Genomic DNA, 144,179 nt, shown 5'->3' with positions numbered 1-144,179 from the left:
CCATGAATGTTTCTCAAATTAGAATATGGAAAGTGTTAAACCAACACAGGTTTTTATTAAATCAATGAATAATGAATACTGCTTTTAAAATAAAATTAGTCTCTGAAAGGACTTGGAAGCTCTCTTTTTTTAAATAAATTTAAAGGCTAGAAACTAGCTTCTTTACTTTAATTAAAAAGAAATTATTATGCTCTGCCTATTTCCATGCTTTTATGTGGTTTGATTACATGTGGGGGCTAATTTTTTTTTCTCAGCACAATAAAGAAACATTAAAAAGTATCTCACAGTAAGAACTTTTTCATTCTTTTCATCAAAAAAAAATTTTTTTTTTCAAGTTTTGGTTCCTCTTGAAAATTAACAGCCTTTCAAGATATAGTCCTTCACTCAGGAAAAAAAATGTAAAAACCTTCTCCTGAACCAAAAACATGTGCTTTTCTCTCTTTTATTCTAAAATGTGGGACAGCAGACTTTGGGAGAGGGCTTCGTCTTGCAAAGGAAGCCAGAGGAATCAGAGGTGTGGTTTCAGGGACAATCACTCAGAGCCCTGCAGCTCAACCAAAGGACAGAGAACATCCACAAAGACTAACTAGGCCAACAGCACGAGGAACACAAGAAAAGAAAAAGCCAACCCCTAAAATATAAAGGCTGACCTAATTTCAAGGCAGGTTGATAGTAAAAATGTTGTGTAACACCCGGAAAACAATATCCAATATCTATATTCAAGTGAGCCAGGATGAAAACAGTGAACGTTTTTTAAGACCCAGGGAGAAAAATATTCAATATTTAAGGACCAGATGATATTTACATGTGGATTGATTCTGCTTCATGAAATGTATATTTAATTGCTTTGAAAGGTTGGTGTGATTTGAATCAATACAGGTTTTTGTTCTAAGTGACTTAGGAGAATTCAAAAGTGAATGTCAAGGCTTTGGCTGCTTCCAGCCCTTTGATATGGGAGGTTCATCAGCAATGGAGCAAACAAACCACCAGCGCTGGAAGGGCTGCACAGGGAGGTCCCTCTGGAATCATCATTAGAAGCTGTCACTTCTCGAGGGAGGGAAAGCAGCGTACTTGTTTATTTATGTTTGCTCGTTTATACTTTCATTCATCATTCATTTTTCTGTTTATTACGAAAAATTTCAGACAGACACAAAAATAGAGAGAATACTATAACGCACTCAATGGCCGACTTCAACATTTACTAACTCTTGGCCAATCTTGTTTCATCTATGATCCCACACAGCCTCTTCCCCAGATAGACACAATTGGGCATTATTTTGAAGTGAAGTCTAGATATCATATAATTTCATCTGTAAATATTTCGGTGTATCGTGTGTGCGCACGCATGCATGCGTGACTTTATTTTTAGATATGATCACAATACCATTTTTTCACTAAAAATGTTCATATTCAAATTTCTCCAGTTGTCTCACAAATCTCTGTTAATGTATAAATTCTTCCTCCTGTTTTGTTTCGTTTCTTTCAATTTTTTTGTTGTTAACGAAATCAGGTCATTTGCCTTATACAGTTTCCCACATTCTGGATTTGGATGATGACATCCTCGTGATCTTATATGTTCCTCTGACCCCAGTATTTCCTGTAACTGGTAATTAGATTTAAAGACTTGATCAGATTCAGTTCAATTTTTCTTTATTTTGACAGGAATACTTTATAAGCAAATATAAACTTCCAACAAGAGGCAGGTAATATCTGGTTGTCTCTTGTTATGCAGTTTTTGCTCACTGATGGTCCTGCCTAAACTCTTTATTTTATCTGTAAACATTTGGACACTGGCTGGACATTCTTCAATGTGGTAATTAAACCACGGGTATGTGTTTAAAGCGTTTTTTATCTTTTAGAGAAACATACTGAAGTTTTTGAGATATTTTAATTCTATTATCCCTTCATTTGTAGAAGCTGAGACTAGAACACTTCTAGAAAGAGAGGCGTCTAGAGGAATACAATTCATATTAGAAAGGCAGACAAAATGACTCATTCTTTCCTCTTATTTGCCAGTTTTCAAAACAATAAGTTGGTTCTATAGGACCTCTAGGATTACTGAGTCGTATTTTTAAATAGTTGCAATATGGACTCATGAATTTTCACGTTTGATGTGCGACTTTAATATGTTTGACGTGTCCGAAAACTTTGGTGCATTGTACCCAGACCCATACAGCTATAATAGTAACTTTCTTATTATAATTATTTTTCAACGAAACCACGGTGAAAAATAACATGGTAGCAGGAGACAAGATGGGAAGAAAGAGTTTTAAATTGCGGCATAATGAGAAAACACAGGAGGGAAAAGCAAGCAAGGAATTTCAAAATAAGAAAATGTAATGTTCAGTCTCCCAAGGACCTTCTGCGGTGTGGTTTCCGGAAGCCTAACTAGGAGAAGGAGAAGATGTGCACCTCGACCCCAGCTAATCCAGGCTCCATCCATTTGAGGCCCTACTGAGTCTTTTCACCTCAATAGCCATTTCCCCCCTTTATTCAAGTGGTCACATAGAATACGAGAACTAAGCTCCACTGTCCCCACGTTTCTCTGTTAAAATCAGGGTGCAAGTGCCCGAGTAGAAAATGAGTTGTATTCATATCCTGCCACCCAGCATCTAATAAGCATGAATAATATACAATGGTGAACATTCTTTGCTGATTCTTCTGTCACCTGGTCATTTAACAACGGATACAAGTCACTGAAGCAATTCACTAGCATTCTCTGTTTTACAGCGTGTGCAGAAAAGCTCAGCTTGACTGTCCCCCCACCCCAACCTCCCCAGTCAATAACAAGAGAGGGGAGACTGACTCCAGCAGTGCAAATCATCGGCGTTGCTACCACATAGGCAGCCCTCAAAACCCAGGGACTCAGAGAGCTTAAGAAACCACCCTTAAGGCCACGGCAGAGAGATGAGCAGACCTTTATAAAGGGAGAATTAATTAGTTCTGACACCTCGTTAGCAAATGGAGTTCATTAATAATTCATAGGCAGCCATGCTGCGCCCCCTCCACCTCCTGGGAGACAGGTGTCCTGTGTGTTTAACTTCTTGGGGAAGCCCTCAGCAGAGCAGTTATTAGGGAAAGCTATGCAGTAGCCCTGAGCTTGGAGAAGCTGCAGAAATCATAGACAACCCACTGGGACTGGCTGCTTTGACCCCACAGGAAAGTGCTGCTGAAGGGAAAAGAATGAAGAAAGTAGGCTTCCAAAGAGACGATTCACAAAATACCAAATTGAACAAAATCTGAGCATTATAGAGAGATCTGGACTAAAGTAGGTAGGGACAGTGCAAATAGACGAACTGAAGGAAACATAAGCCAGAAAAGGCCATGCTAATAAATAATAGCAACATCTATATTTTTACATAGACCTTTATAATGTTCAAAGTGCATTAGCTCATTTGAGCCTGAAAAAAGCTCCTTACAGTATGTATGAAGTAGTCCTTTTTCAGACCTATTTGTTCAACAAAACATTTATTGTACATAGGGGCTAGATTTCAGATGACCCAGGTATTAGATGGCCATGCCCTAGGGTGTAGACGTTTCCCTTCTAGTCCCTGGTTGTACAAGCCCGAGCTGTGCAAATAACTCAATAATTGTGGCTAAGGGTATTGATAATTATGGAATAAATTGATTAAAACTAATGTGCACACACCTGTGTTCACAGCAGCCGTAGTCACAATAGCCAGGAGGGGGAAATAACCCAAGTGTCCATGATGGATGAATGGATGAACAAAATGTGGTTTCTACATATACTAGAGCATTACTCAACCCTGGAAAGGGAGGAAATTCTGACACATGCTACACTATGGATGAACCTTGAGGACATCATACTCAGTAAAATAAGCCAGCCACTAACAGACAAGTATTGCATGATTCCAATTATATGAGGTATCTAAAGAAGTCAAACTCATAGAGACAAAACATAGAAGGGTGGTTGCCAGGGACTGGTGGGAGGGGAGAAGGGGGAGTTATTATCCAATGGGTACAGAGTTTCAGTTTGGCAGGATAAAAATGTTCTGGAGATTGGGTGCATGATGTACTTAACACTAGTGAACTGCCCTCTTAAAAATGGTTAAAATGTATGCCATGCGTCTTTGACTACAGTTAAAAAAATAATAATGTGCCCAATTCATACAACTGAGAGAAAAAAAGAGAGATGTCTAAATGGTGCTACTCTGAATGATCACAGTGAGCTGGAGTCATAAATGTTTTAACCCATCTATCCTATCTGTTCTCCTTTACTACCCACTTTCCTACTGGATCTTGAGACAAGATGGCACTTCCTGAGCAATCACCACGTGCCAGACACTGTGCTGAGTGCTCTCTCGCATACGTGCATAAGCCCTGCAGCAGCCCTGGGAGGCAGCGGCCAGGGTGCTCAACAGTTTGCCAAGACGCAGAGCAGATAAGCAGCCTGCCTACCCAGACAGCTCGGGGGGCCGATGTGATCCCAGCTGTCTGGCTCCAGACCCTAGGCCCTTAACCAATATACATACAAACTGCCTCTCTCCAGATTAAAATGACTGTTGCCTTAACCTATTAGCTAATGATGCTAATGCATACGTACAATGTATAAACAACTGAACATATATTGGTGTGCATGCCCCCCAAACTTTACTGACAGGGTAGCCATCAGAAAAATTTGGAGACTGAATTTTGTATCTGAGGCATATTCACATTGAGACCTTATTTAACTGGGCAGCCCGCATTTTTATTTGCTCACTCTAACAACTTTATCTATCTTAGACCATAGGCTCTCAAAAGCTAGGATCCTGCCTTATTTGTCTTTGAACCCCACCACTTAGCACAACAGTAGGCACATAAGTCTTCGATAAAATTTTGCAGATGAAGATTGGCAAAATCTTGACAACTGTTGAATCTGCGGGATTGGACTAGCTATATAATTTGCAGGGCCCAATGCAAAATAAAAATGCAGCCCACCTTGTTAAGAAAGTATTAAGAATTTAAAGATGGCAACATCAGAGCATTAAACAAAGCATGGGTCCTTCCAAGCATAGAGCCCTGTGCACACAGCGTGGACGCCCAAGAAGCTGGCCCCGCTGGGGAGCGAATACACAGGGATTCATCCTAGTCGTCTCTCAACCTTAGTACAGTTTTGAAATTTTCAATAATGAAATGTTTTTAAAGTTTGTTGGTTGACTAGATGTTCCTCTGTAGGCAACGGCATATCGTGACGGTTCTCAAAGTGTGATGCCCAGACCAGAATTATCAGCATGACCAGCAAACTTGTTAAAAATGCAATTTTTATGGAATCGGAGACTGAGGATCGGGGCCAGCAGTCTGTTTTATCAAGTCCTTTAGGGGATTCCGCAGCTGGAGAACCACTGCCACATAGTTGCCGACGGCCACACACACATTTCGTTATTAGCAGAACCAGGACCCAAGCTCCGAGGTCAGGCTGTGAGCTCAGTCCGCCTCCATTACACAAGGCAACCACAAGACAGAAGGTGAAGCCAAAGAAGCAGTTACTCACAAACGTCTATTCAGTGTGTACTGCCCTGGTCTAGAATTGTCACTGAACAGGAAAACCAAGCTCCTGAAGGTCACTGTGCACGTACAACTGCTAAAAGGTACAACCCTGAGGGCCCGTCAGCAGCCACCACCAGCGAGAGCATTTCCTAAAGACATCACTGAGTCACCACTCAGCACAGGCATTGATGGTCAAAAGGATGGCTGAGTCATTCAACACAACATTAACGCTTGATAAAATCAGTTGGATCGAGTTGCACCCTCCCAAAAAGATGTGTTGGAGTCCTCACACAATGACCTTATTTGGAAATGGAGTCTTTGCAGATGTGATCGAGTTGAGGTCATCCTGGAGTCGCCTGGGTGCTAAGCCAATATGACTGGTGTCCTTATAAGAGGAGGAAAGAGACACAGACTGTTATGGACTCAACTGTGTTCCCTCCAAATTCATATATTGAAGCCCTGACACACACTGTGACTACTTTTGGAGATGGGGGTCTTTCAGGAGGTAATAAGTTAAATGAGGTTGTGAGAGTGGGTCCTATTCCAATAGGGCTATTACTGCCTTTAAAGGAAGAGTTAGAGACAACAGATCTCTCTCTCTCTCTCTCTCTCTCTCTCTCTCTCTCTCTCTCTCTCGGTGCAAATAGAGAAAAGGCCATGTGAGGGCACAGCTGGAAAGAGCCATCTACAAGCCAGGAAGAGAGGCCTCACCAGAAACCAACTCTAAAGGCACCTTGACCTTGGACTTTGAGGCTCCGCCACCGTGAGAAAATAACTTTCTGTGACTTACGTCCCCCTGTCGGTGGTAATTATTAGTCTGCCCTAGCCAACTAACCCGGATGCACACACAGGTGGAGATGAAGGCAGAGATGGGTGATGCTTTTACAAGCCCGCACACATTCCATAGGACTAAACCCTTCAGAATTAGAGCCAAGCTAACCAAGTGCTAAATTAAATATGTTCTACCCTCCTACCTTGACAGACATACCTTGATAATAGTCTGAAGGCCAGGTTCTAGTCAAGAATTCTTGGACTCTCCAGAATCCTCTGGAAGCTCGGAGGAATGACTGCATAACTGAAAATGCCCTCGGCTTGTTAAGAATGAGTTATTTCTCTCTGGAGAATCTAAGAATGACAATGGATAGATAACAAGCAACGGTAAGAGCCAGAGAAACCAAGCGTGACATTACTTTGCTGCTTTTCCTTCTCTAGAGATAAACACTGTACAATTTTCCCTAAAGTAAAGTACAGAAAAAAAATCTCTACTTTTTCAATCAACAAGGGATTCGAGGCCCTTTTTTCAATGGTTTAACTATCCCTCTGGGTCACATTCCCTCTTTCGAAATAGTAATTAGAGTACAGTGATACATTAAAACTAGCTTTCTTCAATAACATTTTCATTTTGTAACAGTTTTAATAGAATTCAAGTGTTTATTACTATCTATTTTTGTAATCTAGCTCATTTACCCAATTTACATGAAAATGCGAGCAAGCTAGTCAGTAGTTAGACGGCCTTTGAAGGCAGCCAGTGTTTGGGGAATAATTTAACAAATATTCATATAAGAATCACTTTCTGTTCAGCATCTACTTACATAACAAAACAGAGGGCAGAGAAGCCAGCCAGTATTTCCTTTTTACTTTGAACTAATACACGACTCTCACGCTCTAAATGTTACATAAAATCTAATGATTTTGAAATGCAGAATAATGAAAGAATAAACTTCCCATCAAAGGAATAATATTAGAAATTTGGAAGATGTCACAGATGTTGATTTAATATTACTTTTACCATGATGTGCTTGATAATTCTTACACATGTTACCTAAATGAACTGAATGTTTGGCTTGTAGGTTTGCATGAGTCATAACCTGGCTGAACATTGCCACTGTTTCAGGACTGTCCATAAAACTTAATCATAACTTAATTGTAACAGCTGTCCTTTAAAAAAATTTAATGACACTCAGAGTGGACAACCTCATTAGCATTATTTAACTTTTCCTTTTGTTTTGCATTTCAGAATGTGTCCTGGAAAGTGACAGCTTTATAAACCAGATAGAAAAGAAATGCAATTATTAAAAACTGCCCTTATTTTTAGAAAAGAAATCATTTCTTGTAAAGGTTGTACAAGGCCACTTAAGACCTCGTGATAACAATAGTGAAAGAGGAACGAAATCCAAGTTAACCAATTCCCCCCACCCCATTTTTATATGATTTTCAGGAACAGTCCTTTTGTGAGAAGACACTGGAGTGTTTCTAAATAAGAGACAGGTGAAATAATTGCTATATTTTGAAATAAGCTCAGGGAGAGACAGGCGGCTGTCACCAGAAGAAGTCTGACTATACATTCCAGGTCATCTCGGTAATTTATCAGAATCCAGAATCTCGAATCTGATACGCCGTCTTAAACATTTTAAAACACAATCTTGTCATGTTCCACAGTTGGTCAGACTGGTGCTAACCAAATTCAGGAGAGACTCATAATATATAAACCAGAATGCCAATCTACTGACTTCTGAGACAAATAGATTGACTGATTTGCATCGTTTTCCTCATGCCTGAGAAGGCTTAGTCATCCAACCTCGGTACTCATTTCCAGGCACAAAGGCTCTTGGAAAGCCAAATGAGTAACCAGAAGGTTGCTTGGCAAGCACAGAGTTAGAGCAAATAGATGTCGTTAAGGGCAGCTTCATTCACATTATGGTGAAATTTAGAGCAGATGTCTCCTGATCAGATTGCTATTGTCCCTCAGAAAAAGTACTTTGTGGTTTTGAAATTTCTTCTCATCTTTTATCAGGGCCCACTGTCATGATCAGAATGGATTCATATTTATTTAGGATCCAATATACAGAAGGTACCAAAAAACTGTATACACATTTTAAGAAGGGAAAACGGTATTAAAACGGTATATATACCGCTAACGGTATATATAACCGTATATATAACCGGTATATATAACCACTCAATATATACCGCTAACAAAAGATGAATACAAGTCACGTTTGACTTCTGCAATTACAAGAGGTGCTCAAAGTGGTTACCATCAGTGTCCAGATACTTCTGATTATGGCAAACTACTGCTTGAGCAACGTTGACCAAAGTGTCTACTTGTATACATTTTATTGGCACCCCCGGTACTTATGTGAAATCAAGGCTGTAGAGCTATATCATATAAAGCAAAACCACAGATACAGATATAAATATACAGATATAGTTAGTTATATTTAACTCTTCTGAATTTATCCTGGTAACAACTCTAATAAGACATTGAACAAACGCAACCCTAAAATGCTGAAGACTTCCATTGATGGATATGATTGGTCAGTGTATCCCTAGGAAGCCAAGGAGTCCTCTGAGGGACCAATTACATGTACAAAAAGACAGCCCTTTGCAAAAAAAAAAAAAAAAAAAAAGATGAAAATTATTAGGTGGAGGGGAAAGAATCCAAATTCTGAGAAGATCAAAGAAAAGTTTAGAGAACAGAAGGGGAAAGGGGACAGATATCAGTAATGGAAGCTTTGTGGTGGGCACAAATGCAATGACAATTAGAACATGTCACAGAAGGGAAGAGCAGCTATGAAGAGACTGAAGACAAAAGCCTTGCCATCTGCGGATGAGGGGCTCGCCACGTGCCCTCCCCAAGTCTTAAACCACAGGGCACCTCTAGGACACATCACAGAAGAAAATTTACGTTGTTTTATTCATCCTCTACTTAGACGCTCTTTTTTCTTGTTGTGTTTAAACATGCTTAATAATTTTTAATAGTCTTTAAAAATGGGATTTCCATATAGCAATTCAGACAGCTCAAAAGGATATGGAGTGATGGAAAACAGTATGGTGGTTCCTAAAAAGTTGAACATAGAATTACCATAGGATCCAGCAATTCCATTTCTGGGAATATACTCAAAGAATTGAAAGCAGGATCTTAAAGAGATATGTATACACGCATGTTCACAGCAGCATTATTCTCAACAGCCAAAATGTGGAAGCAACTTAAGTGGTCATCGATGGATGAACGGATAAATGAAATGTGATCTATCCATACAATGGAGTATTATTCAGCCTTTAAAAGGAAGAAAATTCTCACACATGCTACAATGTGGATCAACCTTGAAGACATTGTGCTAGGTGAAATAAGTCAGACAAAAAAAGGACAAATACTCTATGACTCCATTTAATGAAGTCCCTAGAGTAGCCATGTTCATAGAGACAGAAAGGAAAATTGTGGTTGCCAGGGGCTGGGAGATGAGAGAATGGGGAGATAGTGTTTCATGTGCATGGAGTTGCAATTTGGAAAGATGACAAAAACCTTTGACATATTCAACAAGATTAAATAAAATCTTACATATATACAAAAAAGATGAAAAGAGCCCTGGAGATGGATGGTGGTGATAGTTGCACAACAATGTGAATGTACTCACTGCTATTGAACAGTACACTGAGAAATAGTTAAAATGGTAAATGTTGCTATGTATATTTTACCACAATTAAAAAAAATAGTTTGTTAAAATAAAAAGTATGGAGTGAAAGAAAGTTTTCCTCTCATTTCATTTTTCACCCCGTTTCAAAGCGACATGCGTGAGAGTTCATTATAGGTACCAGCACACAGGGATTTAATATGTGGAATTTAATCCTTACAAAAACCTCTGGAAGGGGTGGAAGAGGGACAGTCAAAGGGTGACCCCTGGAGTTATGGAGTTCAAGCGTGGCCACCATGGTAGCGATCCAGAGCGCCCCTGTAGCTGCCGTCCCACAACTGCTTCTCAGCATCCACAAAACGGCTGCCGACACTGGAACACGGAGCTCAGCTGCTCATGTCCCACGAGCTTGAACTACACTTTCAGAATCCTAGTTGCAAAGGAGTCTGGGAAATTAGTATTTGTCTTTCCAGCCTCTAGAGTTCAGGATAGCACCTTAAAAAGAGGGTGGGATGGAGATGGAGCGAGCCACAGTTCAATTCAGCACTTTCCCAAAGGCAACCACTGAGGTTAATGACTTGAGGATCTTTCCAGAGATAACCAATGCATAAATAAGAAGCTTTTACGCACACGAAAGCTTTTCTTTACACAAGGATGCCATACTACCCACATTGTTTTGTATGTCCCCCCTTTTTTTTACCTGAATATATCATATATCAAGAATCCATCATTCTGTTTAACATAAAAGTACAGTTTTTGAAGACTAAAATTTTTTGCCACATACTTTAAGGCAGGGGTGTCCAAACTGCGGCCCGTGGGCCAACTGCGGCCCGCAATCCATTTTTAATTGGCCCGTAGCAAATTCCAAAAATATATTTAGTTTACTTAAATAAACCAGGTGAGGCGATACGTACTTCACCTCGAGTGAGTGGCCCAGCTGTTTGTGTATTTTACTGCATATGGCCCTTGGTAAAAAATGTTGAAAAAAATTTGGACACCCCTGCATTAAGGGATTAGATGGCATTCCTGGTGATTTCACCCTTTGCTTGATTGCTCTTTCACATGGTAATGGATTTTTAATATGACAGTTTGAGTAAAACAGCCTTGACAGAACTTGCCTTCACACACTTAAAGAAGAGTTCTTGCACGTTCCAAGAAACAAATGATCTTGTTATGCTGTCGTGCTCTCCCTCTTACCTCACATGGCAGGTAACGTCCATTACAGACCGAATGGTGACCTGCTCTACTGCCCATTCTGTCTGCTAAAGATCACCTCAGCCGTGGCTAAAATACATTGTAGCCTTGGAAGAAGCATCAGTGCCAGGCCCATATAGCCTTGGCCGGGACCATTTTTGAGAATGCTGGCCTGACTTCCAGCTGTCAGAACCTGTAGCTCTTTACTGGAAGGCTCTTTCTGGCTTGGACAACTTGCTCTGCCTGCACAGGGCAGGATGGAATTGCCAGCGAGTAGGTGTCCCCAGACAGCAGACCTCACTGGTGGAGCTAGTGGACCAATGCTCTGGCTCGCTCACGCTTGGGATGGGATAACTGGGCTGAATCTATATCGTCTCCAGCAGGCTTGAGCCCGTTGCTTAAACGAGCACCCTTTATTGGCTTCCTTCTCTTTCCTGCCTCATTCTACTCCTCCCTACCTGGTCAGTGTTTCTTGGAACCACCTCCCAAATAAACTACCTGTATCTGAATCCCTGTCTAAGGGCCAGTTTCTCGCGGGAGGCCCATGTAAGACATGCACATGAATTAAAACTGAGCCACAGCTGGAGGCGCTAGTCATACACCAGTGGGCAGGACACGCTCGTGGAGGAAACCCGGTCTACAACTTTCTGGCAGCCATATCAGGCCTCCAGCTGAAAATTTCCACTGAGCAGGCTGTTATGGGTTCAACTGTGTCCCCCTCGCACTCACCCCCCCACACAAAAATGTATACGTTGAAGCACTAACCCCTGGTACCTCAGGAAGTAACTATATTTAGAGATAAGATCTTTAAAGAGGTAACTCAATTAAAATGAGGTCATGTGGGCCCTAATGAAGGCGACATGACTGGTGACCTCATGAGAAGAAGAAATTTGGATACAGACATGCATGGGCATGGAGGAAAGACCATATGCGGACACAGTGAGAAGACAAGCCAAGGAGAGAGGCCTCAGAAGGAACCAAACCTGCTGACCCCTTGCTCTTGGACTTCTCACCTCCAGAACTATGAGAAAATAAATTTCTATTGTTTAAGCCACGCTGTGTGTCACACTTTGCTATGGGAGCTCTTGCAAACTACATAACACAGGAGCCTACAGTGGCATTCTCTTTCATTTTTGGACTCTTCTGGTTGTTAAAAGGTTCTTCTCTAGGTAGAGTGAAGTCCTCTTCCCCATAACTACTTTTATCTCTGCCAGTTAGAACAACCCAGAAGAAACCGGCTCCCTCTTTTATATGACAATGCTCAATTCTTCACAGAACCAAAGAACTTTAAAACTAGCAAGTGTCTGAAGAGCCTCACCAGATGTTTACATCCCACTGCTGGTACACAAGGGCAGTAGGGTGAGACCCCTGGCTTTTATATCAACTATCAAAGCATAATAAAAGAAGGCCACCAACATTTAAATACCCTTCTTCGAAAAAAGTAGAATTTTGGTTTCTGTCCTGCTGTAACCTGGTTCTTTTATAGAGGAATTAGAAGGATCAAGTATTGATTGACTAATTAAGTATTGATTAAAGGACTACTGATCTAGTCTTTCATTTTGGGATTTTCAGGAAGCAGAAGCTGAGATGCAATTTATTGGCAGGTGGGGTCGGGGTAATGCCTGTGAGAGGCCAACGTGGAGAAATGAGAATTAGGCAGGAAAAGACTTGTAGATCATGATACCTGGGGAAGGAGAGGGGGAGGAAGCAGGGTTGGACAGGGAGCCTCCGCCTGGGTTGCAGGTCTCAGAGTCTTTGCTAACCCAACTAGGAGCTCAAACTGGCCCACAAGAGGAGTCCTGCACTGGGCAGAAACGGCCAGGCCCTGCTACGCCCTCTGAGCTCAGTCATGGCTGGGAGCTTCCTGGGCAGAGCGTGGCTTCAGCCCGGAAGCTGAGGGAGAGCCTACAGGCACTGGAGCTGGAGGCTAACAGTTCCCGCTGGTAGACCACAGTTCTTCTTGGGAGAGTCCAGCTGTGTACCCCCCTGGCTGCCACATATGGCCTCTCATAGTGCCTCTCACAAGGGTCTTAACATATAATTCAGTTGTGATGAAAAGCAGAGCAAGCCATTGTCTCCTTCACCCGTTTTCTACACATGTCGTGATCTAGCTTGACAGGCATTCGGTTTTCTAGCAGCCTCGTCACCCTATTGGCTTGTAATTAGCTCACAATCAGCCACAGCCCTACTGACCTAAGTGTTCCTTGTCCTTTTGTTTTTGTTTTGTTTTGCCATTAATTTCAGTACCCAAATAACGGCATTTTATTAATATAATTTGGCCAAGACTTTCCAAGTCACATCTGACTAGCCACTGATGCACTTGTCAAGATTTTCGGTCAACTAGAAACCCTTTAATTTTATTTGTAAAAGCACAGAATTTTAAACTCATTTTGAACCAGTCAGAAAAACAAAACAACCCTCTACCTCCAAATTACAAGTAGGAAATAATTTAGCTTTGTTCCTAAATTTAAGAGTTTACACAGATTATTAATTAAATAGATTCGTGAGGACTTAGTAAAGTATTGCAAATGTGATAGGTAAAAACCTAGGCCTGCTCCAATCATAGTTTTGAACTTAATACAAACTATAAACTTAAAGAGAATCAACAGTTTTATCCATCAAAAATTCTAACAAACTAAGTTTTATGTAACACATATTTTGATTTTAAATTACAAGTGAATATTTCCCAGACCTATTAAAAACAACCTCTTAACTTATAAGAAAGCTCTTTTGTCCTTCTCAACAAAGAATTTAGAAACACAACGTTAAGATAACAAGATACAGAATAAATATAGATTTAACTTAAGTTTATGGTAACAGGCTTGTAAATATTTGGTAACCTTGTTCCCTGTCTATTTAAAGAGACTAACACGGGCTGAAACTTGTTGTCTCAAAGAACTTGTATCAACTGCCCCCATTCTTTTAATTTTTAAAAAATTAAACTGTAACTAGGGCCTGTAGTTTCTGGTTTCTGGCCTGTAGTCATAATCTGCTGCCAAAGTTGAGTGAAAAAATATGGGACTTACAGTTTTTTTGTTTCTGCATGAGTGATAGTACTAGTTGGATCTCAATTCAGTTTTATCCCAGCGTTGAGTTGAAATCCATTGTATTAGTTTGAATGGGTTGTATCTTTCCAATAATACGGTAATAGTCTGTGCACATTTCCAAGCCAAATGAGTGATACCTGGGAAGAAGTAACTGTGAAATGGAACTTCCCCTCTTGTCTGCTCTTTTTTTTTTTTTTAAGATTTTATTGGCAAAGGGGAGCAGGACTTTATTGGGGAACAGTGTGTACTTCCAGGCCTTTTTCCAAGTCAAGTTGTTGTCCCTTCAATCTCAGTTGTGGAGGGTGCTGTTCAGCTTCAAGTTGTTGTTCTTTCAGTCTTAGTTGTGGAGGGCGCAGCTCAGCTCCAGGTCCAGTTGCCGTTGCTAGTTGCAGGGGGCACAGCCCACCATCCCTTGCGGGAGTTGAACCGGCAACCTTGTGGTTGAAAGGACGTGCTCCAACCAACTGAGCCATCCGGGAGGCAGCTCAGCTCAAGGTGCCGTGTTCAATCTTAGTTGCAGGGGGCAGAGCCCACCATCCCTTGCGGGACTCGAGGAATTGAACTGGCAACCTTGTGGTTGAGAGCCCACTGGCCCGTGTGGGAATCGAACCAGCAGCCTTCGGAGTTAGTAGCCTGGCGCTCTAACCGCCTGAGCCACCGGGCCGGCCCCCTCTTGTCTGCTCTTTGATATTATCCTCATTTATGGCAGGTTTGGCAAAAGTACACCTGATTTTTCCTTTTTGTAACCTGACTTATCTACTTCAATTTCATACCCATACTTATTCTTACATATGTCACTTACTTATTGTTGTTCAAAGCTTCTCCTATTTGGTCTCGATAGCTGTTTTTAAAGGAAGTTCTCTCAGCTGTTTTATATCTTTCCATTTTCTTCTTATATTTCTGGAGTCCTCTGGTCAACGATATTAAGTATTTGTCCCAAACCCTCTTGGCAAGAATCATAGTTACAGACAACTCTGCAATGCTAAATAAATACTTTAAAACTAGACTGCATGAAATACGGAGTCAGAAGACATGGTTTTAAGTTTCTACTATTTTTCATCTGAGCGGGGGCAAGTAATTTAAACTCTCCAAACTTCCATTTTCACAGTCGTGAAATTTCAGTAATCATACCTTGTGAAGATCACATAAAATAACAATTAATATCTGTCAAGTAATTACTAACTACCAGACTCTGATCTAAGGGCTTGAAAGTATTAACTCATGTGAAGTTGACAACCCCGTGACAGTACTAGTATTACCTTAATTTTGTGGATGAAGAAAATGAGGCACAGAGAGAATTACAGAAAGAAAACAAGTCCAGGTCACATAGATAAGAAGTTGTAGAACTGAGACTTGAAGTGTTGGGGAGAAACAACTTTTCCTCTATCCTCTTATGTTCATACACTGGGGGCCTGTGGATTAAACTAACAAAAGACATTACTAGGAGAAAAGGCATAGAATTTTAATAACATTTACATGCATGAGAGTTCACAATAAAGAAGTGAAATTCAAAAGAGCAGTTTGACTCAGGGGGCTAATATACCATTCAAACAAAGAAAAGGGGGTTTTGGCTTTGATGGACAATAAATCATGGGGAAGTGACTAGGAAATAATATGGAAACACTAATGTAAAAGAAGGGTTATTTTTAGTAAGGTCTGTTTATGCAAACCTGTCTCAGCGTCACCTCCCTGTCTCCAGGGATAGCAATTGCTCTTCTTTTTCTGGTACAGTGGAGAAACATCTTCACAAAAGAAAATTTATGCCTTGCTTTTAGGCAGATAAAGGAGGACAGAGAACTCTTCCTGAATCTGTTGACTCTCTGTTGCCTTCAGTTCAAAATAATCCTTATGCAAAGTAGCATATTTTAGGGTGGCATATTCTGATCTCCTTCAGAAGCTAAGAAGGCTGAACCCAGAACTCTTATATTGGACCACTATACTACATTGCCTCTCTTACAGTATCTGTAAATGCGTTTTAAACTATTTAGTGCTGAACACATTCTATAATACATATTGTTCTATGTATTATAATGCATATAGTCCGTATAAATGCAGCAGAATGTGTTTTAAAACATATTTTGGGCATTTCTCTATTCATTGACTAACCAGCTACTTCATAAAGCACTATTAGATGAGTTTAAACTACATTAGCAAATAGAGTGGGATAAACCAAAACAGTGACTCCCAAACCTGGCTGAGCATCAGAAATCAACTGTGATGGACTACAAATTCTCGGGTCTCACCCCAGAGCTACTGAATTTTCAGGGAGGACTCAGCAATTTGTAGTAACTGTAACAACAGTAAAAGATCCTCCATCCCAGATAATTCTGGTGGCCAGTTAGATTTGGGAATCACTACCTTTACTACAATCTGATTCCATGAATCCCCAAGAAACTTTTTGCTCAGTGGTCAATTAGAAACAATTTTTACTGCCCAATTGTCACATAATTCAGGCAGCTCACTTCATGAACAGCTGAACCTTCTCTAGGGAGTATATAAGCCACCTGATTAATTTGTCCTGCAAACACTGGAGGTGGTTTGTCACAACCACCGTCCTGTGAACTTGAAGTCTGGTCAGTCACATTTTGGATTTCCCACTGGGTCACATCAGACAAAAAAGCAACTTGGGTACTTACTGTGTGCACTGCTTTTTGTGGTATACCATGTACAAGTGAATAATAAAAATCGTCCTTTATAATGGTAAGCTGGGTTTAGTAACTGGTTTATAGAAATAGGTGTAATTGCTATTAGATGGGAATTATTTATCATGTGAATGTTACAAAAGCTATTCAAATGCTATAGTTTCAAAAAAGTGTTATTAAATGCAGCTAAATATGAGAAGCAATTTTCATAAGCATTCTTGGTTTTTGCTGGGGACTTAAGGTCAACGGCAGGCTGACTAGGCGTTTGGGGTAAAAAGAAAAGGACAAGTAAAGTATTGCACAAAGTCATAGACATAATACTTGTGTTTTGCCATGCTTCATGCCATGTGACTTTTTAAAATGTACTAACATTATTGTTATTTGAGAAAAAGAATATATGATAAATACCAATAGCACAAAGGTATTCAATAATAAATAAATATTTTGCTTTCACATAAGACACCCAGCCCTTAAAACCTTCCCTCCCCAAAGGCAACTACAGATAACGTACCACGGATACTTATCTCCTTCCAGAAATGTGCTATGCATACATGAGTGTGCGTGTGTGTGTGTGAGTGTGTGCACTCGTGCGCGCCCTCCCTGCTGAAGTGCAGGACTCGGGCATTGAACCCTGGCTCAGTCACTAATTGTGCCACATGGACCAAGTTCAGTTTTCTCAGTTGCATAAAAAGGGATAATAATGGAATCTACCTCACAGGGTTATTGGAGGATTAAATGAGCAAAAGCATATAAATGCTTAGAACTGGGCCTGACATCTTACGAGTACTTGTAAATACTAGATATTTTTATTATTAGACATGAGTCCCTATGCTTACATGAATAGGAGCACATTTCAACTCACCATCAGTGCTTACAGACGTACGTCCCTCTTCACAATGGATGGGCCCCATGGTATTTACCATTTCCCTATAATAGACATCTATTCTGTAACCGAGATTGTGCTTTTACAACCAACCTTGCACCAAACCTTCCCATATGTGAGTCTTTCGTCACACGTGCCAGTGTATCTAGAGGATAAGTTCTCAAAGAAGAATTACTGGGTATGGTGCCCACCACTCAGATCAACATCAAATGGGGTACTGACTAGGCGATCAGTGAATAAGCACAACATACACTTTTCACGTGCTCCCTGGAGTTGAGGGAAATGACTGTACGACCTGTGGTCATAATCTTCTTCCTACAGAAAAGAAACCAGCGAAGAGATGGTGTATAGAAAGTTAAGTTGAGCTGCGACAAGAGGGGGACTTCAAAATATTTCAGAAGCTTTCTTGATTCCTGGTGATGGGGTTTTCGGAAGAGCAGCACTGCCTCACAGACAGCCACAAGCTCACCCGGGGAGCCACCCCCGAGAAAGCCCTCTTAGCTCCAGAGAATCCAGCACATTCTCTCATCCACTTGATCAGGTTCACGTCAAACCATGTGTTTCGGTCTGGGGCCAGTGGTGAAGAGCGAGATGCTAATGAGACCAGGTTCCCATCACCAGCAGGCCATTTAGCCAGAGATAGGATCCTGGATGGGTGCTCCCAAGAGCGACCTTAGTGATCATGGAAATTGCCTCCTCCATTTTTCAGATGCAGAGACCGACGCCCAGGGAGTATGTGATTGGTCAAAAGTCTTAGAATACCTGTTCCCTGACTGCCATTCTTGTCATCTTTCTGCCATGCTATAGTGCTCCCACTATGCCTAAAGGGACACTTCGGAGTGGAGTATTGCAGCTGGGGCAAGTGTGTGTGTGTGTGTGTATGTGTGTGCGCAAGTATGACGTGGCAGGGAAGAGTCTCACTACACAGGAAACTTACTTTGGACCGACTTGATGTTTTTGGCCAATGTGAGCAGGTACTGGGGACAAATTATCTGAATAATTCTAGGCAGCTGGTAATGAGGCAGAAAGAACAAGGCATTCTTATTTCCCTCCCTTTAACATTTTTTTTACTTTAAAAAATGTAAGCCTCTGTAGAGAAAAATTACTTAATAAACTCTTATGTACTAGTCATCTATCTACCGTATCAATGTTCAACTCCTCTTTCCTCATCTACGTGGGGTGAGGCTTTCATTAGACATCGCCAGGCCCACTTCTGAGGGGCTTCTGTCCTCTTTACCTGTGTCCACTTGATTCTTGAGCATCACGTGTTTTGAGCATTTTATTGCTGCCTTAACTAAAATAAACACAACTCTGAATTGTAAGAACTGAATCTGTGTAAAAATATTATCACTTCAGGAAAATTCCTGATCTGCTGGTCCATAGCTATGGGGCCATTAGGCCTTCTATGCACACAGAGAAGACGCACACTTAATAGTGATCATTTCTGATTACCCTGGGCATTTGTTACTACGCTTAAGTGCCTTCTGTGAATGATAATACCAGTCCTGATTGCTTGGTATCGCCTAAAACTGCTGGGGACACTGCAAACTGCTCTTCCTGAATATACTACAGTATTTCTGTTTTATTTGTCTCTAGTGCCCAATATCTTTGTTCCTATCTTCAGTGCAATAAGAACAAAATATTAGGTGAGGGGAAGGAAGTGTGGAAGAATGGGGAAAGGGTTGCAAAATAGTTGTTTTTATTTTATAGTTTTTGGCAAAGAACGGCATGATTTCTGACTTCCAGAGGAGATAACAGGTTGAATATACTCATTAGTCTCCCCACCTTCCTAAATCCTCAGTAAAGGAATTCATTTTTAACAAAGGCATACATAATTAGGACAAAGACAATGAAACAGGGAAAAACAAACAAACACAGAATTTTGAAAGCTGGAAAGGATAAAGCAAATTGGCGTGCTAGAACCAAAAATTCTGAATCATAAACCAGCATTGGAGAAAGCAGGGAAACAACCCAAAATACCCTCAGGGGCTCCTCCATCAAATTATCAGTTTCATATACAAGGGGTGAATGAGGATGATTAAAAGGGCTAAATACAGGATGATTACAAGACTGTTTAAGAAGCAGTCCAGTCCCCAGTTTCCTTCCCTGTTTGCCCTGCGCTGTGGAGTACTAGGCAGAGTTGAAGACAGAGCTGCCAGATTACAAACTGAGGGATGAAGTGGAGGGTCACATGCGGGATGTTACAACTTCCCCCAGCCATTTTCTCCTGAGCCCTGAATCTGGCTCCCCAGCCCTGGCAGGAATCATTCTACCCTTCTAAGCAAGAGATTATAAAATCCTCAGAGGAATCTCACCTGCACAAGAGAAAGATGCTTACATAGGGGGCCCAGATGTAAACCGAGCCAACCCCCCTACCCTGACGCCAACTGTCAGCAAGCCCACCCATGTCCACAGAGCATTCAGTTAGTCCTATGGGGCCCTCTATGATCCAAGAGCCAACTCCCCGGCTACTGAAGGAAAGAACCCAATGTAGAAGAGAGGGGACAAAATGAACAAACAGAAAACAAGGAAAACAGACACCGTGGAGAGATAGATAGATAGATAGAGAGAGAGAGAGAGAGAGAGAGAGAGAGAGAGAGAGAGAGAGAGATAGATCGATCAATCGATCGATAGATAGATGATAGCTAGCTAGCTAGATACTAGCTATCATTACAATCCCTAGAGATTTACAGGAAGATATTGAACCCATGAAATAAAGAAAGGATGTTATTTTTTAAAAATTATAGAACACACACACAAATTATAGAACACAAAAGAGGTCTTAAAAATTAAAAGTGGAAGAGCACAAATGAAAAACTCAGCAGGAAATGTGAAAGATTAACTTGAGGGAATCTCCCAGAAAGCAAAGCAAAAGGACAAATACATGGAGAATAAAGATAAAATAAAGGCCCAATCCAGGATCCTCAACAGCTAAGTCACGGAAGTTCTAGAAAGAGAGAAAAGGAAAAAAAAAAAGAGAGAGAGGCGAGAAAAATCACTGAAGAAATAACCCAAGAAAGTTTCCCAGAACTAAAGTTTTCAAATTGAAATACCCTCTCCAGTGCCCAGCACAGAAAAGAAAACTAGACCCACATGAAGACATCATCCTGAAATTTTAGAACACTGGGGACAAGGAGAAAATCTTAAAAGCTTCCTGGAGGGAGACTAAGGTTACTATAAATGATCAAGGGTCAGAAGAGCAGACTTCTCAGCAACATGGGACATTTGAGATAATGAAGAAACACCATCAGAGTTCTATGGGAAGATGATATTGAACTTGGAACTTAGTACCCAGCCCAACTACCAACCAAGTAGGAGGACAAAATCAGGACACTTTTAGGCCTAAAAAAAAATTTACCTTCCAGGATCTATTGGAAGATGCAGTCTACCAAAACAATATTCAACCAAAGAATAGCAAAACTGGGGATTCCAACCCAAGGGAAAGAAGAGGGAATTCTCAGCATGATGGTGAAAAGAGATCCTAAGATGGCAACTTATACAGCCAGTCCAGGTATCACCCAGTCTTGTTGGGAACATGTTAGAAGACCCCTGGTGAGATTTCTTTTAAAAAGGAAGGAAGGAGGAAGCGAGGAAAGAAGGGAGGAAGAAAGGGAGACAGGGAGGAAGGGAGGGAGGAAAGGAGGAAGGAGAAAAAGAGGGAGAGAAAGAAACAATGCATATGAAAACGTTGGAAGGAGATTTAAACAAATTGGGGAGGGTTTGGGGCTAAATCAGTGGTAAGAATATAGAAAACCCAGGAAATGAAAAAACAATAATTATCAACTTCAGGGAAAACTAAAAATTATATAAGAAAGGAAAATATGGGGCGGTCAGTTGGCTCAGTTGGTGAGAGCGCGCTGCTCTTAACAACAAAGTTGCTGGTTTGATCCCCACATGGGCCACTGTGAGCTGTGCCGTCCACAACTAGATTGAAACAACTACTTGACTTAGAGCTGATGGGTCCTGGAAAAACATACTTAAATAAATAAAAGTTTTTAAAAAAAGAAAGAAAGAAAAGAAAAGAATCAGAGTAAATTACATAGCTCTTCTGTCAAGGACATCTACATAGTCCTAGGAATGTAACACAGGATAGTGTTCTAACTGAAATGACAATATTATTCTAACTAAAATTACAATTCACAGGGGCGTGAAAAAGAAAGCATGAAGTCCTCATATCCCATACCAGGAAGTCAATAAGTACTGCTTAAAGTCTAAAAGGAAAGAAATATATCAATATAAGTGTTATGTTTAAAGATGGAAAAAAATAAAAATAATCAGTTAAAAGAACTAAAATAGTGGCCCCTTGACAGTGAGAAGTTGGGGGTGGGGTGGGGAAGTACTGTTTTTCATAACAAGCTTTATAGCTCTATTCAACTGTGAAAATTCTGTTCATACATCACTTTAATTAAAAGTAACACTAAAACTATTACAAATAGAAAAAGAGAGAGGAGTTCACGAATAGAAGACAAAGAGAATGGAGACGCCATTCTCACAGTTAAGGTTTATTTCCTACAAGTTACGTGGACTTCAGTTTGTCACCACCTTATCAGTATTTGCACACCTGTCAATGTGCAAACTGCGGTGGGCTTGATGAGTCATATGTCATGAGTTATGACATGCTAACAGTGGAGAGGGTATCGAGCCCAGAAATTCTCAAGTAGAGGGATGAGGAGTTGGGAGCCAGGGTTTTTATAATATTACTAAAGGGAGGGCGGTCAGAAAATATCTATGACTGAGAACAACTGAGCAAGTTTTTCAAAAGCATTAGGCTAAGTAACAGTAGTCAGTCTCAAGAGGCTACAGACTGTACAAACCCATTCACATGACACTCGGAAAAAGCTAACAACAGAAACAGAAAACAGACCAGTGGTTGCCAGGGATGGGGGGGTGGGGAAGGGCACTGATGATGAAGTAGCATTGGGGTGCTTTTTGGGGCGGTTATAGTTCCAGAACTATATACATTTGTCAAAACTCATAGAACTAACTAATTTACTGTATGTAAGTTATTCCTCAATAAAACTGACTTTTAAACAATTACAATGTATATACAAATTAATTGGAAATATCAATATGTCTATGAGTGAGGAAAGAATAAAATTTGATATGTCCATATAATAGAATATTATTCTACCACAAAGAGGAAAGGAGCCCTGATACACGCTACCACATGGATGAACCTTGAAAACATTGTGCTAAGTAAAAGAAGCCAGACACAAAAGGCCACACATTGTTTGACTCCGTTTATATGGAACGTCCAGAATTGGAAATCCATCGAGACAGAAAGTCGATTAGTGATTTCTTAAGGTTCAAGGAGGGCGGAGTGAGCAGTGACGACTAATGGGTATAGGATTTCTTTTGGGAGTGATAAAAGTATTCTAAAATTCAATAATGGTGATCGTTACAAATTCTGTGAACATACTAACAACCACTGAGTTTGGTTGTTATACTTTCAAAGGATGAACCTTATCTATGTTAATTATATTTCAACAAAGCTGTTTGAAAATACCAGTGTGGTAAAACAGGTCCCTTGAAATGGCGCTGGTGGAACTGTTAATTGGGTGCACAATGCTTCTGAAAACCTATTGGACTATACATCTTAAGAGCCTAAGAGCTTGTTATCTTTGTCCATTAATCACCTTCTAAGATTCCATCTTTAGCAAATAGCCAGAGATGTGGGCAAAGGTATCTGTATAAAGTGTGTGTTTAGCCTTACTTAATAGAAAGTAGGAAAAATGGAAAAATGAGGTCCACTTCTTCGGTAATGGCTAAGTATCATAAAATCACATAAAGGAATGAGGACATTGAAAATGCAATTTTTTGAAAGAAAAAGCACATAAGAGAAATATAGCATTTACAATTTTCTATACCCAGTGCAAATGAAAAAATTTATATAATTTGTAGTAGCACTATGTGAAATTTATAAGAGTAACTTATTTTGGAAGATATCAATTATCATATAATCATTTAGAATGTTAAACATTTAGTGGAAATATTATTTCACCATTAAAAACAGAATAGGAAATTTAAGAAGTTCAGATTAACTAGGCTTTCTGTGTGAAAGTACCAAAAGTACACGTATCAAAGCGGTATAATTTGTCCAAGGATTAATTATATTCAGCGATATTATATGCATTTGCCCTTATACAATTTTCCTGTACTTATATACCAATATCCCCAAAATCTTTACATTTTGTTTGAAAGTTCTGGGGTTTTCTTGTCGTTTTTTTCCCCAGTCTTTTCTCTATTTTTTATCCTGATAACAACTTGTATTTTTCTTGCTTTTTATCTTATAATTTAACAAGCAAGGCCAATGATTTAATTTATGGAGATTAATAAACGCTTGTATAAATCAAGATAATGTAATTCAAGAATGCTTAGAAACAAAATAAATTTTAACTCCACATGCTTTAAGAATTCTGGTCCTTTGAAAAAACATAAGTACTTGATCAACAATCACTCAGAGAATTTTATTTTATTATACATATTTATGCATGTCTATCAGCCAATCAGAATAGGAATTCTTTAATTTAAGCAACTTTACAATCCAATTTATTAACCTCCTCCAAAGGTAGCCAAAGATATAAATATCTGTTCAGAAATCTTTCCATATTCACACAATAGAAAAATCTCTTCAGGCAAGATACAATAATCCTGAGGCATTTGTAGGTGATTCCTGATATTTCGTTTTGTGCTGTTTTCTGTTGTACTTATTCAGAAAGAGTGTCAGTCAAATTAAGGGCTCAAATTTATGATTTATTTAAATCTTATTATCAAAACACTTTTACAATGACGGAGCAAGGGCCTCCGAAAATTCACTCTTCCATAAAAGAACAACACCACCAGCAAAAATGGTCAAAATCAACTTTTTCAGAACTCTGGAAATTAATCACAGGCTTGCAACAACCCAAAGGGTGTTTATTCAAGAAAACCTGCTGAATGTTGGCAAGGACAATGATTTCTATGGCATTTTAATTTGCCCTTATTCTACACCCTCACCTCTGCAACTCTACAGTAGCCTTGAAACCCAACAGTCTTGGAATCAGTCATTGTGGGAGAAGAATGGTTCTGGAGCTGCCCTAAAAGCCACATTCGCAGAGAATTGTCCCTATGAGATCTGTCTGGCAGCTCCTCTGCACCGACCACAATGGCCATGGGCACAGCAGGACCAACCTCAGCCAGGAAGTATAATCAGTGCTGAGGAGCTAGAGAAGCTAACCAGCACATAATGACACTTACCTGAGGCACTGAGAGAAGGCAAGTCAGGACGTAAGGGGGCCAGGTGAGGGTCACACTCAAACCACATGCTTCTGTAGGCTCCTAAGAACACACTGCAATGAGCAGACCTCAGCGGGACCTCCAGAAATAACTGGATAATTCAGAGAAAGACGATTCAGGGACACGAACTTAGTTAAAAGCCCAAACTGAAACTTAACTTGTATGCAAGTGAGGTCAATCATCTATAAATCAAATATCACTGCACAAGGTCAGGGCAAGGTTTGTAAAGGTAAAACTTGCAGACCATCTGTGGACCAGAGATTGCCTTTATTTTTTTGTCTTTAGGCAAGCTGATTAGCTCAAAACTACCAAGGAAGGCAGTTTGCCCTGGAGCAGATGGACATACTTCTAATTGAAATATTAATTTTATTACTATTAATTACTAATAGTAATAACTATTAGTGTTAGTTATTTATGGGTTTTCCAAGAAGCATGTGATTTCTGCTGTGGAAGGATATAGTATGAGCATCCTTGTCTGTAATGGGGACTGGTACCCGTGCACTGACACCCCTGCCTTAGGTCAGACTGCATGGTTTCCTTAATTGTACTTCCTCATAGCATGATGCTTAAGACGCTTGGAGTCCAATAGACCAGGCCTGGCTATTTCTTACCCAGACAACATTAATCTCATCTGAACATGGAGATGAGATAACGATTTCTATATTATAGTGCTATTGGCAGGATTAATCAGGTAAGGTTAACAACATGCTCAATACAGTGTCTCCCACATAAGAAACATGCGACAAATGGTGGCCTTTATTATAAATTGTTAGGGGAATAGCTCAGTGTGTCAGTTAGGGTCCATTCAGGAGAAAGAAACCACACAGTAATCTCAACAGGAGGGTTTAATATAAAGAATTATTAACTACCATGCGGGATTACCTACTAAGGGGTAAAGACAACCGTGAAAAATGCAGGAAAGGGGTGCAGAGAGCAGCCACTACCTCTAGGGCCACGGCAGAGCAACCCCAGGAAGGCAGTCACCTCAGAAGGGGGACCCCTCCCCAACCAAGTCTGGGATACACACCTTGTTGAAGAGAGTGTGGCTGTAACATTGGTGATGGGGCGGCACTGGTGGAACAGGAGGATCTGCCCGCTGGGTGCCCACAGGGAGGTGCTGCATGGTGGCAATCCCCCTCGGGGTGGTGACGCTGGGTGTGCTATAATCACAGGAACCAGCAGAGAAGAAGCTTCTCATTGTGGAGCCATCTTGCTTTGACTTCCTTTAACCAGTGAGCTTGTATTACTTTAATAGAAATAGGGAAAGGGAAATAACTAGGGCTACAATTCCTGTGCTCAAGTCCCAGTTTCACCATCAATAGCTGTGTGATCTTGGGCAAGTGTCTTAACTTCTCTGGGCTCCAACTTTCATCTCAAAAAAAGAGGCAGTAATACTAATTTCCTTTTTGTGAGGACTGTTAATACCTGTACACTTCTTAAAAAGGCCACGAGTTAGCGCTTAGTCTACTGGCAATCAGAAAATAATTATCAACATTTATATTATTATCATTATAATTATAAATTACTGAATATCAACATATTAGCAAGCTGGTATGTTATGATAATATCTTAATCTAACTAAAGTAGCACAATTCCCATGGTGCATTTTGGGACATATTTTTTGGTTTAGATCCTAAAGTGTTCGTGTATTTCCCAATCCCAAAAGACATGAAATCTGACTGTTTTGTATTATTAATCTGAGGAATCACAGTAATGGTCGTTTTATAACAAATAGCTAAGACACTGGGCAGATTTTCAGTAATAAGACTTATGAATGACTGTACTTTAGCAATTGTTTTCTTTTTGTGATCATTTATTCCTAACAACTTAAAACAATGTGCTCAGAGAAAATCCAAAAAACTACAGATGTCCAGTTATTGTTCCAGTTAGCTGTTACACTAACTTATTCTTTGGAATATACTCATTTTCTTCAGAAAATGGAAAAACATAGATTTTCCGTTCTACTGATATGATGATATTCATAGCCTCTTAAAGATTGTATTTTCCTTCCTACAGAGAACATGCAGGAATGCTGGCCCTGCGGTCAAGGGTTCCAGCACCTCTCTCTTTGGGGGGCTCCTGTCCTGTCCCCCCACATCCCTTCTTGGCGACCCGGAAGGAGCTCAACCACAGGCTCACGCCACCAGCAGTTCTCACTCACCGAGCTGAGGAATCCTCCGCGCGACCCGCAAGGAGTCCCCACACGTGTTAACTTGTGTGTGTCTCTTGCCGCTCTGGGTATGCTCTCTCTGTTCCGAGGAAGCAAAAGTCTGCCTTTCATTGCTTCTGGGGTTAGATGATGGTTTTAGGGACTGCTGAGCCAAAAGCAGAAAGTCCAGGCATCCAGCCGAGAATCCCCACTCCCTTCTTTGTGGGGAAAGCGCTAGTCTTTAATAGGAGACACCCGCGTGAGAAAGTGAGAAAGGCTTAGGAGGCAGAAGGGAGAGAGACGCCCTTTGAGCTTCCCCTGAAACAGGGCCGAGGCCCTAGTTTGGGGATTTCTGCATTTGGCAGTCATCCCAGTAGCTCCAGCATCACGGGGTGGGCAGGTGAGGTGGGGGTGGAGTGTGAATATGGAGAATGGGCGCAGGCCACACCCCACACAGCAGCAGCGGTGAGGGTCCCCATGGGCGGCACTGGGGGTGGTGGAAAGGGCCACTAATCGAAATGCCCGCTCACCCCTGAGGACGCTGAGCACAGCTGCCTGTGCCCTGCAGATGGTTCTGGCATCCAGATCTGACCCCTTGTTGAGCTGTTTGCATCCTCTGAGATTTGAGTATTCTGATTTGTGACTCCTGGCAGGCTTCTCTTGCCTGGCCCTTAAAGGAAGAAAAAAAAAAAAAAAAGGAATTAGCAGTAAGAGGCAAAGATACAGAGTGGCTTAACAATACATAGATTTAAAAAGGGTGTAAATTAAGCCTATAAGCACAACTAATTCCATGAATTTACATTACACAGGTGTGGCCTTATTTTCACTGCCAATTCCTTCCTCTTGTGGAATTGTTAGCTTTCTGACTTCCTTAATTATTTTTAAAAGTTAATTCAATCGTTTATTAGTTTGGTTAACCATGGGAAGAACTAATCATTGGTTTGTTTAAGTTTTCTATTTTTTTAAGGTTCTAGTTTGTTCAATGCTATTCAATTGAACAACGCTAATTACTTTGTTCCTTTTCTAAAGCCTTTAGATGAGATCATATATATATGTGTATATATACATATATGTATATATACACATATATATACATATATGTTTACAGAACTATATTTTCTTCTAAATGACACTTTGCACTCATGAATTTTGGTGGATGGAGTTTGTGGATATTATTTTTGTGGATTTTCTTCATGACTCCATTGCTATATCGTGCGGAATGTTTTTAAATTCTGTGGGGGTATTAGTTAAGGCTCTTCTGGTTGCTGGGTAACTTCGCCAGAGTGAAAAGTATTAGAAGTATCCTGGGTCAGCTCTTTCTAGTAAAGGAAGAGCTGAACAGCCAGCTCTTGGATGCAGGTGCCTGGCAGCCCCGCCGAGGGCTACATTCTCTAGGGCCCTCTTGCTTGAATGGGCTTAGCTGGGAAATCAAGTCAGGCGTCCCCATCTCTGTGTGTCAGGTGTAAGTTCCTGGGAGAGAAAATCTGATTGGCCCAGCTTGGGTCACGTGTTCACTTGGGTCCAGCGGGAAGATACAGCACAGACATAGCCTTTGGCCAGTGACTTTTCTCATCTGAAAAATGAGGATAATAATATCTATTTCATAAGGTTATGGTGAAAATTAAATGATTAAATATTTGTAAACTCACACACACACGCAACATTGCCTGTCCCACAATAAACACGATCTAAGAGTTTGCTGTTATATTTCTAATTTTATCAATATATGGCCTGTCTGTATATTCTTCTTGTTTACTTGAAATTCCTAACCTAATATACGATTCTTTGGTGTGAGAGAGAGACCCATATGCATTTTTAAAAGGTAGATTCTCTAGTTTTTCACCTAATTTCCAGAAACTCTTTGTTAATTCTACCTTACTAGTGGTGCAGTTCAGCTCGCTGATTTTTTTTTAACCATCTTTTTATTTGCTCTGTCATATTTGGAAGCAAGGTACTTGCAATGACTATTGCTGTGTTTTCATTTTTACTGTTCCTTTCCTCATCCTAATGTACCCACGTTGCTATTTCCTGCAGCTTTTGTTTAATGTCTGTTTTGTCAGAGATCATGATTAAAACTCCTACCTTTCTTACATTTGCACAGGCATTAATTTTAGCTCGTCTTTCCTCGTTTCTTTAAATGTATCTTTGGACATAATCCAAAATCCATCAAGTCCTTGGTTTTTAAATTCACTGGGCGACTCTTCCTTTTCCGAGGATTTGGTCCATGTTGTCACTGTCATGTGGCACTATATTTCATCATCCTGTGTGTTTTATTTGTTGAGATAGTCCTTATGTAACCTGGATGCCAGCTGGCCCTTTGTCCACTTTGTTCTCGTTGCTGGCTCTGCATTTGGCGGTGGGGGCCCCCATCACCCAACAAGACCACTAGGATCCATATACATTGTCTGCATTGGGGAGAGCACGAGGATGGACCACGTGGCCCTTCCCCCTGCACGCTGCCATCTTGCTCCCTTCTCCCAGGCAGGGCAGTTACACCCTCTCTGCAGCCTGTGTCCAGCTGTCCCTCACCTGGGTACTGCTGGTCTCACCTCCCACCCCAAGCACTTAAAGCATTTCTCCCAACGTAACTCTTCTTCAAGTTTATTCTTCTTAATCTCATTATATTTGTGTAATTAAATTTCAGATATCATAACATAGGTATTTCCTTATTTCTTCCGTGTGAGATAAAGAAGTAATTATTTAATTGACCTGCTAGTGTATAGCCTTGCTCCGCAAAGTGTCGGCATCACCTGGGAGGCGGTCCGATTCTCACGCCCCATCCCAGACTTACAGAAACAGAAGCTGCATTCGAACAAGATCTCCTGGTGATTCTCATGCACTTAAAAGTTTGAGAACCACTGGTCTAATAGACTTTTTAGCACTTCTGGTTTTAATAAATTCAGCACTTGACAAATTGGACTTACCATCTTCTTTGCTTCTTAAAACCCCAGTCATCCAAGTCAAAAGCCTTGGGGACAGCCTTGCTTCCACCCCCGCTACACCTCTCAAGTCTAGTCAACAGCTATGCCCGTTGATTCTCTTTCCTTAATATAACTCAATCTGTCCCATTTTCTCTTCCCCCACTTACTGCCTCCAGGCCCTCGTTTTTCCTTTCTGTATTACTACATCATTTTCCTACTTGTCCTCACAGCCTACAGTCTGTCCCTCTCAATGAAGCCAGAATAGTTTCTTAAAACTGCAGAGCTGATCCAATCGCTCCCCTGCTTAAAATCCTTCAAACTCCCATTGCCTTCAAACTCTTCACAAGAAATACAACGTCTTATCCAAACCCTGCCTACCTGTCCTCTGTCCTAAGCTCCAGCTCCACCTGCCTCACTTTCCATGTCCCTGAACATGGATTGTCTTCCCTCTGCCTAGAATTCATTTCCCCTCTTTATTTGCCTGAATTAACTCCTCTCTACCTTTGAAATTTAGGGTTAGGTGTCCCCTCCCTTGAGAAGCCTTCTCTTTCTTAGTCTGAGATAGGTGCCCCTTCTTTGCCTCCTCATACCAATTCAGTAGAGCCCCGGGGCACCCAGCACACACAATGCTGTTTATCCATTTTCCCGGAAAGCCTGTGAAAAATTTGAGGGCCAGGATTGTAAACTTGACCTCTGAATGCCAGCTCTTACCGTGTTTCCCTGAAAACAAGACCAAGTCGGACCATCAGCTCTAATGCGTCTTTTGGAGCAAAAAATATAAGACTCGATATTATATTATATTATATTATATTATATTATATTATATTACCCGGTATTGCATTATATTATATTAAATTATTTTATATTAGACCTGGTATTACATTATATTATATTATATTATACCCAGTATTATATTATACCCAGTATTATAGTATAATTATATTATATTACATTATACTATATTTATTATATTATATCAGACCCGGTCTTATATTATATTAGACCCGGTCTTATATTATATTAAAATAAAATAAAAATTATATTAATTTTTGCTCCAAAAGATGCATTAGAGCTGATGGCCTGGCGAGGTCTTATTTTCACGGAAACACGGTAGAATGGATCTTGGCTCATAGTAGGCACTCAGTAAATGGTTGTTGAATAAATGAATGAGACATTAATCTTGCTATTTAAGGATTTTTAAAAAATGGTTTGAAGTTTCTTTTAAGGGACAGTTGGTTTCATTGTCTTCTCCTTCTGTTAACTCATTGATATTATTGCTTTTAAATCATTTTCAGTTCCTTTTTTAAATACCTTGTTGTTATATATTGTATTTCCTATTAAGACAAAAGATGATAATTTGCACCATTAAACTTTCCTCATTAGTCATACTGACAAATTTCTTTTCTCTGAGTCTACCTTCGAAATGCAAATTAAGTTGTCCATTTTTGTGCTCCTTGAAATGAGTGATTTTTTTAACAGTAGCCCTTTCTGTTCTTGCTCTTCTACTGTCAAAGCAGAACTGTGGTAACTGACCTGGGATGGTAACGCATGGTCCTAAATTGCTCTTAAATGTCTTCCCTGGTTTTTCAGTTGTAAAATTGAGGCTTTCTTGTCTTCACATCTCTGAATGGCAGATGCCTCATGCCGCTGCCTTCAGTAGCTTTTTTAAAAATATTGTTTAGTTACGGAACATAATGGTACAGAAAACCCTATCTGTAATAGCAGCCAGTAAGAGGACCTACTCAGGAATACATTTAAAAAGATACTACAATGGAAGGCCTGATATGCCATATGCTGCCTTCGTATCTTTGAGTCTACTGGGCCCCAAAACCTTAGCCATAGTTCTGCTCTTGCCAAATATGCCAACCACCCCATGGGGAAGGCTCCCCACGTTTATTCATCCAAGCCAATGACAACGTCCTGTGGGAACTGGGGGCACCTCCCTCTCTTGTTCTACAAAGTCTGCCTCCCACAGCTCCTGCTGGTTCACTCTGTTTCTGAGGGCAACCCGCGTGTGGCCCTGCGTGACATGTGGTGTCCTCTTCCTCTGGGCTGTGTGCATATGTGGCTAATAAACCGTTGTCCATCTCATTTGCCCAGTGGTGTTGTGTGTTCAGCTATCACACACTATGTAGGGTGGTAGAATCCCTCAAGGTGAGGCAATAGGAGATGATTAGAATAGATACATATATGCAAGGACTGTATGACGAATGTTTGCAAACTATTATTCAGCAAAAGTTTATTAATATCTCTAACGTGTTAAAAATTTCTCAAAAATTGAGAGAGAAAGGACTAAAAATACAATAGAAAAATGGGCAAAGGATATGTATATTTCACAAAAAAAGATATAAAAATTGCTCTGAAACATATGACATAATATCCAAGCTCACTCAAAATAAATAACACTAAGATAGCATTTCTCACCTATGTGAGTGGCAAAAAATTTTAAATATGACAACATATTCTGTTGTCAGAGTTGTGGGGAAACAGAAACTCTTATCGGTTACTGGTGGGCAGGCATACTGACATAATCCTTCTAGGGAGAAAGTTGGTAGTATTTAACAAAACTTTCACTTTTTGACCCAGCAATCCAGCAATTTGGCTTCTAGGAATCTACACCATAGATACACCTCCAACCATATGAAAATATGCATGTATAAGATTATTCATGGCAGCATTGTTTGTAATTGTGAAACATCAGAAGTAACCTTAGTGCCATATGTAGGAGAAGGCTGAATAAACTATGGTAATCCATGTAATAGAGTACTACACAGCTGTAAAAAACAAACAAGCAAACATGAGAACAATCTATCTCTATGAAGGGATACAGAGTGACTTCCAGGACATACTGTGAAGTAACAAAAGCAAAGAGCAGGAGCTTATCGGTAGTATGCTAAACTTCATGTAACAAGTAGGGATTATAAGGAAATATATCTGTTTATTTGTCCAAAGAAATAGAGGAGGGATCAGTCAGGAACTAAAGACACCAATTACCTATGGGGGAGACAGGGTGGAAAAGGAGTGAGAAAATGGGGTGAATGAGATCAAGGTACTAGGGATATGGAGGGAGTGACATTTCTCTGAGTATATTTTAGCTCTGACTCTTAGAACTATAGTAATGTTTCATACACCCTTCAAGTAATCAAAATGAAATGTAAACACCATCAAATCAACCTTAACTGAATCACAAATGAATCACTAACAGCACTGAAGGGGGCGGGTAAGAAAAGAACTAACCTAGGTAGCTTTGGCAAACAATATTTTTACTGGATACCAATGGAACAGAACAAAAATGCTAGAATCTGTTAGTAAATGTGTTTATCACAGGGGTATGGATTAGTGATTCCAAAATGACGACGGATGTACTAGAATTGAGCAAATATGTAAGTATACTACTGTAGGTAATGAAAGCTAGGTTGCTTATCATCAGAGAAAGAAGTTCCAAATAAAGAAAGGCGAGAATGAACTCTGTGGTATTGGATTAGAACCAGAATACCAGTATAAATTCGTGGTTTTAGATATATACACAGACAGATATAGAAATATACATGCAGGTGTGTGTGTGAATGTGACTGTATACTAATATATACATACATCTGTTTCCTAGCTTCGTCTAGTGACAAGGCCTAGAAGAAATGACACTCCGTAACAATGAGAACACATCTAGCACCCCAGTCTTGGTTTCTAAATTGCATGCTCCAATAAAAGGAACCAGGGCTCCTTGGAGACATGGTTAGTTCCAGGGCTGGGTAGGGAAAACACAAGATAATCTTGGAACATCTTATGGTGCCAGAAGTAAGGAAGTGCTCAAAAAACTAAACTAGTTAATAAATAAAATAAATAGGGGCTTGTTGAAAGAACACAGGATTCAGTATTGCAGGGGCTCCTTGTGATCAAGCTGGAACAATCTAAGTAAGCAAAATGAATAAATAAATAATGACACTATTGGATTTTAGCCCATAAAATAAAATGATACCCATGATTCCATATTGATAGAAATAATCAAACAAATACATGAGGAGAAGGCACAGCTCTTCCGTACAGAAGAATTCCAATTAATAAAGGTAGAAGAAAAGAGAAATAGAAAATCATCAGTAGGCTAACACATAATTTTTACAGACAAGATCTACTGACTAATGGATGCTAAAATTAGTGGGTGAAATTTTGAGAGGTAACAGGATGTTGGTATCGTCAGAGAGTATCTTCCTGGGAGAAAGATAGTAACTTTACAGCAGAGAAAGCCAACAGACACCACTAGACCCAAGTAATCAAAGTTAATTAACATCACCAATAATAGGGTATTTTTGACATCATGCACCTTTGCATCTACTGTACAGAAAAGGACATAATAGATTTTTGGTGGTGTTCTTGCCAAAAATAATAACATCATTGTACTCATGAGAAAACATCAGTCAAACCCAAACTGAGGGGTATTCAAAATAATTGGCAGGTACTCTCAAATGTGTCAAGGTCGTGAAAGACACGGAGAGACTGAGGGACTGACACAGACCAAAGGAAACTAAGAAGACATTCAACAACTAAGTGCAATGTGTAACCCTGGATAGCATGCTGGGACAGAAAAAGGGCATTCCTGGAAAAACTGATGACATTTGAATGAGGTCCATGGTTTATTTAATAGTATTGTTCTAATGTAAATTGTCTGGTTTTGATCTTTGTACCATGGTTATGTACAATGTTAGTATTAGGGGAATTTTGAGCAATATATAGGAACTATGAATGATTTTTCCAAGTTTTCTGTAAGTCTACAATTAGTTCAAAATTAAATGCTTAAAAATGTTTAGGAACTAAATAGATAGATATGTAGATAGATAGACACACAACTTTCATCTTTATTTAAGGGTCGTTGCTACTACCTTGTTTCCCCTAAAATATGACCTAGCCGGACAATCAGCTGTAATGCATCTTTTGGAGCAAAAATTAATATAAAACCCAGTATTATATTACGTTATATTATATTATACCCGGTCTTATAGTAAAATAAGACCGGGTCTTATACTAATTTTTGCTATAGAAAGATGCATTAGAGCTGATTGTCCGGCTAGGTCTTATTTTCAAGGAAACACTGTAAGTATATCTTGTATTCTCTAGATCCTGATGTTGAAACAGAAAAGAAAATAGAAAATAACTTTAAAAAAATGAACCAGTTGGGGTTTTACAAAGCTGCAATGGGGAAATATCAAAGGCTCAGCTCTGTAGGGCCCTCTTGGGAAGGGTACGAATATCTTTCCGATGTGTCCACCTGAATGACAGGAGCATTTAGCTACTGGCTCTTGTTCTCTGCTGACTGGGACGGAGGAAAACTCATACTTTCCTCAGTCCTGGGCTGTCCTGTGCTACAGCCAAGGTTATTCTCCACCCTTTGCCTCCCCAGCTTTGAAAAAGACCCCAGGGCAGAACGTGGACAGAGCTGGAGGTAGGACCTTGGAGACACAAGATGATTCTTACTTGAGAGGAATAGACCCACATGCTTCAGGAAATCAGTGCTGAGGGCTGAGCAACCTCAGGCATCGCTGGAAAGAGACTGAAATCTGCTTGCAGAGCCACTGGGGGAGGCGGAAATGACCCACCCTGCAACGAATTGAATTCTGCCAGCAACCACAAGAGTTCAGAAGAGGACCCTGACCCTCAGAAAAGACCGCGGCCCCTCCGACGCCTTCACTACAGCCTCCTGAGACCTGGATGGTCGGCAAAATGGTTCCTGGTGCTTCACATGACTGACACCACCTCAAGAAGCAAATTGTTTGCAGTGACCACCAGTTCACCCCAGGTAGGAGTGGGCCTGTATCACCTGAAAGGAATGTCCTTACATAGATAAGTAGGCCTATTAAGTTGTTTACTGCTTTGGAATATACAGCTCTTAAGGAGTACTTGCCACTTGGCTGCAAGCCACCAGTGCTCCTGAAGCCCAAGTATATGAAAACCCCCACCCCCTTTTGGAAGGGAGATCCACCATCTTGCTGCCACCTAAGACTCTGTATCTGTCCGGAAGTAACCTTAATAAACTCTTTAATTCTGGAGTTGTCACCCTCTTTCTTTGGTCTCTAAGCCCTGTCCTCCTTTGAGGTTGGTTCTAGTACACCTTGGGAAATTTCCCCAACACCTCAGCAAAGGACTCAGATAAGCTGTGCCCAGATTCCTGACCCAGAGAAACTGTGAGATAACAAATGGGTGTTATTTTTAAGTCTCTAAGTTTGTGGTAATTTGTTATACGGCAATAGAAATGAAGACAACCACCTAATAGGAATGTGACTGGTCCTTCAAAGCTTAAAAACCATTCTAAGTAGCTACCAAAGGTAAACATACACCTACCCAATGACTCAGTTATTCCAAGGAAAATGAGTATGTCCACCAAAAGCCATGTACAAGAATGTCCAATGCACCACACCTGTTATTATCAAAAAGAAAAGCAATAACAAGCTTTGGCGAAGAAATGGAGAAAAGGAAACCCTTGTGCCCTGTTAGTGGGAATGTCAGTTAGTGTAGCCACTAAGGAAAACTGTGGAGGTTCCTCAAAAGGTTAAAAATAGAACTAGCTTATGATTCAGCAATCCCACCTCTGGGTGTATATCCAAAGGAAATGAAATCACTGTCTTAAAGATATATCTGTACTCCCCTGTTCATTGCAGCATTATTCACAATAGCTAAGACATGGAAACAACCTAAGCATCCATCAACAGATGAATGGAAAGAAAAGTGTACACACACACACACACACACACACACACATACACACACACACATTGTAATTATACGAGATGTAGGATGTGGAGTAACTAACCTTACTGTGGTAATCAATTTGCAATATATACATGCCATGTTTCCCCGAAAATAAGACCTAGCCGGACAATCAGCTCGAATGTGTCTTTTGGAGGAAAAAGACCCGGTCTTATTTTACTATAAGTAAAATAGTTTTTTTACTTATAGTAAAATAAGATCGGGTCTTAATTATAATATAATATAATATAATATAATATAATATAATATAATATAATATAATATAATACAATACCAGTCTTACATTAATTTTTGCACCAAAAGATGCATTAGAGCTGATTGTCCTGCTAGGTTTCAGGGAAACACGGTATATCAAATCACATTGTACACCATGTTATATATCAATTATATGTGAATAAAGCCGGGAGAAGCAGGGAATAAAGCTAAAAAAAAAAAAGTGCAATGCAGCATTGTTCTTTTTTTTCCTTTTATATTGTGGCAAAATATACATAACATAAAATCTACCATTTTGGCCTTTTCAAAATGTACAGTTCAGTGGTATTTAGTACACTCATATTGTTGTGCCACCATCATGCCATCTGTCTCCAGAATTGCTTTTTTCTTCCTAAACTAAAACCGTGTACCCATTAAACAATAACTCTCCATTCCTTCCTACCCCCAACCCCTGGCAACCATCATTCTACTTTCTACCTCTATGAATTTGACTACTTTGGCATCTCACAGAAGTGGATTCATACCGTATTTATCTTTTTATGTCTGGCTTATTTCACTCAGCATAATGTCCTTAAGATTCAGCCATGTTACAGTAGCATAGGTCACAATTTCCTTCTTAGTTAAAATTGAATAATATTCTACTGTATGTATATACCATATTTTGTTTATCCATTCATCCACCGATGAACACTTGGGTTGTTTCCACCTTTTGGCTATTGTAAATAATTCTGCATTGTTCTTAATAGCCCTCTGGAAAGAGTCTAAATGTTCATTAATATTTGAAAGAGATAAACAAATTTTTGTACATTTATTCAATAGACAACTAACTATATGACAATAAAAAAAATGAATTACTATCCCATGCAACAACACAGATGGATTTCATAAACATAAAATGACGTGAAGGAAGGGAAGCCAGACACAAAGAATCCACGTTATGATTCCCTCTATATAAAGAAAAAACAAAATGGCAGCAGGGGAAGTCAAGATAGTGAACACCTTTGTAGCAGAGAGAGCAGGGAATGATAGGGTCTCCATAAACGGACTTTTGGGGTGTTGGCAAGTGTTCTTTGGTGAGCAGGAAGGTAAGGTTTTATGGGTGCTCACTTTTGGACACATATTGAGCTGTACCCATCTATGTTTTGTGCGTTGTTCTGTGAAAGATACTTTAAAGTTAAAGAAATAGATCTCCCTCTCACCATTGTTAGTAGTTCTGCTTCTCAGAGGTAAACAATGTAATCAGTTTCTTTTTTTTTCTAGAGGTATTTTATGCCATGTAAGATATTCAGATATTTATGTATATATTTTCTTTTTTTTTTTTAACACAATGATAGCACACTAGATCCAGTAGTTTTGCACTGTCTTTCACTGAAAAATTTTGCTTAGCAGTATATCTTGGATAGTTTTTCATAGTGGAACACAATCGTCTCTAAACATTTGGGTTTCCAATTTTTTGCTATGAAACATAGTGATAGAAAATGAACCTCAACCTAAACCTCACACCTTATGTAAAAAAGAACTCAAAACAGATCATGAACTTAAATGTCAAGCAAGTTACTAAGGCCAGCCCAGATTCAAAGGACACATCTCTTGATGGGAGGAGCAGGCTATGACAAGGGGAGAATTGGTTCTAGCAACACAGAAAGCTATTAATAAAGATAAATACAAGTAAATAATATAAGTCAATATGTTTAGCCCTTCAAATATACCGTATTACCAAGGATCCTATGGCGTGGATAGTATAGTATATGTTTGCACGCGTGTAGTGTGATGCATTGATATGTATATATAAAAAAACAAATCGACACTAGCAATCCTCTCGAGCCTCATTGTTGTCATAGCTCCCCTTTGGACCTCGGGTTCCCTCTTGGATTATATCATTTTGGGTCATGCACAGACTGTGTTTCCTTTGCCCTCAAGGTGCCATCCCCTCTCTGATTGTGAGGCACAGGATTGGTGGCGGGGTCTTGGATGGTGTTTCCCCACTGTGCCCCACAAATCTGCTGCTGCCTGTGTGACCTCACAGTATTTTCCTGTCTGTGGTATGTATCTTTATTTGCCATACTGGAGCTGCTCAGGTCTCCAGTCGACCATATCTACACAAGTCCTTTACACTGTTGAGGCTAAAGGGCAAAGACTTACCCATCTTCTATCTCCCAGGACCCGGCACAGCGCCTGGCATATAGTATTCCCCGAAAAAATTATTTAAATGCTCTCCCAGCAGAGTTATAGTCCTACATAAATTTGATCCGTGTGTATGGCAAGGCTTCAATCGACATCTTTTTTTTTTTTTCGTGACCAACTTTTTGCAACTTACTGGTAAATATTTATTCTTTTTTAAAAAAACAAAGCTTAAGAACCATTCTTCAATGCTATGAGGTACTGAAGTATTACAAGTGAGATATTTAATGTCTGGGATTTGATTTTGAAACTTAAGGGGAAAAAAAGTGGGGTGGAGGGATAAAACAAGATGACAGAATGTTGATAATTATTAAATCTGAGTGGTAGTTACCTGGGGGTTCATTAGGCTCAGCTCTCTAGTTTTGGGAATTCACTGAAATTTTCTATACTAAAAATTAAAATGTCATTAAATAATAAAAATGAAAGAGAATCACCTGCCATGTTTACAGAAGCTCCAAGTCTTATAATGATGGAGAAGATCAGACAAAAAACCCAGCTTTTAAAAATATCAGGATCAGCTGACTTTCTTGTCTAGATTTTCTAATTCATCTTTGGTACCATAGTCTTCTGTGGAGGAGTAAGACTATACAAATAAAACACACTCAAGCAGACAGTTTCGCTCAACTCCCTTGTATATTCACAAATTTAAAATGAAGTCTATTATTTTCTAGGCTACGCTAAATAGAGCCCCGCCCCATGACGCAAGTAAAATTTTCTAAGAGGAAAATGCTGATCTTTGTATTTGTGGATTATGTGACAGGATAACTAAAATATTTTGCAGAGTGAATTATGTAGTGTGTGCAGTACTCTCCTAGTTTCCCTAAATTTTCATGTCCTCAAGATTCTCAGCTCCACAGAATTAAGAATTAATTCTTAAGAACTGAAAGCTTAAAAAACATTGAAACTTTTAAAATATGAATGCCCTGTTAAATCCCCTAAAAAATGAGAAACTCTTTCTATAATATAATTTTTACAGCCTAGTCTAAACATAAATAGTGATCAAAAACTCAGTTCTCCACAAAGCACCCATTCCTCTGTGGACCCATTCTACCTTCTGGGAACTTTTTCCTTCTACAGACACTTTTATCCATTGCTCAGAACCCTGCCATCAAGAACCAGGCAGAACAAGGCCAGTCCCTATTGTAGACAGCACAGATACCCCTCTCAGTATCTTGAGAACTTATTACATCTTTCCTCTGCATAGCACCATCAGATTTGATCAATTCTGGTGGAGGTGGTGCCCTCTTTCCCCTAGAAGTCAGTTCTTTGAGAGCCTACTGCACCCTCAGAACACCACCTTCTCCAAAAAAACTGTTTTTAAGAATCAAATGCAGTAAGAGGGGGGAGTCATATCAAAATTCCCAGAGGAATGATAAAGCCTTAATTCCCATTATATGATAAAGTAATGTTACCTACTATTAAAGACATATAACCCTCAACAGACACAAGAACAAAGGTTATTTTTGCAGGGATGATAACAGTGAAGGAGAAGAGGTTGAAAATTTGGGAGCAAAGAGCCTTCCTGATTTTTCTGGAATCATAGTCTTTGTTGGATACAGACCTGTTCTCCATGAGGTGGTCTTTCTTTCCCCTAGCCTGGCATTGAGTCCCTTAGAGACAACTTAGGTAAGTAAAGAATGCAGCCTTCCAAGCAGAATAGATCTGTCTGAATAGATGTCAAATATTACTGAGGGCTAGGCTTTCTGCCACATGCTGGTAAAATGGCATTAAATCCTATACGCAAAGGCTGTGGACACCTTTCTTTCTCATATTTTTCCAAAATGAAAATGACTTCACTGTTGTTTATAATATAGAAAATACATATTACACAGAAAACTCAATACAAAAAGATAGAAGAAAACAAAGTGGTTACTTTTCTTAGCATCCTGAAAACATGGAGGTAAGAACATCAACCTCACGAAATTGTTGGATTAAATGAGAGAACCACCTGTGAACATTTCTAGCACATAGTAGGTCCTCAAAAGCAGGGACGGACTTACTAAAGCAAATGGAGCTTAAGCTTCAGATTTCCTTATTAGCATAAACTCCTTGAATCCCCTAGTGATGTTTTCTTGGACATCAATTTTGGTAAAATTTGCAAAGGTAATATATTTTTGTATTGTTTTCTTTTTTAAAAAGTCCCCGTTGAATTGTATAACTTCCAAGTGTCACAAAATCTGGAACTTCCCCTGGTAAAAAAACTGTTGCTTTCCTTCCTTTGATTAACAGTAGGACCATGTTTTCTGTTACTACGAGAAACGTGTGGAAATGTCTGAAGCCACTGTGACTTTGCAAGGCTCGGCCCGAGAGCCATATCTCATTTTTATCTTACCCTCAAGGATTACAACCTTACCCAGCTCAAAGCTCAGTCTTCATTAGTGAAGACCACTCATTCATTCTGTGCAGTAATAACAATGCCTGGCACCTTCCTGGGATTGAAGAACATTGCGCTGGCAACCTATGCTGGACATGTTCCATAAATTTGAGAAGAAAAGTGTTCTCTGCCTTTTCCGTTGCCTGCAAAACACAATTGCAAACAGCTTCAGCTGTCGCCAAGTGGAGTGAACAAAATAAGGGATTATTTCCTCCCTTATACCACCACCTGCGTGACTAACCTCTGAAACCAGCTACTATTATTATTAAATCTTATTTTAGAGGAAGCTGAGAAAAACTATTCCATTTCAATGCAGAAAAACCATCTGAATTTGTTGTATTTGCTTCAAAAGGTTGTTCTGGTCATTAAGGACCCATGGGAAGAGCGTCTGCCTGCTAATTATCTGCAGCCACTGGCTGTCTCCATGGCTCATGCACGGCAGTAATGAGGCCTCGGCCTTGCAATTGGTCCCCATGTGGGTAAGTTAACTTTGCTCCGAACACTGCACTGTGGCTTTGGCCCTCTTAAAAATGCATGTTACTGGTCCCCGGGGGGCCTGGGCGGGATAGTATGGTTATGTCCATCAGCACAATTGGAAAAACAATTTAAAAATACATGACTCATTGATCTTGGGTTTTCAGTGCCTTCTTTGTAGATAAAGCACAGAATTAGAGGACTTTTAAGAAACCGAGAGGGAAGAATAAAATAAGAACATACAGCAAACATTGTAGATTGAATGGGGGGGGGGGTCTTCTTTCAGTTTTTGCTAAAAGGGCAATATACAGACACTAAAAATAAATAAATTAGAGTTATACCAGTACTTGGATCTATTTCATTTGGAATTTCTGGTGGAAAAAAAAGCAAGAAGTAGAAGGCATGTATAGTATCTTAATTTATAAGATAACTAAAAATCTTTGTATGTGTCTCTCTATATATATGTATAAATGTCTTATAGAGCTGTAGAAAAACACAGTGTTAACATGAGTTTCTCTGGAGAGGACACTGATATGAAGATACAGGGAGGAGGGGAAAGGAGAGAAGCCAGGCTAAAACAAAAAGAAAGACTGCACCAAAAAAAAAAAAAAAAAAAAAAAAAGAAAAGAAAAAAAAGTATATGTATTAGTCTGGGTCCTCTAGAAAAACAGAATATATATATATATATATATATATTATACAGTTGTCTGGGCATCCCTCAGCCCAGTGAAGTTGACACATAAAATTAAACATCACAGTAGACAATGACTATGAATGTCAGTTCAATGATATGTATGTATGAGAATTTAAAATTAAAGATTTTTTTTCTCTTCTTCTGCCTTCCCCCTCCCAGCCCCCCCCAACCCCACTGTCACACACACACACTCTGGTTCAAGCCATTGTTTCTCAATCTAGTTGCGTAGGACACAGCTCCCTGGCCCATGCTGGTATTATGAGCCTTGCGCTCCCCCGGCTGAGGCAGTCGGTTGCCAGTCGTTGGTCAGCGGCTCACAGCAGCTCCTGGCAGCTCTCACTGGCTGCCAGCTGCTCACGCTGGCCACTGGCCGCTCATGGCAGCACACAGCAGCTCATGCCGACCTCCAGCTGCTCGTGTTAGCACAGCTCCAGGGAGAGCCGTTGTTCACAATCTTAGCTTTAGAGGGCGCAGCTCACTGGCTCATGTGGGAATTGAACCAGTGACCTTGGTGGAGCACTGCGCCCAAAATTAAAGATTTTAAAGTGAAAAATTTGGTGGTATTTAGTACATTCACAATGTTGTGCAGCCACACGTCTATCTAATCCCCAAATATTTCCATCACTCCAAAATGAAACTATCCATTAAGCACTTTCTCCCTAGTCTCCCCCTCCCTCCAGCCCCTGGCAGCTCCCAATCTGCTTTCTGTCTCTATGGATTAACCTATCCTGGATATTGCATGTAAATGAAGTCATATGTGAATTTTTGTGTCTGAATTCTTTCACTTAGCAGAATGTTCTGGAGGTTCAGCCATGTTGCAGCGTGTATCAGTATTTCATTCCTTTTCGTGGCTGAATAATATTCCACTGTATGGATAGACCACATTGGTTTATCCATTTGTTCACTAATGGACCTTTGGGATGTTTCCACCTTTTGGCTGTGAATAATGCCGCTATGAATCTGCATGTACTTGTATTTATTTGAGTTCCTGCTTTTAATTCTTTTGGGTACATACCCAGGAGAGAATTTCTGGATCGTATGGTAAATCTATGTTCAATTTCTTGAGCAACCAGCAAACTGTTTTCCACAGTGATTGAACTATTTTGTGTTCTCACCAATAATATGAGAATTCCAATTGGATGTTTTTAATTACAAAAAGGAAAAGCACTAGAGAGGCCATAAATTCCGGGAGCTCTTTGGGGCAGTGGTCACAGGGAACACAGGAGTATCGCTGGGATGAAACACACCGTGGGCCTTGGGCAAATTCCTTACTCTCATGGAGCCTCACTGGTGAAACACAGAAACTATGACAGAATAGTTGAGTATGATATGAAAAAAATACATGAGAAATCATACTCGCTGGCATCAACAATTGTTAGCTGAATCTCAATGTTCTTTACTAACAGGGAAATTCACTGTAGGTGAAAAAGTAGTGGAAGCCATGATAGACGTACAGATAACGATTTACTCCAAAGGAAGAGTTTCCAAGATAAGGAAAAGTATCTCTAGGAAGTGTAATTGCAACAAGATGAGAGCACCTGTGCTGGAGACAATATGTCATGGTGGTGAAAAACACAGCCTTTCCAATCAGATAGTTTTGGGTCCACTAACTAGCTTTGCCTTGAAGTAGTCAGAATTCCTTCCATCACAAGTGACAGCCACTCAACCCAAATAGCACACCAAAAAAGGGGGACTTGCTGGCTATGGCAGAGCTCCACAAAGTGTACTGTGCATGGGTTATAGCTGTGCTGGGATAGCCTCCCGAAAGCCCTAGGGAAGGGGTGGGGTCGGCCAGGGCTGGCACCTTAAGAACACGTTAGTCCACTCTGCTTTCCTTGGCGTGGCTTCCTTGGCATGCTTTTCCATTGTACATCTGCTCTCTCACGTGGCCATTGACCCCTCCTGGGCACTTACCCTTACATCCCATGGTTAGAGAAAAAAGGGGGTTCACTTCCCCAGGCCACAGGTAGAAAAATCCCAAGGGTATTCTGATTGGCCTGGTTTGCGTCATGTGTTCGTGCTGCCACCAATTCCCATGACCAGAAGACTAGGCATTTCAGTTGGCCTGGTTTGGGTCGGAGAAACCATCTGTTGTAGCCACAAAGATGGGGCCATTTAAGAAAATGGCAACTCCCATATCTAGACTGGGTGGTTCCTCAGAAGGAGATGGACACAAAGATTTTGATGAGATCAAACTTATTAAATTTTTCTTCTATGGTTTGTGCTTTTGGTGTCATGTCTAAGAACTCTTTGCCTAGCCTTAGGTCCTAAAGACTTTTTCCCATGTTTTCTTCTAAAAGTATTATAGTTTTACATTTTGCATTTAAATTCATGATCCATTTTTGAATTAATTTTTGTGTCCAGTATGAAGTTTAGGTTGAACTTCACTTTTTATCTGTGGATGTCCAATTTTCCAGCATCATTTGTTGAAAAGACTATTCCTTGTACATTGACTTGATTTGCATCTTTCCCCAAAATTAATTGGACATATTGCATCAATCCATTTCTGAGTTCTTTCTTTTCCATTGATCTATGTATGTCTATTCCTCTTCCAGTACCATGCTGTCTTGGTTACTATAACTATATAATAAGTCTTAATATCAGGTAGACTATGTTGTCCCACTTAATTCTTCTTTTTCAAAATTGTTTTGGCTATTCTAATTTGCCATTCTATATATATTTTAGAATCAGATTGTCTATATCTAAAAAAAAAAAACTTTGCTAAGATTTTGATTGGAACTGTTGTTTAATCTACATATCAGTTTGAGGAAAACTGACATTTTACTATATTGAGCCTTTCAATCCATGAGTACAGCATATCTCTCCATTTATTTAGGTCTTATTTGATTTATTTTATCAACACGTTGTGATTTCCAGCATATGCGTACAGGTCCTGTCCTGTTTTGTGCTGCAAAAGACCCTGTTTACAGGATGAGGCGATAAGCTGCCGACTGGGAAAAAAATGTTAACAAATCACATATCTGACAAAGATTGTATATCTATAATATACAAAGAACTTTCAAAACGTGACAGCAAAAAAACGCAACAGATTAGCAATCCAGTTGTAAAATAGGCAAAAGATGTAAACAGATTATTTCACCAAGCTGGACGTATGCATGGCACAGCACGTGAAAACGTTCTACATTAGCCATACCAATTAATAAATTGAGTGTTTATGTTGACTGCTTAGTGTGGGAGAATTAAGACATAATTTAACAAATCCAGTGTTATGTCAAAATCACTCGTTTTTATTACATATAAAGGCTATCGTTTTCTCTACAGGCATATGCCAATTTTTTTTTTTTAATTTTATTTTATTAAATTTATTGCCAAATTTATAAAAATGTAAAAAGTATTTGCCATATGGTACACACATTTCTTTTCAGCTTAACCTCTATTTTAGGGCAAGAGATGTTATTTTTCATATTTTCTAATATTTATCCTCACCAATTCCCTTAATCTTACTATGTTATTATTTTGATCATAAAACTCTCATGGTTTCTCCAAATTCTTCTTACTCACTTGCTTAACTATAGCATACCAGGCTGTAATTCTAATGGGAATACATAGAAACTGGGATCTGAATGCTGCTTTAAGAAATAACACTAGATATCAAATAACGATGAGTTCTTTGCCACATAGTTATTAAAGGTCAAATAATTATCAGGCATGAATGCATAGAAAGGGTTTTTAAAAAATCCTCTGATATGGAAAAGCTTCAAAATCATTTTACATAAATGGCCCAGGCCTCAAACCTTACTTACCAAGTTTATGCCGTTAATTAGATTATTTGTACCAACAATGGAGGAAGATCAGAAAAGGTAATACAAACACACTAATAATTAACACAGGAGAGAATCATTCCACTTGGGAACCATGCTATCTGTTTTTGCCCTGATGGCTCTAATTATTCACAGTAACCTGCATTTCTTGCCTATGTAGGCTCTGAAAGTTGGCCATGGAAGGATGAAAGTATCTTGACTAGCAACAGGAAATGGCAGCCATGTGACACACCTCATGACTGGAGAGAAGCTCACTGTTGTATTTCTAAAATGGTTGGTATGTACTTTAGAAAGAGCTTCAGTATAGGTTAGAATTTTTCTCCTCAAATGATGAAGCTCAAAAAGTCATTGTCCTTTAACTTTTAAAGCCATGACGCTTCTCTACTGCCTCTTCAAGTTCTCACATTTTTCTACAGAGAGACAAAAATTTATATAACCAACTATACCACCTAAAATAGAATATAAAAAACCATATATAAGCTGCTCATAATGCAAACTACTGGTAGTCTCAATGATTCAAAATGGTAATATTATCTTCCACATACTTGTTTTTTGGGGGTGGCTATTTACTCCTACTAGCATAATTCAGGGGTGATGAATCTTTAAAACATGTAATTAACAAATATATTTTGTATACATTTTAAGGTAAAAGAGCAAAACCTTTTTCCAGTAATTAGTTACAATACATTCCATCTTGATTATTATTTTACTCTACCAGTAAGCTCTCAACTAAATTTTTGTTCTGAGATAAAAGAATTTATTAGACATTATAAAATGCCAACTTCTGGGTACTGTCACTATTTGAGACAGTATTGTAAACAGGCCTACGGTACTGTGCTGCATAAGGTATGTGTGGTGGGGTGGGGGCAAGAGCCAGACTTGTGTTCCCATGGTTTTCTAGGCCTTCCACATTCCTGACCTCACTTAATTCTTAGAGCAACCCTGCCAAGTAGGTACTTCCCCATTTCCCAAAGAGCAAACTGAGGTAGAAAGATCGCAATGCCCAGTACATTTTCCAAATTCACACCCTCAATAAAAAGCATATATGTGCAAATGAAACCAGGTGGATCTGACTTCAACGTCCATGCTTTTTCCAATACCGCATGCTAATTTCCATACGAAAAAACATGCATTCATTCGTTCTTTCATTCAGTCTTCTATTTCCCATCCATCCTTCCATTTAACCAGTTCATTGAGCACCTGCTCTATGTGGGCCCTGAAGACATTTAAAAACCTTCTAGTGTGGAAGGCAGACCTAACCCAAGTATCCCCAGGCTTAGATGTTGCTGCACAACAATATAAATACAATTAAAACTACTGAACTGAGCCCTTAAAAATAGTTAAGATGCTCACTTTTATGTTATGTGTATTTTACAATTTAAAAAAATAGGACACAGAACCCAAAAAACACACACAAAAAAATTGGTTATATAGATGTTGGAAGGCTGAAAGAGTGAAAAGAGATACTTAAATATTGGTAAATTCATGAAGAGCTATCATGCCTAGGGCTGAAATAATGGAGATAATACTCTAGGAGGAAGCCACCACCTTAGGGCTGGGGGAACAAAAGGGAAAGCTGGGATTGCCAGGACCAGAGCTCAGCAGAGGGTCCCCATAGGGCTGGTGCTAGACTTCTGGGGTGAGAGTGGCAGCTCACGGTGTGGCTAATGCTGAGAAGACCTAAAGAAGCTGTCTGAAGTTGTAACTTTCTTCGGCTACTTGAGGTGTGCCACCAGAAGCTGGAAACAAAATGATGTCCCTTCTCTCCTTTTCACATCTCCCAGCAGGGCCTACGATTTGTAGGATTCAAACAAGCCAGCTGGCAGGGGAATCCAGTAAATGCACTTAGCGAAGTCCTAACCCCACTGTCACAGAGCAGAGACAGGGAAGCTTGGAGCTGAGACAGTAAGTAAATAATCAGCACAGCTGGTGAAGTTTCAAGACGGACATTATAGTGTAGTGTAGTAATGTTAAATTTCCTGATCGTGATTATACTGTGGATATATCAGGAAATGTCTTAGGAGCTAGCTATATGATGAATTATTAAGGAATGAAGAGTTGTGATTCTGCAACTTGTTATGGAAAAAATTATTCATGACACTTGCTGGTAGGGCAGACATTGTTGCAATAGGTATAGGAAACACTGCAACAGGGCTTTATAGTGAGTGAGGTTAGCTCAACTTTTAAGTACAAGAAGGTCAAGTGGGAGTTTATACCCAAAGAGCAGGGTGAGGATCTGGATGGGAAATTACTGAAAGAAACATCAGGGGTGAGGGGGGATTCTGGCTGTACCAACCTAACTGGATTCTTGCCGCAGGCAGGCCACAGTGATCAGACATCACTTGGGAGATGGTGAATGATGAGGAAACTGATCAGATATTGAGTGGCTGAACTGACTCGGCAGGATTCTTGCTAAAATTGGAAATGCGGAGACGGGCATGGAAGTCTGAAAGTTGAGATGAAGAAAAGCTCAGGGATCCTCATGAGAGCCTGGTCAAGGAGGGAATCTTTGTCACTCTCAAGTGATTTAGAAGATACAGTAAATATCACAATATATTAAAGGTAATGAATCTGGATAAAAGATATATGGGAGTTTTTTGAGCTATTTTTATATTTTCTTGTAAATTGGAAATTATTTTAAAATAAAAAGTTTTTAAAAAACCACAAACCTGTACAGTTCTGTTGTCTTTGTCTGGTTCATGCTTACAAGTGTCTTGTTGGCTGAGCCACATTCTTGTTGAGTTTTGTCCATCTAAACTGACAGAATAAACATTGCATTGTAGTTCTCGTGACTAGGTAAAACAAAACTTCTTGAACCTATATGATTGCTTTGCAAACTTCAGCCAAGAAAAACTATTTCCTAGACTTCAATCATGGCGACCATCTGAATGATTTTTGCCACACCCCCAAAGCAATTGTGTCTTTGTTTACATTATATTTTTTAAAAAATCAATCACTGACTTTTTTAAAGTGCTTCAAAATAATTTTTAAATCATTACCACAAATGAAACACCAGTATCATTTGCTATAAATAGCAGGCAACCAAAAAAATAAATATACTAAAACCAGAACAATGTTATTACATTTGTAAAAGTAATTAAAACACACGCTAGTAAATATAATTATTTTATGAAAACACATACTTGAAAATATATCCCCAAATGAGAATGGAACTTTTAATGCTAATTTAGTAATAAAAGGATATTTAGCTTGATGCCACTTAGTTTAAGATGAAATGAGGTTCTAAATCAATATAATGACCTAGTTTTAACATTTTGATAACCAGTATTAATCAGATCAATTTATACATTGTCATTTGAAGGGCAAAAGATCTTTACCCTCCATCTTTGACACAGTTGAGTAATGAGAATTAATTCCTAGCCAAAATGATGTAAGTTTTATTCTAAAAAGCCATTTGAATATTTATAACCCTGGAAGGATGCCTAAGAATAGATAATCTATCCTTCTGGGGAGGATGTTTAAAAAAATCCTTTTTAGACAATTTTGTTAGGTTGGAATGCTATTATAAATTTACTGCAGGGACACAGGCCTCAAGCAGGCCAATTTCAAAGGTTTCATTCATACCCTGTTTCCCCCATCAGCTCTAATGTGTCTTTTGGAGCAAAAATTAATATAAGACCCGGCCTTATTTTACTTATATTAATTTTTGCTCCAAAAGACACATTAGAGCTAATGGTCCAGCTAGGTCTCATTTTCGGGGAAACACGGTAGCAGAGGCAAAAAAAATTTAGAATAATCACTGTTGAGTTATTAAAAAAAAAATAACTCAAATGTCTGGTTAAAGAATTCGGGCTGGGTTACTACGTACATGGATAAATAATTTCTCAGCATAATTTTTAACCTGACTCATATCCACCAGAAAGACACGCACACATTTCATTGGGAGTGCTAATTTCCTTCCAGAAGGACAATTTGAATTACGTCAGGCAAAAAGGTTTTGTTGAGACCAAGTCTGCGAATTCTTCTTTCACAAGGGGAACTGGATGGGTATGTCTGAGGGCCACGTGTGGGAAGAGACTTTTCAGAGTTTGATAAATTTTGAATTTTGAACCAGGTTCAAGTGACCCTTTATATAAAGAGTAAATTAAATAATTAAAAATTAAAAATTAAGACTCTCTAGAATTTGGGCCTCAAATCCACTTACCCCTGACATCTGAGAGATGTTTGAGAGAATACGTCAAGGGTCTTCTCATAAATAATTAAAATATTTCAAGCAACATGTTCATATGGGTTCAGAGGAAGGAGGCTCACATTACCAATAGGTTTTCAATCGTGGTTGGTTTATGGAATGTTTGAACGATTGGGGCCGGTCCTCAGGGCCTGGAGATAGCTGTCACAGTAGCAGCCACTATCCATGTTCTCCTGGACACTTTGGTTACATTATTCCATTGAATTATCACCAGAACTCTCTTCCACATACAAGTCAGAGGCAGCCGTTGGAGCAGCCGAAAGAAACTATGTCGAAATAATGTAATCTATTTTAGATAGCTCATATAAAGGCCAAGATGGGGCATTTGCAATGAAAACAGGTCCAGGCAAGAAGCAAATGCTCTCCTGGTACACTAAAGCAGATGCGAGGACAAAGGGAAACAGTTCCTTACCTGCAGGTCAAGAAACTATTTTCAAAACAGCAGGAAGCCTGTGGGACTGTGGCTACCTTATCAGGTGGGAAGGGATTTGGGGCTGTACGAGGTGGTGGTGAGTTGAATGCCAGGATGGAATCAGGCCCCGCTGCCAGTCTCTTCAGCTTTGTTGCCCTTCAGATGGCTTCTTGGAGTTGGGCAGGCTGGGGAAGCACGGTCACTTCATGGTGAAGGCCAGCATAGAGCTCCTGACTCATTTCCGCTGGTGACAGAGACCTAGAGGTTTCTATCTCAGGAGGGGAGAAAGAGGTGATCCCTACTGCAAATCAGAAAGGCATGTAGCTCAAATGCAACCTATTTCCTCCTCAGAATCACTATATTGAAGTCAGGCATTGCTCTTTAAAGAAACGACTAGTTATTTCAATCCATTATGTCTCCACATTTGTTATTTTTACTGTCTTCTTGAAACACGAGCTACAATGTGAGTTTCTTAAGCCTTATTGATCAATTACAGTAGTATAACCTTTTCTGTGAGACCCAATTCATGAACACTAAAAGTGATGGGCCAAACAATCTTTTCTCTTTAATAATAAGTTTTAAATATTATTTTTTAATCAGAAAATGCAACAGGGTCATAACCCTGTAAGTACTCTTTCACTATTTCCTGATCAAAGGGGGCTTTTATTTTAAAGGCTAAATGTTTAAAACTACATAAAATATGTCAGCGGAAGCCAAGAGGACGGGTTTTGAGAAAATCCAGAAATATGAAATTAAGTGCTAAGTGGCAGCCACATACAGCAGGGACAAACAGAAACATAAAAATAAGACCACCAACCCCACTAGGTTTCTAGAAATGGTTAAACATGAGGGTAACTGCATTTGGGCATTGGGGCCAAGTTTCTAAATGGGCTACAGATAATTTGGTGCATTCTTTCTTCACTGTCAACCTAACCATGACTTAATAGCAATTCCCTCCCCACACCGTGGGTTCCCAGGCGCCCCACTCCGGGCCATCTGTGACACAGCTTCAGGACAATCCCAACTATGGTGGAAAGGCTGGATAGAAAGCATCACCTTGGGGAGGGTTTTTCAATGACCGGGAGTGGGCCTAGTTTTAGTCTCCGTGCCGCTTGCTAGAACGCCTACATGGAGGCCCCTAAGTACACATCCTATTCCCATTATTTAATGAATGTTATTTCCCCGATTTCTTTCAGTTATACACGCTGCACCTTCTACTTTTCCTTGCTATGTAATTATATTACGTGTCCCCTACCTGAAAGCAGACGTGTTTTGCTCAGCACTTACACATAAGCCCTCGTAGCTCTGGTTACATAGCTTAATAAATTCTTGACTGGATTCTTCCTGGCTCTTCTGCTTCCATTTTCCGTGGAATCTATGACAGCTAACTAGTTGTATGAACAGTTTTCAAATTTAATTCTATCTTCAAACTCATACACTCATAGTAGCAAAACTGCGTGGCCAGGCACTGTCCTAGGTTGTTTTTGTACATTAAATACACATACTACACCTCAACCCTCACAACCCACCTGTGCGGCAGATACTGTGGAACAGTTTTATGAGTACTGAGGCAGAGGTTAAGGAGCTCACCAAGGGCCCAGACTAATGAGCAGTCGGGGCTGTGTACTACTATTCCCATTTTACAGAGAAGGCAACTAAGGCACAGAGGTGAATCTGTCCAAAGTGTCAATAATAGTGAGAATTTTGAACCCAAGCAGTCAAGTTTTAACCAGGAATCAGCAAACTATAGCCAGCTTGTTTTTGGAGTTTAATGGGACCCAGCCACACCCATTTGTGCAGCACTGTCCTCAGCTGTTTTTGTGCTTAGAATGGCAGCTAAATAGTGACAGGCCCGAAGGCCTGCGAAGCCCTATAGAAGGGAAAATATTCTACAGTCCCTTGATAGTTTGTTGACCTCTGGTCTTAACTAGTCAACGCCATCTTTCAAGGTGTATCTTAATGCCGCAGGATGTTGTCAGGCTGCAATCCAAAACTTTTACATTTTTTCCCACCTGCCATGAAACTTCTAGGAAGCAGGGGAACTGATTTCTAATACATAGTAAATGGTACTAGTCTCGATTCCCATTACAATCTGAATGTTAGTCAAGAGGACAAAAATTTAATTGATCAAAAGAAACATACAATGAAAGACCCAGAATTATTAAAGAACATATTCCAGAATTGTGCTCTGCTGCCTTAACTAGAAATTTTAAAAACAAATTTTGTGATGTTTTACATAAAAACCATATTGCACTACTTTTGGACTTTTTAGAAATAATTGAGCTATAATTTATCTTCAAAGTATTGGTATTCATTCATTCAAGTATATGAATACTATGTAGAAATAATAAGCCCAAATATTGTCTAGAGAATGACTATCAGGATTATAGCTGTGTGAAGTAAAGGGTAAGTCAGTCCAAGCGAGTTTTAACCATCCCCCTTCCCATCCATTCAGAAGCTCAAATGTTGGAAATAAAAATCCAAAAGCCTACTCCTTACAGATAATTCACTGTCTTCTAAACAGTGGTATTCATACTTTTAGGACTGAAAATGAGAGGTGGCAAAGTTTTGGCTATTACTCCTTTGAGGCAGAGGAGCAAAGTGATTTCTACAGAACATGACAAGAACCAGAACTGATGCAAAAACTTGTAGGGAGAATGAAGTAGTACTAATTTAAGTAAAACTTTTAGCAAGCTCCTTAGCCTTTCAAATCGCTTTAACTGTGAATAGGCAATCGTTCAAGCACAAAAATGTAATGTTTAAAGTACTGTAAATATGCATCACCATTATAAGATCAGGTGCATCAAGAATCTTTATTTCCTTACGTATTTACTGATGGTTGTTTCCAGAATTGATAGTTGCTGCCCATTACAGAAGTGTCAAATTGGCTTTAAGACAATTTTACTTTTCTTTAAATTGACAGCATTAAAAAATATTCCAAATGAGTTATGCTAAAAATTTCTAACACTTGTGCATGTGACTTAATCCTGTTACAGAACACCCAGAAAATGTAAGAGCCACATCTTTACCCTCCAGAAATAACTTGGATTCATAAATATATCATTACTGGCTGACATACAAGGCCATCAGGCCACTAAATTTGGTACAAAAGGAAAAATCATAAATTTTCGTCTTGTGTAGACAAAATGAAGTATTAAAAAATGTTTGCCCAAATAATTTTTAAAAATTGTTAGTTCATGGAATAACATATTACAATGTGATGAACCCTGGATTTCAGATCATTAACAGCCTTTAATACTAACCTCCCCGGATTAACTCGATTCAACTCCAATTACTTGTTTTTCTACTTCTATCAAGGGTGTAGTCAGTCTGTTGACTGGTTGATGTTTTTGTCCATTTACTTCTTTCAGGGACGTTAGACCCTTTTTACTGGTACATCTTCTGACTTTCACATTAATGTTTAAACTGGAAGCCAGGAGGTTCTTACCCATAAGTGCTTAGTACATATAGTGTTTTGCAAACACTAGATTCTCCAAAACACATAGCCATCTTCAAACCACACTTCCACATGAACTTAGGCAGGTGTTAAAACATTTTAACATGTTTAAGTGCTGTAATAAATTAAAAACAAAAACTAAATTGCTCCAGTTGATTGGCATGAGTACATGACTGGCTTTTCTATTCTATGTAAGAAAGCAGCAAGGGGTTGTCCTGACACATTTTTACACCAACAAGACTACAGGGTGTAAAGGAGCTCCAAATATTACCCCCCACACATTACAAGAGTCAAAGAGGTACCTACTGAAAGCAACAACTGAGATAGTGAAGTCATTCAGCCTGTTCTGCCACACACTGAAACTTCTGGGCTAATGGTGTGCTGAAAACTGAAAATGTATTTGAAGGGTATTTGCTACCAAGTGAACCATCTTAATATAATGCACTCTACTTTCTATTCCACTTCAGATTTAGTTTTAATAAAGTAATGCAAATCATTTAAAGAAAAAAACCTTTAATTTTAAATTCTGATCTAGGCATAAAATTCATTTTTTATATCACGGTTAAATTTAGTACAAACTATAAAAATGTTAACACTGACGTTTCAACAGAAATCTATTAAGATCCCTTAGAAAAATTACTTAAAGAAACAACAGCAAGTCATTTACTGCTATGAGGTTAATACATTAAAAAAAAAAAACATTCACACATTGTACTGAATTTATCAGAAAATAATTTTAGCCATAATACTTCTCATAAAATTAAAAGTTGCGTGTGACTGTATAGCAATTACAATTTGCAATGAAAATACTAAGCCAAATCTTTTTTATTTAACCAGAACAAGCCTAGTTTTAAAAGGACACCAACGGTGAACGGAGTAGGTGTATCATAACTTAGCTTAAATTAAAGTGAGAGATGGTAAAAACTAGATACTTTCAAATTTGAATTGCACAAGGAAAATATCAGGGGAAGAAAACATTCAGAGCCATAGTTATTACTTTAAAAAAATATTAGATTATTTTTATATTAAAAACATTAAATGAATCCAAGCCAGACAGTACGGAATTTTTACACCAACTTTTTTTGTATTTCAATGTTGTTTATTGAGGAGTGAATGAGACTACTGCCAGACATGCCAACGACACTTCACATTCAAGGGCTGGAAGCTGAAAAGCTTTCCAAACTAAGTCACCACATAAGCCTTCTGGGTAAAAGAACCGAAAGTGACATCAAATATGACATCATGCTTGTATTTTGTCTTCAGCTTTTTTCAATTTTTGGATCTACTAGTTTGCTGGGTAGGCTTCCTTCTACCCTACAAAAAAACTCACACTCCAATTAATAGAATTAACACTAGGTGTACAGCAATTTGTTTTAACACACATCTATTTTGAGTAACAAATCTTAAAGCTGTTTTGTCTTAAATTTCCTTATGTCTAATGAGAAAAATTAATTTCATTTCCCTTTCACCTTCACATGGTGGGATATACCAATAGAAAAATACTCTTCAGTGCTACTGTAGGGAACTTCTTCAGTGGTCTGATAAAATCCATTGAAACACCATTCTGAAACCCAGTGCTTCTCTTCCTGCTGTTGTGGCTTTGGAGAAGAATGGCCTACACACAACTCTACCATTCTCTTTTGCTCAAAAACAAACAACGAAACCTAAACGAAAGGGTAAACGTTTATTTGTAGTTAGTTTTCTGGTGATGGTAGTAAGGCCCTTCAAGCAGAGTTCAGGAGCTCCTGGATGGCCGCCTGCTGCTCAGGACTGAGTTGTGCTATGCATTCAGTCCACAATCCTCCAGAAGTCTAGGGAAAAACAGAAAAAACAGTTTCACAGACTTAGATTCGGTGAAATGGTCATTTGGAAGTATTTTAACAATCACTGTTAGGTAGATGGTAATAAAGCCAAAATACTTTCTTTCCAAGTAGATTAGTTTGATGAGGATCACTGTAAAAGCAAGAAATCTGTTTATCTCTTTAAAGTTTGTTGCATTTATAGTAAGTTTTCTTCATTTTTGCACTGATAAAGCTATACTAGATAGCTGACACATTCAAGTAATCAACACATGAACTTAGGGAGTAAAAATCATATAAAATTAATGTTTATAGCACTAAAAATATGCAACCCCCTTCTTATTTATTGAGACCAGGTGCATCTATTTTCTTCAGAGATATGCAAATTTATACATAATGAGTTGTGCTAAGCACCAATCAGAAGATTCAAAATGTCTCAAATTTAAGACAAAGGTTTTAGTTCTAATAAATAATGAGAACATATATAAATTATATTAAGTATAGTCATGTTGAGGCTTGGAGACAAGAGAATATAAAAATAAAATTTCCTTAGCACATTAGATTTCTATTCCCCTCTAATAAAGAATATGGGGGGAAAAAAAGCCACAAAAAACAAACAACAGTTTTATTTCCCTTTCCCTAATTTAAATAAATCAGCTTACCTGTACTTGGCGAACTACATTAGCCAGACGTTTGGCACAAGGATCTTCATGTTTAATTGCCTCATGCATTTCTCCTTCTGCAATTATACTGAATATTTTGGGCAGATTGGTATTGTTTGGGCCAAGAACAATTGGGTGATTACTGACAAAAGAAAGAGAAAGAAGAAAGAGAAGAAAACCATTATAAATGAAAATTATAAGGAGAAATCACTCAAGCACTCATAGTTTCCTACACTCTCCCTCCAACATTTAATTTTGTTATAAGATTTTTATAAAGTGATTATGCATTCACTAAAATCAACTGCGTTTTAAAAATTCAGTAGGAGGAAAACCAGTTAATTTTGCTTATTAGCTCTTCAGTTTCTTCCCATGTAAATTAGAAAAAATACTTGGCTCACTCTCAAAGCTGTTTTAAGAGCCAAACAATAGAATGCCCTAAGTGCTTTAAAAGTAATGTAACTTATTAAAAAAACAAACGAGATATTAAAAAGAATAACAGCCTAACACAAGTTTCATTTAGATACTGCAAAATGGTCCCTAAAATAAATATGAAGTTCAAAATGATATTTGGGCATTTCAAGAATAAGCCAGTAAACAACCTCTAGGCAAGTTTAATGAAAATAAATGTAAAAGTGAATTTAACCAGAATTCTAGAGTAGTCATTTCTGAGGGTGATTATCAAACAGCATGATGGAGAACTGGTCCCTTCAGAGATAGAAGCAGGCAAGGAGTGTGTAGTGTCCAGGATGGCTGTTATATTCCTGAATGATGTTCTCAGTGGGAAGACGCAAACACAGTATTTGTGTGAATGTGAACTTACAGGCATGAAGGAATATGCCCACTGGTCCATGTCTACAAACTCCAGGATAAGAATGGTTATAACCCTTCAATTAATTCATGAACTAAAAGCAAGTAATTAATAGTGACAGGGCCCAGATCTGACTAATACGTGGAGGAACTTGGACTTAGAAAAATAGACCACCAAAGAACACATCTTTGATCTGGTAGCTTCTACAGCCTCCAGGTTGTTGCGATTCTTCAATTTCCTCCTGGGCACAAAACAATAATGATGCAGGGCCCAGGGCCTGAACTTGATCGCCTGTCTGCTATACTTCCCTGTACCACTGGTTCCCGAATCCAAATAAAAACGCCAGGATTTCAGAGGGCAAAATAATGGTATTAACAATGTACTTCAGTCTCATTCTAGTAAATGATAATGTCAATTATATCTCAGTAAAACTGAAATAAAAAAACAAAAAACAAAAAACCTAAAGCTAAATAAATAAAATAAATAAATAAATAAATAGGGTGGGAGACAAAACATTAGAAGAAAGCTTCTTAAAACATTGTTCTGGAATGCCTCACCCATTGAATTTAATTCCGTAAGGAACAACCCAAACCAGACTATGAAGCAATGTTACCGTGGTGTGGTTTCTCAGCCTGAGTTCCGGCGAGAGCACTGCTGCACAGCTATGCACCCAAGGGCAGGCACAGGCAGCACTGTCTCCTGTGAAGGGAAGGGAAGGTACAGCCTTGTTCTTACCTTTCTATCAGGTCACACAGGTAACTGAAAGTCTGAACAGCTTCTTCTTTATCTTCATGTAGTGGAAGCCAAGACAACCAGTGCGGTAGGACTTCTTCCACGTTTACACAGTCGGGCTTGAACTTCATAATTTTCCCTACTGCTGAGATGCAGTTCTCTGTAGCATTGACATTTTCTTTGGTCTTAGAATCGGCAGACTGAATAACTCTTACCAGCAGAGGAAGTGCTTCTAAAACAAGCATTTGGGAAAAGGCCAGTTAAAGCTCACATTTTCATGCAAGTAAACATAAATATTTCTTTTACCTTTGGTTCAATTACAGGTTCTGGTGAAGAAATGTTAAAGTGTAAAGAATGTTTTGTCTTCTTGGCTACAGAATCACAGACCAGTAATGAAAGGGAGTCTGTCCCAGCAGAGTTACGAACACTAGCAGGCTACTGACTTAGAGACTCCAAGAAATTAGTAACCTCCAGATTTACCCTCCTGTTCACCCCAGAGTACTTAAGCTTTAAAAGCCACCTAGTTACCTAATATTCCTGTGCTTAACTTACAGGAACCCCGGTATGTTTTAAAAGTCCTATGTTAGGGCTGTAATATACCTCCCCCAACCCAAAATGAACTGCACCCTGGAAGACTAGGGTAGGGAGGCTCTGATTTGGTTCTGATTCCACGCAGATTTCATTTCCATTTCTATGAAAATAAAGACGATAAATTCCTACGTGCCACAGATGGAGTGTTTGAAAAAGGAAAAGAGAATAAAGCAGGAATAGGTAGATGTTTGGCGTGTGGAAGAGAGAATGCAATAGGGACAAAAGGGATGCCTGGAAGGAAATGTATGTAACCAAATAAACATCAGTACCTGTACAAAAAGGACGATAGTTATCTCCACCATACTGTGCCATGACTCCCAGGCCATACGCAGCTGCTTGCCTGACTTCTGCGCTGTTGTCACATACATATTGCAGCATTGGCCTTAAGAAATATTCTGCATATTTAAATGAGGCTGGACTACAGTGTTCTATAACATCATCAAAGATGCACAATCCCCACTGTCTGTCTGGCCATGGTCTATGCGGACACTACAAAAGAGATGCTCTTTTAAGATTTGAATACTAGAGTACATAAAGAATGTAAAGAAATAAATATTCACTACAGACTGCTTACATAGATATTCCTGACAGACACAAGGAAAAACAACTAGTAACAATCACTTTTTGTGAGTAACAATCCTCAAAGTACCTCATAGATTTAAATAAGTATAGGTTTGAGAGACTTGTGTGAACTGTTACAGAATTCGACAATCTGTCATTACCACATACCAGGAAGAACTGACAATAGTAGCAGTGTACACACACTTACTTTATAAAAAAGATAATGGTAATGCTGTATTTAAAAAACACCAACAATAATAAAGCTGCGAAGATATTCTTTTATACTATTGATTCAAGAGGCTATGTCCTATGTGCCTAAATCTTTTTAAAATGGCTTACACTACTAAATACAATAAAATATACAAAATAGAAAGTCAAAAAAAGGACAAACATCTGACAACTGCTTTTAATTTAGAATATATTTTAAAAAACAACACATCAAGTCATCATCCAGAATCTATAATTACTGGTAGTACACAACAAGAATTGTAACTAAATTCTCTAGGGTCCACTGCAAAAAAAAAAAAAAAATCACTGTTTTCATTTATTAATTTAGCAGGGCAAACATAATCTAAAATAATGAAAAATCACTTGTACGTATTATGATTTAACTGAACTATGGAAAACCCAATTAGCAAACTTTAAGCACATTATCAAGTGAGAAAATATCCAGGGCAATAAACTTGATCAAATTAAAGATGCACAGTAAAAACCTCTGATTTCTAAGATCCATTTTAACTTGAAACTGTACATTTTCAAATGCTGCAATGAAAGAATTACGTCAATTATCTAAAATAACTGTCAAAGAAAGGCAATACTTACAATTAGGTTGACAATTAACGGAAGCAGTTGTTCAAACCATGGTAACACCTTTTCCTTGTAGCTACTGAATATTGAGTGTAAAATGTCTGACACTTTGGTCAGAATATAAATATCATTATCATCCTAGAACAAAACAGACACACCCATACGTATTAAAAAGTATCTTCACTATTAACAATAACACTTATTTTTTTAAAATCTAAGAAATGTGGAAAATTAAATTTCTCATCACTTTCTTAAGGTCATAGTAATAATCCAAAGACTGCAGTTACCTCAATGATTGGGTGTCATGTCTCTCACCTACCTATGGAAAGATAAGGTGTGTGCCAAGTACTGCACTTACTGCAGATTTTTCTTGGTATATAATTAAAAAAACGTATGACTGAAAAATTATCCCAAATTTCAAAGTTCTGAAACAAAGTGTTCTAATTTTAGAGCGGGCCCATGGGGAGACGCAGTGTCAGTTACTTCCCTCGTATCCCTGTGAACAACCTTGGTGGCAGTGCGAGTGCTTGCCGACAACTGGGATGACCTGCAGAGGTCAGCAGTGGTCCCAGGGAGGCCACATGCCACATATTATGGAGCCCCAATAGTTGAAATATGTTTGATGGCGTCAAGTGGTTTGATGAGGACAGTAACAAGGTGAAGAAGAATTCTACTAACCACTGCCTGTGTACTATTTACTAGAAGTAAATCTGCATTAGTCTGTTGCCCAGTAGAAAGACAGCTGTTACAGAAAGGTCTGGCCTTAAGTCCTAGGTCCTCAACTGTGTGTGGCTTTACGCAGTCCCTTAACATCTATCTGAATTTGAGTCCAAGAATCTTTAAAAGAGTGAAAGCACCACTAAATACAAAACAGCTGTGAGGAGTGTGTAAAAACAATAGTAGGTGAACTCAAAGTACTTCTATGTGTGAGGTATTGCAACAAAATGAACACTAATTTCAAATTACTTATTCTCTAACTGAAGGACAAATACATGTCCAATTCTTCTGCTAAAAATTACTAATAATCACATGAAAATGACATGCTAGATGAATTAGAAACTTAGGCATTTAAAAATCTTCCAGACGCAAAGTCATGTAAATGAAGTTCTGAAGGGAAATTTACCTCATCTTGTAGTGACTCTTCCACCTGCTCATCATAGTCTTCATCTTGTCTTTTAACTAAAACACACCCAAATAAACGTCCTTTTAAATGGCTGCCAAAATGGTCAAGGATTACATTCAGAAATAAAAGCATAAAAAAAACTTACCTTGTCGCAATTCTTGATTTTTAAAATGTTCTTCGAGTTTAGCTTTCAGTATACCTCCCAATTCTTCAAAGTGTTCATTATTAAGGCATCCATCTCCCATTACTTCAACGCACTAAAATGAAGTTGAAGAAAGAAAGCAACCCTAAGAATTATAGGTTTTTACGAGTCGAAAGAAAAACTTCATGAAGAATCACATGAGAAAAATTAACACAACTCAGTACCCTGGAAGAGTAATGATTAAATGAGTAGATACCCTTGGTTTGTATTTGTTACCATGCCAGCATTTTAAAGAGAATTTTAAAAACATTTTTCTTTTAAACTTGTCCTAGGCATATTTTAAGTGCCATGCATTATGCTAGATGCTGAGGATTCAAAGATGGAACAGACTAAGCAGCTTCTAAGGAGCTCAATTACTACATACATACTCTCTATACAGATAGCACTGGAGAAAGGGCAAGTCTGCCCTGGTACGGCATCACAGGCAGAGGGGATGCCATGGGTAAAAGTATGGAAGCACGCGTTCTTTGGAAAAATAAGACATTTTGAACTGCAGGAGTGTAAATGGGGACAAATAAAGATGCTGAAGAACTTTTAAACCGAATTGCAGGGTAACCTGTGAGCAATCGGGGGGTGACCAAGAATATGTGAAGGTGAGTGACTCAAATAAAGAGCAAGTTAATGTTTGAGAAAAGGAGAATGAACTGGGAGGAAAAGAAAAGAATGACTTCTGGAATAGACCAAGTCAGGCTATTTCACCAGCACAGAGGTAAGGCAATGGGAACAAAAACACAGAGGAGTTTAGGAGAGACTAGAACAGAAAACTAGACATGAGTTGGAGATGATACCCAAGCTTCTAAAGTTGGATTATAGGTAAACGATGGTAGAAACTAATCAAGACTGGAATACAAACTACTCTTAAAACATAAAAATATGACAATAAAATATTAAATTAAAAAGAACTGAACATTTTTATTTAAAAAAATCTGTTATAGCAAAAATCCCCCAATGTATTTAGCAAGACTAATAAATGAACACACACTTTTATACATATCTTTAAGAGAAAAATATTTACCTTTGCAAAAGAATGCATTATTTCTGAGAGGACATCTGAATCTGGTTCTGTGCCAATGGCCTTGATTAGAGCATCACACATAAAATGCCACATCTGTGTGAGATACTCAGGACCACGAACTCTTGCACATTCCAAGAGAAGAGGCATGGATTCTGCTGCTGCCACTCGAACACGTTTTATTGTTAAGGAAATGTAATCACTATCCTCAAAAGATTGTCCTATCATTTTGTTTACTTAAATGTTAAAGTGCTCAGAGTTAACAGGAGTGCTAGGCAACGTCTGTTTATCCAATTTCTGTTTATCTAAGACTGCTATCCAAGAACTTGTGTTAAATATAACGTGTGTATAAAAATAGAAGTCTCCTGCCCATAAGATATACCTCTTGTGTTTTCTGTCATCTACAACGTGAGTCTCTAATGTAACCCAAAAACATAAAAATCACTGTGAAAAGACCTGGGACCCTTGGATCTCTTCCCGTACTAGCCTTTTTCATTTTCAATAAACATTAAGTTGCTTTTCCCTATCTAACACCATTTGTAAAATAATGTCTGGAGACTTCTTAAAAACAATTCTGCTTTGTCCTCTTGCATCATGGGAAGTGTCTCTGGGGAAAAGCTGTCTTCTGTAATGGATGCCACTGCTGGATACAGCATGAGAAACTACAACAAAGGGATCTGGAGGCAGGTACATCTGGGTTTGGGTTTACACTCTACCACTCGGTGGAGCTGTCCTTTTTTACCCATCTATGAAATTGTGTGTGTGTGTGTAAAGGCATAAACATGTATCTACAGCATTAATTACAACTACTACTATGTTGTGGAGGAAGATATTTAACATGCAGATTTACCGACATGTTTCTCCCCAAAGGTGCTATCCACATTTGAAATGTAGCATTCTGTACTACAGAAACTTAAGTATCAGTGAATTTCTAATCTCTTAAAAAATATCTTACTTTCTTAACATTATCAAAAAATATTTGGGAAAACAATTATATACAATTGTACATATTTGCCAATAAAATACCAATCCTTAAAATCCTTCAGTGGTCCACAGAAAATGGTCAACTAGACAATAACTTTCTTTTTCATGTTTTGGCCACAAAGGAAACAAAGGCAAATGCAAAGAACCAAGTTTATAACCTGAAATTATAGTGTAAACACAAACAATAATGGTGACGGTACCCTTCAGTTAACACAGAGTCTAATAATACTTGAACAAGCTACAATTAACTAAAACTAGACATGTTTTGCATTCAAAATGTATAGGATATCATCGTGGAAATAAAATTTCAGTAAAGGGACCATCAGTTTGACAACCTGTTCGGTGTATTCCACAAAGCCTTCCTTTAACTCCTTAGCATAGCAAACCTGAAACCAAAGTATTGAAAAAGAACTCAATATCCACGTTAGCTAACAGGTATTTTTATTAACAAACAGCAAAATCATAAGGACCACAGAATGTTGTATCCTGATTACAATTACATTTAAAGTTGCATGTAGGACTGTCAAATTAGTCTTTTAACTACTGAAAAAAAAAAAGTAAAATGGGAAAGGCCCATTAAATGACTATAGTATATATTGTCATTCAAAATCAGGAATACTAGGTATTTTTTATTTCTTGTGTGTGGGAGAATTTAGCACAAGTTTTAATACCCTGAAAATATTTCAAACAAAATATATCACAACTAAAAAGATACAAAAAACCTGAAAACTTAATTGTAGCATATCACTTTGTAAATCTACAGTCAACAGGCTTATGTTATTTTGTATTTTTAAAAAATCACTATTTAAATAGTAAAAGAGAAAAAACTTTTAAAAAGTTTCTTTATTCTCTCCTACTATATTAAGATTTGTTTAAAGGTCTTACATTTATATTTGCTCTCCAGCTGAAAGACACTTTAATCCAAATGTTTACAAATTATAAGCAGTAAATATTTTTTAAAATATCCCTCACTGTCTATAACATGCTCATAAAGATAAACAACGAAAAACTAAGAGATCTTAAACACACACCCCCATAATACCATAAGAGATAATCATATTACCACGTTTATCTACACAACTGAAATCACCCTGGTTTTATTTTTAATATCATGAGTACATTTCTGTTTATTCATTCAAAAACTATTCCTTGACCATTTACTATATACACTAAGCACAAAACACAAAATCCTTGCCCTGTGTGAATTTACAACAGCTGTGTAATACTCCAAGGTACTGTAATTATTGATAACAGGCATTCAGGCCATTTTTTTGTTATTAGAAACAGCACTGATAATAAAAGGCTTTGTCCACATAATTTCTCTAGGATGGAAATCCAGAAATAGAAACGTTGAGTGAAAAGGTTCTACATTTTTTAAAGAACATATTCTTGCTCTTCAAAATAATTTCTTTAGCATCTATGAAAAGCACTCCTATCAAATGTATATAAATGTATTATAAGAAGTTGTAAAACAAAGTTTACACGTTATCACTTACCAGCATCTGACAAGCAGTTGACTTTTCTTCCAATCCTGCAGTTTTAATACCAAAACTTTGCTGGTCGCCAAGGTTCACAAATTCCCAACCATCATCATCACTCATATTCTCCATGTCTTGGGCTTTTATAACAAGGAAGAAAACAAACTCATGTTAAAATTAATAACAAAGAAAGAAATTTTGTAACTGTTGTCTTCATGAAGACACCTACTATCTAAAAGGGCTACTTCAGGCTTAATCGAAGCTGTCTTCATCAAAGGGCCCATAACCACTGGAAGGTACTGCTGAAATTCTTTTCCAAGGATTTTGCACATTCTGGCCCATGCTGAGATCATGTAAGATATCTGGGGGGGAAATTAAAATTAAATTAAAACTAATTTTAAAGCAATAGGTCAATAAGACATGATAAAGAAAGCCATTTCCCTATTTCACAGAAACTGTTTAGTTTACATTCATGGTACTTTAATAAGTACATTTTCTAAGGTCATACACTTAAAATGTTCAGAAACAGTAACAAAATCACTGTGAACTTCTACACTGACATACAGATGGCAGGTGAAGCAAAAGAGAAAGACCAGGACTGTACCTATTTTTTTTACTTTCAAGAATAAATAAATATATATATATATATACATACATCTATTATCATCTGAATCACATAAATAAAACCCACTTAAACATATCAACTCCTAGGCACTAATTTTCTCGAAGGCAGAAATATTTTATTTGACTTTGTATCCCTACTGCCTAGTATTCCATTCATTAAACATTTATTAATACCCAAGAAACAAAACACCCCTTTCTCCTGGCTACAGTAATTTTCTGTGTAAATGGCTGGGTCTATTTAAGACACCTCTTCTCCTACTGTGTTCATATATATTTAATTATCTGCAAACTACCTACAGAGAATCTGGTTCTAATTCATCATTTCTGTAACTCAGAAAGTGATTTTTACTCCCAGGTATCTTTCTATATACCGTGTTTCCCCAGACAATCAGCTCTAATGTTGCTTTTGGAGCAAAAATTAATACAAGACCCAGTCTTATTTTACTGTAAGACTGGGTATAATATAATAATATTAATATAATACCGGGTCTTATATTAATTTTTGCTCCAAAAGTTGCATTAGAGGTGACTGTCCGGCTAGGTCTTAATTTTCAGGAAAACAGGGTATCTATCTTACATGCACACACTCCCGCCTCCTAATTAAAAAACAAAAACCCCCACAATTTTAAGTGCATGGGAAACAATTTAGTGTGGCTGTGTAAAGTCAAAATTTAATTAAACAGTTATTTGAGTGCCTGTTTTATGTAAGGCATTGTGAATACTATTAAGATTAGGACATTGATGATTATTACATTACAACAATGTCGTAAGTACCCACCATTGAAACTTGTACAGGACATGATATATGAGCAGGAGTTAGCCAGGTTGAGTGGGGGAGGGTTCTTTCTAAGTTAAAGAAATGTTTGTTTATTCATAGGCAGAGAGAAGAGAGCATGGCATGTTCTAAAATTGTTAGGTTTCTGTATTTATTTCTTTTGACAGGAGAGGGAAACCATGTAGCATTCAAAGGACCAAGAGACATCCAAATGGAGATGTCTAGAGTAAACGGATAAATGAACCTTGAATTCAGAGAAACATCTGGAAGTCACAAGCATATAGAGAAAACCGAAGCCATGATTGTGTGTAAATGACACTCATTGCTCAAGGGGAGTGAGGAGAGGAGGGCCTAGGAGAGAACCCTGAAGAGCGGCAAAACCTTGAGAGTTGGAAGAGAAGGAGCAACTACAACAAAATGAGGAAAAATGTCACGAGTAGTCAAACCAGTGAAGAATGTCTCTAAAACCATGGGTTAATATCTCCAAAAGCCTATTACTTAATTTCTTTTTTCAGTACATTTAGCCTTGCACTATCCACAACTCCCAAATGGGTCAATGCGAATGTGTGACGGCTGCTTTACCTGAGGATCGTCATCTTCCATATCACTGAAGTCTGTCTGGGTCTTCAACAACAGTTGCATCACATCTGATGCATCTTGCATGAACTTGAAGAAAATATTTGGCAAAATCAACACCAACATTTCTCGTGTACATCAGATCAGAGAGGTACTTATTGTTTCTCATGTAATAACAAAACTTCCCCAAAAGATCTATTACATTTCCTACATGGGTCATAACCCCTCAGATGAAAGTATTATATTGAAAATTTTTCATCTATATTACAAAAGACTTAGGGCTCTTTCTAGAAAAACATACTTCCCAGTGAAGGTCAAAATTAACTGCAGTATAAGGATATTTCTAATGACATCAAGTTCTGGTCCATGATTTATGTATTTCTAGCAGTAAAAAGACAATCAAAATCCAGAAAGAAAATTTTGGACTGCTCCATACAACTACATGATCTTCATTTAATTCTGTGAGGTTCTGGCAATCTTCATCGGATACGCAGTGTTTCAAAAATAGCTTGACCGCCACATATAGAGTATGGAACATAAAAATGTTTTACTGGTTAGGTTCTCTGTGTCCCACAGAAAACAATTCATGTTAGTTAATAGCGATGCTGGTTTTGGAGACCAGACTGAGAGGTTCTATGATGTTAGTTCTGAGAACCAGAACATTAGGGGTTGATGACAGAAGAACTCCTTTTGGATTAGCTTTAACAATGCTGAGATATTGGCTGGGAAGAAAAACAATGTCCAATGGTCCTTGCTAATTATTTTCTGAAAAGCTATATGTATACAGATTTCTCTCTTAGGATACTTAATGCTTTTTAAATTAACAGGAAAGTAACTGGAATGTTTCCAAGCACGTTTAAATGGGTGAAACTAAACATATGGATCTTGAACTCCACATGCCTCCCAAGAGATAGACCGTACATGCATGTGGTAGGGAAAGGGGGAGGTTTCAAGAGCATAAATGAGTTAAGAAAAAACCTTAATATTAACAATGAAAAAATGAAGACAAAAATTTATTTATATATGAAATACGAGTAATGTGACAGTAAGATGATGGAAAAAAATAAGCATCCAGAAAATCATTTATCAGAATGAAAAAACTCGTGTACCCTTAATGTCTCCATAGCCAAGTTACATACAGTAAGTCCAACATACTACAAATCACTTACTTTTTCCTTCCCAACAGCCAGACCAATGAGACTGATGCATTCAATAGTTTTTCCTCTGAGAAGTCTCAGTTCTTTTTGAACTGCATTCTCAACAATGTGCTTTAGTGATGGCATAAATAAGTCATAGTAGGGGACAAATTTTTCCTCTGCAGTATCTGCAACTGATGCGATAGATGTCACAACTTGTTCCAAAACTAACTTGGTACCTTTTTGAATCAACTAGGAGAAGGAAGACACACAAAATAAATTATGTAAATGAGAAACTAGAAGAAACACTCCCTTCACGTTCCTGAAGGCTTTTCCCAAACACTATTTTGAAATAGCAAGCTGAGACCACTTTCCAGCAGCCAGAGTGGAGTGGAGACTAGGTTTTGGAGCAAATTTAAGAATCTATTGAACTATTTATGTGGGATCGTCTTTCTCTTCTGTTAAACTAGTTAACACGCCTTACTTTTGCTTTATCTCAAAGCACAGCTAGTCCTTCAGCACAAATTTGACTCCTTTAAAAATTTTTGGGGCTGGCCCAGTGGCTCAGGCGGTTAGAGCTCCACACTCCTAAATCCGAAGGCTGCCGGTTCAATTCCCACATGGGCCAGTGGGCTCTCAACCACAAGGTTGCCAGTTCAACTCCTCGAGTCCCGCAAGGGATGGTGGGCAGCGCTCCCTGCAACTAAGATTGAACACGGCACCTTGAGCTGAGCTGCCGCTGAGCTCCCAGATGGCTCAGTTGGGTGGAGCTTGTCCTCTCAACCACAAGGTTGCCAGTTCGACTCCCGCAAGGGATGGTGGGCTGCGCCCCCTGCAACTAGCAACCACAACCGGACCTGGAGCGGACCCTCCACAACTAAGATTGAAAGGACAACAACTTGAGTTGGGAAAAAAAAGTCCTGGAAGTACACACTGTTCCCCAATAAAGTTCTGTTTTCTTTTCCGAATAAAATCTTAAAAAAAAAAAAAAAATTTTGTATCCATCAAGCTTAATGCCTACCCTTACTCATTTTCCTCATTTATTCCCACTATTTACTATATATTTTATGCTGTCCTACTATGTTATGGAGAAAATTCCCTTTTGGATCCATTCCTCTATCTTCTAATCTGACTCTCCCCAGAAGATATAACTAATGATACACGGGTGCCCTTTCTCCCATTTCTGTCTTGGTAAAACAGATGAGCCACCTTTCTCCTGCAACCAAAGACCTACAGTATTCTCTGACTTGGCTAGTGACAAATACTAACTGGCTATTTGCAGCTGCGCTCATGCTATCACCTGGCAATATTATTTTATAATTCCTTGTGGATTCACATGAATACTTAACCTAGTAACTACTCCGGATTTTCTTCATTCTCATCGTCTACAACCACACTCTCAGCAGAGCTCCTCACCTTGTGCTATGAGTTCACCACACCTTAAGACGTTGTTATCCCCTTCTTTTGCATCTCGGCATGTGCTTCGTATTTAATATCTGGACCTGTCTCTGATCTCAAAGGAATGTCCTTCTTCTTTGGCTACCCTCTCTTCACACAACTCTTGCTCACATACTTTATCCTCCTCCCATCCCATCTCAGCAACTCCTTCCTTCAGTCTTTAAGTATCTCATGCATTGTCCCTCTGGGGGAAGGGGAGGAGGATACAGACTCTTTGCACTTCAGCCCTCTACCCAAATCTACTTGTAGAATCGTTTCATCCATCTATTCCTGATTTAACTAACCAACCAACCAACCAATCTGCCTTCAACTTGGGTCTACATCTTCTTCCTGTCTTCAGATACACTCGTGTTCCTTTTATCATATTCCTATTCTGCTGTCATCTGACACTTAACACTCATCCTTTTGTCTCAAACCCCTTTCTTTGTCTTCTGAGATACTGTATCTCATTTTCCTCCTTGTTCTTCTTTAAATCAGTCAGATGCAAAGTGTGGTTTATGAACTGTTACAGGAATTGAATGTTAGAAACTTTTACAGCAATTTGACAGTGCCTTTATATCTGTTGACTACAACAGTAAAAACGCTTTAATTTTGTATGTCCTTTTTTATTCATTTCATTTCATAATAGTGATTTATTTTTATTGTATTTGACAACTGGGCCTCAATCATTGCCTTTCTTACATCCATCTTTCTCTCATATACTGCTGTGCTAATATCATTCAATCGTTTTTAGGTTGTCTCTTACTTAAGCTACAACCATAAACCATCTTCTATTTAGATGGCCAGGTCTTATTTTAAAAGCTCAACATATTTAAAGCAAAAAGAATACTCTTTTTCACATCTTCTATTTCTGTCACCCAGGTTAGAAGAATGGTCAATATTTTTACTTCCTTCTCTTTCATCTTTTAAAATTCAAACTGGGGGCCAGCCAGGTGGCTCAGGTGGTTGGAGCTCTGTGCTCCTAACTCCGAAGGCTGCCGGTTCGATTCCCTCATGGGCCAGTGGGCTCTCAACCAAAAGGTTGTCAGTTCAATTCTTCAAGTCCCGCAAAGGATGGTGGGCTCCGCCCCCTTCAACTAAGATTGAATGTAGCACCTTGAGCTGAGCTGCCTCCCGGATGGCTCAGTTGGTTGGAGCGCAGGCTCTCAACCACAAGGTTGCCAGTTCGATTCCTAGAGTCCCACAAGGGATGGTGGGCAGCGCCCCCTGCAACTAAAGATTGAACACGGCACCTTGAGCTGAGCTGCCACTAAGCTCCCGGATGGATCAGTTGTTGGAGTATGTCCTCTCAACCACAAGGTTCCCGGTTCAACTCCCACAAGGGATGGTGGGCTGCGCCCCCTGCAACTAGCAATGGCAATTGGACCTGAAGCTGGGCTGCACCCTCCACAACTAAGATTGAAAGGACAACAACTTGACTTGGAAAAAAGTCCTGGAAGTACACACTGTTCCCCAATAAATTCCTGTCTCCCACTCCCCCCCAAAAATTCAAACTGGCAGAAATAAAATGCTAATGCTTCTTGAGAAATGTCTGTTTGAATCTCCTTTCCCCCCAACTTCCACTATTACTATCCACACTCCCTGAACGATGATTGTATGACAGTCTTGCCTTAAATCTCCTTTTTCTGTTTATGTCTCACAATGCTACCATGCTAGTTTCCTATAATCACATTAACATGATTTCCTGCAGCAGTTAAGAACGTAAAATGGTTCTTCCCAATTTACATAAATCAGAGTTCAAAAATAACTGCCTTGTTTTCAAGGTAATTCATATACCGATCTTACCTAACCTATAAAAGCCATGTGGTTCCTTCTATGGTCAAGCCTAGAATGTCCTCCTAACTGTCTATTCTTTATAGCCACGCAGAAAAGTCGCTTTCTCCAGGGGTCTTAACCATAAAATTAACCTAAATTAATCTCAAATAGGAGGCTGGAAGATCTTACAACTTACCTCTTGGAGTTTAAGTACCATGATGGAATGCAGATGTTTCACCAGATTATCTAAATACGGAATAAGCAGCGACTTGGGACAGTCCTCAGTAAAATTAATGAGAGCGGCAGCGGCGTGGGCCTGCACGCGTTGGTTGCCCTGGTCTTCCATGGTCTGCAGCAGAGCTGCAATCACCTGTGAAATTAAATCATACAGAAGCATACATTCTGAAATGCCATCCTTCTTCTTCAAGTTTGATTCAAATGTTTGAGGACTTCATACTTACCTTTTCATGGAATTTCTTTTGGAAACCAGGTGCAAAATCTGTGGCCATCTGTCCCACGGCATTACAGGCTGCATACCTTACTCTTGGATGCTGGAATATGTTCCTTTGTATTAGTAAAGGTTTTCTATTTCCCATGTGAACTATGGTAATAATTATGAATCAAGCATTTATTGGTACTTACAGGATCCTGAAGAAAAAGCAAAACAAAATTTACTATCTCATTTAGAATTCCTTCCATTTGCTGGTGGCATCCTTCGCCAATGGCAGATAAGGCCATTAACCCTGCATGCCGGTATTTCCAGTCAGCTACGGAAAAGAATTACGAATGAAAGAACTGCAATGAGACACTACAAACATGTCATTCTGGTGGATGTATAAAAGTTCTGTTTATCTTGAAAAGAATAACACAAAGTATTTTTATTTATTAATTAAGAAAGTGAACAGAAAAATACCTGACTGGATTATTTCATTGTAATAGTGGTTGTGTCACACAAGCATTTCTAAAGTTAAAAGGCAATAATATGAAAGTAAAGAGCTTCTCAGTATTTAAATCAACTACTTAAAATAAGAGACTTTCCCTTTAATATTTTACTAAAAGCAATAAATAGCTGGATTTTCTGTGTCACACACTACTGTTTATTGAATATAAACTTATTGATTTCCATTGTCACATTTCTTTAAAAAGAAAAAAGGCCGAAGAAAGATGCTATTTTCTTTATTTAATAATACATTAAGTGAATATGGATGAATCTTATTTGTATTCTAATATTTGGTTAACAACATATTAACTAAACAATGTTTATTTTACTTGACTTCATATCCTATTCTAATATATAATTTTCCTGACTCTGATTTCTAAATATTTATATTTACTATGTTATTGTTCCCTTTAGGCTGCTTCAAATTCCATGTGGAACAAAGCACGATATACATAAAAATATAATGCTAGGATCTGTGTATAGTCATAGTTTTCAAAGTGGGGCCCAAGAACCCTCGGATTCTGAGAGTCTGTCAGGGAGTCCACAAAGTCAAAATTATTCTCCTAATAATATTATTCTTTACTTTCATTTTGAGAGTATAGTGAAATAGTCCAGGGATTACAACATGGGTGAAATCACGAGACTGTATATAGAAGCAGATAAAAGAATTCAGCTAAGGTATTCACAAAATTGCAAAAAAGGGCATTCTTCTAAAAACTTTTTTGTTTTGTAAAAGTCATTCTTCACAAAAAAATGTTATTTCTGTTAAGGTATACTGGGTTTCTTATTTTTAAATATGTTTTAATTTCTAATAAACACTGGTATTGCCCACATAAACAAAAGCACTCTGGAATCCTCAATAATTTTTAAGAGTATAAAAGGGTCCCGAGAATGGAAAGTTTGAGAACTGCTGCTATAAGGATTATGCAAGTTGCAGAAAAATCCTGAATTATATATTTAATTTTTCACTTTGGAGAGCTTGAAACCCATGTAAAGATGAACTCTGTTGTAACTAATTCAACTATTAAAATTTTCTGAAAATTTGTGAATGTTGATGTTAAGCATTAAAACTATATTATCACTTACAATAACATTATTTTATGTATGTTTTAAATGTGTTTATTCAATACTAAGCCAAAATTTCTCAACTGAGGATTAGTAATCCTAGGAAACCAATATATCAGTATCTGATACTAATCTCTGCATGCGGGATTTATTCATTTCAAGAAGAAACACAGTAAATACTTATTGAAGGACATCTATATTTGGTTCAGAGATGTGCCTCATATATTCTCAATATGCAGAGCTCCTGGAAGAATGTTCAGTAAAATGATGGTATCATATGCAGATTTGGAAATGGTTTTCCTTCTCTGAATTTTAAGCTTTAGAAAAATTTGCTATTTATTATTTAAAGCAAAAACAATTAAAAAAAAAGTGTGGCATATGTTACTAAGAAATATCTATCATTTACAATTTGTTAAAGTACTTTTGACATATAGTAAATACATCTTTGGATCCTAATCCCAATCCTGGGTGCAGGGCAAGCATCTTTTTCTTATTTTACAAGTAAACAAAGACTCAAAAGACTTGCTCAAAGTCATACATTTAGCAGTAACAAATCTTTCAGGGTTCATTGCCATATACGTAAAGCTTTCTGCACTAGCTAGTAAATTGTAGGAAGAACTTAAAGTCAAATTCTTTTCACTAAAATCAGAAAATCACATCCACAACAAATCTGTTTGTGAAGTGTGAATCAGTGGAGAAATACTGACAGCTGGCTGACCTTGTGCAATCTTTTAATATCTCTGGGCTTTACTTTTACCTTAAAAATGGAAAAACCAGATTCTTCCTAGCAGCTGTTATAGGTTGAGTAATCTGTGATGCTAACTGTCCCTATCCCTTTATAAACAGACAAGACAAAAAAACCATAAAAAAATTTAGAGGCGAAAAATTTTAGAGGGGAAACTATTATTTAAGACACAGATGTAAAATCACATCATTAATGTGATTTTGGTTTTGGGCCATGACTTTTCAGAACAAATAATAATTTTATAGGATAAGAAGGAGCTAGATAAACAGCTTAAGGGATAGAGTTCTTAATAATTCACTTTCATTTGAAGTTGGTATTGTTACTCAGCTTCACTACTTTAAGATCCTAAATCGATGGTTTGACCCTCAAGCCTACCTCTTGTAATGTACTCTGCAAATAAATATTCATACAAGCAAGCCAGGATTTCTGTTAAGAGTATGCAGTATCTCTATTTGTATTCAACAAAAACCATTAACATTTAATGGGTAAAGTGTGGAATGCTATGAGCTATTAAATAAGGGAGGCTATTAGGTGGTGATATGATGTACTGTGGAGCAAAAGCTTAAGTATGGTGTGTCTGTACGGTATATTCACATTCTGGAGAGACCCCTGCATATGTGCATAAATAAAGTCAGAGAAAAAGACTTGCAGGGGTTGGAGCAAGGCATGTAAAACAGTCTCTGAGAACTGTTAATAGTGGCCAACTCTGAAACTAAGGTAAGGGACTTCTAGTTTACAGATTTCTGTATTTGACTTTTTAAAGAAAAATTAAGCAAATTAACTTTGTAATTAAAAAGACAAAAAATGTGTACAACAATTTTTGGTATTGACACAAATTACGATAGGCTCACAAATGACCAAATATTTGTTAGAAAAATAATAGAAATATAACAGTGGCTTCACTCCTGGATAAACTAATTTTTTTAAAAACATAAGATACTGGATGAAGATTACATAAATCAAATATGCTAAAATTTCATAAACATGCAAATAATGCTTATTTAAATTTAAATCTAGATGTTTCTGGCTAGGGAGAAAATCTGTATATGTTCCTTAAAATTTGTAATTTTTCTTATACACTAAGGCCAATTCTAGGAAGAATCAAATATTGGCAGTAGTGGGTAAAAATATTCTTTAACATAAGATTGAATGTTTTCAAAGATGACTAAGTAGAACTTTATCAGCATAATGTAAAAACTTAGGTTAAACAGAATATAAAAAAGCAAAGATTAATTTTTAGACAGTCTAAGCATTTGTTAGAGTTTAAGATTTAGAAAGTCACATTCCACTATTCTATCTAGCATTTGAAAGAAATACAGCTTACGATTTTGAAGCATTTGCATAATGTGTTCCTTGATCATTGGCAGAACGAGCTTTCCACCAAGTCCGCAAGCCATTCGGTCTAAAGCACTCTCGCCAGCAACTGCATTGCTATACACAAACAAAATTTAACACATTCAAAATACACAAGAATAGTGCACTATACCGGTATTTCTAAACATGTTATTAAACTAGGCCTGAAAAAGAATTCAGTCTTTCGACTGTATGTAGTAAGTTGTGGGTTAAAAACCCTAGAGTTAAAGGGGCAGAGGGAATAAAAGTATAATTCTATTGTAATTAAAAAAGTTCTATGTCTGAATCTTATTTTTCAGGGCTTTTCCCTTTTTCTCTCTCTACACCCATCACTGGCTAAAATTTAGGTTCTGATACTTTCAAGCCTCAGAAATGTGAGCAGAGCGTTTAGGAGAGCCTTGTGTATCTCATTTCCTGGACATATATTCTTCAAACTTATTGATGGACAGAACACAGAAAACTGAAAGAGGTGTTGAGACTGTATATGATTTACTCCTCACTGTGAGCTTATTTTACTCTTAAAGGGGTGCAAACTGTATTGCCAAAAATTATATATATCTGAAAATCAATTCTAGTGTTTTCACGGAAAACTGAAGAAATTAGGCATAAAAGCCTTTGCACTGTCTTAGAACTCCAAGTTTAGTAGTGAGTTTATTACATGCATGATCTTTAACTGTTCTGTGAAGACAAGACTACATATAAAGATAAAGCTATAACTGACCTTTAGAATAGGTTCTCAGACTTAAACTGATCTTGAAAATATATTTATGGCTTACTTAGATAAAATCTTATTCATCTAGTCCAGAAAATATAGCTTCATAAATCATAAATTTAAGTGTCTTTTACAGGGCAAATTACAGGCCAGGTAGCAGCACATTACAGTAACTGAACCAGGGAGAGGAAACCAGATCTGAGCTCATCTTCTCTTCAGCCCTATTAAGTAATTTCCATTGAAGGATTACTTTCATACACTTCAAAGCAGTAGTAAGGTCAGAAGCCAGTCATTTTTAAAAATGGGATTAAGCCTCAAAAACACTCCATGTATTTTATTAAGTCAAATGTCTTTCAGTTCAGTAGTTATAGTAGCTTATACTGCCTACCAGTCTTTTAGTGGAGTATTTTCAGTTCTTTTTAAGAAAGAGAGGTAATATAATGCTCTGGGAAGAGTAAGAAAAATGGTATTAAACCCCAGCCCACCGACTGGCTATATAATTTGGACAAACCACCCAACCTTCTCTCTCCACTCTGCATCAATAATATGATAATATACCTTTAGGACTACTAAAAGAATCAGTTAAAATAATAGAATTCTGAAGTGCTGGGTTTCACATACACGTAAGAAGCAGCCATCATCACTACTGGACAGTGAATATAGATTTTGGTTGGTTGATTTTTCCAAAGGAGTCTGTATTCATGGGGGCCTCCTAAGTCACCGCCGCAAGTAAAATTCCAGTGTTACTATCTTCTAGTGTACATACAAATCTCACTACCACTGTCTCCTCTCTATAAAGTTAAATTGCATTGTATTAAGAAACTACGAAGTTTCACAGCGAATTATCTGCAACAACCATTCTAAGTGAAGTCTATATATATAAAGGCATTTATCACAATAAAGCTTCTTTATACATATTTTATAAGATAACTCAGACTCAAAGCCAAAGTGTCCCATATTCCAAACAAAAATTTAACTACAGATTACACAATACAGTGGGAAAGAGATGGGCCTGCACCCCTAAAGCTCTCACTGCCACCTGCCCGTGCTCTATGCCACCAGGGCCCTGCACACAGTTACCTGTCAAAATCGTCGTCTTCCAACTCGTCCGCATTGGCCCAATCCTCATCCTCTTCCAGGTCAACCATCATTGCTAACATCTGAGGGACTAACGGAAAGAATCATTTCATACATCAACACCACTGCTTTCTTCTTTATCAACATCATTATTTACAAGCAAGAATTTTAAGAAGTAAAAATAAAAAATGAAATATTTACTTTGCCTCTAAGAGGGTGAGACAAAAATATTTTTATAATGTCTGTGCCCCCAACATCTGATTTGTTAAATTTTAACCTTTTTCACACATTTGCTTTAGATCTTCTTCTTTTTAAGAAGTAACATTAAGGATAAAAGTCAAACTTCCCAAATCCTATTGTAGTCTCTGTCCCTCACCAGAGGTGAGCAGCATTATAAAATTAGTGTTTCCATTCCCAAACTGTTTTTATACTTGGAAATATAGATTTCTGTAATCTTACACCAAAGAGCACTATTTCATGATTTTATTTTTTATGTAATAAATGGTATCACTATACATATCCTTTGGTATTTTTTCTTAAAATACATAGATTTCATTTTAATTACTTCATAGCATTCCATTATATAAACACTATCTTGTTAATGGACATTTTAGCTGTTCCCAATTTTTTTCCTATTGCAAAATTTACCTTGATAAGATTCTTATACATATCTCCTTGATATGTGTAAGAGTGAGCTCAGGGCATAAAACTGTTACAAGTATCTGCAGTAGCACTAAAAATCACTAAACTGCAATCCACAGTGGTTGCATAAGCTTTCATTTCTCAGGGAAGTTATTTCACAACACTGTGTGAAGTGCCCTGGAGCTGTCAGAGTCCTCTCCTATCCCTATCCTTCATCAGCATTGGATATTGTCAAAGTTTCTAATAACTTGTATCCCACAAATACACTTGTTTTTTTGAGGAGCAGAGTTCGTTAGCCATTTCAGATTCCTCTTATGTGAATTTCCTTTTCTTAGCCTGTCTAATTTCTAGATACCAAAACTCTGATTGTGTGCACTGCACCTATTTTCTTCTAGTCTGCAGCTTATCTTTTAATTTCACTTATGGTGTACTTGGTTGGACAAAAGTTGTCTTAGTATTTGCAAACTTAGCAATGTCTGCACCTATGGTTTGTGTTTCAGTCTTTAAAAAATTATTTTCTACTATCAAGCTTTACTTATAAAATGTATCTGTACTGTTTAGTTTTTAATCGACCCTAAATTGGTTTCTTATAGAATGTCTGAGGTTGCGATATTTTTTCCCACAGACATAACCAGTTGCCCCTACGACTAGGGTTTCCAGGCGGGAATTTCCACCCATTTGTCGCTTCTCCGTTCCCGAATCCTGAGATACAAACTGTTTTCTGTTCTCCACGATAAATCATTTCCACAGTGATGGCCTTACTACCAACCACCTGGGTTCAAGGAGCTGATTTTCCCGATTTCCCAACCATCTGTTCTCGGGATTCGTGAATGGAAAAGTGAAAAACCTTCCTGAGAATGGGCGGGAATTCCTGCCTGGAAACCCTACCCATGACCTCTGATGAATTATCTTTTTAGTCAGCTCTGTTTCCATGTGAGAGAATCTGCTCTCAGGCCCTTTTGTTCCATCCAATCCATTTGTCTACACCTGGACCATCAACAAATTCTACATCTTTACAGCTGATAAGGTAAGATCTCTACTTTGTTCGTCAAAATTCTCTTGGTTACTCCAGGCTTTAAGTTCTTCGACATGAATTTTAGAAACAATCTTATGACCAACTCTATTGGGATTTTGACTGAAATTATATTGAATTTATGGATTAATTTGAGGAAAACTGATATTTAGTTCTTTCAATCAATATGTTTAGTTCTTTTAGTCCATGCAACTAAGTATGTACAGAGATGTGTTTCCCCAGATTCATCTGATTTTGAAAGGGTATTCATTTTATCAACAAATCTGTGAACTCATACAACTCTTGGCAAAATTTGTCCAATAATTTTTCCACATTAAAGACTTTAGACTTACTAGTCTGTGCAACAATATTGGTATGTTTTCTTAACATAGCAGCTGCAGTCTCAGAGAGGGTCACAATTACTTCGAGGGCAAGCTGGCGCTGCATATTATTGAGGCTAGTGTCTCCACACAACTACGAAGAAGACACATTTGCATACGTTTAGTAGTTTATTCACTGAAAATGAAAACAGAACATTAACTGAAGTATTTAACTTACCTTCAGACTTAGTTGTAAAGTAGCTTCCAAGTGAGGACGCAAATATTTTGGAACAGTATCTGCAATCTCAACAAGGGATTTTAGAACTGAATCATCATTCTGGTAGCACGAGTCATTTACAGACTAGAAAAGATGAAACAAAAAAAAAGTCTGTGCTCGAGTCACTTTATGATGCCTCATTAGCCAAAACATTAAGAGGCAGGCAACAAACAATTATGAGTATTTTTCTCTAAATAATAATTTAGCAATCTATATCATGCCAATGTTCTACCTACAGCCACATGTATACCTTCCTTCCCATTGTTAACTAGAAACATACAAAACAAGGATTTAATTCTAAGTGAAAATGAAAATCAGTGAAACTGTCATAACCACTACCACAGAACCTAAGGCTGTCAAGGAATTCTTTCACAACCAGGAAGCCCTTTCCTCTGTCCTTCCTACATCCATGTCCTTGTCTTTTTCATACATATAGTAAATACTAGATCTTTTGATACATTTAAAATGTCCAATATTACCCAGTTAATTTCTCTTTCATGTCATGTTTGGTCACTGTGGTATTTAAATGTGCATTCTGTAACTACCACTGTATTTCAGAGTGAAAACTCCTAGATAAACGTTTTGGCTAACATTTTAATTTAGCCAAAATTCAGAAGAAGAAAAATCTGAGATTAGACTTAGTGATTAACTTAAGATTTTTAGGTAATAAACTACTAAAACAATATATGAAAAAGTTAACGTTTTGTTATTGACTTAAACTGAATCACGTAGGATAGATATTTCAATCCTAGCCCGTGGTGTTCTCAACAGGGGTGCTGTTTCTCCTAGGAGGTGTTTTCTTAGATTAGCAAAGCTAGGGGTACTAGATATCCTGCATCTGTGACACGTATGATTCCAAGGAACTCACAAGACCTCCTTATCATGCATCTCACATGACCATAAATGTAAGATACTTACAAAATAAAAAAAACTCAAATATTTGTTATAAAAAGGGCTTTGAGGTCTGATAAAATTGAGACTAAGTGCTCTAATTTACCCACAATCTTATTTTATCTTCTGGTTGATTCAAGCTGTCCTTAAAATAATAACTTATTCTTGAGATTCAATGATGTGAATTAAACATAAACTATTCACTTTATAATATACACACTGTTATCAGCTCTATGGCTAAAATGAAGAACTGCAGTTAAGTATGGGTTTGAATTGTGCACGATTCTCCCACTTACCAACACTGTGACATTGGGCAAGTTTCTTATCCTTTCCTCCTTAGTTTCTCCTTATGTAAAAATGGGCAGTAAATTTCATAGGTTATTTGGTTGATTCAATGGAAATAACCTATGTGATCATATATATTCAATAAGCACCAACTGCTTGTTATTTGCATTACAGAAAAAATTTGAGACTAACCTAAAATTTTAAGACTACGAATCTATAAAGGTAATAGATGTTACGTTCCATGAGATTTTCATGTCTTGTTCACTGCCGTATCCCCATACCCTAGTGCCAGCACACAGGAGACAATGAATATTTGCTGAATAAATGAGTGCACTAGAGAACGCTGATGTGAATTTAGACTACAGAAAACCAGTAAGGATATAATAATCACCTATTTTAAACTGTTTTCTTACCTGTAAGAACCCAGGTAACAAGTCTGCAAAATGTTTGAACAGAGTAACATTGTGCTCATTTGCAAGTATAAAAGCAGCTGTAGCTCTAGCAGATAATGTTCTGATCTAAAATGAAGAGAGTAAAATGTCACACGTGAGGTTTTGATTGATGCAAGTTCAAGTTTTCTTACTCCAGATGAAATTTGTCTTTATCAGTAAAATTAGTATTTATATTTTATAAAGTATTACGGTAAAAACAATCTCCAAATACATAACTTTTGTTTACAAGGTACATGTTATATTAGGTGCTAATATTAATGGAATTGAAATGCTTTACCGATGGATGTTCCTGATCTTGCATACACTGAACTAACATCCGTTTGATGACGTCTAAATAGTGCTGCTGCTGGTTCCCAAAAATTCCAGGAAAGTTCCTAAAAATGATCCAAAGCAGTTTTTAAAAATTACATTAGATCTTAGTAAAGTGTCAGCTAGCACATCTAATTAAATGTCTGCCTGACTCAAAAGTATGTATTAATCCTTAAGGTTGAACATCATCTACCCACCCTCCAAGCAAACTCTTGCGGGGCTGGGTGAATGGAAATATAGTGGAGAGGGTTAGTCTGGGAGGAGAGCCGACCCAAGTACACACTACTCAGCCACTCATCCCAGCCTTATGCTGTATCCTTATCGCGCCGTCTCAGTGGGAAGTACAGGGTGGAACTAGAGCAACCACGGGGTGTCAGGTGGTAACTGCAGTAACCACGCTTTCTGACAATTTGCTCCTAGCCTTGCAGATCCAGGTAGTTTAAGTTCTGCAATACTCTAAATTCAGTAAACAAACTGAATGCTTTTATTTAATTCTCTACTCTGGATTATTGATATAAATAAGATACATCAGACAACGGAAATAGAAAATGGTGTTACTATCAACCCTTATCCTCTTCTGAGGCTTGATGTGTATTATATTGAAAATAACGTATATGACTTTAATAAATTATAAATCCAATTATACTTTAAATGCAGAACTGTATAACATAGTAGGGCAAAAGTTTTCTTAATGCAGACATTGATTTAACTCTAAGCTTTAACCGTTTGCTTATAAATATACAGGAGTTTATTAAAAAATTACATTTTTATGAAGCTTGGTTATACAGAACACAGAAAACAATGGGGATTCTTCTTTCTCTTCTTCAAGATGCCATGATTAAAGTGGCTTTCTGAAAGGTACATTTAGTACCATGTCAATCTCCAAATAAAGCAGAAGAAACTGTTCCAGAAAAATTTTCAAAATCATAAAAAAAGGGGAAAGAAATAAAGTTCTAGAGAACACTTGTATGCAGAAAAAGAATCATAATATGAAATAAAAGGCTTTGTTCTTTCAGTTTTATTTCCAACACAATACAAAGCTTATCTAAAGGCATTATTTTAAGTCTAAAAAGTTAAGACTAAAAAATCAAAATGTGTTCTGCGCATTCAACATTAAATTGTTAAAAAAAATTACATCAATGTATATACCAGAAAATGTGAAGGGCAGCTTCCCGCAGTCCCATATTTTGAGAGCTGACTGAATCAAAAAGGAACTTCAAACCTTCAGGCCATTGGTTGTTGCCATCCTCATCTAAAAGTAAAGAAATCCAGGCATACAATGTGTAAGTCAAAATTTTTAAAAATTAAGGGTCAATCTTTTTATTGCATAAGCCTCATTCAGAATATGGAGTAGTGGAAAATGTCACTTGCTCTATATTTTTAAAAAATTCCAATACAATTAGGTCCTTTAACCATGAAAATGACATTATAATCTTGTAAAAACTGTGTACAGTTGGGTTACATGAGCACAAACACAAGCAGTAGTCATTTCTAGAAGTGGGATTTGGAGAAAAGGCAGCACTTTGACTATTTGGTCGAATCTTTTATATTTATTAGTATTATTAAAGGGTTTAAAAAGTAGGCAAAGCTAATACATGGTAACGAGGTCTTGAAACCAAAATAATTATTACTTTCAAACAGAAGATGCGGGAGTGGGAAACCCTGGACCCAGAGTGGTGCTCGTGCTTTGTAGTTTTATGTGAAAATTTCCCCTATATTCCCTGAAATTTTCTGAAATTAAATTAAATTTCCTGAAAATTTCTGACATTAAAAAAAAAATACCCTTTATTTGTCTCTTCAACGTAAAAATGATGCTTTGAGGGGAAAAACAGCTGCTTAAAAAAAAAAATCTATGGAGAGAACACCTTAATGTTTCTATTATTAAGTGATTTTGAGTTAAAATAGTGTATATAAAAATTCATATTTGTACACTTAAAAATTTTGAAAATAGAATTTTCTAAGCTATTTAAAACAAAACTTAAAGAGTTTCAGTGGGTTTTGAACTTTGCTGGTAGCTTAAAGAATTAGTGTCATGATTTATTAATAAGACCAACCAACAATACCTCCCATTTAGTCCTTCCTTATCTTAGAGAGGTATCCTTTTCAACCTTTAAAAATGCCACCTAAATGAACTAAGTTTAAAATCACACTTATGAGTCTATCAAAAAATAATGAAACATGTAATTATATTATTATTTTTGGTGTGACCAAAAAGTTTTGACTGTTGATAAAATGCTTTAGATGTTTTTCTTTTATCTCATCCTTTAAATGTATTTTGGGGGGAAGTCCTCGCCACAGCAACCAGATAAGAAAAAGAAATAAAAGGCATCCGAATTGGAAAGGAAGAAGTAAAACTGTCATTATTTGCAGATGACATGATACTGTGTGTAGAGAACCCTAAAGATTCCACCAAAAAACCATTAGAACTGAAAAGTGAATTCAGTAAAGTAGCAAGACACAAAATTAACATTTAGAAATTGGTTGCATTTTTATACATAAATAATGAACTACCAGCAAGAGAAATTAAGAAAACAATCTCATTTACAATTGAGCATCAAAAAGAAAAAAACAACAACAAAAAACCTAGGAGTAAATTTAACCAAAAAGGTAAATACCAGTATTGGGAAAATAAAGACACTGAGCAAAGAAACTGAAGATACAAATAAATGGAAGCATATACCATTCTTGTGGATAGCAAGAACTAACATTGTTAAAATGTTCATACTACCCAAAGCAATATATAGATTTAATGCAAACCCTACCAAAATACCAATGGCATTTTTCACAGAACTGGAACAAATAATCCTAAAATTTACATGGAATCACAGTAGATTCCAAATAGCCATAGAAATCTTGAGAAAGAACAAGTTGCAGGTGTCACGCTACTTGATATCAAACTATACTGCAAGGCTATATTAATCAAAACAGCATGGTACTGGCATCAAAACAGACAGATTAATGGAACAGTATAGAGAGCCCAGAAATAAATCCATGCCAATTAATCCACAACAAAGGAGGCAAGAATATACAATAGGGTAAAGACAGTCTCTTCAATAAATGGTGCTGGGAAGACAGGACAGATACATGCAAAAAAGTGAAACACCTTCTTACACCATATACAAGAACTCAATATGATACCATAAAATTCCTAGAAGAAAACACAGGCACTCTCTTGGCATTGCTTAGTAATATTTTTTCTGCTGTATCTCCTTGGGGCAGGGAAACAAACAAAAAAAAGGACTATATCAAACTGAAAGGTTTGTGCACAGTAAAGGAAACCATCAACAAAACAACAACCTACTGAAGACACTTGCCAATGATACATCCAATAAAGAGTTAATATCCAAAATATTAACTCTATAGAAACTCATATAACTTAACACCAAAAAAACCCAAACAATCCGATTGAAATATGGGCACAGGACCTCAGTAAACATATCTGTAAAGAGGAGCTACAGATGGCCAATAGACCTATGAAAAGATGCTTAACGTCACTAATTATCAGAGAAATGCAAATTAAAAACACAATGAGATATCACCTCACACCTATCAGAATGGCCATCATTGATAAATGAACAAACAAGTGATGGTGAGGATGTGGAGCAAAGGAAACTCCTGTACTGTTGGTGGGAATGTAACTTGTGCAGACACTATAGAAAACAAGAGGTTCCTCAAAAAATTAAAAATAGAACTACCTTATGACCCAGTAATCCTACTTCTGGGTATTTATCTGAAGAAATCCAAAAACACTAATTTGAAAAGATAGATGCATCCCTATGTCTGTTGCAGCATTATTTACAATAGCCAAGATAGGGAAGCAACCTAAGTACCCATCTATAGACGACTGGATAAAGATGTGCTATGTATATGTACAATGGCCTATTTACCTGGCCATAAAAAGGAACGAAATCTTGACATTTGCAACAACGTGGATGGACCTGGAGGATTTATGCTAAGTGAAATAAGCCAGACAGAGAAAGACAAATACCACATGATTTCACTTATATATGGAATTTAAAGAACAAAATAATCAAACAAAACAGAAATAGACTCATATGTACAGAGAACAAACTGATGGTTGCCAGATGGGAGGTGGGTTGGGGGGGCTGGGTGAAAAGATGAAGGGATTAAAAACTACAAATTTGTAGTTACAAAACAGAAATAGGGATGCAAAGTACAGCATAGTAAATAGTCAATAAAATAGTAATAACTATGTATGGTGCCAGGTGGGTATTGGACTTATTGGGGGGAATCACTTTGTAAATTATGTAAATGTCTAACAACTAAGCTATACACCTAAAGCTAATGTAAAATAAAATTGAATGTCAACTGTAATTGAAAAACAAAATTATCTAAAAAATTTTTCAAAAAATATTGGGTATTTTATAGTGTACATAGCATAACAGTGTAACAGCACATGGACATAATTTATAAATACACAAATATAATAGCAAAAATATCTGGATTCCACTGACTTCTACTTCTATTGGCAAGTAAATTGTAAGTTAGACTGTGCTTTCAAAACTTCACAGATTAGGGCCAGCCCGTGGCTCAGGCGGTTAGAGCTCCATGCGCCTAACTCCGAAGGCTGCCGGTTCGATTCCCACATGGGCCAGTGGGCTCTCAACCACAAGGTTGCCGGTTCGATTCCCTCAAGGGATGGTGGGCTGTGCTCACTGCAACTAGAAACGGCAACTAGAAACGGCAACTGGACCTGGAGCTGAGCTATGCCCTCCACAAGTAAGATTGAAAGGACAATAGCTTGACTTGGAAAAAAGGCCTGGAAGTACACACTGTTCCCCAATAAAGTCCTGTTCCCCTTCCCCAATAAAATCTTAAAAAAAAAAAAAAGAAAACGTCACAGATTAAGGAGGAAATGAAACTGACAATATTTCATGCAAACTACAAAATTAATTCTCCACAAGAAAATTTTGAAGACCAATGGAAGTATTATGATTCTGCTCAACATCACTAATTTAGAGTCAAAAGTTTCACAAATACCTAAAACTTTTGGCTCTAAATGCAGAATCCATAATCATTCTCATTTCAAATAGAACAAATGGTCCTCAGGTACTCGGGAATCTTCCTGTAAAGATTCCACTTGAAAAAAAAGGGACATATGTTTGACCCTTGAACAACGTGGGGGTTAACGGTGCCTATCCCCAACACCATTGAAAACCTGCATATAACTTATGACTCCCCAAATACTTAATTTGTCCCTTGATATCCATGGGGGGTATTGAGTCTAGGGTCCCTCATGAATACTAAAATCCATGGATGCTCAAGTACCCTATATGAAATGGTGCAGAACAATGCATACACTTAACACTCTTTCATCCAGACTCCCAAGCCTGGATCAAAAAGTACAGGCATTTATGGAAAAAAATCCGCATATAAGTGGACCTGAACAATTCAAACCCGTATTGCTCAAGGGGCAGCTGTATTCATTTTCTTCTATAATAACTTGTATACATACCTATAAGATTCCTGGCCAGCTCTGCAGCAATATCACAAATTTTTTTCCTCATACTAGACTGTGTTTCCATTTGAATAATCATTAGTAGTTCACTCTTGATGGCAGTCTGGACATCAGAAGGAAGAGTTGGGTAGACTTCATCAAATGCAGAGGACAAAAGACGTCTTAGCAGCACGGCAGCCATCTGTCTAGCCTAAAATTGATAATTGTTAATAACTTGGTGTCTTACTAGGAATAAAATTTTCAGCAACCTAGATTCACTGTCATTGATATATTTCACTATTCCATTTTTACAACTCATTACAAAAGCATTTTGTTAGATTTGTAAAAAAATAGGTAAACTACATAAAACTATTTCTAACCACATTAGTCTACTGTATTTGTTTATAGCTGAGGAAAAGCCCTAAACATATTAGATCTCAAATAGGAACACATATCATAGCAATGACAAACCTGTCTTCAGTTCCTATTTTTAATATAGTTTTTGGAGAAAAACAAATCTTAACATAAACTGCAAACCCTAAAATGCTCTTTTCCTGCTTCTCCATTTGGCTCTCATTCTAATATATGAAGTACCTTTCCGAACTAATCTTACGCTCCCAGCCCGGCCTATCTTGCTATATTACTGTCTTTTCATCAACCTCTTAGCTAAAATGTTATCAAATCCATTTATCTTTATGCTTCATTCATGCAAACAAACATTACAAGTTCTAAACACCTAACAAGTGCTAATCAATCTCAAAGTGTATATTCTTATCCCATTTTCTAATCTTCAGGATATATTTGTTTGCCATGTTGTGTGTAATATTCCTCAGATTAAAAGAAAAATCAAAACGAATGTCTTTCTAAAATTTTATCATATTAAATCAATAGGCCAATGAAAATATTAAACTCAATTATTCATGTTCTTTTTCTTTTCTGGGCTGCAGCTCTTCATTATCACTATAATTAGAGACTATGACCAACAACAACAAAAAAAAGAATTAAGCTATACAAATAAAACTTGCCATTTTTTTTTCCTTTTACTTTTCACTAAGAACTCTTTTTATCTGAACTTTTGGCAGGTAACAAACTTAAAAAATTTATGCTCTAGAAAGGATTCAAAGTGGTTAAAAATCCCCATAAAAGTGACTGGAATTTGTGTAATTTTTCTCACACTTACACTGAAAACTATGACACCACAATCAAGATGCTGAGGCTAGATCAGTCATCTAATTCCTAAATCAATCAAGATTTAAATAGAGTTTAACAGAGGCCTTTAAAAATAAAATTCAATAATATTCATATTCTCAGCTCTAAAATTTATTTTGTAGCTAATTTGCATCAATCTTCAAGAATTAAAATAACTAACTTTGTAGAGATTTAAGTTACCTTATGTATGAATGCTTGCTCTTCATATTTGACATTAATTTTGAATTGAAAAAATACATTACAAAGGTGAAGAAGCATCTTGTCATGTTTTCAAAAAAAACCAGGACATGTTTATACTGTTTTCTGAATGTTAGAGAACATTAAGTCGCCAATTTAAAGTCAGGTGTATTACTACGCAGAAGTTTAGTGAGATTTCATTTCCACCGTGTTAATATAAGCATTTTACATATAGTGTGACTGTAAGCAAAGAAGTTTCACTTTATAAATTCTAAGTGCAACGTTTCATAGGTGGGGTATGTTTTCTAGACGTAGGTATTTTGATGCCTTTTCCAAAATAAACAGGATATTCAATTAACATTCAATATGTATAATTACTTTTGTGAAGAAAAAAATACCTGCTAAATGCACAGAAGAGGTAAGAAACTATTAATCCAAATATAGTAGAGTAACTAGGTAATTTGCTAAAAGCAATGATTTTTAAAGGACTATAAAGTCTCTCTTTATTCTTAACATACAGCACATATTCTTCACCACTTCAAGAGGACTATAACCTTACAACTTATGAAGACAGATAAAAAGTATTTTTTCAGAAACATTTGGCAACCCATTAAAACACTGAATGAATTAAATTTCCTCCTTTAGAATGAATTGCTTCAAGGAAATATTTTTGCAGCTATAGAAAGCACTTAAGTTTAATAGTTTCTACATCATAATTATTTAAAAACGAACTTTTAAAAATCCTGGACACATCATCTTACATGGGTAAAAAGAGAAATTCTCATTCTTAATAAGAGTACTTAAAAAAAATTCTAACTCCAAAGTAGCTTTCGGCAAATATTATTAACTTCAATGCTCTGGTAACATCTATGCAGTAAACAGTTCTCACTACCCACTCTGACCACCATCTAATACACAACTCATTTGTAAGAATATATTCTCAAATATTGAAATAGTACCTCCTCAGCAGCTGCTGTATTTCTGATAGCTTGTAAGAGGAATGTGATCTTTGACTGGCCTGGGATATTCTCATAGGTTTCCTACATGAAAAAGAAAAACTTTAAAGATTATAATGTTAGAAAACTTCATGAGTACATAAGTGAAAAACAATGAAACAAAGACTGGGAAAGTTTTAATGAGAAGACCTTGTATTAGAAGTCATATAATCTAGGTCGGCTGTTAAAATTTTTTCCTGTAACATAAAATATACTTCAGATAGGTTAGGAAAGAGAGGGGATGTCTAAGGAGTTACTTATCAAGTTCCTTTCTACCTTTATTTCTTAAATAGATTTTTTTTGATGTATGTGCACATCTCCCCAACTTTTGCTCCCCTGATTAACAAAACTCAAGGCCTAAGAGGGTGTTAAGTGTGACCTGAGCTACCATGCTGCAAAGTGCTCAGTCAGTATCTCCTTACATCATGGAAAACTGCTTATCTTGTCAACACTTTTTAGACCAGATGTAGAATTGTTTCAGATTAGCACTACTTACAACCACCACAGACATACCTCAGGTGAAGCAAGTCAGAGAAAGGGAAAGTATTCAAGTTCTTTATACTATCCTTTCTTTTAAGCAAGGGTTATTCTAAAACTATATTATATACACAAATAGATGAATACAGTCAGAAGAAATTTGACCAGATTTTAATATAATTTTAATAGATTTAGAAATCTAGGTTTTATGACTTTAGATACTTCTTTCCTTCTCCATTAATAACATAAAATGAGAGCAAACTGGTTAACAATAAAACTAAATTGACACCAATGAAAAAACAGATTGTCAGAGTAGATCAAAAGACAAGACCGAAATATATGATGTCTATAAAATTAAGTTGAAGTACAGATCCACATGCATGTATAAAAATTCTAACCGTAGCAATCTTTTACTGTGGAAAAGAAACTATTATTTTAAGTACACTTGGAACTGTTTTCCCCAAGAAGCCTATTTAAACTGATTGACTAGAATTGACATTAAATAAGTAAAGACAGTCCACGCTCATCTGTCCACTTTAAGGGGTATAATGTAGATAACATGTTAATTTCTCAGCAGTCTTAAGTTCAGTTTGTCTGCTCTCCAACAGCTACCACCCATATAATTTACCTGGTTTCCCCGGAAAGAGGTGTAACAAGGACAGAGGGAAAACAGTGCTTCTCTGAATCCACATCTACCTTACACCTTTTATTGAGTGCTGGCTCCAGGGCATCCTTGAAGTATTGACAGATAAGGGCATAAAGGCTCAGAAGTTAAACGACTTGCCAAGGGTCACAGACAATAAATAGCAGACAGAACTCTGGTTTTCTCAGGCCAACTGTACTCAAAACCTCCCTGGCACTGAACGCTCTCTGGGTTTCACCCCTAGGGACTGACTCTACCAAACAACCAGTTCTATTTATGCAGTGCTACCCAGTTTTCAAACTTCTCAATTTGGGGAATAACAAATTTTGGGGAAAGGAGAATTTAAAATCTTCTGATAACCTCAAGCTCCTCTCACGTACCTAAGCACACAGGAACATAACAATGCTGAAAACTGATAAAACGTATTCACAGCTGAGGAAAGAAGATGGTTTGAATATATTTATCCAGAAATGAGATAATTTATGTAAAGATATTCACAAAATAATTGCAAAAATGGGTACATACATTGAGGTTTTTCACTTAATCTTTACCAAAGCAACTCAAAAACCAATATAGCTTTTTCATTTAAACACAGTCTCTCACATTACAATAAAAAATGTCTTTTTATTTCTTGTACCTAGCTTAGCCTCTGATGCGCTGTAGATGCTATAAATGTTAACACTTAAATTTCCAGTTGTTAAATCAAGTTTTGGAAAAAGAATTCTTTACTAGGATTATCACTCGCAGGAAACCTGTTATAAATTTTGAGGATCTCTACCATTGGCCTAGCTGGGACTAACAGTTGAACGTTATGCTAATTCTAAGAGACTTATAAACAAGACGTCAAATATTGAACTCTATTCCATAATGAATTAGAAGTCAATGGAGGGAGAGTTTAGCATGAATGACATTTGACTCCTGAGAGAGGGTTCTCCCCATTTGATATGTTCCACTGTGGCAATGTAGATATAGTATTACATCTATACCAAAACATGGGTCAAGGACAATAGTTCGACAAAAAGAACACAGCCTTAAAATCAAAAGTGTAATTTTTTCTTAACCTAAATAGACTGACTTCCACAAGGACAGGCGGGTATAGTAACTTTTCCTCTTTGTATTCCCAGTACCTAGCACATTAGAGTACAGCAAATATAAAGAATATTTCTAAGAATATTCCTAGCACTAGCCCAGGCAGGTTCAATAAATGTTACCAGCATCGTAGTAAATAAAATTTCAATTCCATTTGATTCTACCTTACAGTCACACAATGTAAAGCAAATTTCACCTCTCCCTTTCCAAAGGAGAAATACTAATATATACTTATCTCACTCATTCCGTCAGTATTTATGGAGAGCCTATCTTGTATACAGAAATGTAAAAGAGACAAAAAAACTTTTACCTAGTAAAAACCCTGGTTCCTCAAAAATCAGGTACATTTTTCAATATGTTAGCCTCCTTCAAGTCAAATATCATTAATGAAGTTCTCTATTAGAATCAACGAGGAACAAAGTCAATGGAAAAAATTAATAAGAATGTAAAAATCCATGCATATGACTGATAAAATACTTATTTTATACAAAAAAGGTCATGAATGCCACGGACATTTAACTTTGGATTACCTGTCACTGATTCATTCATGTTAATTATTGTATTTTGAGACAAGGGCATTCAAATCATTTATTCAAATATCAGAAACATTTTTTGTAAAATTAGAAAAATCCTTAAAGATTTTCAAAAATAGAAATAAGACATAAACCCTACCAAATTGTTTATACAATGTAAAAACTTTTAAAACTTTTAAAAGTTTTGAAGCCCATCAATGATTTCAACAATATATTACAATAAAACTCTTTTACTGTATTTGACTTCATATTTGAAGAACAAGTCACCTTAGTAAACAGTTTAGTCTTTAGTATGTCAACTAAGTATTTTTGATAGTAAATTACAAACCTACTTATTGAGCCCTCGCCAAGTCTTTAGTTCAAAATATTTTTCTATATTTACTGTATCAGACTGTAATACTTAATTTTATTTAGTTTGATTAGTTATAATAGGCTTATAGCATATGGTTAAAAAAAGCATATTAAGGCATCATTATGTGCAGTCATTTCTTTTTTCAAGTATTTTGCTTCCTTTACACACCCGGCTTAGTGCTATATTATATGGTACCAGGTAGCTTCCCCTCTAACAGTTACCTTTTTTATGTCAAATTAAGAAAATTCTATAATACTTTACATATTAATACATTGCAAAGATATACAAAATAAAAATATAATATCTGAATGTTTTCACTAAGAAGAGACTAAGAATAACAGTACTTACTTTCAATTGTTCTTTATAAGAAAATGTGCTGAATGCTGCTAACTATCCCCAAAGTGATGGAAGTGATAAAAGATTTACAACAGGCACCAATTGGAATTCAAGCTGAACCAGACACTGGTATGTAGTACAATAGAAAGAGATTCACCACTAGGCGTGACAGTAGAGACTTAAGCAACTGGAGGTAAGGGGCAGAATTAAACTAGCTTACTAATAATTACAATACTGTTCTGCTTTGTAACACACAGAAATTTCTATTGAGGGTTGAAATTAAGAATTTTGGTGAAAAATTACCTCTAGAGTTAGCAGAAAGTATTAAAATGTTTTCACAGGCATCATCACACCCCACTGATAGTACAAGTTGATCAACTAATCAATTGCACATTACTTCTAAGAACAAATGCTGCTTTTAAGTATTCTACAAATAAATCTGGCAGAGTCTGAAAAGATAGGTATACATGTATTCCTATATATAGCACTGTTTTTAAGAGCAAGACACTGGAAATCTCAATGTCCATGCAGAGGATGGGTTGGTTGAATAAATAATAGATCCATACTATGGAATACTACATAGCTGCTTTAACAAAATCTCTTGTGAGACAATGCAAAATATATTGAGTAAAAATCCAGGCTGCACAGTAGGATGTGTATTATGAACACATTCATGTAAAAACGAATATGTATATATACATGCGTTTAAAGATATTTTCAGGGAAAAGTCACAAGACACTTAAAAGTGGTTACTTTTGGGGAATGAGGTAAAGAACTATTTGCACTGTATGAATTTATATTCTGAACATTTATGACCCGTATAATAAATAAGTCAAAAGTCATTAGGATAAAGTTAATAGTTGTTTAAAGTGGTTTTTCATACAGAACTGAACTTTCAGTGTATTTACTTTGCGTATTATAAAGCCACTGTGTAACCAGCATTCCTAAATCTATTTAAAAATCTATAAACATTGTGATTTTAATGACAACCATAAATCTTGTGAGTCCGGAGCAGGACTTGTGCTCAATTTCATTAGCTATATGTAAAATAAATGGTTGCTCTGTAAAAAGATCTGGCTGAACATCTTGCACTGAATCGTATAAAAATCTTCAATCACATGGTGGTAAAGAACTCCATGTATTATAATCAACTTCGAAGATAGGTTCTGATAATACACTTAAAAGACACTGCAAAGTTTCTGCCCTTCTCCTGAAGTGTCTCACATAAATCCTGGTCTCAACACTTGACAGTATAACATCAGTCTTTTACTGAACCAAGTGTCTTACTGCCACTTGGTAAATGAACTTGCAGGTACATTTGAAATATTGCCTTTTGAAATTATATCCAGAGCTCCACATTTTGGAAGCCAGGAGCCAGAGGTGGTTAAAAAAAATGAGATTCAGGTTAGATTTAATGAAATGCAAGAATTAAACATACAGCATTGGCCCAGTTAAAACCACGAAAGTCCCAGGACATCCCATTTATGAGACCGCAAATCTCTAGAGATCAAAAAGACTGTCTGAAGAGCAAAGTTAAGGTGGAAGCTGCTTAGAAAGAAACCCTACAGGTAACTTCACAAGACTGTGGGTGAGGTGGGAAATCCAGCTTCTGATGTTAGGAACTAGACGAGAAAGACGACTAAATAGAAATAAGTGGAAAGAAGGCCACAGGGCAAGACATTTTAAAAGGAGGGGATGAGGAAGGGAGGCACAGATGGTAGAGAAGAGGGGAAAAGAGAGAAGTAGGGGTGATGGGTCAAGTAGCAGCCCGGGTTTGGGGGACCAAGAAGGTTGGGCAGGGGAGGGTCCCCCTGGGAGAAAGCGGGAAAGGGGCGAGGGAAGCCCCTAGGGCCCGCCCCACACCCCACATCCCTCCCCCACGCCCGGTTTCCCCATCTGGGCGGGGGCAGCGTGTCAGGAGCGGCCGCACGTGTGTGCGAACCGCGGCGGGGAGGTAACTGGCGCCGGTTGCCGTGGCTGCAAGAGCCGGAAGGGCCCTAGGGCACCGCCTGGAGTTGCGGGCCGCCTCACACGTGGGCTGCGCGGCCGCCGCCCTCCGGGCCCGGCCTGCGCCGCCGCGGCTGAGCGACCGAGGCCCGGCGGGACGGTATCGGGGGAAGGATCGGCGCGCCGGCCGGGGCGCGGAGTCCGGGCGACGAACTCGGTTACCTCTGCCTGTTTCCGGACCACATTGTCGGGGCTGAGCAGGTTTCCCAGAAGCAGGTAGAACTGTTGCTGCTCCGCCGCGGCCGCCGCCATTGCGCTAGGCGTGAGAGAGAGAGCGAGAAGGAGGGAGGGGAGACAGAAGCCGTGAGGCGCGCTGGCGGGCCGGCAGGAGGGGCGGGGGCGGGCCCAGCGCGGGGACCGGCACCAGCAGCGGCGCGGGACAGGGAGGGCCGGGCGGGAAAGGGCGGGGCAAAGGGGAAAGGGGAGGACGGGGCGGGGCCTCGCGACCCCTCACCCCGCCGCGGCCGCCGGCGTCAGCGCCTCATTGGCCCTGGGTGCGCGGGGCGGGGCCGAGGCCGCCTCCGCTGGGGCCGCTACGATTGGCCACGCACCCTGCAGTGCCGTCACCGGTGGCGCGCGGCTGGCCGCCGGGCTTGGTATGGGCCTGGTGGGTCCGGCACTTCGCAGCCTAACTGCGGCCGGGATTGCTTTGCGGGGGTGGCAGGAGGACCTGGCTGGCGGGCCTAGCCGGCAGAGGGCTTGAGGCCTGGCCGGGGAGGAGGGGCTAGCTCAGCGCGGGAGATTTCGGCGCTGCCGGCTGGCCGACCTGGTCCCCGCCAGCCCCTCCCCGCCGCCCGAGGAGCGCTCCCAGCTCCAGTCTTCTCGGCCCCTAAGGCCCCAGATCCCCACCCCCAGGGAGTGAGCTCCTTTGAAACTCACGTCCCGTTTAAATTCCACGTCCAATTCCATCGGTCAGACCCTCCGACCTCCCCCAGGGCTGTGACTCAGGCTGCGCCTTCCTCCCGCCCAGTACTCACCAGTGACTCACACAAGAGGGGTTACTCAGCCCTGTGCTCCCCCTGCTGATGATGTCCTGAGATGTCCACGTATCACACTTGCCGCCACCCCCTCCCCACTCCAGGATCTTTGAATTCCTTAGTTTTGGGTACCGTTCTTTTAACGGTTGGGGGAAGTTGAGAGAGGCGCCCTCCTCCCTAAGACAACACTGGTTTGTAGGGCTGATCTCTCAGTAAGTGTTTATTGATTCCTACCGGTACCGGGAGTGGGGATCAGAGACCTGGTTTTACACTATTGCATAGATACCGTGTTTCCCGGAAAATAATACCGAGCCAGACTATCAACTCTAATGCGTCTTTTGGAGCAAAAATTAATATAAGACCCGGTCTTATTTGACTATAATATAAGATCGGATATAATATATAATATAATACTGGGTCTTATATTAATTATTGCTCCAAAAGACACATTAGAGCTGATGGTCTGGCTGGGTCTTATTTTCAGGGAAACACGGTAATACACCCAATCTTCCTTTACTACTGGAGCTGCCAGAAACAGAGAGAACAGTGTTGAAATCAAAGGGCACTTCTGTTGAGCCCCTGTGTCCACTGCATTGGGCTAAGGGTGACAATGAAGAAAATAATTCATTTTTGCCTCAAAAGGACACAACATTCCTAGTGAGAAAGTTACATACACATTGAGTGAAATAGAGAGCACAACACTTATGGCAGCCCATAGTATTTAATTTAGGGAACTTAATATCCTGTTGGACTTGACTGCTGAAGTTCTGCTCTTTGGAAGTCTACTTAAAACATTTGCTGTACATTAGAATCTGGGCCACAGTGTCCAGAATCTCTGGGCTGAGGCCCTGGGATCCCCATGCAATTGTGATTGCCAGCCAAAATATTTTAAAGTATTCTAATTGATTTGTGGAGAAAACTCCCTTAGAAAGTTTTAGCTGTGACAGTGATAGGGTTCTCCACAAAAGGTCTGCCGACCTATCTTTGTAGAAATGATATTTCTTAGATGTGACAATTTGTCTACCCCATACATTAATTTGGGGTAGGTTTTGTCAGCAGTAGGCATGTCCGGATTCTGAGGAGGCTTTCTCCTCGCCTTATTTTGGGAATTACAAAGATTTAGATTTTGGGAATTACAAACTAAAACAACCATTTTTAATGACTAGATAACTGGTGAAATAAGATAAACTGCCTAGAGACTTGCTCAGAGTATGGCCTGATCTTCAGTTACTTTTTAATACCTGCTATGGTATGTGTTTTTATTGGCAATAACTCTATGGATTACATATATTTGTTTAATAATTAGTAAATAATAGAAATTCCAGCATAAGTCTGCAGATTTCAAAATAGGGAGTTTATTTCCCAAGATTAGATGATACAAGGTAAAGAACCTTGGAATTGAGTGGATTTGGGTCTTTAGTCTCTTACTAGTTATATGAACTTGAGTGAGCACGTAGTGTCTCTAAGCCTCAATTTCTCATCTATAAAATGGACTAATAATGGCTACTGAGGTATATTAATCACAAAAGTTCCAACATTAAATTATAATTGGAAATGAAATGTGGGGGTATAAAACTTTGAGTCTTGTAAACTCCTGATTAGCTGCCATTGTTTTGGGTCCATTAACTGAGTGGCCAGCTCCTGCTGCTTTTCCCTTCAGCTTATTAGACCTGACACTACCTCTATTAATATTAGAGGATTTACAACCCCTTGTGAAAAAGGATGAGGTTGGGAAAATGGAAGATTGGGCGTTTCTCTCAACTGATTCATGAAACCTAGGTAATTTAGGATTTTTGATGTTTACCAGAAGTCACTGCACAGGTTGGTCATGATTTACTTGTAATACTATGGGAGACAAGACTCCTTAAGAAGAGAGCATCAGAATTCTCTCCAGCTACTGTTCTTGGCTTTATGGGTTACCATGTTGATGGGAGTGTTCTAGATAGAAATGGGAGGTGGCTTATAAAACCTCTGTGAAAGCTTCTCTCAGCTGTGATAGAATTTGGTCTTTTCTGTCATTTCTGGTTTATTAGGTGCTGAACTTAAATAAGATTCTCCCAAATGAACAATCTAATTTATTTTAAGTTGCTCCAAAAGAACTACAGCTACTTGTCCTGATAGTTGTAAGCATGTGTGTTCTCTATATCAGAACTTATTATGAGGGTGAGTTTAGGTAATATAAATGCAAGTATTAATATTATAATCTGTAACTGTACACAGATGTATGGTGATAGTATTATTTAGAGGTATTTGTATTAAAGGTTAACATGATACAATGAAAAAAAAACATTGATATTGTTTCCTCATCTGTAAAATGGGAATAATAGTTCTTCATAGGAGTGTTGTAAAAGTTAAGATAATATTTGTAAATGCTCATAGCATGGTGTCTGCATAGTTAATAATTGTCAGCTATTATTAGTTAGATGGATTTGGGGGTTAAATAAGAAAGAGACCTTAAACAAGTAATTACTCTTAAAGCTCCATATGGTATAGATGTGTGTGTCACATTTGTGTGTCTGTAAAATATATTTGTACATTTTCTATTAGTCTCCCAATTATGCAGAATAAAATAGTATGTGGAATGGATTAAGAATAGTGAATAGACAGTTGGCTGGGAAATAAGATGTTTAACTCTTTCTAATATTGGTTTTATTTGTTGCCTAGATAAGAGGCAGCAAAAAGGATTGAACTGTTGAAAAGTTGTTTACTGAAAATAAAAATGCCAAACTATTCACTTTTCCTCAGCTGCTTTTTTATCAAGACTTTCAAGCAAGCCCCTGCTCTGAAGCAGTGTGTCATAGTCAGAGCATCCCAGCCAGGGGTAAGGGAAACCACATTCCCCAAGAGCATTGCATGCAAAAGGCCCTCAGCAAATTACTGAATTGAACACAGTCAGGGAAAATGTGGACTCAATTAATTTTTTCTTTTGCTTTCTCTCTCATAGTTTTATATATGAAATTCATGAATGTCTGTAGGTGGTTGGATTCATTTTAGGGAAGTAGTCAAGTTTGGAGGCTAGGAGCACAGACTCCAGAAATCAGCCAGAATGAGAGTTCAAATAATTTCACAACTTATATACTATGTGATCTTGCCCAAGTTAATTAACCTTTCTGAGCCCCAGTTTCCTCTTCTATGTAACGGAGATAACAGACGTATCTTTTACCATGTGTTAAAATACTTGGCATAGTGCCTGGTACAGAGTAAATGCTTAATGAATGTTAGCTGTCATTACTAATGCACATTGAAACCTCCAAAATTTGTAAAGTTAATTCCGATTGCACATCTACCTGTGAGATTTTTTAGAATCCTACTATGTAAGCAGTCGTTATATGCAATGCATAATAATTGCTGTGGTTAAAAGTTTTTTTTTAAGTTTGATGTGATCTCATAGAGCATTTTACGGCCACTTTCAACTTTAAATGCTATAGTGGCACTGTCCAGTGGGTAGCCACTAGCCATTGTGGCTATTGATCACTTGAAATGTGGCTATTTCAAATTAAGGTGTGCTTTAAGTGTAAAATAAACACTAAATTTCAAAGACTTAGTAGGAAATCAAGAATAGCTAACAATTTTATATTGATCACATGTAGAAATGATAATAACATTGGTTTAAATAAAATATGTTAATTACACTTATTAATTAACTATAATCTTTAACTATATTAACGATTTTGCCTGTTTTTACTTTTTAAAACATGGCTACTAGAAACTTTAAAATTACATATGTGATTTGCATTTGTGGTTCACATTATATTTCTGTTGGACAGTGCTTTACTAGAGAATAAAATAACCGGCTAGTTACACATAGGTGTCCTCTATACTTGGTTCATTAAGATTTAGGAAGTACCTTGTCACAAAGTGAAAATTAGTTACCTTATAGTGCTTCCGGTTGCTTCCAGTTTTCCGACTTGATTCTCAGGGATTTGGAAACATGGTAGAGTATTTTCTGAGCAGTGTTCCTTGCACAGGAATTTCCTTTCCCTGCTGGTTTGACATTAAACATATTAGTGAACCTTTTAGAAGGTAAGAGTTCAGATTTGATCCTGTAGAATAAATCCTTATAACTTAAATCAAGGGCTGCTTAAGAATTGGAGAAAGGAAGAATACCTTTTATTACTAGTTTTTGATGTTATTTTCATTTAAATGTGATAAATGGATTTAAAAACCATCATTTGCTGCATTTTAAGACCTGAAACAAAAATATGCTTAACAGAAGAATTTAGTTTTTAAATTAAATGTTTTTCCTTAAAACACAAATAGGTTTAAAGTAAAAGGATGGAAAAAGATATACCATGAAAACAGTATAGAAAAGAGACCTGAAATGGCTATACTAATATCAGACAAAATAGATTTTATGATAAAATTATCAGAGACCAAGGGTGACATTTCATTATGAAATTTAGAAAGATCTAAATAAATAGAAAGACATTCTATGTGTATGGATTGAAAGACTTAATATCAAAATGGCAAAACTCCCCAAATTGATCGGCATATTTAAGGTAATCCCTATTAAAATTTTGACTGCTTTTTTTTTCTTTCAGAAATGCACAAGCTGATCTAAAATTCATATTATTTTATGAGACTACAAATAACCAAAACAATCTTGAACAAAAGTTGGAAGATTCACACCTTGATCTAAAAATACTTTGGAAGACGCACAAAAAAAGTTGGAAGACTCACACCGTGATCTTAAAGCTGACTACAAAGCTACAATAATCAAGACACTGGCATAAGGATAGACATATAGGTCCATGGAATTGAACAGAGAATCCAGAAATCAACCTTGTATTTGTGGTCCATTGATTTTTGACAAGAATGCTGTGATGGTTAATTTAATGTTTTGACTTGGCCCGGCTGTGGTGCCCAGTTGTTTGGTTAAATACTAGTCTAGATGTTGCTGTGAAAGTATTTGTGGATGTGACTAACATTTAAAATGAGTTGATTTTAAGTAAAGCAAGTTAGCTTCCACAAGGTGGATGGGTCTCATCCAACTAGTGGGAGGTCTTGATTGGAAGTGAAGACTGAGGTTTCCAGAGGAAGAAGCAATTCTGCTTCAAGACTGCAAACATAGAAACACCTGCTATCTTGCTCTGCAAATTTCAGACTCAAGGTTGCAACATCAACTCTTACCTGAATTTCTACTTGCTGGTCTGCCCTATGGATTTCAGATATGCCAGCCCCCACAATCATGTGAGCTAATTTCTTAAATCTCTTTATATATCCTATTGATCCCATTTCTCTGGAGAACCCTGACAACTACAGGTGCCAAGACCATTCATATGAAAGAATAGTCTTTCCAACAATTGTTATTGGTACAACTTGATATCCACATGCAAAAGAATGAAGCTGGACTGTTACCTCACAATACACAAATCTCAAAATGGAGCATAGATCTAAATGCAGAAGCTAAAACTATAGAATACTTAGGCAAAAAAACATAAGATTAAATTAGGAAGTAGTTTCTTAGATATAACACCAAAATCACAAAAGACAAAAGGAAAAAAAATAGATAAATTGGACTTCATCAAAATTTAAAACTTTCGTGCTTCAAAGGAAACCATCAAGAAAGTGAAAAGACAACCCGTAGAATGGATAAAAATATTTGCAAATCATGTATCTGATAAGGGACTTGTATGCAGCGTATATAAAGCTGTGACAATAACAAAAAGAACTCCATTAAAAAATGGGCAAAACATTTGAATAGACATTTTCCCCAAAGAAGTTATAAGAATACAAACGGTCAATGAGTACATTAAAAGATGTTCAACATCATTGGTCATTAGAGAAATGCAAATCAAAACCACAATGAGATATCACTTCATACCCACTAGGATGGTTATACTAAGAAAGACAACAGCAAGTGTTGGGAAGGATGTGGAGAAATTGGAGCCCTCATACTGGAATCCTCACATGTTGCTGATGGGAATATAAAATGGTGTAGTCAATTTGGAAAATAGTTTGGCAGTTCTTCAAAAGTTACACATAGAGTTACCATCTGACCCAGCAATTCTATTCGTAAGTATATGCTCAAGAGAAATAGTAACATGTGTACACAAAAACTTGTACATGAATGTTCATAACATTATTCATAATAGACAAAAGTGGAAACAATCCAAATGTACATCAATTGATGAATAGATAAACAAAATGGGCTATGCCCATACAATGAGATATTATTTGGCAATAAAAAGAAATGAAGTATTGTGACATGCTACAACATGAATGAACCTTAAAAACATTGTGCTACGCGAAAAAAGCCAAACATAAAAAGTCACATATTTCTTAGTTCCCTTTATATGAAATGTCCAGTATCCACAAATCCATAGAAACAGAAAGCAGATTAGGGGTTGTCAGGGAACTGGGACATAGGGGTGGGGCAGGCGAGGAGGGGAGGAAACGTGGAGTGACTGCTAAGGGTATGGAGTTTCTTTCTGAGGTGATGAAAATATTTTGGAATCTGATAGTGGTGATGGATTCACAAGTCTGTGAATATACTAAACACTCAATTGTATATTTTAAAAGAGTGAAATTTATGGTATGTGAATTATATCTCAATAAAGCTGTTACTTTTTAAAAAATGTTTTTCCTTAGAGACTTGAAGGAAATTGATCCAGACCTCGATTACTGATTTTTTTTTTCTATTTTGACAATATTTTTTAACTTAGTTCAGAATATATGGATGATAACATTCAAAGCCCTCAAACCTTCTGAACATTCCTAAATCATTATTTGGGGGGAAGGGAAATGGGGAGATTCGGGTATGATGCAGCCTATGTGTTTTCCTCTCCATCTATTTGCTACTTATAGCAATTATCTTACAGTTTGTACACAATGACGCACACATTTTACCTCATGCATTACGATGATATACATAGCAGAATATTAATTTTGACATCAGTCCACATCTCAGATTAGCATATACTGCGGGATAGATTTTTAATGGTCTATAGTTAATGAGAAAGAAACAATAGTTCATATTCTTTTATTCTACACACTATGTACAGTACTGCTTTATGCCACATTTTACTGTATTAGTATTTATTTAACAAACATTTAATTTATTCGCTTATTTAGCAAATGTTTATTGGGCACCTTCTATACAGTGAGTACTTCTTGGCTGTGGGCAAGTGGACTGGGTTCCCACCGTCATAATATTTTGAAAGAAATCAGGCATGGAACAAATCAACTGAGTAGATAAGATCATTTTATCAGTGGAGAAAAGAGGATAATGGGATCCAAAATGACTGGGGTGGAGTTGGGCGTTACTTTAGGGACACAGTCTTTTGAAAGAGGTGATAGTTGTGCTGAGACTTGGAACATGAGAAGACAAGGGAAGAAATGGGGGAAATTCCCCGAAGCAGAGGAAACAGCAGTACAAACACCCCCAAGCAAAAATGAGTCTGGTGTATTCCAGCAAGAAAAGATGTCTAGCTAGAGGAGAGGAAGCTATGAAGGAGGGGGCTGGGAGGCGAGCAGGGGCCGATCACCTGGGGCATTGAGATACTTCAGTAGTATGATTTATTCTAAGTGCAGTGGGAAGCCATTAGATGGTTAAAGAAGGGATATGACTAGAAAAACAGCTTTAAAAGATCATTCTGGCTGCTATACAGGAAGTGGATTGTAGGAGGGAAGTAAGAAAGCTTGGGGAGCATTAGGAGGGCATTGCAGGACTGCAGGTCAGAGAATATGGTGGCTTGGACTACAGCAATCAACAAACAGTGTCTGAAATGGTCAGATTTAGATCCCCCCCTTTTTTGGGGGGGGAATAAAGCTGGATAAAGGATGCACAGGTAGATCCAAGTTTTGTGAGACCCTGAAACTTATACAATGTGAGGACCCTCTGTAAGAAAAACAACACAAAATGAGGTGCCTTGGAAGGATTCTATGCAAATGAAGATCCTGGCTGCTTAAGCTTCATGAGCATCATGGTGGACCCTCCTCTGATGGAGGTGAAATGGACAAATCAAGGATGCCTAGGTTTTGGGTTTGAGCAACGGTGATAAAAATAAGATAAGACTATGTTTGAAGTAAGGTCTGGAAAGAAGAAAATAAGAATTGGGTTTTGTTCATAGTAAGTTTGAAATGCTAGTAGCCATCCAAGTGGTGATGTCCCGGAAGCAGTTGGATAGAAGGGCCAGGAGCTCAGGAATAGGGCAGAGCTGGAAATACCAATGTAAGTGATAATATCCATGGCATTTAAAGCTGTGGAAGTGGATGACATCACCTGGGGACGAGAAAAGAAGGCCAAGGACTCAGCCCTGAGACAGCTCCACACTTACAGGTCAGGCAGAGGAGGATTTTCATCCATAGTACAAATGTAATCATAAGAGGGAACTGGTGGTAGTACATTGAACATTAGTCAGCTTAAATTCTAATTCCCTTTTGATATCTGATTGCAAGTGTTTCTTTAACACCTAGGAATCCACTAATGAATGTAAAGATAGCTGTAAGAACAAGTAGGCAGAAATGTGAAAGAAAAGTAAACGACACATTTTGTTTGAGGGGATCATTTTTATTTTTTATACTTCAGAATACGTGGTATTTTCTTGGTACTAAGAAATACTATTTTCTCTAAGTCTGCAACTATTCAGCTCTCCTACAATCCAATCTACTGCTCTACCTCTCACTTAGGAAGGAAGTTTTACAAAGAAATTAGATCAAACTAATACTAAGATGTCAAATGCCGTCATCCCATCTCAAGCTAAGCATTTATCTAATTAGTTTTGTTTATGCTTTAGTTTGTGCTTGATTATCAGAGATAATATACCTATTTATTTATTTATTTATTTATTTATTTATTTATTTTTGATAATATACCTATTTTAAAGAATGTGGAAAAGGAATGGGAAAAGCAGGACTATGTTTTCAGTTCCATCTGCCACGTAAAATAAGAATGATATTAGAACCATGTTATAAAAATGCTTTTGTTACATGGACTCAGCTATACCATAGGCCACATGTTCTCTTAAAACATAACTACATATAGAAAATCTTGGTAGAACGCAGTTTAAAATTGGAACATTGGTACCTGTATCTAAGCACCACCATTATAAAGGGATCCCATTTTGTTATTATTTAGGCTGGTGAGATTCTGTTTGCAGAGATTCTTGTTCTTCCTGGGCTCTGCCCTTGTGAATCGATCTTTAATGATTATGAGCTTGAGAAAAAGGGCTAAATCTTTTCTGAGAAAAGAAGAGGACGATTCTATTTAAAAACTAGAAGAAAATCACAATATCTAATCTGTTAACTTTATGGAGAAAATATATATAAATATATACATAATATATATATCATATATAAATATATAATATATAATATATATAATATATAAATAAATATATATTTAATTTCATATAGTGATAGGTTACGAAGTATGTTAAATCAAGGTACAGAGAAAGAAACAGGTACTATTTTTAATAGGATGGTCAAGGGGAGAACTTTCTGAAGAGGTGACATTTTAGCATCTGGAAATGGATTGATTAATGGAAATTAATTTTCAGAAAGAGCTTATTTAAAAGATTAATGTTAAAAATGCTCAATCATGTTTAATATCAGGTTTTAATTCATAATAATAAAAGCTAACAAGATTTTGATCTCTTTCTGTGCTTGAATGCTTACCTTCTATACTTTATTTCATTTAATCCTCATATTTAACCAAAATGGCCTCAGCCATTTTGTCATGAAAAAAATTATTGGGGTCAGGAGATCTTGGCTCCAGCTGCAGCTCCACAACTAACCCGCTATAATCCTAAACTGGGCTCTCAATGCTTCCCTAAGCCTCCATTTCCTCATATGTCGATTGGGAGAGTTGGACTAAATTCCCTAAGGTAGCTTTTCAGCTGCAACATTTGAGGATCATCAAATCAGTTATCACACTGTATTGAAATAGAGTGATGATTACAGAAGCTACTGAGGATTGCTCGTCCTGAAACGAAATTGTTCTTGATCTCTGGGACGTGAGGTCTTATATCTCTGCCTTCTTTTTAGAAGATTTTTCTGTCCCCATTTTCCCTGTCAGTCAGCTGCCCCTTAATGTAGCTGCCAACATAAAATGACAGTTGTCTCTACTTGTCAGCTGCTCTCATCATCTGGTTTGCTGTGTGCTTTCGGAACCAGATAACCACGTGCATTAGATGGTATATGAAATAGGCAGAGTGGAGAGCCAAGTCTATTTCCTGTAGAGTACCATGCATGAGCTTGACAATTATTTGGCACTCTGGTATTTTTCATTTGGGAGTTCATAACTGTTCTAGAGGTTTATCTCTACTAGGATGCTGACACAACTACTAGCGTTCTGGAGGTTCCAATATATCCATATGTAAATACTTAAGTGACAGAACAATAGAGTGAAACTGTTTAGGAAGGTCTAAATTAAGCTTTCTATAATAAAGACATTGCATTGACAAGTCTGTATCTAATTTTCTTTGTAAGATGACATTTTGGCTTTTTAAATACCTAGTTAGGGGATTACATTCTAGGGCAAGCAGTTCAATAAGGTAGTCCATTAAGTAAGTAGTCTTTTGACTACTTAGTTATTGGTTTAATTCTCCTACAATGAAAATGAATTATGTTTTCCCTCATTTACTTGACTAGTAATCTCTGAAAATGAAGATGGAATTTATTCAGCCTCTGAGAGGATACAACCATAATGAACAGAGGCCCAAGATGGGAACTCTAAAAATTTTAAACAGAACTTACTTTGAGACACTTGAGAAATTTAAAGTCCCTAAAAGTCAGACTGCTTTTAAGTACTTTTTTCCTGTAGGAAAGTCAGGTAGAAAATCCTGGAGAATTGGATTTTGATTAATTGGTGAGATGACCGAGAAACGAACATGATTGCAGGAAGAAAATAGTAAGAACTTTCTGTTATAAAGGAAATAACAGTTAGCAGTGACCAGAGACAGAACAAAATCTATCTGAGAATTACAGTCTTACTTGGGTGCTACAAGGGTCCTGATTAGGGAAAATAGCTATGCCCATACATGAGTCCTGGAAAGGCTTCTCCCCGGAACCACCTAAATGAAATAAAAACTCATTTCAACTGTTTCAGGTTAGCTACCCAGATAATTATGACAATAGTCTATATTCTTTTGGGCAACTCTAATCAAATGACTCTTAAGTACGAGGGGTCAGTCGCCAGCTAATTTAAGATACAATATCAAGGAACACTGAGCTATCATGTAATTCTCATTCTTTCATTCTTGGTTTCTCTCTAGTAAGTGCTCAGAATCATTTGTTTTTCCTGGCCTTTCCTTCCTCTTAGGTACTACTATGGGGACTCTGGAAGGTGACAGAGTTGAAAGGGCCTCTTGGATCTCACACAGAAAGACTTTTCCTCCAGAATCACCCTAATTTGTCCCTCAGTCTAGATTAAGGTTTTAAAAATTTTCATCTGAATTTAAGGTTTGGGGATGACTTACTATAGTCAAAGCTGTTCTCGGCACTCTGGCTGCTCCAGTTGTGGCATGGCAGGAATCACACAGTTCCGACCTCATGGCTCAGTGAGGTCACCGTGGAGACCTCTGACTGCCATTATGACGCGCTGCAGGTAAGCAGTGCCATGCTGTTGGCACAGTTCAGTTTGCCCACCAAAGAAGCTTTACAGGCAGTTCAGGCATTCAGATATTACAGACTAACCCAACTAACTGTTCCCAAAGCTGTAGATGGGAAAGGGAGCTCTGGCCTCTGAGAACAAAGGAAAAAAACAAAAAACAAAACAAACTAAAACCTCAGGCTGTTGAGGGCTACTCAGATTGGGTACTAATGGATCATCAACTTTAGTTTTGAAACTGAGTAGTTTCTTTACCTATGGATTTCAATTATACCATTCCATACAGAAAATAGAAACTGATCTCTCATACAGACAAAGATAAATTTATATGGAAGCAAAAAATTTCCCTATTAAATGAGTTTGTGGCCTTTGTAGTTTTAAGTTCTTATGCGATATATTAACTTAGCAAGTTTGGCTTAGATTGTTCTGGTCCTTGATGACCTAGTTTCACTACATTTAATGTTCCATCATTCTGTCTATTAATTTTTACAGATAATTAAAACCAATCTTTTTGGTTTTTAAAATTGTTTCATAAGACAGGTGAAGACTCCTTTGGATGGGTCACATTTTTTTTCGGTAAAAAGTGATATCTAAGCACTTTCAAGGTCTCTGCAAATTTTGAAAGTTCTTCGGCATCATTCTTGCTGCTTTGTCCCTACTTCTCCCTCATGTAGTTTGTTCTGATGTTTTGGCTCATGGGCACATAAAATGAAGATATTTTACTGAAGTATAATATCTAATTATAATTATAGGTAGGTATAACTCTAATTAGCTATGAAAAGAATCTGGAAATGGATTGAGTAGCCATGTTTTAAAATCAGTGAACACAGAATGAAGTGGACACATAAAAGGCTAAGAGTCAGGAGACTTGATTTCTGCTTTTATGACTCAAAGTGAGGATTTGGAGAAGTCACATGACCTCTCATGTCCATCTTCTTTGATGTAAAATGGGCATCATATAACCTACATACCTTCCTCTAAGAAATGTTCCTGTTGAATGATTAAAGAGCAAATATTGTAATACAAAGATTTTAACAGTGGTTTATATATAATTCAAAATAGTGCTGTCATTAGAAAGGCTTCTTTCCTTGGAAGATAACTTAAGTTACCTAATTTTTTTTTGACCCGTTTCACTTTGGTCTCATCATTTTCTCTTAAAAAATGAATATGATTTAGTAAAATTTAAAGCAAACGTGAAAATACAAGCTTAATGAAATCATGATAAATGTGAACAAAGCTAAGAAGAACATAAAAAATTTACAAATATTTCCCTTTCAAATTTGGGCCTGTCAAAACCTATGTTAATTGTAAAAATTGTTAAGCATATTTCTACTTGACCCTTTCCCCACATCTTTATTGATTTCACTGTTACATTGTCTTATCTTTCTGGTCAGATCTCAGAACCAGAGATCAAGGGACCATGTCCTATTTCTCATTTGTGACACCTCAGTCCCCACAACAATGCATGTACCTGGTATTTACTCAGTAAATACTGATATTGTTGCCTGGTAACGGAAGAGGTTAAATTGCTAAATATAAATACGACAATGAAAATTTTGCGCTCCCAATGAGAATTTTGTGTTTGTGTGCCTAATGATGTCTGGGAATCATAAAGCTAATTTAAAGCATCTTAGGCAAAAGTCTCATGATATTCATGAAGTGAATTACATAATGATGAGACTCAGAAAACTAAACAACAGACATAAGAATTTATATACCTAAAAGAGTGCTAATCTTCAAAGTAGGGAGACTGAATGCTTTTTCCAGTGATAGCACCATTGCTCAAATGGTATGGAAATCCCTGTTAGGAATTTTATTCAAAGTCAGATTGTCATCTTTCAGAAGAATCAACCTCATTACTTAGTCACACAATGTGGTTACTGGTGTCTCTTTTTCCTCTCTTGTGAGCTACTGAGTTATCAGCAAATAGGATGCTTATACAAGTGACAATGGCAACTGTACACTTAGAGTAAGAGGAAGGAAAATGCACATCCATAGAGCGGAGATTGACATTGTTCTGGAAGCTTTCAGGTATATTGTTGCATCCTTAAAACAACCGTTGGCGGTAGGGGGTACTTTGCTCAAGAATCAGTGTGTGCTAGGCCCTGGATGAACCCTATGGGCTGTGCAAAGTCTGAAGCTGCTGCCAGGTGTCCCTTCTGCTGAGGATCATCTGGCACATTGCTTACTGTTGCTGGGAGCGTTGGGAACACAGCAAATCCATTGCAGCTTCTTTCTTAACACAGCAACAAGTGCTCACGAATGGCAGTAGTGGTTGCTAGCTTTTGCTAAGGACCCAGCCCACTTTTGGGTGCTGTGCTGGGACTAAGGTGTTCACCTGGACAGGGGCCAGGCAGTCCTGAGGCTGGTTTTGCTCCTTGAGGAGAGGAACCTCCAGGAGTGAGGGAGCCCACCTTCTTCCCTCCTCAATGCTTCCCAGTATTCTTGTCCTCCCCGGGTATCCAGGCCTCCTCCAGAGTACTTGTTTAAGAATAAACGTACATGTTTAGGTCAATTGGAAAACTTTGAATGTAGAAACGTAGAGATCATGTTCTCATTAAAACAGATTACAAAACATATACACAGTATAAGGTCATTTTCAGCCCTAGAAAACTATATGTTAAATGTTAGTTACATTGGGGGTCTCTAGTGACGCAAATGTAAAAATTTTATTTATCTTTGCATGTCTACTTTTTCTAATTTTTCAATCAGATATTGCCTCTTTCTATATTAATAAAAGATGATTTTAAAAATGATTGCACTGATATCATTTTCATAGTGATAAAATATACATAACAAAGTTTACCATTTTCAGTGTTTTTAAGGGTACAGTCTGTGGCATTTAATACATTCACATTGTTGTGTAACAATCACCACCATCCGTCTCCAGAACTGTTTTCATCTTCCCAAACTGAACCTCTGCACCCATTAAACACTTAACTCCCCATTTCCCCCTCCCCAGTCCCTGGAAACCAACATTCTACTTTCTGTCTCTGATTTTGTCTGTTCTAGGTACCCCATGTAGGTGGAATCCTGGAATATTTGTCCTTTACTGACGGACTTATTTCATAACATCTTTATCAATGTTGTAGTGTGTGTCAGAATTTCCTTCCTTTTTATGGCTGAATTATATTCCATTGTATGGATATAGCACAATTTATCCACTCATTTGTTGATGGACATTTGGATTGCTGTCCCCTTTTGGGGACAGCTATTGTGAACATTGTTGAAACTAAAATTGTTTCCAAGAATCTATTTTGGAGATCAAAAACTAAGCACTGTTTATTTTTCTATTTCTATTACTGATTATCTTTTTACCTGAGATAATGGATGCCTTTGACTGAAAAAATAGTATGGTCATGCATGCTGAATTGGGGAAAGGAGAACAGGAAAGAGAAAAGAAGCCATAGTCAAAACATTAGTATCCAGAATTCATAAGAATACTTAGAAATCTAGAAGGAAAAGATGCACTATCCAATAGAAAATGGGCAAAAACTTGAGCAGGTGCGTCACAACAGAGAAAATCCAAATGGCCAATAAATGAAACAATACTCATCTCAAAAGTAATCAGGGAAATGCAAGTGAAAGCTACAATGAGACACAATTACGCAACCCACAAAATGGCTAAAATCTGTCTTCCAATACAAAGTAAGAGCAACAAAAGCTTACAGCTGATGGAAGTGAAGAGAGGTACAACCCTTTGGAAAATAGTTTACCATTCTCTTGTAAAGTTGAAAATAAACATAACCCCTGACCCAGCAGTTTCTTTCCTGGGTATATTCTCTAGAAAAATGAATGCACATGTGTACCAGGGTACAATAATGTTCACGACAGCATTGCTCGTAATAGCCCTGAACTAGAAACAACCCGAAAGGTCATCTGCAATAAAATGGACAAATAAATTATGGTATATTCATTAGAAGGAATACAGGAGGACAGCCATACACATTATAGATGAAACTCACAAACTTGATGTTCAGTGAAAAAAGCCAGATTCAAAAGATTTGGCATAATTGCTTCCATTTGTGTGAAGTTTAAGTTAGGCAAAAATATACTATATTTTTAGTGAAGCATGGGTAGATGGCAACTATGTGAGAAAAAGCAAGAAATGACTACCACAGGATAAAGTGTTATGAGTGGGGAAGAGCGTGTTGGGCTGGGGACTTCTGGGTGGGGACACTGTCCTATCTTCTGATAGGTTGTAGCTACTTTAGAATTAAAAAAAATACATATTTCAAAGATATTACAGAAGGTTCTGAATACCCTTCTTCACATTTTCCCTAGTAGTTACATCTTACATAATTATAGTACAAATTGACATTAGTACAATGTATGTATGTAGTTATACGTCATTTTATCACATGTGTACTTTCAAGTATCCACCACTTGCAACACCATACAGAATTAATCTATCACTACAAAGGTCTCCCCCGTGGAATCCATTTATAGTCAGCACCCACATCCTCTCCTACCACCCATTGCTCTTGGCAACCATAAATATATTTTCCATCACTAAATTTCAACATTTGAGAATGTTACACAGGCAGAATTGCACAATATATAACATTTTGAGATGGGTTATTTTTTTTTAAATCAGCATAATGCCCTTGAGATCTACCCACATTGTTGTGTGTATCAATACTTTGTTCCTTTTTATTGCTTAGTAGTATTTCACTTTATGGATGTACCACAGTTTGGTTGGCTATTCACCCGTTCAAGGATACTTTGGTTTCCATTTTTTGCTATTACAAAGAAAGCTTCTATGAACATTTGTGTACAGATTTTTGTGTGGGCATAAGTTTTCACTTCTCTGAGATAATGCCCAGGAGTGCAATTGCTGGCTTGCATGGTAATTGTATGTTTAGTTTTAGAAGAAACGACCAAAGTGTTTTTCAGAGTGGCTGTGCTATTTTACATTCTCACCAACAATGTGTGAGAATCCAGTTTCTCAGCATCCCCGCTGGCATTTGGTATTGCCACTATTTTTTTTATCTGAGCTGTTCTGATAGGTGTGTAGGGACAGATTGCCGTGGTCTTAATGTGCATTTCTTTAGTGGCTAGTGATATTGAACATCACCGGACAGGGTGATGTTCCTTCTTCTGACTTAGGGAATCGTTATTTTAGAATTGCATATATCCTTGATACTCAACTCTGTGGTTGGTTTGTATTTCACAAGACAATAATTAAGAAAAGAAGAAAGGAAGAGCACTGAGTTTAACATTTTGAGATATTATTCCCCTTCTTCCACTTTTTAAAAAATAAGGCAACCACGAGTAAGGCACTGAAGTACCCTGGCTAATGGCAGGTAAGGAAGGGAATCAGATGGGTGGGAGTGGGAAGCATGTGCTGTTTTCATGTGACCACAGCACCTCTGTGTGAAACAGACTTTGAAAAAAACGAACAAAACAAATTTCCCACATATGAGTGACGTCATACGGTTCGTGACTTTCTGTCTGACTTATTTTGCTTAGCATAATAATCGCAAGATCCATCCCTATTGTTGCAAATGGCAGTGTTTCATCTTTTCTTATGGCAGAATAGTATTCCATTTTGTATATATACCACATTGATGCAATATATAGAGGATGTATTATATAGATGTATACTTGAAACCTATATAATTTTACTAACCAATGTCACCCCAATAAATTTGATGAAAAAAGAAAAAACAAATTTCCTTCCAAAGCAGACTGACATGGAGTCCTTCAAACACAGGAAAACTTTTTATTATGCATATGCATAGCATTGGAGTTTCATGCACTGCAAAGGGGAACATGCATAGCAGAATAATTTGAGTAAAAATGGGAAACCCAGTACCTCATTTCCAGGTAGTTGGGAAGGGCTTTGAAGAAATGGAAATTTAAGAGTCCTCTAAAAGGCTCTTTAGGATGCGACTGGGAGAGGAGAGGGATATGGTAGGAAATTGTTACTTATCATTATAAGCACTTCAATACTATGTCTTACTTTGATTAGAAAAGAAAAAGACAGGAAAGATAGAGTAAATTTGGTATAGTACTTTGTATTCATTTTCTAGAGCTACCATAACAACATACCACAGACCGGGTGGCTTAAATAATAAAATGGTATCGGCTCACTGTTCTGGATTAGTAGTCCAAGATGAAAGAAACTAGATTCCTGTATTTCAGAAAGATTTTGAAGCAAAAATAAAGTTTCTGGAGTCAATTTATAGTCATCCAGAAATTCAGGCAATCAAGGTATGTTAGTTCTTCATCCTGTCTCTTGGCATTTTAAGGTGTCCTGCAAATGGTGATTCTTGCTCCTGCACATTGTAACAATTTTTTCTCTCATCCTCTTTACTCATCTACTGTCTTTGACGCAGATACCATCCACTGAAATTAAACGGCACTGTCATAAGCAGTTTACATGTGTTGACACTTTTAACTCAAATAACACAACAACCCAATGAAGTAGGAGCCAAGATTCCTATTTTACAAATGGGGAAACAAAGGCATAGAGAAGCTGAGTAACTTACCCCTAATTTCAGAGCTAATTACCAGCAAACTAAGCTGTGAATCCAGGTGGTCTTGTTCCAGAGCCTGTGTTAGTAGGCACAAAACCATATTATTTCTTAGAAATTAAAAGACAACAACAGTTACAATAAAGTTTTACATAAGAGTCAGCAAAGTACTTTTTACAGTTCCTTGATATATGGTAGGTGCTATATGAATGTATTTTTCACAGTTTTATTGAGATATAATTGACATAAAACGTGTAAGTTTAAGGTGTATAATGTGATAATTTGATATATGTATTACCACGTAAGGTTAGTTAACACATCCATCACCTCCCATAGTTGACATTTTTTCTTGCAGTGAGGACTCTTAAGATCTACTTTCTTAGCAACTTTCAAGTACACGATTCAGTATTGTTAATTATAGTTACCAAGTTGTGCATTAGATCCCCGGAACTTATTCATCTTATAACTGAAAGTTTGTGCCTTTGATCAACATCCCCCCTTTGCCTCCAACCTTCCCAGCTCCTGGAACCATCAGTTTACTGTTTCTATGAATTCAACTTTTTTATATTCCACATATAAGTGAGATTATACAGTATTTGTCTTTTTTGTATGAATGTTATTTATTGTTTTTTAGCTTCTAAGACCCCTGTTCTTCTTTTGACTTACTATTTTGCGAGACAGACATATTTGGGAATCACAGAGTTAAAGAGTACTACGCTTGTTTAGAAATTATGTAAACCATTGAAGTTGGCCAGTTGTTGAAATTTTTCTATTGCTAGATTGATAAATGGCCCAAAAGATAAAATTTTTTTGAAGATAATACACAATTTCCAACAATGTTGCGATATTTCACTTGTTCTGAGGCTCAACCAGCTCTGGAGACAACAGTAACATGAGCATAGGGACGTCCATAGAATTTTCTTCAATTTCTGAATTCTGATATAGTTCTGAATTTTGGGGAAAAAATGTTTTGCCCCCAATTTAATCTTTGAAAAGTGAGTTTTTCTTTGTTTTTCAGGTCACGACCAGATTTTGGCATTCTTAGCTCGAGTGTTATTGAAAATTAAACTGAGAATGCCTTGGAGATGGAGACTGCTAGATCTGGGATTTGATTTTTCCCTACTTACAAGCTAATAAGTGAGCCTGTTACTGTTTCATGAGTGCTGGCAATGGACAAGGATTCCTGAACTGAGATAAAGGACTTTATTATTCATGGCAGAGCAAGCAGCATGAGCATCAGCATATTTGTCTCAGTTCTCTTTGCCCGAAGTCCTATGGGGATGATGTGATGTGGCCCAGATGACTGCTATCTTCGCAGTGCATTTGAGATGCAGCTGAGAACCACTGAGCTTGGGGAATCCACCACTTTTACAGCAAGCAGTAAGCAAGCCTGCTGCTTGTCCCCGGGGAGATACTACCTCATCTCTCAAGGTTACCAAATACAATAAACAATCCTGCCCCAGGAAAAGAGCAGACAGTCATGAGGAAACTTTTAGCAAAGGCGGAAATAGTGGCAAACCAACTGTTAGTGGAGACTGGAAAAGCAGTGAGCAAACTCCTCCTGCAATCTGGGTAAATGGTGGGTGGCACAATTTGCAAAACTGTTGTCTATGGCAGCTTGGAAGATAGGAAATGCTACTAATAAACTTTGGATTTGGCTAAAAAAAAATCACCAGGCAGAATGCATATGATGTCCTAAATGCATATGATAAGTTATAGGAAGAGATAGTTGAGGTCAAAATGCAACTGTTTAATTTGAATTTAGAGGAAATATAAAGGATCTACTACAATTTTATATATATGTATATTTAGTTGCAAGAAGCGGAGTACAGCATTAGGAATAGAGACAGTGGAAATGTAATGGCTGTGTGCGATGTCAGAGGGGTAGTAGATGGGGGGAGGGGGGTTATCACTGTGTGAGGGGTGTAAATGATAAATTCTAACTATTACATTGTTTTGTGCACCTGAAACTAATGAAATAAAAAATAAAGGATCTAAGATTTGCTAAGTTGGAAAATAAAATTGTTTATCCACAGTGTCTACAGCCATAAAAAGATTCTCAAAATGAAATGAGGCCTGGGGCCAAAGTCCAAATTAAGTGTGTGGCTGTAACACCATACTTAAGATCATTGAAAGATTTAAGACAGTGCTAACTAGGCTCTCTCAGCAGACAAAACAGCACTGTGTGAAGGGCAGAAAACTTGCCTTTTTATTGTGCAGGTATCCAGATTGAAAGGAGCTGCACCTGAGGATATGCAGCCAGGGAGCCTCATTTGGACCTGTTGTAGATGTTATCTTAGGCTTTGAGCATGATGCCATAATTGGATGAGACAAGTGGGGTTCCTGGGGTGGGGTGACCATATTTTGCATGTGAGAGGAAAAAAAATAATTGCGGTCAGGTGGAAGATAATGGTAGCTTGAAACAAAAACATAGTATTTTACTGGCTTTCACATCAAGAAGGGGAATATATTGTACCCCCAGCCCACCCCCACCCCGGTCCCGGCCATGAATGTGGACTGGCCTTGTGACTTACTTGGCCTAGGACTTGGGAAGTATCCCAGCTTCAGCTCTTGTCCTGTTGGAAAGCTGCCTTACATAAAAAGCCCAAGTTGGCCTGCTGGAAACCTATAGCTTGGCCAAGACATAAATGAAGACAGTTTATCCCGTCTGACCCTAGTTGAGCTGGTGGGTAACTGCAACCACATGAGTGGTCCTACATAGCAGAAAACCTGATTGGTTTAGCCATCGAAATTACTGCCTACAGAATCATGAATAACAACAGCAAAATAGCTATTTTAAGCCACCACATTTTGATGTGTCTTTTTGAGATCCAGTCGTGTTTTTGTGTGTGTCAATATTTCATTTCTTTTTATTGCTGAGTAGTAGTCCATTGAATGGATGTACTACAATTATTTTTTCCATTTTTGTGCTGATACCGTGTTTCTTTGAAAATAAGACCTAGCCGGCGCATCAACTCTAATGTGTCTTTTGGAGAAAAATTTAATATAAGACCTGGTCTTATTTTAATATAAGATCCGGTCTTATTTTAATATAATATAAGACTGGGTATAATATAATATAATATAATGTAATACTGGGTCTTATATTAATTTTTGCTCCAAAAGACCATTAGAGCTGATGGTCCAGCTAGGTCTTATTTTTGGGGAAACACGTAAACATTTGGGTAGTTTCTAGTTTTAAACTATTAAGAATAAGGTTCCTATGAACATTCTTGTATACATCTTTTTACGAACATATTTGTCTCGGGAAAATTTGTAAGAGAAGAAATACTGGACATTATACCCATTTTTAAGTTCTAGACAAAAAACAAACAAACAAACAAAACCCTTGAATTTTAGACTGTTGGGGTAAGAAAGAAATGGTGCAATTCCTTAGCTTAGAAATGTCACTAGGTTATCCTGAACTCATCTTTTTTTTTTTTTCCCTCAGAAAGGAAAATTAACCACTATCAAAATAACAGAGGATATCATTAATATGTACCTAATATACACTCTAGGCACCTTGCATCATACATTGTGACCGAATGCTGTTATTGACTAGATGTTTGACTTTGGGCAAATTACTTAACCTCCCAGATCCTCATTCTCCTCATCTGAAGGATTCAAAGTAGCACCTACTTCACAGGGTTTTTGTGAAAATTAAATGTGATTATGCATATAAAGTCCTTATCATGTTGCCTGACAGATAAAGATGCTCAAAAATATCAACTATTATAATCACTGTGGTCTGGCACCTTACAACAACCCAATGAAAAAAGAATTCGTACCCCATTTTCAGAGGCAATAAGTACTTTGTCTCAGTTACAGAACCAGGAGTGGGGTTCAAATTTAGGTTGACTCTGGCAGCAGAGCCTGAGCCCCTTCTGCTACACTATTTTCACGAGGTAGGTTTTTTTTCACTGAGTATCACCTTTAATATTCACAGCAATCCTATTGGATAATTTCTGTCAATATGGAAAGAACAAGAAGGCTGTGGGGGCAAAAATAAAGAACTACAAAAAAATGGTCTGAAACTACAAAGTCTGAGAGAAACTTGAAATATAATTTATTTGCTGTTTTGTTTTTTTCAACCAGATAGTAAACCACTGAGACTCAGAGTACTTTTCAAGCTTTTTAGGGCTCCATGGGTGTATTTTACAAGTAAAGATACGATTTAGGAGCATTGTTTGTTTGTCTGTTTGTTTGCTTATACGTTTCAAACTATTTAACCATAGATTCCACTTCTTTTTCTCTTCTGTTTTTCCTTTTCTGTCTTTAGTGCTGTTGATGCCTTCTTGTGATCACAGCAGGGTTACCAATGGCACGCTCAAATGGGCTTACAGGAGATTTTAATACAGGGATAACTTATACAGACGCGGGCAGAGTTAAGGGGAAGGAACAAGGCGTCCTTAAGGACTGTGAGGATGGGAAGAGTGGGAAGCCCTTACCGCACCTACACGGAGGAGGCAAGGGAACGGCGTGGTTACTAGACTAGGGAGAGAATGGCTCCATCTGTAGGAGGGACTGCCCAACAGGAGTCTTGGCCTTTGGTGGAGGGACCCAAGACATTTGTGGTAACCTGGCAGGGTAGTATCTTCACCTCTGTGTCTATGCCTGATTTGTAGAGGGGTTGGGGCTGGTGGGAGAGGACACACGTATTTGTGAACAGAGTGGGGATGGTGGGGACAAACTCTAAATGTGACTATTGCAGTTAGACATTTTTATCTCCATCTTACAGACATAGTAATAGACTTGGGGAATTTTAGTAACTTGCCCAAGGCCCTAGAGCTAGAAAATGGAAAAGTTGAGATTTAAATCTGGGTTTAGTTCAGTGGTTCTTAATCCTGGTTGACTATTACTATCACCTGGGGAAGGTTTATAAAAATACTGAAGTCTAAGCCTCATCCTCTGACATCCTGATATAATTGGTCTGGCTTGGAGCCCAGACAATATATTAAAAGCTCCCCAGGTGATTCTAACGTGCAGCTGGTGTTGGAAAACCGTGGTTTGGTTCAACTCCAACATCTGTGCTGTTTTCACTGTAATATGAGCTGCTATGGGCATGGGACTAAAGACAAAGAAATCACTGATCTGGGGTAACCCACTGTCTAATGCTAAGCAACATCACAATATAGTGAGATGAGATGCTGGAGGGATTTTGGAAGAGTGAGGGGAGATTCCTCAGAAGGGATCAAGCTTGAGCGGAACAGTTAGTATGGTTTTCCCAAGTGCCAGCCACTGTTCCAAGCACTTCGTATTAGCTAATTTAATCTTTATCACCACTCTGCATAGGTGCTAATATTATTAATTATTTATAATCAGTCATTATTGATTAAATTAACATTTTTATTAACATTATCTCCATTTTACAGGACACTAAAGACTCCAAGACAAAGAGAGATCAAGTGTCTTGCTCAAGGAGGCACATAGGTCTAGGTGGGCTGGAACGCCTGCAGTTTGACCAGAGCGCCCTGTATTAACACTGTATGAATCGGCAAAGGCGAGGTTGGAGGTAGGGAGAGAAAAGGGAAGACAGAAGGTAGAGGAAGTGGTATTCCGGGCAGAAGCAATAGTATGGGGAAAATGGGTGCTGTTAGACAGGAGAGGGCATTTAGGGGAATCTCTGTCGGTTGGAGCTTGGGGTATATGTTTTGGGGGAGGGGGAGACAGGCACTCCATACCACTCCTGAGATGGGGCTGCATTCTGTGTTTTATTGTAAAGGCAGAAAGAGATATGAGAAAGTGACTTGGTCCGATTGGCACTTTAGAAAGAGCCAGAGAAAGCACAGGACTCTAGCCCGGAAGGAAATGGAGGGAGGTGGGAGTAATGGGGACGCAGAAGGAGAAACAAGCTTGGGGCTGGATTTAGAGGGTGGGAAAATGTTGAAATAATATTTACGCAGAAACGTTATAGAATTGAGTTCTCAAATGCAATGTGTCTATTGCACATGCCATAAGCTATTTATGTTTATAGCAAAGCACTGACATTTAACAATATTTTTCTTAATAATAACACATTCTAGCATCTTCCAGGATAGCCTCATAACTATGGCTTCGGGGAGACAAATGTGGGATGATGGACAAAGCTGGGAGTTGCAGTTATAAAAAGAAAGCAAAAAATAGACATAAACATGTTAGAATCTGCAAAATATATGTCATCTTATTAAAAAATAGGTTTATTTATGCATACGTTGAACATTTTATATGTTTAATTTATCACTTTTGGTGTGAAAGTCTGGAAAAAAAGAGGCAAGATATTTAAAAAATAAAATTCAATTTTTGGGTTTGATTTGATAATCTATGTTTATTTTACTTTTCCTTAGCCAAATAGCATGAGAAACAAAAGCTCTTTCCCCTCATCTGGAAAGGAATGCATAGATAGAAGACGAGGAAGTGAAATTTGGGTGGCAGCCTCGGCCTTTAGAAACACATCTCAGGATTCTTTCCTGGAGGAATGTACTTGCTGGCACCTTTAAAAATGGGCACCATTGCAGGAAGCCTGTGGATGGCTAAGGCCATCAGCAGGGAAGGGTTCAGGAGAGGATTCTGTGTTCCACGGGGTGGGCCGCTGAGACAGACTCCAGCATCTAAAAGTCCAGAGGAAGCCTCAGCAATGAAGCGAAAGCTCCGGACCAGCCCCTTTCCTAGTTATCTGGAGTCAGGGAGAAAGAAGCTTTCCTCTTCCCTCCTAGGCTCTTTCGGCTGGTCTAATAACTAAATTGACATGAGACAGATTAAGAAGAGAAAAATAACCAAATTTAATACATTTGTACACAGGGGAAACCCACATACATGAGAGAGTCAGATACCCCACATACTTGAAAGGTTCAAAGACTGAAAGGGAAAATGTGATATATATGGCATTCTGAGCTAAGGATGAGGTAAGACACCTTGGGGCTACAGAGGGGAGGAAGGTCATTGCAGGACAATAAGAAGAGCAGGTGTTCAGTAATTAGAAGTTTGTCCTGCCATGTAGATAGGTCATAAGAAGTTATTTCTGGTGATAACTCTTATTATGGGCAAGACCCATAATATAAATTCTTTATTTTGTTTTTTAATTTTTATTTTTTTGACATTCTATATTATTTTATATTAGTTTCAGGTGTATAACATAGTAGTTAGACATTTATATAACTTATGAAGTGATTCCCTCTGATTAATCTAGTACCCACCTGGCACCATACATAGTTATTGTAATATTACTGACTATATTCCCTATGCTGTACTTTATATCCCTGTGACTATTTTTTAACTACCAATTGGACTTCCTACTCCCTTCACCTTTTTCACTCAGCCTCCCAGACCCTCTTCCATCTGGCAACCATCAGTTTTTTCCTGTGTATCTACTGGATAAAGAAGATGTTGTACATATATACAATGGACTATTACTTGGGCATAAAAAGAATGAAATCTTGCCATTTGTGACAACATGGATGGACCTAGAGGGTATTACATTGAGTCAAATTAAGTCAGTGATATGATTTCACTTACACATGGAATCCAAAGAACAATATAAACAAACAAACAAAACAGAAACAGACTCATTGATACATAAAGTCACCTAATTTAAATTATTTAAGAAAGAGGTAAAAGTTTGTGAGCTGGCAGGGTCTTGACTGCCTTCAGCTCAAAGAATTCACAAAGTGGCACACTTTGGGGAGGCCTGTTCTGAATCTCTACACTGGCACCAGGATTCGTATGTAATTCCATGAAAAGTGGGAAATCCTCTCCTGACCAAGATTACCAGGCTTGTTTAGAGGGTGGGCTGGGTGATACTCAGATTGATTCACCTGACTTAGAAAAAGAGAGAAATGTCAAGTTTCTCATATTTGAGTGTTGAGGAGTAAATGTTTCATTTGCCATAGAGAAGAGGACAGAAACCTTTTTTTTTTTCCTTTGCTGAGACTGGAGGAAAGGGCCTAAGGGTGGCGGTGATGGAAATCGATTTGCCTATGGAGGGCAGGCCCAAAGGTTAAAAGCTTAGCCTTAAGAAATGTAAGATCTGGTAGAAATGTGACTGAGGTAAGCTAAAGGAATGTGACGTCAGGTTTTGCAACATCTATATAAGCTGAAGTTGTGTAAGTGTTCAGGAGGCTCTACAAAAAGGAATTCTAAGTTTTGCAAAAGTAACAACCAGGAGGAAGAAATGGATCCTCGTCCCTTCTCCCCACACCTCTCCCTTACGCATCAGCAGAATGTACCTGATGATTGCTTTGTGATGAAAATGTAATTCAAGTTTTAAATTTATTTCTAGTCTTCACAACCAATGAGACTGGTTTCCGATCTAGACCCCCGCACTGAATGGATTAAAAGCTTAAATCTGTATTTTGGTTTAAACTTTCTCAGCCCACAGGATATCTTAGTCCCTGGACCTCATCCCAGGGATGGAGAGGTTTTTTTTCCTTTTAAATTAATTGAATGGATGTAGGTTTAAGGACTGTGTGAACAGACCTTTTCACGTAAATAATGAAAGCAATATTAACCCTGGCTCTGAGGTTATTGAAGAGTGTTAACAAAAGGAGACTGCAAGGCCTCATATGAATTATAAGAGGACTGTTTTACCCATGAAAAGGCAAGAAAACATTTTAATCTTATTGAGTTCAAAAAAGGGATTTGATTTTATTTCTTCAAGGACAAAATAATCTCATATGGCCATAAATATGCAAACTGACTTTTCTTTTACTTCAACTTATTGTTGTAGACTAGTTGAGCTATTTCTTACATGGATAGAAAGGTAAAAAGAATAGCATAACATTATTGTAAAATTATAAATAACAATGTATTTATAAATATTATAAAATAATAATAGTATAATAAGCACTAGTTTCTTACCACCTGGAATTAACATAGAATATTGTTGTTATATTTCTTTTCGTTTTTGTAATAAAATGAAATATTGTAGATAAACCTTAAGTAACGTTTGATCTCATGTCCCATTTTTGTTCCCACCACCACTATCATGAATTTTGTAGCTACCCATTCAATTAATTCTTCATTGTATTTTCATATACTTATGTATCTACAACCAATATATAATATTGTTTTGGGAATGGGTTATTGCTTTCAATGTATATAAATAATGTCATACATGTTGATCGACATGTTGAGTTTTCCACTCAGCATTGTTTTTCAAACATATCCGTGTTCATACAGGTAGATCTAGTCCATTCTTTTTAACAGCTGTATAGTGAATGTGCTTTACTTTATTAATCAAATATCCTATTATTTCAACAATCTTACCATTATAAATAATACTGCAATGAACATCCTTATATGTGTTTCCTTGTGCAAATGTGGTGGCTTCTCTATATTATGTACTAGAAATAGAATTGCCAGGTTGCAGAGTACATACATTTTCAACTTTTTAAGAGCCTACCAAAGTCTCTATATCAATTTGCCTTTCTACCAGAGGTTTCTTAGACTGTTAGGAACCATTTCCCTCCACCTATAAAAGTTATGTAATCTGGAATCATCTGAACCCAAATTCTCTGCAACCTGTCATGCTCAAATAAAACGTAAGCTCTTACAATGGCCAACCAAAATCTACAATCAAGCCCTTTCCCATCTCTCCAACCTTGACCTCATGTCTAACTGCTCATTCTGCTCTAGCTATGCTGGTTTTCTTGCTATCTCTTGACATTCCAAGTTTGTTCCTGACTCACAGGTTTTACACTTGCTTTTTCATCATACTAGAATATTGTTTGGTCAGATTTTCTTGTGGTTTGCTTTGTTATTTCTTTCAGATCTCTGCTAAAATATTCCCCCAGCAGAGATGCCTTCTTGGACCACTCATCCCGTCTCCCAATGCCATTCTGCAACTCACTAGCCTTTTTACTTCATTTTATTTTTATTCATAGCACTTCTCACTATCTGACATTGTTGTGTGTTTTTCTTTGTTTATTTGCTCCTTTCACTAAAATGTGAACTTTTTGAGGACAGAGGCTTTGCTTCTTTTGTTAACTGCTGTATCTCCATTACCAGAATAGTGCCAGAATACTAAGTGCTTCCTAAATGTTGGGTGAATAAACATAATTCTGGAAAGTCAGGGATGGTGGGATGATTTGTGGATATTAGAGAGATGTTAAGCATCTTTTGCTCTGCCTCCTTCTGCCCCATGCCCTTGTTTTGGAATACATTTTTCAATGTGACAGAAGCAGACAATACATTTGACCCTTGAACAACATGAGTTTGAACTATGTGGTTCCACTTACCCTTGGACTTGTTTTCAATAAATATACAGTCAGCTCTCTGTATCCCCAGGTTTCTACATTTGTGAGTTCAACCAACTGTGGATTGAAAACAGTATTTTCGATCTGCAGTTGGGAATCCCAGATGGGGAGGGCTGACTATATGTATTGTTCTATGCCATTTTATATAAGGGACTTGAGCATATGCAGATTTTACTATCTGTGAGGTTCCTGGAACCAATCCCTCTTGGATAGAAAGGGACCACTGACTGTAGTTAAGTTTTGGGGGCATCAAAAGTTATATGTGGATTTTCAACTGTGTGGGGGGTCAGTGCCCCTAACCTCCATGTTACTCAAGGGTCAACTGTATTCAGAAAGAACTGGAAGAAGATATTGAATTAGAATCCAAAATCTATATGAACTTTTTTTTTTTTTTTTAAGTTAGGTTTATACCAGGACATTGCGTAGCAAATTATCCCACAACGTAGTCACTTAACACACATTATCTCACGGATTCTGTGGGTCAGGAATCTGGGAAGGCTGAGCCCCCTGCTTCAGAATCTCTTGCAGGCTGCAAGCAGAGTGTTGGTCAGGGCTGTAGTTATCGCAAGGCTCAACTGGAGAAAGAGCCCCTTTCAAGTTTACTCATGTGGTTGTTGGCAGGATTTGGTTCCTTATGGGCTGTGGGCAGGAAGCATTAGTTTCATGCTATTGGCTGGAGGCCACCCTCAGTTCCTTGACACATGGGCCTCTCTAACATAGCAACTTACTTCATTGAAACAAGCAAGCCAAGAAAGCGAGAAAGAGTGTAAGCAAGATGGTAGTCATAGGTTTTATAATCTCATCTTGGAAGTGATATCCCATCACTTTTGCCAAATTCTTCTCACCCGAAGTAAGTCACTAGTTCTACAAGGGGAAACAATTGTACAGGGAATGAATACCAGGAGGCAGGGTTATTCAAAACCATTTTGGAAGCTGCTTACCACAGAAGAAAATCAAGAGAAGGAAAGATGTAGATAGAGTGAATGAAAGTGTCTGAGTCAGTAATGTTCATTCCTTGCCCCAAACTCTTTTATCAGATACTCTACTTCTATACTTTAGTACATAAGGGAATAATAGGTAAGGAAGACAAAAGAGGCCAGAGGTATTGTTCCTATATTTTTGCCTCCAGGGGAATGGAAAGGTGGAGAGTGAATTCTCCCTTCTGTGCCGAGGCTGGAGCGCGTATAGGGACTCAGCCATACCAAGACCTGAAGCTTCCCTGTACACTTAGGCCAACTCAAAGTCCAATGATTGTTGAGTGTGGCAAGTAGGTACTGAGGAATGAGCAGTTGGGAAGTTCAAAATGAAACATGAGGCAGGTTAGATTCCACAGTCAGTTGCCCTTTGCATTGGACTCCACCATTAATCTGCTATGTTCAGTGTCCTGCTAAACAATAGACTTTTAAACGGATGTACACACAGCCCTAAATTTGCTGAGCTATTCTCATATTCAGCCGAGCTCATTTCAGAGCATTCAGACTGTACCACAATTAGCTGCTGACACTATCCTAAAATAATATAAAGCCAGGCCAGTAATTATACACTGGAAGAAGCTATGTATAGAAAAGCTCATTAACTTGTGGGGTTGTGCAAGCTTCTGAAGTGGAAACATTTCATACAGGATGGTAGTGCTCATGTTGGTATGGGTGAAAAATCCAACTGCAAATCCTTAGCTAAATATTTAACAACATCCTGCTCAAAAAGCATCAAACAGATCTTCAGGGTTTATGGGTCGAGACTAAAAGGATCAGGTCTTTCTCAAGTTTATCTCTAGGTGGCATTGTAAGAGTAGTCAGGGAAGACCTATACTGACCTAGCAGCCTTATCAAAGTGACCACAGTCATCTATCAGGGTTAGGGTTCCCAGGCGGGAATTCCCGCCCGTTCTCAGGAATTTTTTTCGCTTTCCTGTTCCTGAATCCTGAGAAAAGTTGGTCGGGAAATTGGGAAAATAGGCTCCTTGAACCCAGGTGATTGGTAGTATCAGCCGTCACTTTGCGGAAACGATTCATCGTGGAGAACAGAAAACAGTTTATAGGATAAAGAAGTTGTGGTATATATACACAATGGAATACTATTCGGCGATAAGAAAAGATGAAATAGGACCATTTGTGACAACATGGATGGATCTTGAGAGTATAATGCAAAGAGAAATAAGTCAGACAGAAAAAGCAGAGAACCATATAATTTCACTGATATGTACTGTATAAACCAAAAACAACAAAAGAACAAGACAAGCAAATGAAAAACAAATACTCATAGACACAGACAATAGTTTAGTGGTTACCAGAGGGTAAGGGGGGCGGGGGGTGGTAGATTAAGGAAAAGGGGATCAAATATATCATGATGGAAGGAGAACTGACTCTGGGTGGTGAACAAACAATGTGATTTATAGAGGATGTAATACAGAATTGTACACCTGAAATTTATGTAACTTTACTAATAATTGTCACCCCAATAAACTTTAATTAAAAAAAAGAAGAAAAGAAAACAGTTTATATCTCGGGATTCGAGAACTGGAAAATGAAAAAAATTCCTGAGAACGGGCAGGAATTCCTTCCTGGAAACCCTAAATTCAGGGTTGCCGCCATCATCATCATCATCATCATCATCATCATCATCATCACTGTCATCATTGCTGTCATTATTAGCACTATTAATTGATGAACTAATTGCGTGTGGCATAGTTCTAGATCTCATTTCCCTCTATCTTGTAACCACAAACTTCTTCTTCAAGGAACTATAATCTCACATATGTATGCATTTGGCTTTGGGATTCCCACTTCTGGGCCTTTGCTCCTGTGGTGTTTCTTGGCTGCCATGTCCTACCATGTCCACTCCTGCCTTATTTTTAGGGGGTGTCCTGCATGACACACCACCACTTCATTCAGGTTCCTATGGTATAACTCAGGTAGGGCTTCCATCAACCACACAATCTTTGCTTAAAGAAGCTTTGTCCTGCCACTTTCTTACCTTAGTAAGGTCTTTGCTTCTCCCTTCTAAAGTTGGAGTCTAAAATAAGTCTTAAGCAACTGTCTCCTAGGCTTCCCTTTGTTTACAATCAACATTTTACCCAGAGTGCAAAGTAGCTCCTGACCATTTTTGCCTATTCTCTGACTGCAGTCGCCTGCCCCTCAGAGCATTTTTCACTGTCACCACTCTCTTGTCATTGCTTGTGAGCTCTTAAAATTCAGGGGTGTTGTCCTATTTTTTGTTATATCTCCCAAGTTGGACACATAGTAAGTTTTCAACAAATACTTGTTAAATGAAGGAGTGAAAGAAGGAAAAGGTGAAGTATAGGGGGCCGGCTAGTGGCTCAGGGTGTTAGAGCTCCATGCTCCTAACTCTGAAGGCTGACGGTTCAATTCCCACATGGGCCAGTGGGCTCTCAACCACAAGGTTGCCAGTTCAATTCCTTGAGTCCCTCAAGGGATGGTGGGCTCCACCCCCTGCAACTAAGATTGAACACGGCACCTTGAGCTGAGCTCCCGGATGGCTCAGTTGGTTGGAGCACATCCGTTCAATCACAAGGTTGCCGGTTCAACTCTCACAAGGCATGGTGGGCTGCGCCCCCTGCAACTATAAACGGCAACTGGACCTGGAGCTGAGCTGCGCCCTCCACAACTAAGACTGAAAGAAAGGACAACAACTTGACTTGGAAAAAAGTCCTGAAAGTACACACTGTTCCCCAATAAAGTCCTGTTCCCCTCCCCCAATAAAATCTTTAAAAAAAAAAAAAAAGATGAAGTATAAAGCCCCAAATGCACTTTCTTAAAGGTAATAATGCAGAGAGGAAGAGAAATTTCCAATCTTTCTCTCACTAAAGTTTTGCCCTGAACTTGGGGATCCTTCCAGCTTGGGGGAAGAAGAAGCTATGAGAAAGGCTTTTTTTTTGAGGGAAGAGTGTTATATTATCCTCCGTTGAGATGGGCATGTTGGGTATTATCCCTGAGAAATTCCCGCCCTTTTCATTGTTGATACAGCCCTGAATTTGTGGCTCCCTCCCACTCTCAGAGGTCAGTCATGATGCATTTAAGTGACAGTCTCAATTACATTGCTAGGGAAAGATTTTCCTCACTAAAACAAAGAAAACCATGGAGGCAAAATGCTCTTATTCTTGTCTAGGTATTGTTGGGTTGGTGTGTGACACCCAACTGCAGCCATGTTGTGGCTCAGAGAGAGGACCTTACTCTCAAGCCAGTGACATGGAAAGCCTCTGCGTATTGAGGATGTGGTGGAACTAGGCCTGAAACTACTTTTCTTCTGAATTTACTATAAAACGATACACTCCTTATTTAAACTTCTATTAGTTGGATCTACTCTTTTTTACAACTCGAAGTGTCACAATTGACATACCACAGTATTTTCATTGTGGAAGATACTGGATAGCTTCCCTTTACTTTTCCAGGTCCACCTTTACCCTTTTCCATCCTGCTCTATGCTCTGAAATGCTGACTTATATCAACTATCTCTGTCTTCTCCTCTTACCAAGAAGGGTAATAACCAACACTTTTTTTTTTTTTTTAAGGAGGGCGCAGCTCACAGTGGCCCATGTGGGGAACAAACCAACAACCTTGGTACTACTAGCAGCATGCTCTAACCAACTGAGCTAATTGGCCACCCCCAACATCTTTGTGAGTTTGCAAATTATATGTCAACATGTTATTTCCTCCAAATAGTTGGTATTTGGAGCTTTTCATCAAATACCATGTTACATGGAGTTTCTTTTCAATTTTGTCCAAGGTTGAATCCAAATTTGGTGGCCTAAAATTTGATTCCATGTATCAGTCAGGGTCCCCCGAGACACAGATGGCTTACTTAAATTTGCGTAATTCAGGGAAGTTTTCTTACAAAGGTGTGGGCAGGGTGTTGGCAACCACAAGGTTAGTCAGCAAGTTAGTCAGCCAGAGTCTCTGCTTGAATCCAACTCAAGCAGATTCAAATCCAAAATCAGTTAGGAGCCTAGTTCTTCTCGGAGTGTTGTTGGATCAAATGTCATCCACACCTCTTCTCAGCCAAATTCTTCTCTTTCTTGTAGAAAATTTCATTCTATTTTTTCTGGGAAGTTTCCCTGTTCTTGACTAGCCAACACTTCCGGAGTCTTCACTTAGAGTTATACTACTTTGTTATTAATGCTCAACTTTTACTGGAATTCTTGGAGAATAGAGAACACATCTGATACTTATAACACCTATCATTAAACTGAATCATAACACCGTTATAACACATATCACACTTTATTATGATTACTTTTATTGTGGCAAAATATATGTAACATAAAATTTACCATTTTAGCCACTGTTAAGTGTACAGTTCAGTGACATTAAGTACATTCACATTGTTGTGCAACTATCACCAATATCCACGTCCAGAACTTTTTCATCTTCCCAAACTGAAACTCTATACACATTAAACACTAACTCCTCATTCCCCACCTCTTGCCTCAGGGCTGCTACTGTGTGTTACTTTCTGTTTCAATAACTTGGACTGTTCTAGGCACCGCATATAAGTGGAATCATATAATAGTTATCCTTTTGTGTCTGTCTTATTTCACTTAGTATAATGTCTTTGAGGTTCATCCGTATTGTAGCATGTGTTGTAGATGAAATATAACATATAGAAAAGTGTCCCAAATTATGCACCTTGGTGAATTTTCATAAAGTGAACAAACCCATGTAATCATGACTCAGATTATGAAATAGAACATTATCAGCAGCCTAGAAGCCCCCTTTGAGCCCCTCCCAGTCACTACCAAAACATAACCACTGCCCCTGTCTCTGTAGATTACTTTTGCCTGCTTTGGAATAACTGGAATTGCGGTGTGAAGTCCTTTGTGTCTGACTTCTCTTGCACAACATTATATTTATTAGATTTAGCCGTGCTGTATGTGCAGCAGTAGTTTGTTCGTTTATATCACTGTTTCATTGCTGTATGCCATTCTTTGCATACCGTACAATTTTATTTATCTATTCTATTGTTAATAGACTTTTGGGTTGTGTATGGTTGTTTTAGTTTGAATAATATAGTTATAAACACTTTGCACCTGCCTTTTGGTGCACACCGGTTTGTGTTTCTATTGAGTATATACATGTAAGCAAATCACACACACATGCACACCCCAAACAAAACAAAGCCACACACACTTAGGGGCAGACTTACCGGATTAGAGGGGATGTGTAAGTTCAGTCTGAATAAATACTGATAAAGTGGTCACATCATTTTATACTCCCATCAGCAGCGTATAACAATTCTGATTTCTCCATATCCTCACCAACACTTGGAATTGACAGTCTTTTAAATTTTAACCACTTGGGTAAGCAATATATTTCATTGTGGTTTTATTTGTGTTTCCTTGGTGACTAACAAGATTGAATAACTTTTTATATCTTTATTGGCTATTTTAGATGAGTGGAAAAAGTTGAGTCAACAGGGTCCCTTCCCAGCTGCTTGGAATTTTAAGGCAAGTCAGGCTCTCGAGGTACCCAAGCTCATACGTAGCTACTAAACTAATGGCTATTTAATGACACCCTTCACTTGCTTAATATTTATGTAAACAGCCTAGCTCAAATGCTTCCAAGATTGCTTACTGCCTATCTAACATCCATTCCTCCTCCCCTCCTTTATCACATAAACCTGATTTTATTTCAGAAAGATTATTTCTCCTATGCAACCCATGTGCCCCAAGGCATGGAACCCCACCCCCAGCTCCAGGAGTGGGCCTAATTGCTTCAAGAGTAATCCTTTCTTATTATGGTTTTTATTTGCATTTCTCTAATGATTAGTGAGGTTGAGCATTTTTTCATATGTCTGTTGGCCATCTGTGTGTCCTCTTTAGAAAAATGTCTCTTCATGTCCTCTGCCCATTTTTTAATTGGGTTGTTGTTGTTTTTTTTTTTGTGTTGAGTTGAATGAGGTTTTTTTTTTAATAAATTTTTGATATTAACCCCTTATCAGATGTATCATTGACACATATCTTCTCCCATTCAGTAGGATGTCTTTTTGTTTTATTGATGGTTTCCTTTGCTATGAAAAAACTTTTTAGTTTGATGTAATCCCATATGCTTATTTTTTCTCTTACTTCCCTTGCCCAAGGGGATATATCAGTAAAAATATTACTAAGGGTAATGTCTGCAAATTTACTTCCTATATTTACTTCCAGGAGTTTTATGGTTTCCGATCTTACATTTAAGTCTTTAATCCATTTTGAATTTATTCTTGTGTATGGTGTAGATGCCTGACCACTGCAGTGTATGCCTGAAGCTGAATAATACTGAATGTCAACTATAATTTTAGAAAAAAAAATATATGTGGAGTACAGCATAGGGAATAGAGTCAATGGAATTGTAACAGCTATATATGATGTCAGAGGAGTAGTAGATTGGGGGAGGGAGTTTATCACTTTGTGAGGGGTGTAAATGTCTATTACATTGTTTTGTACACCTGAAACTAATTAAAAAATTTTTTAAAAAGAGTTATTCTTTCTTCCTTTCCTGTGATAGGTTCAGGAACAGGTACGTAACTCATTTAAGGAAAATGAGTTGTGTGGAAAGTTTGCTAGGGCCTCTTGTAGAGTTCTTCTTCGCTCTTTTTGGTATAGCTTTAAAGGGACCCTCTCTCCCTCTGGATGTTGTCATACACAGACTAAAACCACTGCACACATCTCCACACCAGCCCAAACAGGCACTTGAAACATAGAGGAGGGCGAGATAGAGACTATCAGAGAGATGGAGCAAGACTCATGCTGATGCCGACCTTATCTCTAGACGAGTGCTACTCAATACGTAGGGTGAACTATTTGCTACTATTCTGCAGTGACATACACACAGAAATCTAGAGTAAGTGTTTAGAAACTTTTATAGTGACTTGACATTGCATGGACATCTAAATGTGTGACCAGTGGGCTTGTGTAGCTGAATAGGCTATCAACCAATTTGAATGCTGTCCAACAAAGGGATGAGTGAAAGTGGTGCAAACTGTATACAAGTCTTGTGTATTAGGACCATATAGAAATCTTCACTGGATGGTAAAAACAAAGAAACAACAGTGCAACAACATCAACTGTTGTCCTTCACTACATGTGGTTTATGAAGCACTACTCTAGATTTAATAATTATGTGAGTCAACTAATTTCCCTATAGTTTAAGATAATATGGATTCTGCTTTCTTCAATTCATACCCAAAGTCACCTGAACTGATAACAATGGATCCTGTAAAAAGACAAGAGACCACATAGACACTTTTTTAGGGTATACACGTTGCTCGTTAAGTATATACGTGTGTGTGTGTGTGTGTGTGTGTGTGTGTGTGTGTGTATTTTCACCCAGCTTTGATTCTGGGTAACAATTTCTCAATGCTAGTGACTACAAAAATTTCATGAAGAGAATAACTTCTGTTTGGTGTCTTTTGCCAGCTGCTGGCATTTTCCAGCCCTAGTTCTTTGATTTGAATTGTGATACCATCTTAAAACACATGGGAAAGATTCTAGAAGAATAAAAGTTCCATTTATATCTTTAGGGGACCTAACAAGAGGAAGGAGAGTTGACTTCATGCCATTTTTGGGTTATGTTTTTACCTTTGTATTTAAAAACTTTTTTAATAATGAGAGAACATCAATTTTTCTAACACTTTTTGGCATGGTCTTTAAGAAGTTATTCGAATTATAATTTAGAAAAACATTACTTATAGAGTATTGCTATTTTTTTCTAGTGAAGTGAGCTAAGAAAAGGGATATAATGAAATAGGTGTTGTGTGCATATAAACAGGATAAATTCTTTTGTTAATAGAGGTAAAACGTATTTTTCTGACTATTTTCTTTTGGTGTTATTTTGATCCCAAAGGAATGGTTTTAGAGAATCATATTATTTTTCACATGGGAAATGACTATTTTCATTTACCATCTCAAAGATGATCTTTAAGCTATATAAAATAAAATTCTTTAAATATTCTTGCAATAGTGATGAAATGGGTACATCTTTTCAGCATGGATGGGATGACGCCACATGACGATTGATTTATAGTAAGTGCTGTCACAGCCATTAAGAGCTCTGGAAGTACTTCTGGTGTTGAAGGATGAGGCAGATGGGGTGTTCTAAAGAACAACTAGAGAGTTTATTTTGGCTTCAAGCTGGTTACTATTATAAGAGATAGAGAACTAGGCAATAGCAAGCTGCAGCAGAAGGGATGGGCTCAACAGATGAGCCTGATATATTATTTTAAGAACTTTCTTCCAAAGCCAAGTCATAACACCTCATTGCTTTGTATGAAGAAGAACACATTTTCTTTGTAGGACTTGCTTTCTTTGAAAATGGTGAAAATCAATTACATAAAAATGGATCTTATTATAATATAAAGGTGGTGGATCTCTGGATTCAATGATACGATAAAACATTACATCATGTCATGTACCTTATTGGTATAGCCATCTCTCTACACAAGTGGCATCCCTTAACTGGTCCTCTGGCTCCAATTTTTTTTTTTTTTTAATTCAGTTTTTTTAAAATTCAATATGATAGAGATACTGTGTTTCCCCGAAAATTCGGGTCTTATATTAAGGTTTGCTCCAAAAGACGCATTAGGGCTTATGTTCAGGGGATGTCATCCTGAAAAATCACACTAGGGCTTATTTTTTGGTTAGGTTTTATTTTTGGGGAAACACGGTAGCAGTACTCACCAAGTATTTCATGGACTCCCCCAGTTCTCAACCTCCCTTGTAATTGAACTGGAGCTATATATTTAGATTAGGCTAGTGGGCCATGAGCGAAAGAGACTTTTGTCACTTGTGGTCCAAGGCAGTTAAAAACAAGACTAGGTTTAGAGATATGAAAAGATGCTCAACATCACTAATCATCAAGAAAATGCAAATCAAAACCACAATGCGATGTCACCTCACACCTGTCAGAATGGCTGAAAAAGTCAACAATTAACAAGTGTTGGCGAGGATCTGGAGAAAAGGGAACCCTTGTGCACTGCTGCTGGGATTGTAAATTGGTGCAGCCACTAGGGAAAACAATATGAAGGGTTCTCAAAAAATTAAAAATAAAACTAACGTATGACCCAGCAACTCCACTTCTGGGTATTTATTTAAAGAAAATGAAAACACTAATTTGAAAATACATATGCACCCCTATGTTCACTGCAGCATTATTTACAAAAGCCAAGATGTGGAAGTAACCTAGCTGTCCATCAAGAGATGAAAGGGCAAAGAAGATGTGACACACACACACACAGAATGGAATATTACTCCTTAATAAAACAATGAAATCTTGACATTTGTGACAACATGGATGGAACTAGAGGGTATTATGCTAAGTGAAATAACTCAGACAAAGACAAATACCAATGATTTCATGTATATGTGGAATGTAAAAAACTTAAACAAATGAATAAGCAAAACAAAACAGAAACAGACTCACAGATACAGAGAACAAACTGACGGTTGTCTGAGAGGAGGGATGTGGGGGGATGGGTGAAAAGATGAAGGGGAATTAGAGGTATTCATTTCCAGTTATAAAGCAATTAAGCCATGGGGATGTAACGCTAAGCACCGGAAATGTAGTCAATAATATTGCAATGACTTTGCATGGTGACGAATTGTTACTAGACAGACTTATGATCACATCATAAGGTATGTAAATGTCAAATCACTATGTTTTACACCTGAAACTAATACAATATTGTATGCCAACCATACTTTAATAAAAATGTTTTTTAAATGCAGTATAAGTTTTCATAATCTTCTTCCCCTTGGTGACCCTTTTGACACAGAAAAGGCACAGATGGAAGCAACTTCTATCCCTGAGTCACCACATCAAGGAAAACACCCGCATTAGACATTTGATGAATAGGAAAGAAACTTTTGCTTTGGTAAGTCATTGAAATTTGGGCATTGATTTGTTACTGCATCACAGGCTAGTGTTATGCTGACTCTTATAAGTAGTCTTACAACCATGGTAGAATTGGGAACTACTAACCCATTCGCCACTTGCCGTGTTGAAATAATCCCAGCAGTGGGGAGACTGATACCTGCTGTATAAATGTGGGCACGCGGTGGAGTTCCTGAGGGTTTATTTTGTCATTGCTCATTTGCCTCTGTACTGTTATGGTGTGAGTAGAACTGCCCTAGGGACTTTGATGTAAACAACAAAAAGATCTTAGCCCTAAATCAATTCAGTCTAAAGATGAGTAACATACATATTCTCCCCGCAAGAAACTTGCCGTCTGGTAGGAGAGTTAGGACAGGCACCAAGTCACGTCAATACAAGGTAGAGTGACAAAGAACGTTTCATAAACTTGCAGGGATTACAAATTGCAGATTGCAATTTTAGTTAGACAACACAGGCCACCCACAATAATACAATTTAAAAACATGTAGTATGTTTATGAGTATGCATGCATGAGTTTGCCTATTCTGGGATACAATGCTATGCAGATTTGGAGAGTGAAGAGTTTGTTATGAGGCCATTTTTTTTTGAAGGATAATTTGTATTTTTTATGTATGAGACCAGAAACGTTAATGTTGTACTTTATCGCAGTTTGTGACAAGATCTTTAGCCTCTGCATTTCTAGCTTGGCAATGAGAGCCCCAGATTTTTTGGAGCTCTGATGTGACCTCCCCATGATGGTGGATCTCATCATGTCTGATGTTGTAACTGGTTCTGACAGCGTCCACCAGCTGAGCCAGAGCTTCTCTGTCTTCCAAGTTAACCGGTGTGAAGGTGACGATGGTGCAGGTCTTTCTGTGGACAAGACATCCTATTTTGACCCTTCCCTTGATAATGAACTCCCATTTTACAGCATGAGACAGGCTGCAGGACAATAAAGTCATGGTACCCATGTGTGTGTAATCATCACCAGCTGAGCCTGCTGGTTCTCCACAGAGCGGTGACTGTATTAACATCTGCTTGAAGGACAGGTGGTCTCAGTGGGGACATCCCCTTTGTTGGCAGCTTTCTTCTGGCCTGGGACGACAGCTTCTGCTGTTCCTGCTTTGTCTCTGGGTTGCGCTGTGGGCCAGCTTAAGCAGCTGAGTAGTTGTCAGACCCTCCCAGGGCCTGGGAGAACTGGTTAAGTGGGTGCTTTCACATAGAGGTGGTTATGCATACGATTTTGCAGGCCTATCTGGAAATGATAATTTGCTTTGGATTTGAATTTTTACAACATACTGATAGCATTTAAAGTTTTGGTCAAAATAATATAGGTATATGTTTAAAATCAACAGGTCTCTGTCAGGTCAGTTGCCACCCTAAATCCCATGATGGTTTATGTTTGTACAGGGCTTTTCCAGATTATTCTCACAGAAATAAATCTAACCACTAAAGGGCAGTCTAAATCTACACTTCTGGGATTCAGCAAATGGAAATATGACCTCAACATTGAATTTTTCCCCTAGAGTGGAGACATATCTTTTTATTTTTAAAGGACTGTATCAAATCAATTTTTAACTCTTTTCTTTTTTTTGGTAAAAAGAAATGAATTTTTCATATACTATAAAGACGACACAAAATTCTTTTGTCCCCTCTTGAATACAAGTATGATATTAGTGATAGTATAAATTTTATCCTCAGGGTTCTGTAAATAATTATATTAAAAGACATGTGGTCTTTGATCTCTCTGTTTTAGCTGTGTTGATCTCTTACCTGATATTTTATGAAGCGATTGAAGGGAATTAAAATTGGGGTACTAGATTATCTATCTATCTATCTATCTATCTATCTATCTATCTATCTATCTATCTATCTTCCTCGAAAAATCTAGGCCTGATATTTTTCATAAGAAACAATTATTCTAAGATCATTTTAGTTGTCCATTATATATCCTCTGAACCAAACTCTCTCGTTTTTATTACATTTTGTCTGGGAAAGATACATGAGGCACTTTATAGTGGAAGAAGAAACACATTTGGCTTTTGGGAGTTGGGGAAGTTCTGGTGAAATGCCAAGTGCTGAGCTGAAGGTTTCAAAATTATTTTCAAGCCTACAGATGTTGGGGAAATACCACGTAAGAGCCACATGTCATTGCTCCTGGCAGTGAACTAGGTCAGCTGCCCAGGTGGTAGCTACGGAAAAGCCCACGGAAATAGGTACTGTTCAAATCTCTTTTTCAGCGCAGACCCTTTTTAGCTGTGTAAGAGGCTCTGCAGGGGTGAAAATCATCAATACCATTCCTTGATTACAGTCTCTTAATCTGGTGGCTTTTTAGGATTGTGGTCAGAGTTATCAAAAGATCTACTCTTTTTTTTTTGACTTTGGAAATTCTAAATTAATCCAGTACTGATATATCCATGGTAACCTATAAAAGCATCTCTCTGTTCCCAAGGGGGATAGGCCTAGATCCCTTTTAATAGCAAATCAGCATGGAATTCTAAATGCCATTATTCCAACGCTAGTTCATGTGGTGAACTAACTGAATGCACATAATGTGGGAAGCAGAGGCAGTGAGCACAGTGGGAGGGACGGGGAGATTTCTAGACCTGAGAGATGCCGGGATGAAAAGTGTGGGAAGAAGGCCGGGGAGCATGAGTCCCCAGAGGTGAAGGAAAAGCTCCTTTGCTCTTCTTTTTTTAAATGGGGAAAATGCATTTCATTAGAACTGGTGGTAGCTGTGTTCTTTATCTTGTAGACAAATAATGTGGTGTAGAGTTGAATTTACTAAAGAAATGGTGAATTTCTTTATATATATATAAAAGAAACAGTTTTGGAAACATTGTAGTTTGTAATAAATAGTACTGGGGGATGTCACAGTGGGCAGGAGGTGCCCCCAACATGAGACATCTGCAGAAGACAGGCTTCCCTCCTGGTCGTCCCTCACGACCCCCCACTCCCTGGAGTGGAGGGGATCAGGGAGGTTGTGGCAGTGGGTTCTGAAGGAGATTCTGGGATCCAAGAACATTCAGGGTTGACTCTGAAGGGGCAAGTCCTGAGCACACAGGGAAGGGCTTTCTGCAGACAAGCCTCTTGCCATATCCACAAAGCTACCTACACTGCCCAGATCCGGTGCAATTTGCAATTTGATGTGTCTCTTTGGAATGCCATTCAACATAAATTTTATTCCTGGAAAGACAAAGCTTGAGACTACTAAAGGTATATCAGGGACTTGAATTGTCAGAAACTTTAATTTACGAGTTGATGTTTCAGTATACAGTATATACTCAAAAGACAGAAGTTAAATAAAGGGAAATGTTTGCAAGAAAAGGGATCTCATTAACAATAAAGGAATCTACAAATACATCTAGCGCACAGGCAAGTCTAGGCTGGAATACCATATTAGGTTTTATAAATATTCCCCCAAACACTCAAATGTTTTGAGTGCTAGCAGGATTTTGTTCATAAATTTTTACGGCCCAAATGAGGCACAGAAAATTTGCAATCTTTTTACAAGTGGACAAACTACAGCTTAGAAGGGTCTGGAGAGGAAAAGATTGTCCAGTGTTATAAAATGAAGTAAAAAGATAAAAAATAGATTTAACTGCATAATGCTTTGCATAATAGTTTAAAAATAGCCAACTATTTTTGTTTCTGAAATGTGTATTTTCACTGGGTATATCAGGTAATTCTCCAAACTAAAAAACTTCAATGGAAAAGAGAGAAAGTCAAGCAGAGTCTATCTTAAATTTTTGTCTGATTTCAATTTTTTAGAAACTTAATGATACTAATATTAATAATTTTCTATTTTTTAAGTTGAGGTGTAACTCATGTACACCAAAGTACATAAATCTTAAGTGATTAGCTCAATGAATTTTATACACCTATATAACCACCACCCAGATTAAGTTTAGAATTTTTCCAGCACACCCGAAGGCATTCTTATGTGGTCTCACAATCAGTTAAATCCCCACCTCCAATAACCACTACTGGGGCCTCTATCTATCCTGACAGAGTAGTGTTGACCTGTTTTTGAACTTCATATAAATGAAATTATATGATACATACTCTTTTGTGTCTAAGCTTCTTTTGCACATTGTGTCTATGAGATTCACCCTGGTGTGTAGCAGTAATTTGTTCTTTTTACATTGCTGTGCAGTAGTTCATTGTATGAATACACTATATTTACTTATTCACCCTGTCATAGATGGACACTTGGATTGTTTCTGATCAGGGGACTATTTTGAACAATGCTGCAATGAACATTTTTATAGTTGTCCTCTAGTAAAGATAACTACTCACTTGGGGTTATACCCAGGAATGGAAATGCCAGGTCACAGGGCATGACCCTGTTTAGCTTAGTTGATCCTGCCAAATGGTTTCTGAACTGGTGGAAGGATTTATATTTCCACAGCAATGTATGCGAGTTCCTCCTGTATTGCTCCTCATCCTTGACAACACTTAGTTTAATGTGTTCTTTATTTTTAGGTGTCTTTTATTTTTAGGGTGTATAATGGTATCTCACTGCTTTTAGTTTGCATTTCCCTAATAACTAATGATGTTGAGTACCATAACAAGTGTTTAAAACAAAACAATCCATAATCTTTCTACTCTATTTTTATTTCTTCTATATGTCTTTTCCCTGGAGTCCACATAGTTCCAAATTACAATCAGAGTACATCTAGAATTTTGTCTTTTTAAACTAATCGTTTTAAAGTTTGTTCTGGTCTTCACACGTATCTTTTAGAATGGCTACTTAATATCCCATCGAGCTTGTGAAGTATACTTGACTTGGCCATTTCCGTCTTGTTGAATATTAGGTCACTTCCCATTTTCCATCTGGCTTATGTTGTCTGGAGAGGAGGAATACAGATGCACCGTTCTAGATACATTGTAATGTTTCAATATAATGAATACTTAATTTGTGGGGCATAATGTGCCACCTAGGTGTGCTTGGTGTTTTGAATATGGTTTGTATTTTGTTCCCAGTACAACCCACAGAAGTGTTGTTTTCTCTCTTTTACAGACAAGGAATCTGATACCAGGTTACATAACTTGCCCAGCATCAGATGCCCAGTGGGTGATGGGGCAGGATTTCCAGCCCAGGTTAATGACTCCAGAGCTCTGAGCAGCCATAAAATAGCTCCACCCACACCATTGTCCAGCGGTGTATGAGGTTCCCAGCCTCACCTCCCAATTCTTCTTGGAGTCTCTCCTTGACCAGCCTCCCTTTTTCTACAAACTACCCCCTAAAGGTTTGTGCCAAATGATCCCACCCCTCAAGCCACAGCTAATGTTTGATTATTCTTTGGGGAAAGCTGGCTCCTTATTCTTGAAAGGCCCACTCCCATGTAAAATGCAGGCATCGACTTAATTAGAATCAGTTGATGAAATCATGATGCCCATAGCAAACATGTTTAAACATTTCCTTCTGAATCTTAACGTAAGTTAATTTTTTTTTAGCATTATAGTACTCTGGATGCCGTGGTCTTAAAAAAGGATTTGTAAAGTCATAATTAAATTCTGTCTCTTATTGGCCCAAGGCTAGTTTTTTTACCTCCTTCAGAAATCATTCTTTGGGATGTCCTTAGTAGGAATGGGGATTGTTTTCCGCTGGCCCAGCATCTTTTTCCAGCCTCATCTTTCTCCATGGCCAAGTGCATACACCCTGAAATACTTATCATTCCCCAGATACTCCATACTCTCCCTACCTTGCCTTTGGACACAATGTTCCTTTTCCCTGGAATGCCCTCTCCTGTTGGGCTAACGGCCATCTATCCTTCAGGACTGAGTTCCAGCATGTCAGTTACTCTGGATGGCCTCGCCTGGCCCTGCTGGCTGTGCTCAGTCCCCTCTGTTGCTCACAGATTACAGTCCACTGGTGGTCTGCTGTGGTGATTGGTTCTCCTATATGGCTCCCCGACTAATCGTTAGCTCCTTGAGGACAGAAATGTCCATTATTCATCTCAGTATTTCTAGGACTTAGAAGAACTGATGACACAGCATAAACAATCCATAAATATTTGCTGAATAAATTCAAAGGATGAATTCTTCCTGATCGGGGAAGACAGACATAGAGACATTATTAGATAGTGGTGCTCAGTTGATTTAACCTCTTAGTTAGAAATGAAATTGTGACCTTTAATAAGTGACTCGCTGATTTTCAATAGCTTTAAAACAAGTTGCAGCAAGGTGTTTTTGAACTTGAATTTCTAGTTCTTTTGGAATTTAAAATCTCTTCACCCTTCTTTTGTTTCTGAAAAGTTATGAATGAAAGGTAATCTCAAATTCGATCTGGTTGGGTTATTATATAAAACTTACTAAGGCCTGGAAGTACACACTCTTCCCCAATAAAGTCCTGTTCCCCTTCCCCAATAAGATCTTAAAAAAAAAACAACACAATAAAACTTACTAATCACCTGTTTTCATGCTTTTATTTAAACTTATAACAATCATATGTGTTATTAAGATTTGGAAAAGGAAAGGGACCAAATATATGGTGATGGAAGGAGAACTGACTCTGGGTGGTGAGCGCACAATGTGAGATATAGATAATGTATTACAGAATTGTACACCTGAAACTTATGCAACTTTACTAACCATTGTCACCTCAATAAACTTTAATGAAAACAGAAAAAAGAAAGATTTGGAAAAGAGATTTCATAACCTGATGAGGCAAGGCTGCTACCATACTCATTAAAAAGTAAGAGTACATTGAATAGACATTTGCTCTTTATTCTTAGAAAATGTTCTCATCTCAAGCTTCCTTAAATAGAGACAGACATTTGAATTATTTTTTTTCAGTTCTTTAGCCTTTTTAAAAAATGGGTCTTATCAACAAAGTGGCTGTTGAGGGAACATACCTCAACATAACAAAGTCTATTTATATGACAAGCCCATAGCTAAAAGCATACTCAATAGTGAAAAGATGAAAGCTTTTCCTCTAAGATTAGGAACAAGACAAGGATGCCTACTCTTGCCACTCTTTTTCAACATGGGAGTCCTAGCCAGAGCAATTAAGCAAAAACAAACAAACAAGCAAACAAACAAACAATCCCCACTCAGACAGGAAAGGAAGAAGTAAAACTGTCACCATATGCAGATAACATGATATTATATATAGAAAAACCCTAATGACTCCACCAAAAACTAATAGAACTAATAAAGTAATTCAGTAAAGCTGCAAGATACACAATCAATATACAAAAACCTGTTGTGTTTCTATACACTAATAATTGGCTATCAGAAAGAGAAATTAAGAAAAAATATTTATAAGAATAAATGAATAAAATACCTAGGAATAAATTTAACCAAGGAAGTACAAAACCTGTGCACTGAAAACTGTAAGACATGGATAAAAGGAATTGAAGAAGATACAAGTAAATGGAAAGATATTCTCTGCTTCTGGGTTGAAAGAATTCGTATTGTTAAAAATGTCCATACACAAAACAATCTACAGATTCAATGCAATCCATGTTAAAATTCCAATGTCATTTTTCACTGAAATAGAACAAATAAAATTTGTAAGGTACCACAAACGATCCTAAAAAGCCAAAGTAATCTTGAAAAAGAAGAACAAAGCTGGAGGCATCACACTTCCGATTTCACACTGTATTACAGGCATACCTTAGAGATATCGCGAGTTCGGTTAGCGACCACCACAATAACGTGACTATCTCAATAAAGCAAGTCACAGTACATATAAAAGCTATGTTTATACGATACTGTAGTCTATTAAGTGTGCAATAGAATTATGTCTAAACACATTATTATATACCTTCATTAAAAAATACTTTATTGCTAAAAATTGCTAACTATCATCTGAGCCCTCAGCGATCGTCATCTTTTTGCTGGTGGAGGGTGTTGCCTCGAGGTTGATGGCTGCTGACTGAGCAGGGCAGTGGTTACTGAAGGTTGGGGTGGCTGTGAAAATTTCTTAAAATAAGACAACAATGAAGTTTGCCGCCTCTATTACTGACTCGTCCTTTCACAAACCATTTCTCTGTAGCATGTGATGCTGTTTGCTTGCATTTTACCTACAACAGAACTTCGCTCAAAATTGGAGTCAATCCTCTCAAACCCTGCTGCTGCTTTATCAATGAAGTTTATGTAATATTCTAAACGCTTTGTTGTCATTTCAGCAATCTTCATAGCATCTTCACCAGAAGATTCCATCTCAAGAAACCATTTTCTTTTGTTCAGCCATAAGAAGCAGTTCCTCATCTATTAAAATTTTTTCATGAGATGCAGCAATGAAGTCACACCTTCAGGCTCCACTTCTGAATCTAGTTCTCTTGCTATTTCCACCACATCTGCAGTTACTTCCTCCACTGAAGTCTTGAACCCCTCAAAGTCATCCATGAGGGTTGGAATCGACTTCTTCCAAACTCCTGTTAATGTTGATATTTTGACCACTTCCCATGAATCACAAATGTTTTTAACGGCATCTAGAACGGTGAATCATTTCCAGAAGGCTTTCAATTTACTTTGCCCAGATCCATCAGACGAATCACTATGTATGGCAGCTATAGTCTTATGAAATGTATTTCTTAAATAATAAGTCTTGAAAGTTGAAATTACTCCTTGATCCATGGGCTGCAGAATGGACGCTGTGTTAGCAGGCCTGAAAACAACATTAATCTCATTGTTCGTCTCCATCAGAGCTCTTGGGCGACCAGGTGTGTTGTCAATGAGCAGTGATACTTCGAAAGGAATCTTTTTTTCTGAGTCATAGGTCTCAACAGTGGGCTGAAAATATTCAGTAAATCATGTTGTAAACAGATGTGCTGCTATCCAGACTTTGTTATTCCATTATACAGCACAGGCAGATTAGATTTAACATAATTCTTAAAGGCCGTAGGATTTTCAGGATGGTGTATGAGCATTGGCTTCAAGTTAAAGTCAGCAGCTGCATTAGCCCCTAACGAGAAAGTCAGTCTGTCCTTTGATGTTTTGAAGCCAGGCATTGACTTCTCTTCTCTAGCTATGAAAATCCTAGATGGCATCTTCTTCCAATATAAGGCTGTTCCATCTACACTGAACATCTGTTGTTTAGTGTAGCCACTTGCATTAATTATCTT

General features: G+C 38.0%; 1 protein-coding gene across 2 annotated transcripts; it reads right to left on the bottom strand.

The window, feature by feature from the left end:
- Positions 1-55,643: 55,643 nt before the first annotated feature.
- Positions 55,644-96,144, bottom strand: IPO5 (importin 5). 2 transcript variants are annotated; one of them, XM_019756911.2, is made up of 27 exons: positions 95,983-96,144; positions 95,168-95,261; positions 89,533-89,613; positions 87,206-87,398; positions 82,879-82,981; positions 81,698-81,794; positions 81,382-81,486; positions 79,754-79,876; positions 79,549-79,669; positions 77,545-77,632; positions 75,724-75,830; positions 72,292-72,416; positions 72,111-72,200; positions 71,846-72,019; positions 68,470-68,688; positions 67,307-67,390; positions 65,555-65,687; positions 65,344-65,465; positions 64,137-64,233; positions 62,867-63,039; positions 61,795-61,906; positions 61,650-61,705; positions 60,542-60,664; positions 59,428-59,647; positions 58,571-58,799; positions 57,028-57,169; positions 55,644-56,377 (listed from the first exon to the last, which is right to left on the bottom strand). In XM_019756911.2, exons 2-27 carry the CDS (start codon positions 95,255-95,257, stop codon positions 56,291-56,293), a joined length of 3,294 nt encoding a protein of 1,097 aa, XP_019612470.1. In that variant the 5' UTR covers positions 95,258-95,261; positions 95,983-96,144; the 3' UTR covers positions 55,644-56,290. The 2 variants fall into 2 exon arrangements, with proteins under 2 accessions (XP_019612470.1, XP_074185540.1); XM_074329439.1 differs by lacking the exon at positions 95,983-96,144 and having other exon boundaries at positions 89,533-89,631; positions 95,168-95,410.
- Positions 96,145-144,179: the final 48,035 nt, after the last annotated feature.

This window comes from Rhinolophus sinicus, linkage group LG04 (assembly GCF_036562045.2).
Source record: "Rhinolophus sinicus isolate RSC01 linkage group LG04, ASM3656204v1, whole genome shotgun sequence".
Lineage (NCBI taxonomy): Eukaryota > Metazoa > Chordata > Mammalia > Chiroptera > Rhinolophidae > Rhinolophus > Rhinolophus sinicus.
This window is presented reverse-complemented; position numbering and strand designations above follow the sequence as displayed.

What these genes read in the sequence shown, in the direction of transcription:
- IPO5 (XM_019756911.2), bottom strand. Translation starts at nt 95,257, where the DNA reads ATGGCGGCGGCCGCGGCGGAGCAGCAACAGTTCTACCTGCTTCTGGGA. An exon ending in CTTTACAACTAAGTCTGAAG is followed by an intron (nt 79,670 to 79,753) that starts GTAAGTTAAATA and finishes TCTTCTTCGTAG; the next exon opens with TTGTGTGGAGACACTAGCCT. An exon ending in TGGAAGATGACGATCCTCAG is followed by an intron (nt 65,688 to 67,306) that starts GTAAAGCAGCCG and finishes TTTCCCCCCCAG; the next exon opens with ATATCTTACATGATCTCAGC.